The sequence below is a fragment of the Neofelis nebulosa genome, chromosome 7 (assembly GCF_028018385.1).
Source record: "Neofelis nebulosa isolate mNeoNeb1 chromosome 7, mNeoNeb1.pri, whole genome shotgun sequence".
NCBI classification, from domain to species: domain Eukaryota; kingdom Metazoa; phylum Chordata; class Mammalia; order Carnivora; family Felidae; genus Neofelis; species Neofelis nebulosa.
This window is the reverse complement of record NC_080788.1, coordinates 78,018,735-78,162,913: the sequence shown is the minus strand read 5'-3', so window position 1 is coordinate 78,162,913 and position 144,179 is coordinate 78,018,735. Positions and strand designations below refer to the sequence as shown.

Below are 144,179 nucleotides of genomic sequence, written 5' to 3'. Positions count from 1 at the left end.
TCAAAATTTTCACTGAGAGAGGTTTAAAGTAATTTCAATATCATGATTTCTTATCACACTTTTTCTATTTTGTATTCCACCAACAATGTCTTCATCTTCTCCTTTTCTTTTCCAGTAAATACTAGTGAAGTGACAACTACACACCAAACTATATAGTAGATGAAAAAAAAAAAAGAACTGCATTAGTTATCTCTTGCTGTGTAATAAATTAACACAAATTTAATGACATACAACAACAAATATTTATTATATCAGTGTTTCTGAGAGTCAGAAATATAAGAGTAACTTACCGAGGGGTTCTGGTTTGGGGTCTCACATGAGGTTAGAGTCAAGATAGTAGCTGGAATTTGAGTCAGCTTAAGACTTGAATGGACTAAAAGATGTGCTACCAATTTGGCTCAACCATACATCTGTTGACTAGAGATGTCAGTTTCTCACTGGTTATTAGTAGGAGATCTCATTCCTTAAAATGTGAATTTCATATAGTTGCACTGAAATGACTTTATAACATACTAGGTAGTTTATCCAATGCACACTAGAACATTGTGGCTTAAAATTACGATGGCAAAACTAGCTCTAGTTTAGACTGTCCCTTTCAGTCCAAGCTGACATTGTTTCTACCAATATAATTCTTTTAAAACTGTTTGGATCTTCTGTTGATCTTAATGTGCTAAAAGTCAAATTGGCAAATCTCTTTAATATATATTCCTTTTTACTTTATACTTAAGCTAATGAGCATTATCCTTAAGCTTCTTAGCCTCCCTATCGCTTGGGTTAGAGGATCTGTGACGCATACTCTTAAAAGTTTTTAGAGCACTTTTTCCCCTGACTGAATAGCATTCTGAGGCATCACCTTAGAGCTTTATGATGTATTAACAAAGATTTTACAGTCCCAGCTTTGATTTCATCTGTAGAGCATGTTTTCTTGGTGGTGTTTGCTATCTGAAGTGGTTGAGAAATTTAAAAGCAATAAAATCCTTGCTCCTTTGTATTTAACAATGCTTAATTCAGTTCATCTCTCTATTCTCACATTTTACCATGAGCATCGAGAAGAAATCAGATGGCCTTTTCAACATTTAGTCTAGAAAGCTCCATAGCCAGATCTTCCAACTCGTTAGGTACATTCTCTACACTGCATGTTTTTGCAGGCATAGTTGTGGCTTACCTTTTTCCTACTACACCAAAGACCTCCTTTCCTCCTGGTTTTACTAAGATATGGATAAATTTATTTTCAGCTCTCATGCAGAGCTTCCTAAACTGTCACCATTCATCTAGACAGAGTTTCTTCAAGGCTTGTAACAACTTCTATGACTTTTCTTTTCAAAATCCTACCAGTTTTATCCACTGACTGGTTCCAAAGACATTTTACATCTCTGTCATGGCAGCATGATGAACCACTTCCAGTTACTTTGTATTGATTATAATCTAGGCTTAGAAGTTATTCTGTAATTTTTACTGCATTCTATTTGTCAGAAGGTCATAAACTATAGCCCACACTCAAGGAAAGGGGATCTAAACTTACTTTTTGGAGGGAAAAGTGTCAAAGTATTTGATTTGTGGCCATATTATAAAACTCCGCAGAAAGAAAAATAATAATAAGACATATTCTTACTTCAAGGCTTTCATAATTGGTAAAAGTAACAAATACATAAATAAGCATGATATAATATAATGTATGCTTGAATAGATTTATGTGAAATATTTTTTTTAGATGCAGAGGAAGGAATACTATATTTATGTCATTTGAATGAGTTTGTAAACTTTAAGGGTGAATAGCATTCACAATTCAGAGAAACTGGAAAATGGTATTCTAGGCATAGAAGACACCATGAAAAAATTGAGGTAGATGAAAAGCATGAGTGGTTTTGGGAATAGTACTAAGGTCCACAGAGATATCTCATAAGAATGTCAAAAGTATGGAGTTGCAGGATACGGTGTTTGTTGGTGTATAAATGTTAAGAGAATTATATACTATACTATAATATGGAGTTTGAACACAAAATCCAAAGAAGATTGATTTTACAAGCATGACATTTCTTGGAGGTTTCAACATTTTATTATAAAATTCATGTGGCATTTCATGCTATTCTATAATAAATCAGTATTTATATTTAAAAAGTTTACTAGCCCTTAAGTAAATTTTTCATTCATGGAAAAAGTGCAATTATTTACACTTTGACTTCACATACAGTTCACATGTTGTCAAGTAATCTTTGAGTGATCCAAAGTAAAGATGCAATCCATGGCATAGTTAGCAATGCTGAAGCATAAGGAGATATTTTTAAAGAGGGTATTATAGTAAGATCTGATTTTGAGAGAGTTAATTGGGGATAATGAAGACTCAAACCTGCATTTTGGGAAGTCAGGAAGGGCACAATATTGAAAGAGACGATTAATGTTTGAATAGTTAAAGTGTAACTTAAGAGAAGCACCAGTTACAAGAGAATTTATAGGAAAACAGACCCACTTCCTAGAATTAACTGAATCATTTGCACTTCACAAAATGTTATTTTCAAACAACTGGCTCAGCCAACTGTGCATAGACTGTATTTCTCTTGGGGAGTCATTCGTTCAGTTCTCAGTCCATCTTGTAACAATCACCATTGATGAGAGAACTGTGAACAGAATACAGTCAGAACACATTCTATTCCAGAGATTCTACTTCATTTTTCAATAATGACTACCTATTTCCACAAAAAGTCTGAAAGAAGGCTATTTAAATAACTGTATCTTTATTTACTTAGCCAGGAAAACTAAATGGTATGATTTGTTAACTTTAAAATTGTTGCTGTGTTGAAGAGGCCAAGGGCTAGTTCAGAGATTACATACTATACCTATAGACTCCAAACGTACCAAACTCTCAATCCACAAGTCAATTTTCACAAAAAAGAAATAAAAGATTTATGTTGCTAAGACTGCTTTCAAATGAAAATGTAATATTTTTCAAATAATGTCAAAATATATATTAGTTACATAAAAAACTGGCCCTTCTTATATCCCTATACCTTCAACTTTAGCAGCTCACTATTGGACCTGAAAGAACTCAAGTAGAAAATAAAATCTGTCTCCTGATTCACCCCACAAACCCAGCTTCTGATGTGGCAGAGAAAAAACAAGGCGACTGCTGTTTAAATCTTGTTTTTTAAGAGGGTGACATAAATCATGTATACTGAGAGTTGAGGATGTATAAATGCCTTACTTATCTTCCATTAACAGTCAATTAGCCTGAGGAGAAAACTTTTAGTAGAAGGTGTGGGAGGAATTGTCAGAATGCATACCGGAGGCGGATCAAAAAGTAATAATGATCTCCCTGCCAAGATGCCTCCTACTCCCCAAATCCCCATGAAATCTCAACAATCCCGGAGTTAAGCAGATGTGATTCTATATGCTTAAGACAGAGAGAAGGAAAACACACACACACACACACACACACACACACACACACACACACAAAACAAAACAAAACAAACAGAACTAGCAATTTGGAAAGAATTCACTTAGGTTGGAGGAACTAACTTTAAACATTTTAGAATGCAAAATAACTGAAGGTAAGACAGAGAAAGGTCTCTATAATAGCGGTTGCTTAAAATCAGAATCAGAATCAGAAAAATAGTGCTGCACTTTAAAAGGAGAGTAGAGTATAAGCCATAAGAGAGAAGATAGCAAATAGGTTCATTGGAGGTTTTCCCCTAGAATTCTATTTCAACACAATTTAGACTTCAGTGAGCACAGAAAATGTGAGTTGGGAAAGAAAAGAGAATGGGTGCTTTACTGAGGTTATCAATCCAACTTTTCACATAAAATAAGGCTTCCCTGATAGTGCATCAGGACATATCTGAAGTTATGGAATTCTTATACCTGATATTAACTTTTATAACTTGGCATTGTCTTCCTGCCTTCACCTCAGAATGTCACTTGTTAGAAGCCAGAAGACAGTATGGAGCAAGGGATAAGAGCTCGTGCTCTGGAGAGGCTAGAAAGTCAGTAGTATATTCTTCAGGCTAAGTAGGATTTTAACTGAACAGCTGACCTTTTTTTTTTAATGTTTATTTTGAAATAATTATTGGATCACAGAAAGTTGTGGAGGAATGTAAAGGGAGGTCCAGTTCACCAGGTATCCAGTCTTCTCTAATTTAGACATATTGTGTTAACAAAGCACAATATCAAAATCAGGCAATTGAAATTGGTACAATTCACATACCAGTTATACATGCACTCATCTGTATGTGTATATGTGTGTGAATTTCTATGCAATTTTATGATATGTATATGTCCATGTATCTACTGCCACAGTCAAAACGCAGCATGGTACCGTCCATTAAGTCTCCCTAGTGTTACTCTTTATAGCCACACTCACCCCCATCATTCCATTCATAATCTCTGCCTACCATTAATCTTTTCTCCATCTCTATTATTTCATTACTTCAAGAATATTATAAAATGAATCATATACAGGCTAGATTTTTTATAAACCTATATAATATATATAAAGATTGAATTTGAGGTTGCATTTTTTTCACTCATAATTTATTTGAGGTTCATCCAAGTTGCTACGTGTATCAATAGATTGTTCCTTTTAACCGTTGAGTAGTCTACTAAGGCATAGGTATATCATATATTGCTTAGCCACTCATCTGATGAAGGATATTTGAGTAATTCCCATTTTGGTCTATTACAAATGAAGCTGATATGAACATTTGTGTACAGGTTTCTGTGTGACTATAAGTCTTCATTTCTCTGGGATAAATGCCCAAGAATGCAACTGTTGAGTCTTATGTAGTATACATCTTTAATTTTAAAAGAAACTGTCATTTTTCCAGCTATATGTACCATTCTACATTCCCACCAGCAATGTATGAATGATACACTTTTGCCACATCTTTACTTGAATTTGATATTAGTATTTTTTTAAACTTTAGTCTTTGGATTAAAATTGTGCTTGTAATTGCATTTCCCTAGTAGCTAACAATGCTGAGTAACATTTTTTTGTGCTTATTTGATGTATCTTTTGCCCATCCTCTAATTGGATTAATTGCTTTTTAAAGGTTGACTTTTGAGGGGCACCTGGGTGGCTCAGTCGGTTAAGTGTCTGACATCGGCTCAGGTCATGATCTTGCAGTTCATGGGTTTGAATCCCACATCGGGCTCTGTGCTGACAGTTCAGAGCCTGCAGTCTGCTTCAGATTCTGTCTCCCTCTCTCTCTGACCCTACCCCGCTTGTGTTCTGTCTCTCCTTCTCTCAAAAATAAATATTAACCAAAAATTTTTTTTAATTAAAAAAATAAAAATAAATAAATGTTCACTTTTGAGAGTTCTTTATTATTCTAGATAAAAGTCCTCTCTTGGATATGTAATTTACAGATAGTATATCCCAGTCTCTGATTTTTCTTTTCATCCTGTTAATAGGATCATTAGCAAAGCAAATATTCTATATTTGATGAGAGCCAATTTATTAATATTTCTTTATTGGTATGTTTTTGGTGTCATGTTTGACAACTCTTCACTTAGTCCTAGGTCATGAAGATTCTCTCCTTTTCCCCTCATAATTTCTTATACTTTTATATTTTAAATTTAAATCTGTTATCTATTTTGAGTTAATGTCTTATTAAGGTGTGAGATTTAGGTAGAGATTCTCTTTCTTTTTATTACCTATATATAAAATTGCTCCAACACAACTTTTCCTCCATTGAATTCCTTTTGTAACTTTGTCAAAAATCAAGTGGGTATATTTATATGGACTTATTTCTTGTTACTTTATTCTCTTCCATTGATCTGTGTAACTTTCTCTGTAATGGTATTAATGTGTCTACTTCACTATGCTATATACTATAACTACTATAATGATATAGTAAGTCTTAACACCAGAAAGAATGATTTCTCCCAATTCACTTTTCTTTTTCAAAATTGCTTTGGGTATTCTACGGTCTTTCCTTTCACATACACATTTTAGAGTATGTTTATCTATGTTGACAAAAATGTTGCTGGAAATTTAATAGAAATTTCATTAAATTTTTATTTCTTCTGTAGGGGCCAAGGGCAGGCTGCCTCAGGTTGGGACACTGTACCATGAACATTACTTCAAATTAAAAGCAATCAAATCTCAGCAGATTCAGGAGAAGCTCTTTACCCTTCCCTCAACTGCCTGCTTATACTAGGAATAGAGCTATTAACAGAGATTTCCTCTTTATCTAAGAAACTTATCTGCATAATAGGGCAAAATTTGTTTTCTAAATATCTTCCACCTTTCTGTTAATGGTCTTTCTCCCCTTTGTATTGGAGACCTTACCCCTCTCTTTAGCTCAGTGTAAGTTTCATGTTGTTTCATGGTCTTTGGAATTTCCAAGTTGTGTGGATTCCCCATAAATATGTTATTAAATTTTATTTTCTTCTGTTCTTCTATCTCATGTCAATTTGATTCTTAGTCCAGCTAGAAGGGCATTTAGTGGTAGAGAAAATTCTTTCTCCCCAACATGTATATTGAGTCATCCAATCCATGAGCATGACATATTTTTCCATTTACTCAGATCTTCTTTTATTTTTTTCATCAACGTTTTATAAATTGCAGCATAGAGATCTTGTATATGTTTTGTTAGATTTATACCTAAGCATTTCATATTCTTTGGAGCATTTTTAAATGGTACTACATTTTTGATGTAGATTTAATGTTTTTCTTACTTATAGAAAGTCTACTTGTGTATGCATGTGTGTGTGTGTACGTTGATCTTGTATTTGGCAATCTTGTTGAACCCACTTAATTCTAGTTATTTTAGGAGAATCAATATTTTCTATCTAGCTAATCATGTCATCTGCCAATAGAGATAGTTGCATTACTTCCTTTCCAGTCTGTGTGATTTTATTCCCTCCCTCACTCCCCACCTTTTTTTCCTTATTGTATAGACTAGAATTTGCAATACTATGTTGAATAAGAGGATTAAGAGTGGACATACTTGAAATCTTTTTTATTTATTTATTTATTTATTTATTTATTTATTTATTTTACATTTATTTATTTTTGAAAGACAGAGTGAGACAGTGTGTGAGGGAAGGAGGGGCAGAGAGAGAAGGAGACACAGAATCTGAAGCAGCCTCCAGACTCTGAGCTGTCAGCACGGAGCCTGACACAGGGCTCAAACCCACAAACTATGAGATCATGACCCGAGCTGAAGTAGGACATTCAACCGACTGAGCCACCCAGGTGTCCCAACATACTTGCCATCTTCACAACCTTAGAGGGATAGTCAGTCTTTCACCATTAAGTATTACAGCTATAGATTTTGTCTGTAGATATATTTATCAAGTTGAGAAAGTTTCCCTCTCTTTCTAGATAGCTGATCATTTTTATCATTAATGGTATTAGTTTTTGTCAAATTCTTTTTCTGCATCAATTGATATGATCATGAGATTTTCTTCCTTATCCTACTGATATGGTACATTACACTGATTGATTTTCATATGTTGAAACAGTCTTAGATACCTAGAATAAATTTCACTTGGTTGTTACGGTTTTTTTCTCAATATTGCTGAATTGATTTGCTAATATTTGTTAATGATCCTTACATCTAGCTTTATGAGAGATATCAGTTTATAATTTTCTTTTTTGTTTTTTGTACTCTCCTACCTAGTTTTGGAATTAAGGTAATACTGGCCTCAGAAACTGAGTTGAGAAGTATTCTCTTAACTTTTAACAGACTCATTAACCCCCACCTTTCAAATAAAGTGAATGATCTTTCCTTAACTATAAAACAGGGATAATAACTTTTAAGCTAAAAAATATTTTTAAAAATATTCTTAAAAGTGTTAACCTAGAACCTGGAATAGAGAAGGTGCTCAATAAATGGAAGCCAGAGTTATTTATATTGATCTGGTACTCAAAATATAGAGGGAGAGGGATGAAACTCAGCAGTGTCCCTCCTTCTGCACTCTGCTGTGCAGATGTCACCCGCTAGACCCCAAGACCTGACCTTAACAGCCCACCTGCTTGTACTCACACACCTTTGTCCCATATTTTCCCCTTAGGTTCTTCTTTCCAGCTTATCTCTTAATTCAGGTAAATGCAAAGTGAAACCACTCCTGGAGTAATAGCAACTGCCCTGATAAGACCTCTAGCTGGCCCAGAGCACTCAGACTAGTTTGAGCTAAAACCCTGTCTCACACCTGCGCAGATGGACTATGGAGCGACCTCTAGAATGACAGACAACTACCTTTACCTCATTATAACACAAAATCTCCACCGACGGAGGAGCATAAGCCTCATTTACATAACATACAATGTTTATATACACACGTTTCCTAAAGACACATAAGAGACCTTATGCCTAGCTCTACATATGATGACAAGGCTTCCCTATCTAATCATTCAACCTAACCCTAAATAAAAGGAATCCTTTCACCCTTGCTCAGGGAGTCATGGCTTTGGAAGCCACTCCCCGTGATCTCCTTATTTGCTGCAAATAAAGTTTTCTTCATGCAACAACTCAACCTGGTGTAATTTCTGCCTCACCAAGGAGTGAACTCATGTTGGTTCCATTACAGAGCTTCCTACAAACTTCATCTACCATTGTCTTGCATCACACTCTCCACCTCTCTCCATTAATACCACAATTAGGGTTCAAAAATAAGTAAATTAGTAAATAAATAGATCAATTTTGCAAAAAGATAAATACATCTATCTAATGTAGAAATACCTAAATATACTGGCCAATTCTGAGAAGATTCAAATGAGAACAACTCAAACAATAATGCTAGGATGACATCAAGAGAAGAATAAAGAAATTAAGATTGCAGACCCTTGTCACTAAAAGTGTGATCTGAGCCCAACCAATATCACCATAACCTGAAAGTGAGTTAGAAATGAAAATCTCAGGGTGTGTGGGTGGCTCAGTCGGTTAAGCGTCCGACTTCATCTCAGGTCATGATCCCACTGCTTGTGGGTTCAAACCCTGCATCAGGCTCTGTGCTGGCAGCTTACAGCTCACAGCTTGGAGCCTGGAGCCTGCTTTGGATTCTTTCTCCCTCTCTCTGCCCCTCCTCCACTCAAGTTTGCACTCTCTCTCTCTCTCTCTCTCTTCCTCTCAAATATAAATAAACATTAAAAAAAAAAAAAGGAAAAGAAATGAAAATCTCAGGCCTACAGCCCAGATTTACTGATTCAGAATCTACATTTTAATAGAACCTTTAGGTGATTGCTATGCATATTAACAATTGAGCAAACAACAATAACAAAAATCCACTTTCATAGACAACAGAAGACAGAAACATATATATCCATCTCTATATATAGATAGATAGATAAATAGATGGATATATATATCCATGTATCTATCCATCAATTTATCTATACATATAGATATAGATATATAGATATTAGGTTCTCCCTCCAACTTCTTTCATTCTCTTCTGCTTGAGTTATGGCAATAATGGTTCCACTAGCTTAGTTTTCAAAGAAAAGGAGAGTGAGAAGCTAAGCTGATGCTGATGAACTTACTTCTGAGCTATTTAGAGCTTTCATTTTTCTTTTTATTGTAAAGTTTGTGACTGTCAAACAAGTAGTATTTATGCCTTGAAACTTAAGAACAGAGAAAAATCCTCAGTTTCAGACTTTAAAGACTTATTAAATTACTTGGCAAATACTTGCTATTGTTACTCTCCAAAGAAACGAACAAAAGGAAGGAAGTTAAGATCCTGTACTTTGCGGTAATACATGCCATTGAATGGCACTGGCAGTTAGTCTCAAAAATCTGCTCCATTTAGGGTCCCTATTCTTTTCATGAATGAGGCACAAAAGGAGAGTTAAAGACAGTTGTAAGGGAGGAAAGATAATTATAATTGTTTCTCTCCTCTTCTAGGTTTGTGGGGAAGACCACCGTGTAATAAAACGCAGATTAACAAGAGAAAAACGAATACAAGTTTAATAGGATGCAAACCTCTTGTATACCTGGGGGAGACATCTCCCAGGAAAACTGAGTAACTCTCCAAAATGACCCAAGCCATTACCTTAAATATCATCTCCCTCTAAAGATATAAGAAGATTTGGAGGGTTTGGGAGCCAATTATGGGAGGTTATCAGGCTAAGCACAGTAAAAAACGGTATGGTTATTAACACAGATTTAAGTCCATGCCATCTCCATTGATAAGAATTTCTAGAGACTTAGTTATCCACCTCTTTCTGGAACAGATAGGAAGACACACCCTTACAAATGGAGATTTCCCTTATAAATGTAAATGTCTCTTACAAAAGGTCAACTTCTCCTTGGTTATAGAGCAGCTCCCTTGTCTGCTGTTTTTTTTGCTTTTGTTTTTTTTTAATTGCCAGCTCAAAATACTCCTTATGCCAAAGAGACACTTTTGCCATGGCAAATTCTGTCCTCCTTCACAGGTTGGGGGCTGGAAAACTGCAAAGAGAACTATAGGGTAAGATTTTAACATATTAAATCAAAGCATTGGAAATATTGATCCAAGAAGCTTCCCTTTAAAAGATCTAGGATTAAATTAATTAAATTACTATTGGCATGTTTTGTAAAGGAGTTAAAATTAAAATGTATGAACTTAAAAATAATATAAACTGTTGTAGAGTAATTGATTCTCCCATTGGATTTTCTGTTTCAAATATAAACCTGTCTAATTAAAGTGGAATTATTACTCAGATATTTCAGGCTTCCGTTTTCAATATTTCTCTTTTTCACCTTAATCTTCTAGTGGTCACTCTGGGAACTAAGAATTAAGAGTAGCAAGGTTTTTCTAACCTTTTAAACCAGAATTTCTATGGAATCAATTGCTTAAACTTTTTTTTTTTTAATTTTTTTTTAACGTTTATTTATTTTTGAGACAGAGAGAGACAGAGCATGAACGGGGGAGGGTCAGAGAGAGGGAGACACAGAATCTGAAACAGGCTCCAGGCTCTGAGCTGTCAGCACAGAGCCCGATGCGGGGTTTGAACTCACTGACCGCGAGATCATGACCTGAGCTGAAGTCGGCCGCTCAACCGACTGAGCCACCCAGGCGCCCCAGCTTAAACTTTTAAAAGAGTAAACATCTGGGGCACCTGGGTGGCTCAGTCGGTTGAGCGTCCGACTTCGGCTCAGGTCATGATCTCACAGCTCGTGAGTTTGAGCCCCGCGTCGGGCTCTGTGCTGACAGCCCAGAGCCTGGAGGCTGCTTCTGCTTCTGCGTCTCCCTCTCTCTCTGCCCCTAACCCACTCACATTCTGTCTCTGTCTCTCTCAAAAATAAACATTAAAAAAAAAATTAAAAAAAAATAAAATAAAATAAAAGAGTAAACAGCTAACATACTTCATGTCTCTCCTGTGCTCTTTATGGGAGGTTACAAAGAAAACCACAGGCCTAAAAATGGAGTCCCTGGTGTTAGACCCATATCACCAAACTGAGGTTTAACACCTAACCTACTTGCAATTTCACCATTCCCCAGGAATGTAATCTGAAAAGATCCTTTTGCCCCCCAAAAGGATCTGGCCCAAAATTATCCTTTTGTTTGGTTGTTTATGACTTCCTTGTCCCACCTTTTAAAACCTTTCCCTTTTGGTAGCTCTCTTGAGCTCTTTTCCATTTGCTAAAGGGGATGCTGACTGATTCATGAACCATTCAATAAAGCCAATTAGATCTTTAAAATATATTCAATTGAATTTTTGTTATTTAACAGGGGAAAGATGTAGAGTAGGTGTCAATCATTTAACCAGCAGTAACCTTGAAATAGGACTATTCCTCTGCAAACTCAACTATTTTGTTTTTCAAATTCCTTTTTCTGTTCAGCAAGTCTAAAAGTATATAGTTCTGATTCTACACTCTTTCTGCAAATGACCCTGAAAACATTTGTGTGTCAGCATCACTTAGCATTTCCAACCACAACCTCAATAACATGCTGGGTGTTGATGGGTTTTTAATACTAATGATATCCTTTCCATCCTGCAGGGAATCAAAATCATACATCTAACTCCCTTCCTATAGCAGATTTTTCCCTTAACTAAAACAAGCAACTTATTCCTGTCCCAATAGACTCTCATTTAGAGATGCAGTGTTTTTGTAAGAAAATAAAAGAATTGAAAACCCTGCATCTTCAGCCTAGCCTAATTTATGTGTCTTTCTTTAAATGCACATGTTGCAGTAATAACAAAATGAGACAATAACACTTCCAGTGTTGTATAAAAGTATGCTAACTGTAATCTTCATGTGTAAGCAGAGTCAGGGGTCCCCAGAAAGAGAAGTCATTTTAGGCCCCCACCTATGTTAGTCTCCATCCTGAGAAGGGCACAAGCTTCATTACCATAACAGAGGATGCATGTATAGGCATGTTTTGTAAGTGTGCCTGTGCAACCCCATGCCCACCTTCACATGGATGACAAAGCTCCCTTTTGTGAATATTCATCCTAACCCTAAATAAAAGAAACACACCTACTCCCACCTGAGGAGTTCTGACTTTAAAAGTTATTGCTGTGATCTCCTTAACTGCTGCAAATAAAGTTTCCTTGGTGTGACAACTCCACCTGGTGCAGTCTCTACCTGTAACTCACCAAGGAGCGAACTCGCATTAGTTCAGCTACACATGTACTGCTTGCTTTATTTCTCACAACAGCTCTACTGTTCTTGTAACTGAAACCCAAGTTACTTAAATTTAATGTATCCACCATTACCCTATCTCCTCAATTTTCTTCCAGACATGAGCCAATATTTTTAAAGCAATAGAAGCATCAATACTATATATACTCTAGTACCTGCCTGCTAAGAATAATGTTAACTATAGAGACTTGGGAGGATAATAGACATTATCCTTTGAGAAACTCAAGCAGCATCTTCCACATCAGATGAACATTCACACCACATAATCTGGCCTTTTGTTGTTGATGTTAAGTTTATTTGTTTTGAGGGAGAGAGAGAGAGGCAGAGAGGGAGGCAAAGAGAGGGAGAGAGAAAATCCCAAGTAGGTTCCACACCATCAGTGCAGAGCCCAACGTGGGGCTCAAACCCACAAACCATGAATCATGACCTAAGCTGAAGTCCTATGCTTAATCTATTGAGCCACCCAGGCACTCCAAGGCTTGTTTGATCAAAAAGAGGTGGGACCCTAATCTCACCAGGCATCCCAGTCTATTGATGAATAGTTTCTATGAATAGAAAGTATTTCTTTGTATCTAATATATCTTGTGCTTTTGGCCGCTAGTTCTTATCTCTTAGAACTAAAGAGAAAAGTATAATGTCTTATCTGAACTACAGATTCTGAAATATTTTAAACTTTTTTCTTCCTTTTCCAGGCTTAAGATCTCTTTTTCATTATTTGACAGATCCTTAGTAGACTAAGCTCCTGGCACATAGTGGGCAGTTTATACATATTTACTGGAGGAATGACAGCTTCCTCAGATCATGTAGGGTGGAAATAAAACCTGCTTCCTATGCTCAATATGCTTGTATTTGTAAATTTGAATTTGGGTCATCTGAGAAATCTTGTAATTTTTCTCGTTCGGCTTTACCCCAGTCATTCCAAATTTATTCAAAGAAAGGATTCAGTATTTCAGATCATTAAAATGACTTCTGAGCTGCATCATTATCAAATTCAATAAGCATGCTTTTTATGTTTCATTAAAATCATGATAAAATTTTTGAAGAGGTCTACTATAGGACAATGAGACAACAGACACCTGTCTCTTACTCTCTAATATTTGGCAAAGATATCAGAATCCATGTAATCCCATCTACTCATCAATGTTTTTGTTTTAAAAACTGTGCCACTATACATATGAGAATATTAAAATATTAAAATTTTTCCTAATTTCTGAAATATACTCCAAATAAATAAGTAAAATCAGTTCAGCAAGACTTGTTATATTATGGAACTGGTGCTGGTTCTAGCAACCCTAATATTCCTTTATGATTATTCTTGTGCTTAATACTCCATTTTCTAATTTTTTTTTTTCTGGAGATACTCATTATACTTGGTTTATAATTCTCAGAATCCATTTTTTTGAAAACTGCAATCTTAGCCTATCTTCATTTTCTTTTCTGTTTTTCTATTTTTTTATTTTAAAATTTTTTTTTTTTTCAACGTTTTTTAATTTATTTTTGGGACAGAGAGAGACAGAGCATGAACGGGGGAGGGGCAGAGAGAGAGGGAGACACAGAATCGGAAACAGGCTCCAGGCTCCGAGCCATCAGCCCAGAGCCTGACGCGGGGCTCGAACCCACGGACCGCGAGATCGTGACCTGGCTGAAGTCGGACGCTCAACCGACTGCGCCACCCAGGCGCCCCTCTATTTTTTTATTTTAGAGAGAGAGAGAGACAGAGTGTGTGCAAGCAACAGAGGGGGTGGGGGAGGGGGAGAGAGAAAGAGAGAGAGAGAGAGAGAGAGAGAGAGAGAGAGAGAGAGAGAATCTTAAGCAGGATCCACGCTCAGTGTGGAGTCTGACTCAGGGTTCTATCTCATGACCCTGGGATCATGACCCAAGTTGAAATCAAGAGTCAGATGCTCAACTGAGTGAGCCACACAGGTGCCCTCATTTTTTTTTTTTTATTCTATCCCCATTCTCTATGATTTCTCTATACTTCTTACACTATTCTATTAATTTATACAGGCCTGGTATTTATGATGAAATCAAACTTCATGGGTAGCCTTTGCATATACTCTTACCTGTCTCATGTATTCTTCTCATTAAAGCATGATATACTATATTAATCAATTTCAAGACCATCCTTGATGTAGAAAAATACAACTGATTCTACTTAATTTCGTTTTCTGCAAACATTGCTTCAGTTGTGGGTCTCTCTTTTTTATGATCAAAACAAACTTAAAAATGCTCTTTGTTTCTGGTACCCTTGGCTCACTTCTAGGTCTAATCTCATTGTCAATATCCTTAGAGGCTTAAGTCAGTGTTCTTAACTTGCTGGTATGTTTCTTGCTCATTCTTTTAAAATCTGAACTGACAGAGTAGCAATCTACATAGTTATGGTAATATTTTTAGCTGCTTGTTTTTCCTTTTAGTATTTCTTTGATATTTTAATATTTTCTTTTTGGTTTTTACTTTTTTTTAAACAAACATTTGCCAATCTTGAATCTGTGTCTCTTTTTTATTATTTCAACCCATGGTGTAATGGCTACTATTTCTATAGTTTTTAACATATTTTCTGAAGTTCATATATTTGATGGCACGTCCTAATTTTTATTTGTATTTTTTAATCATGATCACTTTGTGCCAATAATAGAGTTCCATGCCCTAACTACCCTTTAAAAATTGTTCATCACCATGGCAGACAGATATTCAAACTCTTAACTTTTCAGCCAGGCAAATAAAAAAGGACCAATTCTTTTTGTTTTAACTGAATAAAAGTTCCAGTCAAAATGTGGATAAGTTTTTCTCATTTCACATCTATGTTTTCCTTCTTCGCTAACATTTTGCTAAAGTGTGCTTTCCATCACTCTATCATCACTAAATACATTAATGTATTTACCTTGATAACGTGGCTATGGAGCACTATGACATATAAAGTGCTTAAAAACAACATGGATAGCTTATTTCTGGTTCACGATAGGTGCTCAAGTAGGCTTGGTAGTGGGAAGTCTTCTGCTCCATGTACTCATTCAGGGTCCCAGGATGACCAAGATCTCAATTACCTGGAATGTCCCAATTCATTGCATGTCAACCAGAGAATCATGTTCATATCACTTCTGCCTGTAATTCATTGCTCAGAACCAAGTATACGATTTTGCCTAATGACAAGAATTGGCATATAAATCGGATATTTGGTGAGAACCATTACCCCCACCTAGTTTGTGGATTACTTTGCATCTATATACTTCTTACCTCCAGCTCCTTTGATTAGAATTATTTCCTAAAAGTAACAGCCACATTCCAATTATGAATACTATTCCACTGAATTTCTGGTATATACCTATTAGCCACTTTTACTAAAGTATCAGGTCCTTACTTTATTTGCAGTTTTGCAAACAGTTATTGAAGCTCCACATATCAATATCTTTTATCTGTATATGTATTTCCTATGCATTCTCTCTACAATGATTATTGATATGACACACCTCCTTCTTTTATAAAATCTAGTTTGTGGGTTTGTTTTTGTTTTTGTTTTTGAGAATTCCCTCCTCTGCTATTTCATTTAAAATTATCCTGGTCAAATAGGAATGTTTTGCTAACCACATTACTCTGAGTACTGTAAGATCCAATGTCTTTGGCAATAAGAATTTTAAAATCCTATTTTTAACTTCATATCCACAGCCATCTGTTCACTGCTCATAAATACGTGTTCTTTCAAATTTTAACCTTCAATTGCAAGTGGCAAATAGTCCACATATGTTCCCAAATGCTTCTATTTACTATTATATTTACTAATTTGCTCATCAATATCACTCGAAAGACAGTCAAGTTCTCTTTGTTCATTCATTCTTCATGTATTACTTAATTTAGCAAATGTGTATTGAATATCAACACTGCCAGACATCGTAATGGTGTTGCTTAGTGTAATCTTTCCAATATATTTCAAGAAAAGCTGAAGATGAGTAGAAATTAAGGAAGGGATAGTTGGCTGAATATACGTATGTCTATTTTGTTATCTAATGAAATTCTACGAAACCAACAACAAAGTGAATTTTTCAGTCATTAACCCATAAAAGTGAAAAGAAAGAGAAAAAAGACACTAGCATCACAACTGTGCAAGCTGGAAAGCATATGAATGAGTAGAAATGCCTAATACAGTGAAGAAATCTGAATCATAAATCCATAATGGGACAACTCAGAGTTAATTTTTTTTTTCCACAGGATCTGGAAAGTCACAGGGCAATCCTGGATTTGAAGGACAAGAAGGCTACACTAAGGAGGCCTAACTGAAAACCTGTCCAAGAAACACTCTAGCATCCAATTCCTTCCTCTGCTTTGTTCAACAAGATGATTTCTCCTTTGATATTTTGGAAAACAACTGGAAATTTATTTTGTGAGTAAAAAAGTTAAACAGAATAAGTAATAATGGAGTCTCATTATAGGCAAACTAGGCACCATAATTCAGACTGAAGAAAAATATGAGGATGCACAGAAAGGGTGCTGATGTACACTCAGTACCCTTTCTTCATTGCTTCCTTTAATTACCAAAACATGAGACAGATAATTGTTATCTAAGAAACATTTGAATCATTGTAGCTTGAGTTTTAGTAGCTTATGACAAGACACACAGGCAAACACATAGAGAGAGAGACAGACAGACAGACACACAGAAATGGAGAGGGAGAGGGAGGGAGAAGGAGGGAAAGGGAGAAAGGAAAAGAGAGAAAGAGGAAGGAAGGGAGAAAAAGGAAAAGAAAAGAGAGCCCATGATAGCACATTCTCAACTAAAATATCAAGTTAGATCACCCCTTAAGAAGTAAAGCACATATCTGCCCTTTCCACTGACAAGCTCAGTGCTTTCAAAAGCTTTAGTGTTGGGGTGCCTGGGTGGCTCAGTCGGTTGAGCGTCCGACTTTGGCTCAGGTCATGATCTCACAGCTCGTGAGTTCAAGCCCTGAATCAGGCTCTGTGCTGACAGCTCGGAGCCTGCAGCCTGCTTCGGATTCTGTGCCTCCCTCTCTCTCTCTGCCCCAACCCATGTGCATTCTGTCTCTCTCAAAAATAAACATCAAAAAAAAAATTTTTTTAAGTTAAAAAAAACTTCAGTGTTGCAGTTTTAAATCTGAGCAAACAATAAAGGATAATTAAAAAGATTGGAAACATACCAATATGAAAGATGTGGACCAAAACAGGCAAAAAGAAAACATTTGACAAAAATCATTGCCTAGGGAGGAAAGAAAATATAAAAATAAAATCTATTAGAAGGATAAGAGAACATACAGGAATTCTGAAACAAGAAAGGAGTGCTTTGGCAAAGAGACATTCAGTGAATTTCTAAAAATTTAATGTTTATTTTTATTTTTGAGAGATGAGACAGGCAGAGCATGAGTGGGGGAGGGGAAGAGAGAGAGGGAGACACAGAATCTGAAGCAGGCTATGAGCACAGCGCCTGATGCAGGACTAAAACTCATGAACCGTGAGATCATGACCTGAGCTGAAGCTGGAAGCTTAACCAACTGAGCCACCCAGGTGCTCCACATTCAGTAAATTTAAAAGAAACTTCTGGACATTAACATATTGGTGGCAGGGTTAAAAATTCAATAGTAAGTATTAGAAGAAAATCCTGAAGATATCTCCTAGATATGACAACACCGAGACACAAAAATGAATTGTAGGATGGGGCGGCTGGGTGGCTCAGTCAGTTAAGCATCAGACTTAGGCTCAGGTCATGATCTCACGGTTCATGAGTTAGAGCCCCACATTGGGCCCTGTGCTGACAGCTCAGAACCTGGAGCCTGCTCTGGCTTCTGTGTCTCCCTCTCTCTCTCTCTCTGCCCCTTGCCTGCTCACACACTCTCGGTCTCAAAAATAAATAAACATTAAAAAAAAAATTTTTTAAAGAAATGAATTGTAGGAGAGAAAAGAAAAAAATTAGAGAACCTTCTCAAAGGGCATAAATAACAACCATGTAGCTGGGCTTCTGGAGAAAAGAAAAAGAAAAAAAGATGTGAGGGAATACATTACTAACATTCATAATGCTAATTATTCCAGAATCTAGGATGTAAGGTCCAGATTGAAAGTGCCCACTAAGTGTTCTGTTCAAGGAAGACAGACCCACACCCGAGGCACATCATTCCAGAATGTCTGAAAACTGGGTAATAAAGAGAAACTTCTAAAAGATTCTACAGAAAGAAAACAAGTCTTAGGCAAAACATGAGAAACCAAAATGGCATTATTCGTCTACCACACTAGAAATGACTTCGGAAAGTACTATGTACCTAAAATTCTATAATGACTCAACTTATCAATTAAGTGTGTCTGGAAAATAAAAATATTTTAATATGTACAAAGTTGCAAAAATTTACCTGTAAATACCCTTTCTCAGAGAGTCAGAGAACTACATGGGAAACAAAAGAGTACACTGCAAATACTACACTTAATAAAATATTTAGGGGAAAAAAGTAAATAGTAAAATATATTACCATTTCTTTAATCAAAATTTATATCTAGCATTTGAGGTTTGTTTTTGGTTTCGAGGATGCTTGAGAGTGAACACAATACTAATGGTAACTTTGCTTTTTTGTGTTTTTCTTTTCCTGGTTATCTCACCAGTGACATTTTTTTCACTTCAGGAAATAGGTATAAATAAAACTATTTAAATACATCTTCCCTGATTGTTGTGGCTAGGAATTCCAGTACTATGTTAATTAACAATGGTGAGAGTGGATATCTGGATCTGTTTTATTCCTGACCGTAGAGGGAAAGCTCTCAGTTTTTCTCCCTTGAGGATATTAGTTGTGGGTTTTTCATATATGACCTTTATTATGTTGAGGTATGTTCCCTCTAGCCCTGCTTTGTTGAAGTTTTTTATCATGATGTGGTACTTGGTCAAATGCTTTTTCTGCATCTATTGAAGTGAACATACGGTTCATGGTCTTTCTTTTACAATGTGGTTTATCACAGTGATTGATTTCCAAATTTTGAACTACTCTTGCAACCCAGGAATAAATTCCATTTGGTTGTGGTGAATGATTTTTTTAATGTATTATTGGATTTGGTTTACTAGTATTTTATTGAGAATTTCATCCATATACATCAGGGATATTGGCCTGTAGTTCTCTCTCTCTCTCTTTCTCTCTCTCTCTCTTTTTTTGTGGGACTGTTTATATGGTTTTGGTATCAGGCAACAAAAAGAAATAAAAGGAATCCAGATCAGCAAGGAAGAAGTAAAACTTTCACTATTTGCAGATGACATGATAGTAGATATAGAAAACCCAAAAGATTCCACCAAAAAACTGGCAGAACTGATAAATGAATTCAGTAAAGTAGCAGGATGCAAAATCAATGTAAAGAAATCTGTCTCATTTCTGCACACCAATCATGAAGATTAGAAAGAGAAATTAAGGAGTCCATCCCATTTACAATTGCACCAAAAAGAATAAGATATCTAGGAATAAACCTAATCAAAGAGGTGAAAGACCTGTACTCTGAAAATTATAAAACACTGGTGAAAGTAATCAAAAGCAATTAATATTTTAGTTATAATAATATCAACATTGTCAAAGAGTTAACAATAAATTGAATAATTCATCATAAAGACAACATGGTGTAGAAACTAATATTATCCTTAATAAGCATGTGAATGAATAAACAGAAACAGAGACATTTAGCAAGTTGATCGGGGTCACAGAGCTAGTAAGTGATAGACTCAAGTATAAATTAGGCAGTTTGGATCCAGTTTAGAGAGAGACAGATCAAGAGACAGAGACAAATCAAGAAACATACTCTTTTTTTTTTTTAATTTTTTTTTAAATGTTTATTTATTTTTGAGACAGAGAGAGACAGAGAGAGACAGAGCATGAATGGGGGAGGGGCAGAGACAGAGGGAGACACAGAATCAGAAGCAGGCTCCAGGCTCTGAGCCATCAGCCCAGAGCCCGATGCGGGGCTAGAACTCACCAACCGTGAGATCGTGACCTGAGCTGAAGTCTGACATTCAACCGACTGAGCCACCCAGGCACCCCAAGAAACATACTCTTAACTATAGATGGTTACCAGAGAAGAGGTGGTAAAATAGGTGATGACGATTCAGGAGTGCACTTGCTGAGATAGGCACCGGGGGTCGTGCAGAAGTGTTGAATCACTGTATTGTACACTTGAAACTAATATTACACTGTATGTTAACTTACCGGAATTTAAATAAAGACTTAAAATATTACATGTTCCCCCTGGTCCTAAAAGTTCCTGTAATTCCCTTTGAAGTAAAAATTAGAAAAGTTCATTAATGCTTTTTGCAGACTCTTACTATGGGAGTTCCAAAGGTTCTGAAAGAGGTTTCATCTTGAGTGCCTCCCAAACACTATTTAGACAGCGGAGTAAACTATAGAGAAGACTAATAAGATGGAAAAGTACAGAAAATTCTGTTGGCTTTCTCAAATTACTTTTAGATAGGGCATGATAAGCTATGATTACAAGTAAATACTTATTTTTCCATAGAATACCATATTTATTTTTTCTTATACTTCTTATAGACATCCATGTAGAGGTGGAAAATATGATTGAAGAGAATTCTCCTTTGACTATCGCCATAATATAAAGTGAAAGAGAACAATGAATTTTATTTCTTTTTCCCCTCTTTGGCTGATAGCCAACACCTCGTTAAAAGATCATGGTTAGGGGCGCCTGGGTGGCTCAGTTGGTTAAGCGTCCGACTTCGGCTCAGGTCAAGATCTCGCGGTCCGTGAGTTCGAACCCCGCGTCGGGCTCTGGGCTGACGGCTCAGAGCCTGGAGTCTGTTTCCGATTCTGTGTCTCCCTCTCTCTCTGACCCTCCCCCGTTCATGCTCTGTCTCTCTCTGTCTCAAAAATAAATAAACGTTAAAAAAAAATTAAAAAAAAAAAAAGATCATGGTTAGATTCAATCTATCATCCTCATGCTTATCTTTCTATGTCATTTGCTAAGAGGTTAGTCTCACTATTTTCTTTTTTTTTTAATTTTTTTTAATGTTTACTTATTTTTGAGACAGACAGAGCATGAACGGGGGAGGATCAGAGAGGGATCAGAGAGAGAGAGGGAGACACAGAATCCAAAGCAGGCTCCAGACTCTGAGCTGTCAGCACAGATCCTGCTGTGGGGCTCGAACTCACAGACCGTGAGATGGTGACCTGAGCCAAAGTCGGAGGCTCAACCGACTGAGCCACACAGACACCCCAGTCTCACTATTTTCAAGTGGTTAGTTAATGTTCATTTACTTCTATCCTGAAAATCTCCTTCCGGGTCACTTTTCTCTCCAATAATAATCTAATAAGCTGGTAATATTCAAATCATGTAGCCACTTTCAATTCTTTCTAACTCTTTGACTTAACTTCTCTGTGGCATGTGACCCTAGTAACTATTCCCTTTTACTTTAAATTCTCACTTCATAATTTCTAGGACACTGATTCTTTTCCTGACACTATTGCTATTTATTCTCAGTATCCTTGCTGGGTATTTTTCTTCTTTACTTAACCCCTTTATCTTTTTTTTTTTTTTTTTTTTTTTCCTGAATGATCTCACCTACCTCCACAGTTCTAAATGCTACCTAATTTTATTCACTCTCTTGTCTGTATCTCAAGTCAGGGATTTCCCATTACCTTCAGGTGAGAATTTGGCTGTCCCACAGAATTCTCATTCTTAATTTATCAGTTTGTCCAAACTTCTCCTCCTTCAATGCTCCTTATCCTATTACAGAAATCCCTAGAGATGGAGTAATTCTGAACTACTTTTTATCTCATGTTCCTCTTTGCAGGGTGCCTACACTCTATCAAAGATTTTCTCTGTTACCTACTCCTTTCCAATCCTACAGCAGATGCTTTAAGGTTCTATCTTGGCAGGGACTTATGATTGGTATCCCAGCTCTATACCTGTTAGTGCAGTACTTAAGCAATGTATTTAACCTCTTTCAATCTCAGTTTCCTTATCTGTAAAATGAAAATAATATGACATTAAGTCATAGTATAAAGTGTTAATTGAAATAAAAGATGTAAATGCCTTTAGCATTTCCTGAAACAAATAACCATGTTTATTTTTAAGGAAGTAGAAGAATAGCACGGATCTTTCTAAAATGTAAAAGAAGAGTAAGAGAACAAAAGAGATAAGGAAAGGGAAAAAATAGTGTGCGTCAGAGCTGGTTATAATCTCAAGGTTTGTAGAACATTTAATTGTGTCCTTTCATCAGGATTTTGTGGCTGCAGGATTTTCCCTCACCTTCACTGAGGTCTTAGGTTTCATACAGTATTTATGATTTCTTTTCCTCTCTTTGAGGAAACTTTTCAAAAATCACTCTTTTTTTGCAGGTAGATTACCTTTAGTAATATTTTCAAATATTGTTGTAGTAACTTTTAAAACAGTTGCATTTCTACAGATTAGACTAGAAAGTGAATTTCTGTCAAACAAATCAGATTTTCACATTGAATTCTAATTTAATTCAGGGATATGTTCCCACCTTGCTGATGACAATGTTCAGTGGAAGATGCCAAGATTGAAGCTTCAGCTACCATCAGCACAAATCAGGAAGAGCCAGCTATGCAAGCATCAGCTCTTAACATAACATTTTCTTTCTTTCTTTCTTTCTTTTTTTTTTTTTTCTCCCCAGGATGCAACAGATGTGAACAGCAGGGAAACAACTTTTATGTCTCTAGCAGAATTCCATCAATTTAAGTCTTCAGAGACTGCATAACAACTTTGTCATTGATTATCTAATTCCTTTTTGGCAATTATTTATAATGTGTGTCACCAAATAATGGGGATAGACAGGTATATATTCCACCAAAAAGTTTCTGGTATGGAAACTTACATCTTTAAACTCCTCCATAGTAAAGAAATCAACTGAGACATAGGCAAATCATTTATATATATAAAAAAATTATATTGTCCTAAATACCAGATTTATTTTAATTTCACTTGTGGATAGAAAGACAACTTCTTTAAAACTCAATTTTACAGTGCATTTTCATGTTAATTATCCACTGGAACGAAAATAATGCCAAGAAGTACACAATCTAAACTTGTTCATGTACATTTCAATTTGGCTTAATTTTCCTCTCATTTCAGGCTTTTAATTGGAACTGGTTCATCCTTCCAAAAATATTAACAGGAAGGGCTACAATTAAACTAACAAAATGGTGCTTGAATGCTCTGCAACCTTTAGCAAACACTAGACCATTTTAAGCTACTCAAGAAAAAAAAAGGCAGAAATACTGAATGTTCTGCCCACACATAAGCATATGGGCTTTCCTTGTGTCTCAAATCATAGGAAATTTTTCATTTTACCCCCACAGCTTCAGTTAATGCATGTAATAGAAATGGATATTAGAAATCTATTCTCATTTGTTGTAATATGAACGCAAGCAGGGAAAACAGTAAAAATCTGCAGTGTCTGCACATTTACTAGCACTCTGGTTTGTGGGAGTAGGAATTATTTATGGACATCCCGGCACAGCTCTAATATTTAAAGGGCTACAAGTCTTTCTCAATCAAGAGAAATGTCCTATAGAGATTTCTATGAATTAACCTTGTTAAAAGTAAAGGGAGGAAAGTCTGCTTTTACATGGATTAAAAAGGACTTAGATGTGTGATGCTGGCATAAGTCTTTTATTATGCATTTCCTTATATTAATTTGCCATGTGACTTTATCAAAAAGAAATAGAAGTGGTTATCATCTGTAGGAAAGATTTAAGACAAAAATACAGTGGCATTCCAAAATTCCTGAAATCTTGTGTTTACGCTGGTAGTTCTATGTCAACTTGTTCTCCACATACACAGAAATATATAAAAATAGGAAAGTAATGTTTTTAATAAAGTAGCTTAAATTTTTAAAAATATGTTGTAGATAAGAGAGTTCATATTCTTCTAATTAAAGAGTATGTTCCCTGGCCTACCAACATAAAAGATAGTTAAAATGATATTCTGCTTTTTCCTTAATTATAAACTAGGCCAGTTTCTATATTCTCATTCCACTCACCAATGGTGGCTCACTTTTCTTTTTTGTTTTCATATGGCACTCTAGAACTATACAATAATACCTCAAACAAATCTGCCCAATTGCCGGTGCTCAAGGACAGAGCTATGCGTTTCTTTCAAAGAAAAACAGTCCTGAGTAAGCTGGTGAGCCTTTCCACTTTAATTCATACAGTTGAATATTTATATACCAATATAATTTTCATAGAGAGTAAACTAGAAATCTATGTAAAATAGGATATAAAAAATGGAATTGGTAAGTGAAATACTTCACAGTACTAGATAGAAACTGTATAGCTGGGAAGGAGCAGTAATCTTGCTAAAGAAAGAGACTCTTTTTAATCCAGATGATAGAAACCCATGTTGACTGCCAACACCTTTACAGGTAGGCGGAGCAGGTATCCACAGAATTAAAATCTCAGTTTTTCATGGCTCTTGACAAAGAATAACTACTTTCACTATAAACATCAATCTTCAGGGAAAGTTCCATGATATGGTATTACAATAAAAGGGGTATTTCCCAATCATATCATTGTTTTTCACCTATATCCACTTTATATTTTCTGACATAGTGTTTTTACCTGGTCTATGCAACACAGGTATGAAATACAGATTTAAACTCTTTAAAGATATAGTCCAGAAAAAAAAAAATACTTGAAAGAGTAACAAAAATACACTCCAAAGCATTTTTGGTACTGTTGCTTACCAGCTTCTCTTCTTTTGCACAACTCAATCCACAAAATAAATCCTGTGTGGAAATGTAAGATATTCATTCTCTCCAGCTCTTACTGCCTCATATAGTCAGTTACCCCAAATGGCCCTACTTCAAGCAGGCAGCATGCAGAGATGGTTACTTAAACAGATTTCTGTCTGTTTCTGTAGTTACACTATAAAGGACATTCTGTATGATATTGCAATAAAATATTACCTGAAAAGTAATATAGGCCCAGTCTGTAACCTGGAAATTAGCAATTACTGTTCTTAAGGCAAGTTACTTACGCACACTCTCTCTTTCCCCATTTGAAATCATGTCCCTATTTAACAAAGATGATGGAAACATTTGGAGTTTGCCTTTAGGATAAAACAAACAAATAAATACTACATTATTATAAAGATATGTGCATTGTAAGTTTGAAACAGAATTATATATATTTAATGGACAAATAGACATATATTTGAAGAGTGTTTGAAATTATATTTGACACCTGCAGAATTAAAGTAAACACAGGCGGTTTTGGTATGTTCACCTCCAGAATGAAAAAACACTAGATTTGGTAGCTGCCATTTCAGCCTTAATTTTCTATAGTTCTATGATTATATATTTTCAAAAATGTAAAGAAATTTATAAGCAAAGAATAATAAGCAAAGCCTTAAAATCACCATGATTTGTATTTAATTTTTTGTGATTAAAGAATTTGAGAGGAAAGAATAAAATAATGAAGAACTTGTCCTTCTTTTCATCCTTGCTCTGTTTTGGTCACTACTGTACCTACTGTGCAGTGAGTTTAATATAATCAGATATGTCAAGGATGTGACTTGTGCAAACTTCTTTGTGTCTCTCATATATATAAAACCTGAGATAAGAAAAATATTGTAAAAAATTAAAATATAGTCAAGATGATATAAAATGTTGTAAAAAACTAATTATAGTTTGGATAATTGTAAAACTAATTATGGTGGATATTCCTTTATCTGGAAGACCTTTGCAAACATGAGGACAAAATAGTGATAGGATAGCTCCTTCTATGGAGATGAAATTCTAGTAAAGTAAAAGTTCAATTAACAAATCATCAAAGAATATTCATAGTTGCATCTCTCTAAGAATTAAATAGACATCTTTAACAAAATCTATAGTAGAAAATATTAGAACCTAAGTCATGATTTTCAGGTATTGTCACCACCCATTTGATAAAAATTTAGAGGCAGGGCAGATAAAGTTATTCAGCCTATAAGAAATGACCGTTGGGGGCGCACCTGGGTGGCTCAGTGGGTTGAGTGCCTGACTTGATTTCCGCTCAGGTCATTATCTCAAGGCTCCTGAGATCCAGCCCTGCATTGGGATCCTCTCTCTTCCCTCTCTCTGCCCTTCTCCCAGCTCATACATTCTCTCTGTCTCAAAATAAATAAACATTTAAAAAAACCAGAAATGTTCCTTGAATGTCTTTGGCAATTTTCATAGCTCTTTGAAATAACTGGAAACCATATCATATGGTACAAATGGCTAAATTAGAGATAATTCAATCACAAAAGGCAAATGTTGGCAAACAGAGAATTTGGGATTCAGAAAGTATCATGACAAACTCATTCTGAAAACATATATTGAGCTAGAACATTAGATTTTGTTTCGATTTTTGCCAAATTCTCTGGTCTAAAAAATCTATGCTACTGTTCCTATAACTCAGGAGTAGACTTTGGCCTTGAGTCTGTGCCTCACCTGAATACTGGAATGAAAGTTATTAGAGTAGTTGAAGATGGAGTGGATGACTGATGAGGCAATTTGCCCTCTCTATGCCCACGAAAGCTTTCTTGAATCTAACCTTCTATCCTGGAAAGAAAGGAAGCAGAATCTCTGAAATGTGACATTGCCCAAATAGAACAATCTGAGAAACCCAATTACCATCTCACTCATTCTCTCTACCACTCTCTCCTTCACAGAAACTAACATCAGAGGTTTAGTTACAGTCTCAACACTCTCACTGTATCTTTTCTCTATGAATGTTTGATGAAGCAGATTTCTTCAAATTTCCATCCAGCCCATGCACAAACCAGTTGCATTTGATCTACACTTTTAAATTATAAAATTCTGTATTGTGCTATACTTTAGAGGCACATCAAGCAGCACAAGAGAACAGTTTGTGGTCAAAGAGTTTGCAGGATGAATATAATTTGCCCCGAGGAAAACTAGAATGAATATCCATGAGATACTCATCAGTCTTTCTTTTTAGCTCAGTCCCTGACAAATGCAGATAGTATAACGTGAACACGTTTATTTTCCATGTGACCTGGTCAGACACTTGGTAATGCTAGTAGCTGGCATTTCTTAGGGAAAAATCTAACAACTTAACTTTAATTGAGTGCAGTGAAAGATAGCCACCAACATGATTTTATTTTTCAAAGATTTCCCAGGATGGGAGGAATGTTCATAGACCTGACAAGCATAGTGATTGCTTTCCCTCTAGGTAATAAAACCAGCTACATTTCTCTCACTTTTGCCTGTAGTTCCTAAATGCAGAAGAAAAGCAATTATCACATGAAATGTATGCCTAAGGTATTCTTCCTGCATTAGTCAGTAGGTATCTATTTCCTTTTCAATTCAGTATCTTTGGAAGGAAAGGAAAAAAAATTCTAGGCTATGTAAGATATGTCCCCCAAATAAAGTATTTGGGAGATGTGGAAGGTTTCTTTTTAATCTGTTTTATTGACGTTAATCTAGACAGAAGTCAGTTTTTCTCTAATTATAGAGGGTTTCTCATAAGCCCATCATTTTAAAGAAAAAAAAATTCAGAAACAAGAAAAGTCCTCTAAGTTTGTCACCTTCTAACACTTATTCTCTTTCATTTTTGAAGCCTTAACATAAAACAAGCATTTGAGATAGGTAATTAGCTGATTTGAGGTTTACATAAAAAAATTATTATGCTCTCTTTAATATGCTCTATGTGTTTATTACTTACAGATCTTTCATAGATGTTTCTGCTTCCAGCAGGAAGTTAACTTAGTGTATCACTGTTTCTTAAATAATATTCATAAGTGATAGAAAACAAAGACAAAAGAAAATTGTGACCTAGGTTTTGAGCATTCTATACTACATCTCAGGCTGAGAAGAAAAAAACCTCAAATACTTTTGGGGAAAAGTAATGAGTTTGATTAGACTGCAAAATATTCAGTTTTGACATTGGCAGAACCTTTCAATAATTCCACTTCTCACTCATATTTGGAGTGCTACTCTAGGTGGATCTAATATACATTTTGAATCTTCAGTACCAAACCTAAGTCCAGGCAAAAGAAATCTCAGAAGTCTTAAACATGTGTTCAAGAAATACATTAAAAATTTAATTGAATTTTAAAATGTTTGCCCAATATTTACCCAAATGTCAGTACACACTCAAATACACATTTACACATACATCAGGAACTGTGCTAAATAAAGGTGGAGAACGCAATGGTGAATGAGACAGACGTTATCTTAGCTGTCACGGAAGTTAATTCTTAGGGAGAATGAAAAATTATAAATACATTTTTTCAAAGGACCAAAAAATCACAACTGATGAATTCAATGGAAGCAATAAATGGGTGTGGGGAGGTGACTGGATACTTTGGTCAAGGGATAAAGATACAAATGGCAAAATGTAGGATGTATGAATAATGGATTGAATGAATGTACTGAGTATTTGGTGAGCATTTAGGTTGTAGGAGAGATGAAATTTAAGAAAAACTGAGCCTTGGAATTTCACTAAATAATTCTTACCAACTGGATAGCTAAAGTCAACTGAATTTGTAACAGTTAACAGACATTCTTAGAAGTATATTCTAAGGTCGCCAGTGGGGATCAAGAGGTCAAAAGGTCAGAACAGATGTATGATTATTCTCCAGATAGACTCAGCACACTCTCAGAATCATACTTATAAACTCGTGAGGTCCTAAGGAAAATGAGGGAAGCTTCTAATAATCATCTGAAGAATTACAAAAGAATTTTGTACTGTGGGTATTTGATAATGATTGTGAATTGTTTAAACAGCAAAATGATTATAAGATTGTCCTCATCATAACTATAATTGGGAACAACAGTTTCATAATAATGCAGTTTGTGAATTTGAAAGCCAAATACATGCCATGCATTTTACACATAAAATTGATTTTACTCATAAAAATGCTGAAAACAGGTGTCTTATCTACATTTTTAAATAGTACAGAATTGGTAGGATTTATTATTTTTATTATTATTATTCAAAAGTATACTCCCCCACACACATATTAACATACTAAAATGCCTCCAAAAGTAAAAATTACCCATTAAAGTAAAAGAAGTAAAATTTGCCTTGGTGTCTCTCCACAAAAGGAAACATTTCTAAGTTTTTGATATGTTAGACAGTATTTCTCTCTCGGCCTCCAAATTTATGTTTCTTGTGTATTTATAATTGGAGTCAGATATATGCATATTTACATATATATACAAATATTTTTCCAAAGATTTTTAACACAATGTAAACCAACTACATTTCTCAATGTTTTTTTTTTAATTAAAAAAATTTTTTAATGTTTATTTTTGAGGGAGAGAGAGACAGTGTGAGCGGGGGAAGAACAGAGACAGAGGGAGACACAGAATCCGAAGTGGGCTCCAGGCTCTGAGCTGTCAGCACAGAGTGTGATGCGGGGCTTGAACTCATGGACCACGAGATCATGACCTGAGCTGAAGTCGGACGCTCAACTGCCCAAGCCACCCAGGTGCCCCTTGATGCTTTTTAAAGCTAAAACCTTTTCATGTATGTATTTTCAGATTATTGTGTCTACAAATAATTCATTTTGAGATAGTACATTCCATGTGTGTATCATATTTTACTCAACCATTTTCCTAATGAAGTCAATTGAGGCAGGTTCCAATTTTTGTTAAACACAAGATTGCAACAAATGCTGTGATGCATATATTTTTCTGTATTTTTATTTTTCATGCTCTTCTTTTCGTAGAACAGCTTCTTAGGATCACTGGATCATAAAATCTGAGAAATTTTTACAGATGAAAATTGCATTTTAAAATATTGTTCCAAGGGTGCCTGGGTGGTTCAGTCAGTTAAGCATCCAACTCTTGATTTCATCTCAGGTCATGATCTCACAGTTCATAAGACAGAGCCCCACATCAGGCTATGTGTTGAGCATGGGGCCTGCTTGGGATCCTCTCTCTCTCTCTCTCTCTCTCTCTCTCTCTCAAAATAAATAAGCATTTAAAAATAAATAAACTATAGGGGTGCCTGGGTGGCTCAGTCAGTTAGGTGTCCGACTTCGGCTCAGGTCATGATCTCATGGTTCATGGGTTTGAGCCCCAGGTCAGGCTCTATGCTGACAGTTCAGAGCCTGGAGCCTGCTTCAGATTCTGTGTCTCCCCTCTCTCTACCCCTTCCCACTCATGCTCTGTCTCCCTCTCTCAAAAATAAAGAAACATTTAAAAAAATTAAAAAAAAATTATTGTTCCAACATATACTCCTATCAAAACTAAACTGGAGGGGCGCCTGGGTAGCTCAGTCGGTTAAGCGTCCGACTTCGGCTCAGGTCACGATCTCACGGTATGTGAGTTCGAGCCCCGCATCGGGCTCTGTGCTGACTGCTCAGAGCCTGGAGCCCGTTTCAGATTCTGTGTCTCCCTCTCTCTCTGACCCTCCCCCGTTCATGCTCTGTCTCTCTCTGTCTCAAAAATAAATAAATGTTAAAAAAAAAAAAAAAAAACTAAACTGGAATACCTATTTCTATTTCTCCCCACTTTAAAAAAGAAGTGTCATAAAACCTTTCTTTTTATTTTTGCTAATCTGTTAGAAAAGCAAAAGTTACAACTCATTATTGTTTTTAGTTAGTTTTTAGAGAGACAACTTATATTGTCTAAAGACAACAGTCAGGTATTGAACTGCAGTACGTAGGACTGTGTCCTATGCATGTATATAGAAAATAAGGCGTTTGGATTTGCCTTGAAGAATTGATTTTTGACCAATATTTGAGCAAAACACAGTGTGATTATCAAACAGTAGTGAACAATGAAAGTAGCACCAGTTTATTTTATCTTCAATTATCTTAGAATCTTTTGGTGACCCTACTATTTACTCCTTTTGGAGAGGGTTAGGTCTAGGTTTTCAAGCACCAAGGTATGTGGATAAAATCTTATTTATCCCACTCACATCAAATACATTAACTTTTTACCCTTGAGATGTTTACAGTTTAATGATGAGTCTCATAAGTAAAACAAACACTTAAAAAATTTAAACCAATGTGGATGGCACTGTATGCCATGCATATGGGAGAAGTAAAATAGAAGAAAGCTGGGAGAGTTGCAAAGCCCTAAATTAACAGAATTTGTTTTTATTTTTAAATTACAGAAAGCACTTTCATATCTTCATGATCATCCCTGTTACCACAGATAACATTATAGGAAGTAAGAAAATTGTACAATCATCAGCAAGTAAGCTAAACTCATTGTGGCTAGTAAATTAGGAAAGATAAGAAAGCAAAGTTTAGCACACAAATAGAATCTGACAAAAGAAAGCCAGGCTTTCCCTCAATATTGGTCCTCAACAAAGAGTACAAAAGGAAAGCATTAAAGACCTATGTGGCTTTAGGGCGCAGCTATACTTACCATGCACTCTGTCTCTGTTGCTGTTTTGCTGACAGAATTTGACCTTAAGAGCCAGCATTTAGAGATAATAACAATGATTTATACACACTTAAAAATCTGAGAAAAACTTAAGAGTTTAACACAAATGGTTTATTTTCAAAAAATTAAGTTTATTTCCAAATATTATGCTATCAAGTAGAGGTCACAGGCAACATGTATATACCCTTGTAAAATAGACCTCTCTACCCGAGCTGCATATTTGACAGGGAGTAGAAGCACTCAAAGGCCTACACATGTGCAATATTCCCAGACAGGGACATAAACACACATATATACAAACCTTAGTTTTAGCTGTTGAATCTCTCAGCACGTTGATCCCAAGTATATACTCGCAAATCAGTCATGTTTATATACGGATGAATTTATTGAGCTCTCTTTCAAAACTGAAGTCTTGTGGCTCCTAATCTGACCTTGACTTTATGCTCTGGGCACACAGCTGAAAAAATCCCCTTCTGGTGTTTTAAGTTCTTGTGCCTGATTATCTGATTTCGTAACCCACCAACCAACCAAGTCTCTTTCTGGGATGGAGGATTTGTTATCTGAACAGGGCCACTTCAAGGACTGGAGTCTTCCATCTGAATCTGGGTTCTATGGCCAGAACTTCTTAATGACCCAAATCTGCTTAATTCTGTAAAGATCTGTGAATATCCTGTGCTATGGATTCGTAATGACCTCTTACTCATCACCAAATGCCAAGGTAAGGAGTAAAATCATATGGACTTTTGAGTACTTTAAATTTAGGAAATTTAATTAAAGACTACTCTATTCCTTAAATTCATACTCTTAACATTATCAATACAAACGTTCCCTTTTTTAAAATACATGGAGGAGTAGATTGCTGTATAAAACTTCAAATCTGATATAATAGATGAGTGATACATTTCAGCTTTCCAAAGCAAAGGCATTTCAACCAATCAGAGCTGCTATACAAAACAATGAAGCTCCCCCAGACAGATCTGCCATCTGGTCTCCATAGAGACCATGAAACCAGGGAGCCACAGAAGTGCCACAGATAGCCAGTCCTAGGAGGGAAGGCCAATAATGCCTCATCGTAACCTCCACCCACCCTTGGAATATTGTGCCAGGAAAACCTTCTCATATTTTACTCATGCATTACCCATCTACAGAACCCAAAAGGCACTTTTTTTCAGGACGATACAAGTTCAAATGTCAAGCTAACACTGTAACAGTATAAAGTTTGTAGTTTGGTTCTAAGGCAGGACAAACATGAAAGAGGAGGTACAGAAGCTGATGGGTACAGGAAAGGAATTCCTCAGTTGGCATTCACAGGTAATTACCCAGACAACGATGGAAGGCCCATATAGTGCGATGCAAGCTTATGTTAGCATCGCCATGAACTTCAGAGCACTCTCTTCCAACAAGAGCAGGAGTGTGCTTCAGAAAATTAAGAGACTGAATGGAAAGAACATATTCCAAACTTGCATAATACAAAGCATATAAAACACTAAGTGCCTATGTAGACTGTAAATGCTTCCTTAGAATGAGAGCAATTCCACTTTCCCCAAAGTACTTCATTTCAAATGGCTAGTGTAGGCACATTCTTTATCCTCAGTACTATTTCATTTATTGTACGCAGTCTAACAACTGTCAGATATTTTAGAAATAGTGCTAATATGGGCAAACACTAGAAAATCTTTAAAGCTTAACAAGAGGAAAACTTTATAGAGTGTGAAAAAATCCTATTGCATTCATATCTTTATTTTTCCCCTGGTGATTTTTATGTTGGAATGACTGCTGTGATTTTAATACTAACACAATCTGTTCACCCAGACCTAGGAGAGAGAGTGATTAGAGTTTTAAAATAATATACAAGATTCTTTATTAAAAAGATTTAAGATTGTCAGAAAATCTTTAAGTTGTAACCATTTCACTCCAAAGGGTTGTTTTCTAAGTATCCCTTTATTCATATGTAATTGACTGAGGATAGATGTATAAACAAACGTGTAATTTATTGCTTTTGCAATACATTCTTCCTGACTTTTGGCAATAACTAGACACAAAGGTTAAGTTTGTCTCAACCTCATAAATGTTCCCCCACAAAATTCTTATACAATGACAAGAAGTTGGTTTGGAGAAAAATGATCACACAGGTTTTGTTTTGTTTTAAATTATCTACACAACGTTTCAGAGTGAGAACATTCCCAATAAAGGATACTGCTAAAGGATGAATTTCTTGATTAAAAAGATAAATTTAGAATATAATTAATCATTAATCATTGAGTCATTTAAAATCTCATAAGTCTCTGGGGCGCCTGGGTGGCGCAGTCGGTTAAGCGTCCGACTTCAGCCAGGTCACGATCTCGCGGTCCGTGAGTTTGAGCCCCGCGTCAGGCTCTGGGCTGATGGCTCGGAGCCTGGAGCCTGTTTCTGATTCTGTGTCTCCCTCTCTCTGCACCTCCCCTGTTCATGCTCTGTCTCTCTCTGTCCCAAAAATAAATAAAAAACGTTGAAAAAAAAATTAAAAAAAAAAAAAATCTCATAAGTCTCTGTATGTATACATGCATATACCCAACGGATATTTTTGAGCACTTGTGATGCACAGTGGTGCTAGAAGAAGAGGAAAGTAGTGAACAGATGTGAAACTTGGCTCTGTCTTTCAGGAACATATATTGTAATAAATTTAGGAATAGCCCAGCCCTTAACGAATATAAACTCTAAAGTGTTAACGCAAGTGAACAAAATTACAGAACAAATGACAGTTTAGTGCAGTGCAGCGGAAAGCATATGTGCTGTAGAAATTCAAGTTTTGGGGCGCCTGGGTGCCTCAGTCAGTTAAGCATCCGACTTTGGCTCTGGTCATGATCTCACAGTTTGTGGGTTCAAGCCCTGCATCGGGCTCTGTGCTGACAGCTGGGAGCCTGGAGCCTGCTTCGGATTCTGTGTCCCCCTCTCTCTCTGCCCCTCCCCTACTTGCTCTCTCTCTCTCTCTGTCTCTCAAAAATAAATAAAAACATTAAAAAAAAGAAATTTAAGTTTTGGTCGGTTTGTGAGAGGAGGCTTCGTGGAGAAGGTGAGACTTGAGTGGACTTGAAGAATGTCTAAGATATGGAAGAGCTAATGTCAATAAAAGAACCTTTCTTCAGAGTGGGTAGTAAGGGATGAAAGTACATAACCCAAAACATGGAAACAGATAGGAGGGAATTGCATTGGCCTAACTGAAAGATGGGCTAAGGAAGCTAGTGAAAAATAAGGCTGACGTAGTAGAGCATGTATCAGTGTATTATAAAGTTCAGTTGCATGTAACAGAGACTTGACTGCAGTGGCTTAACCGTAGAACTGATTATTTCCCCTGCAAAACAAAGAACCTGGCAGTGGACAGCTCACGGATAGCATGGCAGCTTTAAGGCACTATTAGATTCCAGATCTTTTTTCTTTTTCTGTTCCGCCAGTCTTACCATCATCAGCATGCTGGTTGCAACACAGTTCCTGCATTGTGAGCTGAGTATCTGTGCTCGAGGCAGATGAAGGGCAAAATGAAACCTACCACTCTGGAAAGCTTCCAGTAAACTCACCTCTTTTTATCCAACATCATGTCACATGGTCACTTCCATGTACAAGGGATCTGGGAAATCATGTTCTATTTTATTTTCAGCTGGCCACAGTGGTATACTTACATATCAGAGAAGAAAGAATAAGGGGGGAATGTATATTTGGAAAGCAACATGCAGTATCTGCTTAAGATTGGTCCAAAAGTTTCAAAGAAAAAATAAGATGCAAATGTGATAGGTAATAATGAACTATTGTAAGTTCCTTAACAAGGCAATTTGGCAGAGAACTTCCACTTCATTAAACTCAGTTTGGCAGCAATATGGAGCAAAGAGAGGCAGTCATGGAAGGAGAAAGGGGAAGGACGTAGAACAATGCTGCAGTCTCACAGAAAATGTAATGAGAGCCTGCGTTTGGGTACTGACAGTAGAAATGGGAAAGAAAGGAGCCATCTACGTATCCGAACAGGTACCATTTTACACAGGTGTTGAAGGACAGTGCATATTAAATGTTATGCATTTTTCAGCCTTGAAAAAATTTAAGAATTACTTGTAAGACCAGTTTCCCGATTTGAAAACTAAAACACAGGAAAGGCCAGAGATGAGTTCTATGTTACAAGGCATCGGTGACACACCTTGGACCAAACTCATTTTCTAATTCTCTGTCCAGTACTATGTAATTTTAAATGTCATTCCCATGACATATTTTGTTATATTATATATACTTTAAATAATTATATAAATTTTAATAATTTATATTTTATATAGTAAGTTCTTTGGAGTTGCATGAAGATTTAGGAATCTAGAAAGTCTAGTAGATTTAGATTATTTTTATTACTATTTCTTATATCATATTAAAAATAGTTATAGTGTGCTTCTGCTACTATAAGAATATTGCTAGAAATTATATTTCTAGCCTGCAGAAATAAGAACTAAACGAGATAAGACGCATAGGCTCCCTGTAAATGATTAGAAAGTGAAGAGAATTATCCTGTACTGATACAAATTGAGAATGTTGTTATTTGCATATTTATCATAGAAAAGTTGAGTCAGGAAAGAAATTATTCTAGAGGGGTTATTTTTAAAGTCCTGGTATTGGGGTGCCTGGGTGTCTCAGTCGGTTGACTGTCGGACTTCAGCTCAGGTCATGATCTTGCGGTCTGTGAGTTTGAGCCCCGTGTCAGGCTCTGTGCTGACAGCTCAGAGCCTGGAGCCTGCTTTGGATTCTGTCTCCCTTTCTCTCTGCCCCTCCCCCCCTCAAGCTCTGTCTCTGTCTCTCTCTGTCAAAAACAAATAAACATTAAAAAAAAAGTTTAAGTGCTGGTATTAGTTCTTTGATAAAAAGCCATTCACTTTTACAGTATTTACTTTACTTGTTTTCCCTGTATTCACCTGCCCTATTGTGTCTCTCCATCTCTAAAACTCTGCAGACCTTTTATTCCAAAGAGAATAGACATTTCACAGAAGACCTATCTTATTATCCAGGTTTTCCTGCAATATACTCCAGCTAAAGTGGTAAAGGACTGCTGATTTCCCATCTTCCCCAAATCCTATGCTCACCTTCCATTCAGCAAAACTGACTTCTCCTATCTCCCGTTTTCTTAGGCCTTTGCTTTCCTCTTAAGAATAGGTCAATAAACACTTTTCCAAAGAAGATATTCAGATGGCTAAAAGATACCTGAAAAAATGTTCAACATCACTCATCATCAGGGAAATACAAATCGAAACTGCAACAAGGTAATACTTTACACTTGTCAGAATGGCTAAAATTAACAATTCAGGCAACAACAGATGTTGGCAAAGATGCGGAGAAAGGGGAATCCTTTTGCATTGCTGGTAGGAATGCAAACTGGTGCAGTAACTCTGGAAAATAGTATGGAGTTTCCGCAAAAAATTAAAAATAGAAGTACCCTATGACCCAGCAATTGCACTACTAGGTATTTATCCTAAGGATACAGGTGTGCTGTTTTGAAGGGGCACATGCACCCCAATGTTTAGAGCAGCACTACTGACAATGGCCAAAGTATGGAAAAAGCCCAAATGTCCATCCACTGATGAATGGATAAAGAAGATGTGGTGTACACACACACACACTGCAAAATTACTTGGCAATCAAAAAGAAAGAAATTTTGTCATTTGCAACTACGTGGATGGAACTAGAGGGTACTATGCTAAGCAAAATTAGTCAGAGAAAGACAAATAATATATGATTTCACTCATATGTGGAATTTAAGATACAAAACAGATGAACACAAGGGAAGGGAAGCAAAAATAATATAAAAACAGGGACAGGGAGCAACTCAGCGTTGCTGGAGGGGTTTGGGAAGGGGGGATGGGCTAAATGGGCAAGGGGCATTAATGAGGACACTTGGTGGGATGAACACCGGGTGTTACATGTATGTGATGAATCACTAAATTCTACTCCTGAAATCATTATTACATTATATGTTAGCTAAATTGGATGTAAATTAAAAAATGAATTAATTAAAAAAAGAATATGCCAATAAATTTAACAGGTTTACTTTCAATAATGGCATGATACAGGGGCGCCTGGGTGGCGCAGTCGGTTAAGCGTCCGACTTCAGCCAGGTCACGATCTCGCGGTCCGTGAGGTCAAGCCCCGTGTCGGGCTCTGGGCTGATGGCTCGGAGCCTGGAGCCTGTTTCCGATTCTGTGTCTCCCTCTCTCTCTGCCCCTCCCCCGTTCATGCTCTGTCTCTCTCTGTCCCAAAAATAAATAAAAAACGTTGAAAAAAAAATTAAAAAAAAAATAATGACATGATACATTATCTCCTCCTAGACAATTTTTGTTTTTAATCCTATATTTTAATAGAATAAAATGGGATTTCAGGCTTCAATAGGGAGGTAGCAATTGCTCTCTTCAGGTATAATCAACAAATAACACATGATGCATTTATGCAATCCACAAATATTTCTAGATTGTCTACTACAAGCCAAACACCAGAGATGCAATTTCAAGAAAAATAGATAAGGTCTCTGCTCTTATGGAGTCTAGAGTGTGGTGGAAGATTAGATGCTAGCCACACAAAGAAACAGAACATTCCAAACTGTGCTGAATTCCATACATATAAAACACAGGTTTTTATGAGCAATCTTACAGGTGAGACTTTGGGGGACAGAAGAACAGAGAGAGATTTACTCATAAACACCTCTGTTCTTGATACAAGTATATATGTATTTTTTTCTTTTACTAAAACTTCTACCTAGTGTGCATATCTGGTCTTTTCTACTTCATACTCTGGGATTTAATATTATAAAACTTATACATTGATATAAGCATCTCACATTTCCAGCAAAAGTAGTCTTCCCTCTAAGTGTGTAGCTCATTCTACAGACTGTGCATAGATTGAAGCTTATGGAATTTAGAGATGGAAGACAAGTAGAAGTAGAGAATATTTTTAAGCCCGTATTGGAAAGAATTATCTTGGAATTGATATAGCATCTGGGGTCACAATTTAGAACTTTTCCAGAGCATAAACTCTGAAAAGCATGATTTCTCTATGTGTTCATCAGTGATGACTATCATTTTTATAAAACTGTGTCTTTTTTTTAAGATTCTAATTTTAAGTGACTTTGGAGAAGTAAACAAGAGGCGATGCACAAGACATAAAAATGATTTTAGAGCTGGCAAATTGGTCTTTTGAGTAATGATGAGACTGAAGAAATAGATATAATTTAGCTTGCAAGAGAGAGAATTTGGTGGTAATTTATTAGTAGTTTTCAAATGTGTAAAGGATTAGTGAGGAGGAGATGGTAACCAGATGTTCTTGATCTCAAAAGTGGAAAGAAAAGATTAAATCAGTTTAAAGTGCAGCCAGAGAGATCAAGGATAGATATAACTTTCAGAAAATAAGGGAATATAAGCACAAGAGCAGACCACCAAAAGAAATTATGCGGTTTCTGACATCTGCCACATACTGTTCAGATATAGCTCTGTTTGAGGGTCCCTCCTGCCTTATATATCTCTGATTATTTGCATACAACATTTGAAACAAGATTTCTTGGGAGAAGATTAGCTAGAAACCCAACTAGTAGTAAGACTTAAGCAGTCAGAAAAGGAAAAAAAGCAACATATTTCAAAACAATAATAATGATTTCATATATGCCCTCAAGACACAGAATAGGAGCTGAATGCAAAATTAGCTGAGCTCATGTCTTAAAAATTTCTTTACTGTAGTTTTCAAGATTATTTGGAGGCTAACTCCTTTCCTAGCTGTTATGGAAGAAATCTGATTAATGAACTCTGGATATCTAAGCAATTCTTCAACAGATCTTGGATCCTGACAACTGGTAACATATGGCCTCGAAGTTGAGCCTTTTAGAAACAAACTTGATAACACAAAACTAGCTTATTTCTCATTCTGTTATAGGTTGGGTATTAAGAACTGAAGTAAATGGGGCAAAATGGGATCATGAACAATTCAGGCACAACAAATGGAGATTTATATGCCATTTCTGAAGCTTCATGTTAATGGTAATAGTAGCAATTATAATAATATTATGTTATATACCAGGCAATGTGATAAATATATATTTTATTTTCTTAATCTTCACAATAACCTTATGAGTTGAGTACTTCCATTACCTCTAACTTACAGATAAATAATCTTAGATAAAAAGGTAATTTGCATAAGGTCACATATTCAGTAAATAACAGTCTCTGAATTGAACACAGTTCTTTTTGTTCCTGAGTGCAAATTCTCAACTGCTATGAAATGCATTTACCAAAATCCAATGAAGTCTATACTCCTCTATCATGGGAGAAATTTTCCAGACAAATTCTTCCTGCCATTCAGGTGCTAGATGTGACTATTTCTTAAAGAAATGGAAGCAAAGTAAAATTACAATTTATAATGATGTGTTTACACTATATTTAACATGTGTTCTAAATTAAAATTTGTAAAATTCAATTATTTAATTGATAGGATTATTACTTGCCACCTGCCAACCTTTGAAAAGCCTTATGGAAATTCATTGAGATGAAGGTTTTAATTACTTTAATGCAGAACACAAGAGAGACATCGCTAGAGTTACAAGAGTGCCAAATACTTTGTAAAATATAAGTGGTAAGCAAAAGGAACCAGACTTCTTAAGAAATGAATTAAAGACTAATATATAAAACTTCACTATATTTAGAATGAAAAAATTTCTCCTTGACTCAATAGTGTCTCCATTATCTTCCCCACAGTCATTTTTCATTATTATCCCTACCCTTAATCAAGCCTTTAAAAAAATTATCTAGGGGCGCCTGGGTGGCTCAGTCGGTTAAGCCTTCAACTTTGGCTCATGTCATGATCTTGTGGTTTGTGGGTTCAAGCCCCGCATCGAGCTCTGTGCTGACCACTCAGAGCCTGCAGCGTGCTTCAGATTCTGTGTCTCACTCTCTCACTCTCTGCCCTTCCTCTGCTCGTGCTCTCTCTCTCAAAAATAAATCAACATTAAAAATTTTTTTAAATGTGTAAAATATTTTTCATGAAACGAATCTCCTTACTTCCTATATCTCTATTGCTTAGTTACACTTACATACCATTCTTAAATTAATTTTCTTGAAATAGGACTATAATCACACTGCACTGCTCAAAATTTCTTGGTCATGTCCTCTTGACACAATAAAATATTATTATAATTGCCATCATTATCTAGTTCAGATTTCTTTTTTTTTTTTACCGAGCACCTTCTATGTGCCAAGAATTATGGTAAACACTTTGTACATTCTGTCTCATTTTATCTTCACAAAAATTCGAAATCTGTATGTCGCGATCATGATCTTATAGATGAGAAACTGAGGCTTAGAGATGTTTCTGTAGCTGACCCAAATCCAGAAGACAGAACTTGGGTTCAAACAAGCTTTTGCTCTGCTCCTGCAAAAATAAACTCCAAGCTCTTTCTTCTGGCATCTACAATCTTAAATAATGTGTCCCAATGCCCTGGGTTTCATACAACTCTCCTTCAAACATTAACACATCTTGAGCTCAGCTCTTCTCAAGGGAGTCCATGTCTCTCCAACTAAAAGAAACTGGACATTTTTTCTGAACAGTAATACCACTATGTGCATATTTTTGTCATTAGTTACTTTCCACAGGTGTTTCATTACCTAGCTTATCATCTCTTTTGGAAGGCTAAACCATTTTATTTTTAAAAATATTTTATTTTTAAGCAACGTGGGGCTTGAATTCACAACCCTGAGATCAAATGTCATATGCTCTATTGACCGAGCCAACCAGGTTCACCTAGAAGACTAAAACATTTTGTAACAGCAAGACCAGTGTCTGATTAAAATATGCATGCTTTACAGAGAGTAGCACTGTGACTTGCTAAAATAATTGTTAGTTGCTTCTGAATCAACAAATGAAGTAGATCTAAATTATTTTCAGGAATTTACTTAAGCCTTAGAAAACAGTATAAGAGGTGAACAATGTAGGATAGTTAACAAGGACATAAGTGGACGTTTCTCCTCTGAGAATCTTAACAAACAGGATAGATTTTTATCTTCTCTGAGAATTTCCAAGTGGTTCCTGGAGAATGGGGATGGGATTTAAAACCAACTAAAAGTATTTTCCAATTATTTAACTTTATGAATGAACAAAGAAGTTTGGGTCCATTGGCATTAACTATGCAGAAAATTAGAGGAAATACGCTACTAAGGACACATCTGTACATTTTTGTGTTTGTTTTGTTTTCATTTTCTTTTTGAGCGATGTAAGTGCCTCAACAGATTTAGAGAAATTTGACTATAGTTTATTCACTCACTTAAATCTTCAAGGATAAGTTTGACATTCCATAAAAATTTTACATCCATATTTGAGTTTGGAAAGAAAGGATGGGAAGAAAACTGCTCATGTCATTTTATCACTTTCCCCTTTCTGCTCAAGGCAAAAACATAACCATATGAAATATAGGGCACGGGAAATAGACTATGTTAATATAGGTTGTAAAAGTCTAACATCATTTGCAATGCAGGCTGAGGCTATGAGGAAGGCAGGAGTTATTTCCCTGAAACTGTTTAACCTATAGACTCCTTCCCTCTTTCTTTGAGTAGAGATATGGCTGAGAGCATAGTGCTGAATGATGATGAAGTAATACTAAACGCGAACCTCTGCTCAGTTCCCAGTATGAAAACATGCCTCAGCCACAAGTAATAAAGTAAATACAGAAGCTGCAAAAATCTATCACCAGAGGAAAACAATAATTTAAATGAGTGATAAAAAAGGCATTTCATCTATGCATGATAAGAAACCGCTGAACAAAACAAATTACACACCACACCAGAATAGCTCAATGCCTTCCAAAATTGCAAACAGTTTATAATGAGAGAGAAGAGAAAGCCACAGAGACTCAGAAATGAAATGAGAGTGTCCCTCATATAAAGAATGCAAATATTCTGTTCCTGAAAACCCCACCTAGAGTATTCTACTCAGATGCAAGAATTGTATGCAAGGAATACATGAACATTAGTGATGAATATTCTGGATGGCATTTTGAATGAAAAAACAGTACTATCTATGAGGCATAATTTGCCACAAACCAAGATGCCTGGAAAATACCACCTATGTTACACCAGTATCTCCCAGTTACTGTTTTTTTCATGTAAAGTTAAAATATGCTCAAAATATGGCATGACCTTTGCTATCTAGAATAATACTTATTATTGATAACCGTGGCTTTATTCTGATGTTTTATTCCTGAAATATTATAAAAGCAGTTTCCACTACAGAAACTGAAAAACAGAAATACTTGGAGATTTTCTGTGCTATGCATTAAGTCCATTTCTATCCACAGACAAAACTCAGATCTCATGAACTCCTCCGACATTAACTATAATAACAGCATATTATTATTGTTTTATTTCTGTTACTTTGTTGTTCTAAGCATTTATGGATGAAGTCTCACAATCTCAGATTCTAAAATGAGAAAAGAAGCTTAGAAATTGGAAAGTTCTAGATGATCACATATTTAAAATAAATGCTCAGGGCTAATGGATAATAATCTAGAGTATGTACTGAGTTGGAGGTACACTAGATACTAAGATGTAGGCTTAGGTGGTAATCCATATGCATTGAGCAAATCACATGGGTAATTGTTGAGCACGAGAAACAATGATGACCAATTGAGAAATAAGACTGATGATTTTTATCATTTATTAACATGGAAAAAATTTGGTGAGAAAAACTTCTGAGAAAAAAATTAGGTGATTTAAGAGTCATGTCACTTTGTATGCAGTGACCATCACCTCCCCATTTCTGCCTTCCTCAAACCCTGGAAATCACCATTCAACTCTCTGCTTCTAGGAGTTTGACCATTTTAGATTCCACATAGAAGTGAGATCATACAGTGTCTGCCTCTCTGTGTCTGGCTTATTTCACTTACCATAATGTCCTCCAGGTCCATTAATGTTGTTGCAAATGGCAGGAGTTTCTTTTCTTTTTCTTCCCTTCCCTTCCTTCTTCCTTTCTTTTTTCTTTCTTTCTTTCTTTCTTTCTTTCTTTCTTTCTTTCTTTCTTTCTTTCTTTCTTTCTTTCTTTCTTTCTTTCTTTCTTTCTTTCTTCCTTCCTTCCTTCCTTCCTTCCTTCCTTCCTTCCTTCCTTCCTTCCTTCCTTCCTTCCTTCTTTCTTTTGAGAGACAGAGAGTGTAAGAGAAAGAGAGCATGCAAGCATAAGTGGGGGAGGGGCAGAGTAAGAGGGAGAGGGAAGGAGGGAGAGAGAAAGAGAGAGAGAGACAGAGAGAGAGAGAGAGACAGAGAGAGAGAGAGAGAGAGAATCTTAAGCAGGTTCCATAACTGTGAGATCATGACCTGAACTGAAATCAAGAGTCAGATGCTTAACTAATAACTGAGCCACCTAGGTGCCCCTACGATTTTCTTCTTTTTAAAGGCTGAATAATATTCCCTCATATGTATATACCACATTTTCTTTCCATTCACCCATGATGGAAACTTAGGTTTTCATATCTTGGCTATTGTGAATAATGCTACTATGGACATGGGAAGGCAGATACCTCTTCAGGGTCCCAATTTCATTTTCTTTGGATATATATCCAGGAATGAGATTGCTAATCATATGATAGTCTTACTTTTTAATTTTGAAAAAACAAAACAAAAAAAAACCCTCTATACTATTTTTCATAAGGGCAATACCAACTGACATTCTCATCAACAATATACCAGGATCCATCCCCTTTACTCCACATTCTTTCCAACACTTGTATCTTTTTCTTTTTTTTTTTTTTTTGATGCTCATCTTAACAAGTGTGAAGTGTAACTCATTTTGGTTTTGACTTGCATTTTGATTACTGATGTTGAGCATATATACACACACTTGTTGGCTATTTGTGTGTCTTCTTTGAGAAATATCTATTTAGGTCTCTAGACCAATTTTTATCAGGTTGTTTTTCTGTTTTGTTGATTTATAATAGTTTCTTTTATATTTTAGATATAAACTCCTTGGCATATAGATGGTTTTCAAATATCCTCTTCCTTTTTGGAGATGCTTATTTATTTTGTTGATTACTTCCTTTGTTGTGCAGAGGTTTTTTAGTTTGATATAGTCTCACTTTTTTTTTCTTGTTACTGTGCTTTTAGCACCATTCAAAAATCATTGCTGAAATCAATGTCAAGGAACTTTTTCCCTAAATTTTCTTCTAGAAGTTTTATGGTTTCAGATCTTACATTTAAGTGTTTAATCCAATTTGAGTTGATTTTTGTGCATAGCAAAAGATATGTCTCAAACATTATTTAAGTAGATATCCAATTTTTCCAAACTTATTTATTGAAGAAATTACCCTTTCCCCTTTTTGTATTTTTGGAGCCCTTGTTAAAAATTAATTGACTGTACATATCTTGGTATATTTCTGGACTTTCTATTCTGTTTCAATGATCTATGTGTCAACTTTTATGGCAATACCATACTGTTTTCATTACTATAGCTTTGTAATATAATTTGAAATAAGGAAATGTAATGTCTCCAGCTGTTTTTCTTGCCCAGGATTGCTTTGTCTATTCAGGATCTCTTGTGGTTCCACATGAATTTTAGATTTAACTTTTTCTCTTAATCTCTTAATCTCAGAAAAAATGCCATTGGGATTTTGATAGGGATTACTTTCAGTCTGCAAATTACTTTAGGTAGTATGGACATTTTAACAATATTAGTTCTTCCAATCCATCAACATGGGGTACCCTTCTAATTATTTGTGGTTCTTCAATTTCTTTCATCATACTTTTATAACCTTTACTGTACAGATCTTTCATTTCCTTGGTTAAATGTATTCCTATGTACTTTATTTTTGATATTATCACGAGAGTGTTTTCTCATCTTTTTTGGATCGTTCATTTTTATTATGTAAAAAATGCATCTGATTTTTGTATGTTGATGTATCCTGTAACTTTACTGAATTCGTTTAGCAGTGTGATTTTTTAGTGGAATACTTAGGATTTTCTATATGTGACCATGTCAACTACAAAAAGAGACAATTTTATGCCTCCCCTTTTGATTTGGAGAGTTTCAGTTATGCAAATAAATAAGTCTAAACATCTGCATAATATACAGCATATAGCTAATAATAATATGTTTTATCTTTAAAATATTCTAACAGAGTAGACTTTATGTTAAGTGTTTTGCAACGAAAAAATTAATACTAATAATAGGGGCAAGAAAAAGCTTTGGGAGTTGATGGATATGTCAATGGACTTGATGGTAGCGATGATTTCATGGGTGTATGGTTATCATCATAGCATATTGAGTTATATACATTAAACATGCCCATCCTTTAAAATTTCAAAAAATACATAAAAATAAAAATTACTAGAAAGCAGAGAGAAAGAGATAAAGAAAGAATTGTGTCAGAAGTAAAAGTAAAACCAACTAAAAAAGAATTGGGGAGGGAGAATTTAATAGTCACATGGGTCAAAGAAAGAAAATGAGTGCTAAAGAAGCTTTGGAAATTAGAAGACAATTTAAGAGGCCTTATAATAAAAAAAAAATTATGTTATAGAATAAAGGATTATTTAATTTTCCTTAGCAATATTGTGATGAAAACACAAAAAAGAGAACAGATTAAAAACGGTAAAATGATTCTCTGTCCCTCCCCCATTCATGCTCTCTCTCTCTCAAAAATAAACATTAAGAAAAAAAAAATTTAATGGCAAAACAATTGCAAAACTGTAACACAGTCTTAACTCTGGTGTTAAAAGTACATAGTATTTTTTTATTAAAAAATTCTGCAATAACTGTCAAATACCAGTAAACAATATGCTATCAGAAGACTACAGTTTGAAAGCCCATAAGCTGAGTAGGTTAGGCCCCTTTCTGAACATTGTACCTACTACTGGTAACAGAAACACCTGATTTTGACACTGGAACAACAGCTATAGCAATTTGCACTGATGGAACAGGCCAGTGGCAAGACTCTAGAAGAGTAATACGGTCTCATACCCAGAAGTCAAAATTTTGGTATATGGTAGCATATCTCACCAGTACCCATGGCTCATTAAAATAGGATTCGAGAAACTAGCAGAGCATCAGAAAATAACTAGTAGAAAACTCAAAAACAAAGATGAGCATACAAACTTCTAAAAAATATTATTAGAGGAGCACCAAACTCAATAATCAGAAAGCTAACAGAGATAATAGTTATTAGAATAACAAAAATATAAACTGTAAATAATACACCTAGTAGATAAAAGAGAACATTAAATTCATAATACTCTAGTTTTTTTAATATGGACTTTAGAACTAAAAATATACAATAACTTGCAAATAAATATCTTAGGTATAAAAAGATTAGTACTTAGGTACTGAAAAAGATTAGTAACTTAGAAAATTTAAATGAATGTTTCTGGAAAAACAAGATGGAAAAACCCAAAATGGTTAACATAACAAAAACAAAAAAATTAAAGATAGAGCCTCATAGAGGATAGTTTCAGAAATTCTATCTGGCACCTATGATGCAGAGTATAAAAGGAGAAAATAAAGTTATATCAGAGTTTTAAAATACATTTTCACAAATGAAGAAAGTTCACCCTTCAGTTTTAGAAATTTCAAAAGAAGCAAAATAAAAATCTAGACATTAAAAATACTGCTTTAAAATTTTTAACTAAATAGCTGAATGAAAGAGCAGATTGGAGATAACTAAAAAATAAAAACAATGAGGTAAAAAATAAGTCTGAAGAAATTTTCTAAAATCTAACATTAAGTTGTAAACTAACCAAACTAAAGTGAGATTAACAAACAAGAAAACAGAATGAGAAGTTCTAAATGGCTGAGATAAAAGAACCATTTTTAGAAAAAAATGACTAAGAATTTTTCATAATGGAATAAAAACATGAATTTGTAGATCTGAGAGATAAACACACAAGCAAGACAGATACCTAGACAAAGATTAATATAACTACAGAAACCAAAGACAGTGGCAAAGTTTGAAAATAGCTGAAGGGAAAAGACAGATTACCTATAAACAACTGAAAATCTACAGTGAAAGCAGATATTTGAGTGTTCATGAACAAGAATCTTTACAATTGAGTGGTTTTTCTATTACCAAAAAAAAAAAAAAAAAAAGAAAAAAAAGAAAAGAAAAGAAACAGAAAAAAGGAGATATCCTAAATCCATCATCAGGAAATTTAGTAAATAAATATTTGAATGTGTATGTAATCTCAAACTATATAGCTGTAAAAATGAAAAAAGTTACAGCTAAAAGTATCATAACAATAATTTTTATGCAAAATTATAGGTAGTCATAAATGTAAATAAAGTGGTTATCTATAAACAAATGAGCTTGGAATTTTAGGAATACCCATTAGTTTAGTGAGGTTTCAAGGCATGCAGTGTGTGCTATCTGGAGAAGGGGTGGGGTTATAAAAGGTTCAGCCAAAAAGCAAGGGTTACTCTGTTTTCCTCCAACATTGCCCAGGGGAGGCAGGTGCTAGCCAACAGCCCCAAGTCTCAGGTCAGCTTAAAAGACTCCACCCTACAGTGACCACAGAAGCATCTGGCTTGCGTACTTAATAGCCCCAGGCTTAAGGTCACTCAACAAACACTCCTCCCAATTACATTTAATTTGAAGGAAAAATGAAAGGAAAAAGACCAAAATAAAAGGGGAATAAATTTTGAGAATTTCATTATCATTATTATTTATTTTTGGAGAGTGCACAGGTATATGTACTTGCTTAGAAAAATAATTGCATAATGAATGGTGAAAGGCCTGAGAAGGGTAAGGTCACAGAGCTATTATAGTATAAGTATTTTGAAGGAAGGACAATGCTTCATCTAAAATTTGCAGATCAGGCAGAACAAAGGAAATTAGACAAAAATGAAGATCCCATTGATGGTAGAGCACATCATTGAGAAAGTTTATGTGAAAGTGAAGTAGGAAAATGATGAGTTACTTTGAGGAGCAGGGGTAAGGATTACGAGAAAAGCAGTAACATTCAACAGCTATATGGGAATAAGAAACAAGGAATTGATCAAAAACAAACTGAAGACCATAGTTGGCTGAGGAATGCTGAGGGCCTAATTAAAGACGGAGAGAATACACTGTAATGGCTCAATCAACCTGGTATAATTCTTCTCTAGAAAGAAGTTCTTAGTTAGCCCAAGGCTGGGTGTGAGTGCGGCAAAGGAAAAAGAAATAAAAATAAAAATCATAGAGGAAATGAAAAAGCTAGCTAGAAAGTGGTCGACATTGAATTATAGAAACTACTGGATAATAAGTGAAACTAGAATATGTGAAAATGAAAGTATCTGGGAGATGAAAATCTGATGTGACCAAAGGGATGGGAATGAAGGGAGAAAGTCGCAAGAATAAGAGAATATGATTAGAAATTAACTTCTTACATGCACTCAGTTATTCCCTATCTCACTACTCATTGTTTTCAGTACCTATTAATACATAGTATTTTCTTTTTTCTTCAGACTGGAATTTTGTTTGTGTCATTTATTGATGCATCCTCATCACCTAGAGTGGCTAGTGGCACAGCAAGAGTATTCAATAATTATTTTTGAATTTCTGAAGAATTGTTGGAATTAAGATTTCATTGGTGGTATGAATCTTGTTGTGGGCAATAAACTGGATGAAAGGGTTTACAAAAGTAAAAGGCCTTCACCTGAGAGAATTAAAAGGGAAACACTGACAGCAGAGTTTAATAGAGCATCTCATTCGTAGAAGATGTGCTACTATATATTAGTTCACAGGTAGACCCCTGGAGTAAATTTTAAATAACCTACTTGGTGCTGGCTCCACAATGCATTAGCAGTAGGATACTGAATTTAATTATTGTGAACTCCCATTTTCTCATTCACAAAAAGGACTAACACCTTTTTAACATTTTTGTGAGGATACAGTTAGATAAAAGTACACACTCACTTTGCATCTCATATGAGGATGAGTACACACTCACTTTGCATTCCTCATATAAGGAATGCTCATAATATTTTAGGTATTTTCAAATGCTCCTCAAATTACTGTGGTATAATCTACATTCCCCTTTTATGCACTTATTTTCTTTTTTTTTAATATATGAAATTTATTGTCAAATTGGTTTCCATACATCACCCAGTGCTCATCCCAACAGGGATAACCTCCTCAATATCCATCACCCACCCTCCCCTCCCTCCCACCCCCCATCAGCCCTCAGTTTGTTCTCCGTTTTTAAGAGTCTCTTATGCTTTGGCTCTCTCCTACTCTAACCTCTTTTTCTTTTTTTTCCTTCCCCTCCCCCATGGGTTCCTGTTAAGTTTCTCAGGATCCACATAAGAGTGAACACATATGGTATGTGTTTTTCTCTGTATGGTTTATTTCACTTAGCATCACACTCTCCAGTTCCACCCACGTCGCTACAAAGGGCCATATTTCATTCTTTCTCATTGCCACATAGTACTCCATTGTGTATATAAACCACAATTTCTTTATCCATTCATCAGTTGATGGACATTTAGGCTCTTTCCATAATTTGGCTATTGTTGAGAGTGCTGCTATAAACATTGGGGTACAAGTGCCCCTATGCATCAGTACTCCTGTATCCCTTGGATAAATTCCTAGCAGTGCTATTGCTGGGTCATAGGGTAGGTCTATTTTTAATTTTCTGAGGAACCTCCACACTGCTTTCCAGAGTGGCTGCACCAATTTGCATTCCCACCAACAGTGCAAGAGGGTTCCCGTTTCTCCACATCCTCTCCAGCATCTATAGTCTCTTGATTTGTTCATTTTAGCCACTCTGACTGGCGTGAGGTGATATCTGAGTGTGGTTTTGATTTGTATTTCCCTGAGGAGGAGCGACGTTGAGCATCTTTGCATGTGCCTGTTGGCCATCCGGATGTCTTCTTTAGAGAAGTGTCTATTCATGTTTTCTGCCCATTTCTTCACTGGATTATTTGTTTTTCGGGTGTGGAGTTTGGTGAGCTCTTTATAGATTTTGGATACTAGCCCTTTGTCCGATATGTCATTTGCAAATATCTTTTCCCATTCCGTTGGTTGCCTTTTAGTTTTGTTGATTGTTTCCTTTGCTGTATGCACTTACATTCTTTACCAAGACATTAAAGATCCCAAGGAAGCTTAGTAACCTACCAGGTCTAAAAGTCAAACAATTGCACCTACTGAGCATCAGTAATGTATCTCTAAGTATTTTCATCAAGGAGCAAATAAATCACCATGGCAATGATATTAATGAGCGCAACTAAATGTGTGTTGTATATAATGATGAATTTTGCACTATAGAGCCGAGGGTGTCAATGTTTAAGTCATACCAACAAGTTCACAGAACATTTCTGGAGAGAGATAACCCTGTATCTTTAAACTCTGGTGCATCTTATCACATTGGAACAAGGCACAGCGTCATTGGCTTTTCCAACATGTTTACAGCTATTTGATTCAAAGAGATGATGCTTCTGTTAAGAGGTGCTGAACTGAAGGGACAGGCGCTCATCCAGACAGCACAAAGTGTGAGCTCCAAACTTTGATGGCTGAATGCAGATTTTCATTTTAAGCTTCCTCTTGCCTTCTTATAAACTATCCTGCCTTTAAAAAGCAAAAGATTCACCTAAAACATGTTTAAATTGTATTCTGCCTTCTGTTTGGCCAATCAGAAATGATGCATCGAAATAGTTCCATGTGAAAAAGGCATGCAAGAATTATGTCCACAAATTCTTTTATAAAGAGTGTTTCAGACTGTCAAAATGGACTCTGGATAAAAAGGAATAAAAAAAATTCTCTACCACGACTAATGGAAATTCACTCTTTCCTTGCTTAAGAGTCTCAATTCATTAGACAAAAAGTTTAAGAAATTGTATACACACACACACAAATATATTCACAGATAAAAAAACCACAAATAGAAATATCCATTGATAATAAAACATGTTTTATAAGGAAAAGACAATTTCCAGAAGAATACAGTTTTTACATAAAAGTAATGTAATATACGTTTCTTACTCTTGAGAAGGAAAAGAGTTGGTCATAGTGGTAGAAAAGATAGGAGAAAGAATTATTCTTTGGATGGTGCATTCTTTTACAGCACCACTTTCATTACCAATTTTTCATCCTTTTTGTGGCTCATGGTTATCTCATGTTCAAACTCCATTTAGTACATTTAAAACAAAATAGAAAAGCTAATCAATCATAAAAGCACTCTGAAATACATGGAAATTGTTCATGTGCACAAGAGATTTAAGAGTAAAAGAGATGTTATCTCTCCATTCCTTTTATTGGCATGCATACAAAAGAAAAACATTTGGGGTTCATCCAAACATGGGACACAATTCAAATTTTTCTATAATTTTTCTAGGAACTGTTTTGTCAAGTAAATTATTGAGTATGTCTTTGCCTGAAATTAAAATGTCAAAGTATCACTTTTATAGCATATTAATTTAGTGTGCCTCTAACTGAAAAGTCATCGTACTGGAACAAAAGGAGACTTTGTCAAAAACACAGAAATATTCAAGGGCTATTATGGTAAATAGTTGTTAACTGAGCAGGCATTATGTTAGATAGGTCTGTTGTTTGCAAATTATTTTTAGCTCTATTTTTCTGAAAGAGAAAAACTGAGTCGGAGACATTAATAAAATCACTGCAATATTTTGTAAGGGAGTACAGATTTCAAAACACTGAGCTCTGAAAGACAGTTCACAGTAACGTTTTCTTAACAGAAACACACACACATAATTACTAATGTAACAGTCTGTCTATAGTGGAAAAGCAACAGTTTTATCACATGCTTATATCTGCAGACATCAGAACTATGGAAGTCAAGAATATCTTTATTTTCACTACAGTCTCAGAAAGTCATGAAAAAAGGCTCAAGGTTTCATTTAATTTAAGGACTATTGCTAGGCAAGATGCAATTACTTTTTGTAGAGTTTATTTCAAGAATAACTATGTTGTTTCCCCCACCCCACACTGTGGCATGATGTCCTTAATCGTAATGGCTGTAGGGCAAGGGCTCAGTTTGCTTCATCAGTTTACCATCAAGAAGACAAAAAGGACTAGATTAGAGATATTACACAATTCAGCCCTAAAGAAGATGTGCACAGTGTTGCTATAGGCAGGACATGGTATAATCCGCTGACCCATGTGGCGAATATGCTGGTTTTTCATGGGCCCGGAATACTTTCAGCGTCATTACGAAAGCACAAAATCTGCATGTCAAATTAATTTGTGCTCTCTTCACCTCACATTGATTAACACAAATTAAGTTTCACACTAATCACCTAGAGCAGTTAACAAGTAGCAGTATCAAATTCCATGACTTTCCCTCACTATAATTTTTAAACTACTCTTTCCCCAATTCCTATTTAATAGAATCCTGTAGTGTTCATTTCAAAGAAGTCATGTAAAATGAAGGTGCTCACAGCATGCCTCAGATTTTCTCAGCGTTGAAATATAGAGTTTGGAGACACTTGTGTATTTCATAGCTAACTTGGTTTCAAAAAATGGTCCCAATAATTAGTGAAGTAACAAGTGTGGTTTTAAACATCTTAAGTATTCTATGAATTTGCATCAAGAAAACCCAGAGGCATATCATCAAATCCTGGATTGTATTCATTTACATAAAAAACCAAATGTAGAGGTATCACATCAAAGCAAGTCCTAATATGAACAAATGTGAGGTTTTAAACTGCTCTTCTTATAATGTTGTTTTCTATTACCTCCTAAGGGAGTTAGTGAAAGAGGAAGTTTTGTTGAGAGTCCACATTTCAAGTGTTCGTATAACAACTCCCCTTAATTTTAGGTTTCATACACATAAATACATGGAGAGATACCATGAAAGACCTACAATAAAGCATATGCTAAATATCAAAGGGGGAATAGATTTTATTAATAAACAATACGGTTTTATATTTTATGATAGAGAACATGAGAATGATACACCAATAAAAAGTCAAGTTAAGTACTTAAGTCTAGTGAGAAGTTGTTCCCGCCAAGGTCAAAGAGGTTGCTGCCTGTGTTCTCCTGTAGGATTTTGATGGTTTCCTGTCTCACATTTAGGTGTGTCACCCATTTTGAATTTATTTTTGTGTATGGTGTAAAATAAGTGGCCCAGTTTTATTCTTCTGCATGTCACTGTCCAGTTTTCCCAAAACCATTTGTTGAAGACATTGTCTGTTTTCCATTGGATATTCTTTCCTGCTTTGTCGAAGATTCGTTGACCATTGTGGGTCTGATGCATAGTATCTTGTTAAATGTTTAAACAACCCCCATTCGGTCTCTGTGCTGACAGTTCAGAGCCTGGAGCCTCCTTTGGATTCTGGGTCTCCCCCTCCCTCTGCCCGTCCCTCACTCACGCTCTGTCTCTCTCTGTCTCTCAAAAATGAATAAGCTTAAACAAATTTTTAAATTATAAGATACATGACGTCTTCAAGAGTGGACTTTTATCTTATATCCCTGGTACAATTCCTTGGTACGTACTGGATTCTTAATATATTTTCTGAATTGATTAATTAACAAAAAGTACTAGGCACTTTATAGGACATGAAGTATTAAAAATGGAATACACTGAAGACTCAGCCCTCAAAGAAATTATAGTCTAATGGAAGAGCTCATAGATACTGAGAAGTAATCAAACTAATTAGTAATGAGAATAAAATATAGATCTATGCAGTTCATTTAGATAAACATGAGTCCATATTTTGAAGCACTAAAATGGTGAGCCTAAAAAAATCCTACCAGAATAGTTGGAGCTATCTTTTATAAACTTTGAATATCAGATGAAGTTCTTATGTGGTCCTATTTAATTTATGGAGTTGTAAATCACAGAGCAATGGTAGTGTTCCTGAACTACTCTAGTGACTGAATAGATTTGTTTCACTGCCTAATTTTGAGAATAAGGCTTACTCTGAATCATCTACCAAGTTCTTTCCTATCACATCATTTGAGTGATGATCTCAAATTCCTACATGTAGGGAAAGATGTATTGTTCTTTACTTTATAATTAGGTTACTAAACAGAGGCAAGTCTTTCTGAAATGGTAGACTAAGGACCTCTGATAAATAGCTCCTTTGTAAGAGCGATCAAAATACAGGAAAAATTTGTCTAAGTCAACTTTTTCAGAATTCTGGAAATGACAAAAAACTTTCAAAATCCAAGAAGTATCTGTTCAAGAAAAATGTCTGAATCTCAGTAAGAAGAGTAGATTTGTGGTGTTTTAACTTGCCCTATCACATTCTCCTCTTGCCAGATCTGTGGTAGCCTTAAAAATCAGTAACCTAAGAGTCATTGGAGGGAGAGGAACAGATCTGGAGCTTCCATAAAAGTCCCATTCTTAGAGAAGTGTTACTATTTGAGCTCTGTAGCAGCTCTCTGGACAAGGCCCTCTTGCAAGGCTTTTCATCATTTGATCTGACTCAGCTTGTCCAGTGGAAAGTCTTATCTCAAGGTGTTTGTTGAAAGCAGTCAGCATCAGTTATTTAATCTTGAAGCTGCCAGAGACAGTGATACCAGGTGTACCAAATAAGAGGATAGCCAAAAAATTTTTTAAAAGGAAAAAAAAACAGTTTATGAGGTACCCATATGGGACTTTGATAGACTCCAAAATAATCCTAGGTTTGTGTGTATGCCCCAGAATCCCTGACAGTCCCCTAACCCATCCATCACCTGTAGGTGACCTTCAGGATATGCACAAGCTAGAAATGAATAATGCATAATTGTAAACTGGAGAGTTGAAGTCATGTCCCATCACACACACAGGGCCCTTCTGCAAAGGTTGGAGACTTATCGGTTCAAGCCATTTAATAAAATATCTGTCCAATTATCAGCTGATCACTGTTAACTGTAGCAGGTACTTCAGTGGGCACACATGAATTAGTCAAGGAGAAACATTACACAAACAGTAACAACAACAAAACCTAATGATGAATAGGAATCTTTTTTTTCTAGAGTATCCACATAATATTATTTCAAATGTTCAGTTTTCTACAAAAAAAATGAGACATGCAAAGAAATAAGAAGTATGGCCCATATACAAAAAAAAAAGAGATAGGAATAAAAGAAGGAAGGAAGGAAGGAAGGAAGGAAGGAAGGAAGGAAGGAAGGAAGGAACCCAATGAAGTTATTAAAACCATCTTTTAGGAAAACCAAGTGTTGGACTTACCAGACAAATTTAAACAATCTGCTACTATAAATATTTTCAAGAAACTAAAGGAAGTCATGTCTGGAGAATTAAAGGGAAGTATGAGAACAATATCTCACTGTATAAAGAATTGCCAATCAAGACACCAACATAATTCAAAAAGTACCAAATATCATTTTTTTAGTGGAAAAGTAAAATTACCAAAATGAAACTTCACCAGAAATGTTCAAAAGTAGATGTGAACTCACAGAAGAAAAAATCAACCAACTTGAAGATAATTCAGTTGACATTTCTCAATTATTTCTGTTGGAAAAGAAAGAAAAAAGAATGCACAAAACTAATCAAAGTCTCAGAGAACCATTGGATACCTTTAAATGTACTAAAGTATGCATAAAGGTAGTCAAGAAAAACAGAAAACACAAGCAGAGAGAACATTAGAATGAATAATTACTAAAAACTACCAAAATTTGATGAGGAATATTAATTCGCATATGTGAGAAGCTCAATCAACTACAAACAGATTAAACTCAAAGCTATCCATACCCAAATATACCCACTATCAGAAATAGCGAAGGCCAAGTGATAACGGGATGATTCAAAGTGTTGAAGGAAGCTGTTGACCAAGAATTTCCACACTCAACTCCTGGACACAAAGTTTTTGTATATTATTGAAATTAAACTGACACTAATCTAAACTAGATTTTTTAAAAAATTTTTAAAAATGTTTATTCATTTTTGAGAGCAAAGCACAAGCAGGGGTGGGGCAGAGGGAGAGGGAGACACAGAATCCGAAGCAGGCTCCAGGCTCTGAGCTGTAAGGACAGAGCCCCACGTGGGGCTCGAACTCACTAATTGCGAGATCAAGACCTGAGCTGAAGTCAGATGCCTAAGTGACTTGAGCTACCCAGGCACCCCTAAACCAGATTGTTTTAAGTTGTTACTTTATAATCCCCAGGGCAGCCATTTTAAAAGAAAAAGATGTACCATGTAAAGAATAACCAAAAGGGAGCTGAAGTGGCTATATTAATCTCAGATCCAATAGACTTTAAGACAAAAATTGTTACTAGAGAAAATGAAAACATTTTCCAATGGAAAAAAGGTCAAGTCATCAGGAAGATATAACAATTATAAGCATTTATGCATGTAGTAAAAGAGCCCTCAAAATGCATAAATCAAAAACTGACATACATAAAGGGATAAAAAGATAATTCAACAATAATAATTGGAAACTTCAATATCCCACTTTGAATAACAGATAGAAAACTAGGCAGAGTGACAAGGAAATAGAAGACTCAAACAACATTATAAACCAAGCAGATCTAAGAGACATCTATAAAACACTCAACCCAACAACAGAGAAAAACATTCTTCTCAAATGCATATAGAATATTCTCTAACACAGACCATATATCAGGCCATAAAACAAAACTCAATAAATGTAAAATGGTATAACTGATACAAAGTTAAAATACTAGAAATCATGAAGAAATGTGTTCTGTTACCACAATAAAATGAAATTAGAAATGGAAGAAGCAAATTAGAGTATTTCATAAATATGTGGAAACTAAACAATGCATTCTTAAGTTTCTAATGGGCTAAGGAAGAAATTAAAATGGAAATTAGTAACTACTTTGAGATGTATGAAGATAAATACACAATATGCCAAAACTTAAGGAATGCGGTTAAAACTGTACATGGAAAAAATATATTTATGGATACCTATGAATATAAAAGAAAGATTTCTAATCACCTTATTCTTCCACATTAAGAAACTAGTAAAAAGAGCAAAGTAATCTCAAACCAAGGTCAAAAAGGAAATAATAGAAATGAGAGTGGAAATAAATTAAATAAAGAATAGGAAAAAATAGAGAAAATTGACAGAATAAAAACGTGGTTCGCTAATCTTCCATTAGACTGAACAGAAACAGGTGTTGAGAAGGATGTGGAAGAACTGCAATCCACATACTTTACTAGAAACACAAAATGGTGCAATGACTTTGCAAAACTCTTTGGCATTTCCTCAAAATTGCTGTAAATAGAGGTATTGTATAACCCAGCAATTCCACTACTAGATATATAGCCAAAATACAGGAGAATAAAAACATACACATGACTATTTATAGTGGCATTAATCATAATGGTCAAAAAATGAAAACAAATCAAAGTCCATCAACCAATGAATGGATAAACAAAATGTGATATATCCATTCAATGTAATAGCCATCCAAAGGAATAATATAATGATACATACTACAATATAGATGAACCTTGAAAACATCCTAAAATAAGCCAATCACAAATGACCACATTTGTATAATTAAATATATATGAAATTTTCACAATAGGCAAATCCATAGAGACAGAAAATAGATTAGTGGTCAGAGGCGTGGGGAGAGAGAGAAAGAGAAAGTGCATGCAAATAATGGGTTTTCTTTTGGGGTGATTAAAAGGTCCTAAAATTAGACAGTGGTGAGAATTACAAAACACTGTGAATATACTAAAAAACTAATGAGTTGTACATTTTACAAAGGTGGATTTTATGCTATGAGAATTGTACTTAAAATAATTAAGGAAGATGAGAGTGAGGCAGGTACAGTCTTCTTATATTTGAGGTTAGATCTTTATATGATTGCTTCAGTCTCCATAACAGCCTTTCATTTCCTGATCATGCATAGCCAGCAAATTCCATATTAATAACAAAGTAAAGGCACTTTTTTGACATGTCTGAAGAATGCGTTGTTGAAATAAATTAACATAAGTTAACAATGTATAAGCCAAAAGCAACTTTTGAATAAGACATACTGCTAAAGAACTTAATTACATCGAGGTGCCAGATGAAGCCGCCACCTCCCTAGTTCAAGCCAACAAGGAGAAAAGGAAGCCAAAAATAAGAAGGGAAGAATGGAAACACTTACCTGAATGATCCAGTTTTGGTTGGTGACTTAAGACAGTTCCAAAGAACTCTCGTATCTTCCTTGCATCGGGGCTTCTAAGTGAAGAAGGAGGAATTCTGGATATGAGACAAGAAGTTATGCTTTGTTAAGCATAAAGGTAACCTCCAAGGCAAGAATGAATATAGAACAAATGAGAAAAGAGATCCAAAAGTTAAATAAAGGTTTTTCTAAACTTTTTTCATTTGCAATTGTTTTTTCATACAGTCCACACAACTGTAGTGATGGCTTTCTCTGTCATGTAATTTAAAATGAATTTCAGACCACTATCATATAGGATTATATGTGTGTAAATAAAATATCTAAATTATTGCTTCTCAGTCAAGTGAATCGGAATAACCCATGAAAATATTGTAACATTGGATTCCCGTAACTGTGTCCCAAATTCATGGAATCAGAATATCCAGGGTTGATGACTAGTTGATGATACTGATGATGGCGATGGTGATGATGAAATACTTGGAGTATGACTTTTGTGATCAATCAGGTTTGCGAATCACCAGGTATCATTATGAAACAAACACACACATACAGTACGTATAATCATGCAATCTGAAATCTGGAATGTGTAAATTAAGGATATATAGAGGGGAAGTACTTTCCATAAAGATATATGGCCAGTTAGCAGCAGTGTTGCATAAGAACCTAGGTTGGTTAAAAACAGTCTTCTATAGGCTGAGCTTATTGTTTCCCTTTACTTCAATTCCCACAGATAGGCGATGAAATTTAAGACTTAATGTTATGTAGCATGGTACAGTTTCTTGCATTAACTTTAAAATCACTTTAAAACCACTGGCCAATAAAACATTTCACTCTTGTAAATGATAAATATCAGGAACGGCTGGAAAATAAATTATTCTTAAATTTCCATGTATATTTATGAATTTGGAAGACCATTTCATCAGAGGTGAAAACACGAAACAGTAAATGATGCTTGCCTCTGGGGAGTGGGAAGGTGAGGTAGATGTGTAGAGTAGGAGGGATGCTTATTTACATTGTAAATGTGTTATAATCAGATCTTCACATTTTTAAATAATAAAAGGAAATAAAATTATTTACAGAATAAAAGGAAAGAAAATTAACTTATCCAAGAAAAGTTATTAGTTTTTCTATTGCTGTGTAACAAATTAGCACATAGCAACTTAAAAAAAACATGCATTTTTTTATCTCAAAATTTCTGTGGTTCTGGGAACCAGATATATCTTAACTGAATCATTTAAAAGAATGTAATTAATGCAATGGCCAAGACTGAATTCTCATCTAAAAGACAGACTAACTAGGAAACAGTCCACTTCTAGTCTCACTCACATTGATGGAAGAATTCCTTTCCTTGTGATTGTACGCTGAGGTCCCCAACTTCTTGCTGCCTATTGTCTGGAAGCTACCTTCAGCTCCTAAAGGCCTTCCTCAGTTCCTTACCATATGAGTATTTACTTCTTCAAAGCTGACAACGGAGTCTTACATTACACAATCGTGGGAGTGACATCTTATTACCTTTACCATCTTCTATTGATCAGAAGAAAGTCACAGGATGAGCAAGGGCTTGGTTTTTGTAGATCTTGCTGATATAACAGATTATATTTTGAAAGGAAACAGGTATTTATTGAGACTCTTTTTGCGTCAGGCACTCTATTAAGGATTGTAAGATTCTGTATATATTTCTTACGGCATTCATATAAAATACTGATACTACCAGTTATACTCTGGGATGAGAACTTAGAGTCACTTTTCTTACGTGATGCAAGTAGCAAGTGTTAGAGCATGAATTTCAACAAAAGTCTTCCCTTAATCAGAGCTCTTCTATTTCTATTCTACTACATTACTGTGTTAGAAGACAGGGTTAAAAACAGGGGGTTTTTTTGCTCCCCAGTTTGCATAAGGTAGTACATGTTAAATGGGCAGAAGTGAAAAGAAGAGGACGTGGAAAAAATTAACAGAAGCATGACTAAATCAACTTACATAAGATTTCACAAGTGAATTCAGTTTATATTATTTGTAATTATTGAAGGCAAATACACAACATTGAAACTTAAAAAGACAGTACTTAGATATAAGCCTTGTGGATTATATAGTTTAATATCCAAGGGCACATAATCAAGCTTGTTTTTTGTTTGTTTTTTTTGTTTGTTTGTTTTAAGGAACAGGTAAAGAATTTAAAGCTTTCTCCAAATAGACTTTCCTTTGACAGTTAAATAGTAATAAAATCCGCTTAGAAGTTTCGATTTTCTCTTGTAATTGGCAACAGTAATTTCTACACTTTGGATTAATTACTAAAAATTTTCATATCCCATAGGTGGCAGCATAAACTTCAATAGAATATACATTACTAGCAATGTTAGTTCAGATCTTCTTTTCTCATAATGGCAAACTACTATTTTGAGGGTTTTCTGATTCCACTGAGTCCATCTTTTGAATCTATTTAAAATGTTTTAAGTAGAGAATAATTTTTTTTAAATTTTTTTTTAACGTTTATTTATTTTTGAGACAGAGAGAGACAGAGCATGAACAGGGGAGGGTCAGAGAGAGGGAGACACAGAATCTGAAACAGGCTCCAGGCTCTGAGCTGTCAGCACAGAGCCCTATGCGGGGCTCGAACTCACTGACCGCGAGATCATGACCTGAGCCGAAGTTGGCTGCTTAACCAACTGAGCCACCCAGGCGCCCCTAAGTAGAGAATAATTTATTTTGTTAGAAGTACAAGTATAATGTAAGTAAATGTACAAGTATAATTTTGCATCATTTTTTGAGACAGCCTTATCATTCCATAATGAATAAATGAAAAAAGAACTAAGATTAAAAGCCAAAATCAATAGTTTTAATTGATATAGTTGGGTAGTTAACATGCCACTTTCAGAGTTGACAACATAAGATGATTTTATAATGATCAATGAATTCTTGTCATGCACTGAACTCTCCTTTTTGCAGTATGTACAAGTATGTAGGTGTATAATCTTATATGCAATCATGTCTGACTGGATCAGCTCTCTCAAACTCTCTATTTTAAGTTTGTTTATTTCTTTGGATTCCCAAAGCAGTTAGAAAAGGGTTCACATTTGTGTTTTAAGGAATGTCAAAATATTCAATCTACTGGTATTTTTCCACACCTTTTGAACTGGTTGAAAATTTTTCACTCTCCAAAGTACAATATTTAAATTCTACTTAATGAAGTTATATACAAAACAAAATAAACAAACAAAAATAAATAAAAATTCAGTTGTAGTTAATCTTAGGTTAACGTTCACCTGGAAATGTCTTGATTTAAGTGCATTTGTTTCCTTTTTCATGTTTCGATAGATCTCCTTTCTTTGTTTTTTGTATAAATTAGCTCTTGAGAATCCACTGTATTCCAGAGAAATCTCATACTTCACAGAAAGCTGACTGGATTTTAGTACAGGATATTTTAACACATTTGTCTACCTTTAGGTGTTTGCTTTATGTTTCAAAGGTATGATAGCAGTTCAACACTCAAATATCTGCCTTTTATAACATCTCCTAAGATATGTTCCAAAACAATGAGGTATATTGTTGACAAAGAATTAAATGTAATAATCAAGCAATTAACCAAGGGTATCTGCAGCACTATATAGAAAGACAAATTAAGAAGACTACCATGGTATCCAGAAGCCATCTGTTAACCAATGTCAAATTGATGATAAAGAAAATTGAGTTCCCTTGGCAGTTGGTTTTTCTCCAGCTGTATACAGCTATAAAAGAGCCATCAAAGACAAATCTGCATTTGTTGTTAATTCAGAAATGCAGTAGATGGGCACTGAGAAACCTCCAGTGACAACTTTTTATTCTGAAAGTTGATGCTAAGATTCCTGGGAAAGTTACACATTGGGCCTTGGATAGGCATTTAAGACCATCTTGACAGGGCAAAATGATGATCAGTACAATTTTCATATGCATGTATGTGCACGCAAATACAGTAAAAATCTGCTCAGACCATGAAATAATGAGATAATCACTTCTAAAGTAATCAACAATGCAAAGGTTAGTTGAAAACTTATACATTTCCCCCAACATTTATTATTGCAATATTCCAATGTGAGTCTCACTTTAAGAAAAACCTATGACGAAGCAGTACTAGAAAATAATCATAAATTTGGACGGCCTTTAGAAGTAAGACCTGAAAAAGATAATGTCAAAGACCTAACAAAGGGTCCTCAAGAATCATTATAATACCAACACTCAAAGGAAACTTTAAAAAGTTAACATAATGCCTTGAAAAAGGTTGGGATCTGGAGTCAGGCAAAAGTGATGTTTCAAATTCATACTTCATTTCTTATTAGTTATATGACCTTGGGCATATTACTTAATCTGTAGTGGTGTGTGTATAAAAATGAGACTGATAATAACCGTGCATGGATGTTGAAAGGATAAAATGAATTAATGGGTGTCAAAATTTATTTCTGTCAAATAAAACGTTAAATGTCTTATCAATGGATTATTGAAGTAATACTAATTGCTAAGGACTTTAAGCTTATTGTAGAGAGGTCACCAGGCTGAGGATCAGGAAATCTAGCTTGTTCTACCAGCTTTCACCCTGTACAAATCATTTAAGTTCTCTGGACCTCAGTTTACTCTTTGCTAAATTGAGGTTGGGATGGGGATAGAATTAAAATGACTATATTAATTCTAAAATCCACTTATTCCAAGGATTTGCGTTAGATTACAAAAAATAAAAGCAAAATATAAAATCACATATTTGCAGAAGAACAATGTTGAAACCATCGCAATCCGTTAGATGTGCTGTGTTTATTGCTAATTTCTTAACATAAAAATTTAACAGTGGAAAAAGTCAACTTTTATAGCCCACTTAAGGTTTATGTTTTTATTAGAATGTGTTTTTTTAATATATGAAATTTATTGTCAGATTGGTTTCCATACATCACCCAGTGCTCATCCCAACAGGTGCCCTCCTCAATATCCATCACCCACCCTCCCCTCCCTCCCACCCCCCATCAGCCCTCAGTTTGTTCTCCGTTTTTAAGAGTCTCTTATGCTTTGGCTCTCTCCTACTCTAACCTCTTTTTTTTCCTTCCCCTCCTCCATGGGTTCCTGTTAAGTTTCTCAGGATCCACATAAGAGTGAACACATATGGTATGTGTCTTTCTCTGTATGGTTTATTTCACTTAGCATCACACTCTCCAGTTCCACCCACGTTGCTACCAAGGGCCATATTTCATTCTTTCTCATTGCCACATAATACTCCATTGTGTATATAAACCACAATTTCTTTATCCATTCATCAGTTGATGGACATTTAGGCTCTTTCCATAATTTGGCTATTGTTGAGAGTGCTGCTATAAACATTGTGGTACAAGTGCCCCTATGCATCAACACTCCTGTATCCCTTGGGTAAATTACTAGCAGTGCTACTGCTGGGTCATAGGGTAGGTCTATTTTTACTTTTTTGAGGAACCTCCACACTGTTTTCCAGAGCAGCTGCACCAGTTTGCATTCCCACCAACAGTGCAAGAGGGTTCCTGTTTCTCCACATCCCCTCCAGCACCTATAGTCTCCTGTTTTGTTCATTTTGGCCACTCTGACTGGCATGAGATGATATCTGAGTGTGGTTTTGATTTGTATTTCCCTGATAAGGAACGACGTTGAGCATCTTTTCATGAGCCTGTTGGCCATCTGGATGTCTTCTTTAGAGAAGTGTCTATTCATGTTTTCTGCCCATTTCTTCACTGGGTTATTTGTTTCTTGGGTGTGGGGTTTGGTGAGCTCTTTATAGATTTTGGATACTAGTCCTTTGTCCGATATGTCATTTGCAAATATCTTTTCCCATTCCGTTGGTTGCCTTTTAGTTTTGTTGGTTGTTTCCTTTGCTGTGCAGAAGCTTTTTATCTTCATGAGGTTCTAATAGTTCATTTTTGCTTTTAATTCCCTTGCCTTTGGGGATGCGTCAAGTAAGAAATTGCTATGGCTGAGGTCAGAGAGGTCTTTTCCTGTTTTCTCCTCTAGGGTTTTGATGGTTTCCTGTCTCACATTCAGGTCCTTTATCCATTTTGAGTTTATTTTTGTGAATGGTGTGAGAAAGCGGTCTAGTTTCAACCTTCTGCATGTTGCTACCCAGTTCTACCAGCACCATTTGTTAAAGAGACTGTCTTTTTTCCATTGGATATTCTTTCCTGCTTTGTCAAAGATTAGTTGGCCATATGTTTGTGGGTCTAGTTCTGGGGTTTCTATTCTATTCCATTGGTCTATGTGTCTGTTTTTGTGCCAATACCATACTGTCTTGATGATTACAACCTTGTAGTAGAGGCTAAAGTCTGGGATTGTGATGCCTCCTGCTTTGGTCTTCTTCAAAATTACTTTGGCTATTCGGGCCTTTTGGGTTCCCAATGAATTTTAGGATTGCTTGTTCTAGCTTCGAGAAGAATGCTGGTGCAATTTTGATTGGGATTGCAGTGAATGTGTAGATAGCTTTGGGTAGTATTGACATTTTGACAATATTTATTCTTCCAACCCATGAGCACGGAATGTTTTTCCATTTCTTTATATTTTCTTCAATTTTCTTCATAAGGTTTCTATAGTTTTCAGCATGCAGATCTTTTACATCTTTGGTTAGATTTATTCCTAGGTATTTTATGCTTCTTGGTGCAATTGTGAATGGGATCAATTTCTTTATTTGTCTTTCTGTTGCTTCATTATTAGTGTATAAGAATGCAACTGATTTCTGTACACTGATTTTGTATCTTGCAACTTTGTTGAATTCATGTATCAGTTCTAGCAGACTTTTGGTGGAGTCTATCGGATTTTCCATGTATAATATCATGTCATCTGCAAAAAGCAAACGCTTAACTTCATCTTTGCCAATATTGATGCCTTTGATTTCCTTTTGTTGTCTGATTGCTGATACTAGAATTTCCAACACTATGTTAAACAACAGCGGTGAGAGTGGACATCCCTGTCATGTTCCTGACCTCAGGGAAAAAGCTCTCAGGTTTTCCCCATTGAGGATGATGTTAGCTGTGGGCTTTTCATAAATGGCTTTTATGATCTTTAAGTATGTTCCTTCTATCCCGACTTTCTCGAGGGTTTTTATTAAGAAAAGATGCTGAATTTTGTCAAATGCTTTTTCTGCGTCGATTGACAGGATCATATGGTTCTTCTCTTTTCTTTTATTAATGTGATGTATCATATTGATTGATTTGCGAATGTTGAACCAGCCCTGCATCCCAAGAATGAATCCCACTTGATCATGGTGAATAATTCTTTTTATATGCTGTTAAATTCGATTTGCTAATATCTTACTGAGAATTTTTGCATCCATATTCATCAGGGATATTGGCCTCTAGTTCTCTTTTTTTACTGGGTCTCTGTCTGGTTCAGGAATCAAAGTAATACTGGCTTCATAGAATGAGTCTGGAAGTTTTCCTTCCCTTTCTATTTTTTGGAGTAGCTTCAGAAGGATAGGTATTATCTCTGCTTTAAACGTCTGATAGAACTCCCCTGGGAAGCCGTCTGGTCCTGGACTCTTATTTGTTGGGAGATTTTTGATAACTGATTCCATTTCTTCGCTGGTTATGGGTCTGTTCAAGTTTTCTATTTCCTCCTGATTGAGTTTTGGAAGTGTGTGGGTGTTTAGGAACTTGTCCATTTCTTCTAGGTTGTCCAATTTGTTGGCATATAATTTTTCATAGTATTCCCTGATAATTGCTTGTATTTCTGAGGGATTGGTTGTAATAATTCCATTTTCATTCATGATTTTATCTATTTGGGTCATCTCCCTTTTCTTTTTGAGAAGCCTGGCTAGAGGTTTATCCATTTTGTTTATTTTTTTCAAAAAACCAACTCTTGGTTTCGTTGATCTGCTCTACAGTTTTTTTAGATTCTATATTGTTTATTTCTGCTCAAATCTTTATTATTTCTCTTCTTCTGCTGGGTTTAGGGTGTCCTTGCTGCTCTGCTTCTATTTCCTTTAGGTGTGCTGTTAGATTTTGTATTTGGGATTTTTCTTGTTTCTTGAGATAGGCCTGGATTGCAATGTATTTTCCTCTCAGGACTGCCTTCGCTGCATCCCAAAGCGTTTGGATTGTTGTATTTTCATTTTCATTTGTTTCCATATATTTTTAAATTTCTTCTCTAATTGCCTGGTTGACCCATTCATTCTTTAATAGGGTGTTCTTTAACCTCCATGCTTTTAGAGGTTTTCCAGACTTTTTCCTGTGGTAGATTTCAAGCTTCATAGCATTGTGGTCTGAAAGTATGCATGGTATGATCTCAATTCTTGTATACTTATGAAGGGCTGTTTTGTGACCCAGTAGGTGATCTATCTTGGAGAATGTTGCATGTGCACTCGAGAAGAAAGTATATTCTGTTGCTTTGGGATGAAGAGTTCTAAATATATCTGTCAAGTCCATCTGATCCAATGTATCATTCAGGGCCCTTGTTTCTTTATTGACTGTGTGTCTACATGGTCTATCCATTTCTGTAAGTGGAGTGTTAAAGTCCCCTGCAATTACCACATTCTTATCACTAAGGTTGGTTATGTTTGTGAGTACTTGTTTTACATATCTGGGGGCTCCGGTATTCGGCACATAGACATTTATAATTGTTAGCTCTTCCTGATGGATAGACCCTGTAATTATTATATAATGCCCTTCTTCATCTCCTGTTACAGCCTTTAATTTAATGTCTAGTTTGTCTGATATAAGTATGGCTACTCCAGCTCTCTTTTGACTTCCAGTAGCATGATAAATAGTTCTCCATCCCCTCACTTTCAATCTGAAGGTGTCCTCAGCGCTAACATGAGTCTCTTGTCCACAGCAAATAGATGGGTCTTGTTTTTTTATCCATTCTGATACCCTGTGTCTTTTGGTTGGCACATTTAGTCCATTTACATTCAGTGTTATTATAGAAAGATATGGGTTTAGAGTCATTGTGATGTCCGTAGGTTTCATGCTCGTAGCGATATCTCTGGTATGTTTTCTCACAGGATCCCCCTTAGGATCTCTTGTAGGGCTGGTTTAGTGGTGATGAGATCCTTCAGTTTTTGTTTATTTTGGAAGACCTTAATCTCTCCTTCTATTCTAAATGACAGAATGCTGGCCAAAGGATTCTCAGCTGCATATTTTTTTCTGTTCATCACATGGAAGATTTCCTGCCATTCCTTTCTGGCCTGCTAAGTTTCAGAAGAGATATCTGTCATGAGTTTTATAGGTCTCCCTTTATATGTTAGAGCACGTTTACCCCTAGCTGCTTTCAGAATTTTCTCTTTATCCCCGTATTTTGCCAGTTTCATTATGGTATGTTGTACAGAAGATGGATTCAAGTTATGTCTGAAGGGAGTTCTCTGTGCCTCTTGGATTTCAATGCCTTTTTCCTTCCCCAGATCAGGGAAGTTCTCAGCTATGCTTTCTTCAAGTACACCTTCAGAACCTTTCCCTCTCTCTTCCTCCTGTGAAATACCAATTATGCATAGATTATTTCTCTTTAGTGCATCACTTAGTTCTCTAATTTTCCCCTCATACTCCTGGATTTTTTTTATCTCTCTTTTTCTCAGCTTCCTCTTTTTCCATAATTTTATCTTCCATTCCCCTATTCTCTCCTCTGCCTCTTCAATCCGAGCTGTGGTTGTCTCCATTTTATCTTGCAGCTCATTTATAGCATTTTTTAGCTCCTCCTGGCTGTTCCTTAGTCCCTTGATCTCTGTAGCAATAGATTCTCTGCTGTCCTGTATACTGTTTTCAAGCCCAGAGATTAATTTTATGACTATTATTCTAAATTCACTTTCTGTTATATTGTTTAAGTCCTTTTTGATCAGTTCGTTAGCTGTCGTTATTTCCTGGAGATTCTTTTGAGGGGAATTCTTCCGTTTCATCATTTTGGATAGTCCCTGGAGTGGTGCGGACCTGCAGGGCACTTCCCCTGTGCTGTGGTGTATAAGTGGAGTTGTGGGTGGGGCTGCAGTCAGACCTGATGTCTGCCCCCAGCTCACCATTGGGGCCGCAGTCAGACTGGTGTGTGCCTTCTCTTCCCCTCTCCTAGGGGCGGGATTCACTGTGGGGTTGCGTGGCCCATCTGGGCTACTTGCACACTGCCACGCTTGTGGTGCTGGGGATCTGGTGTATTAGCTAGGGTGGATCGGCAAGGTGCACAGGGCGGGAGGGGCAGGCTCAGCTCTCTTTTCCTTCGGTGATCCACTTCAGGAGGGGCCCTGCAGCACTGGGAGGGAGTCAGACCTGCCACCGGAGGGATGGATCTGCAGAAGCACAGTGTTGGGTGTTTGTGCGGTGCAAGCCAAGTTCCCTGACAGAAACTGGTTCCCTTTGGGATTTTGGCTGGGGGAGATGGCGCTGGCGAGCGCCTTCGTTCCCCTCCAAGCTGAGCTCTGTCATCCGGGGCTCAACAACTCTCCCTCCCGTTGTCCTCCAGCCCTCCTGCTCTCCAAGCAGATCTGTTAACTTATAACCTTCCAGATGTTAAGGCTCGCTTGCTGTCAGAACACACTCCGTCGGCCCCTCTGCCCTCGCAAGCCAGACTCAGGGGCTCTGCTTGGCTGGTGGGCCGCCCCTCCGCCCTGGCTCCCTCCCACAAGTCCGTGTAGCGCACACCGCCTCTCCGCCCTTCCTACTCTCCTCCGTGGGCCTCTCGTCTATGCTTGGCTCCAGAGAATCCGTTCTGCTAGTCTTCTGGTGGTTTTCTGGGTTATTTAGGCAGGTGTGGGTGGAATCTAAGTGATCAGCAGGACGCGGTGAGCCCAGCGTCCTCTTACGTCACCATCCTAGAATGCGTTTAAGTAAAAATTTATTTAATTTATTCATCCCAGCCACCTAGTTGAACAAGATTCAGCCAGAACTGTGTCTGACTTTTCTTGTACTGGCAGCTTAGAACTTTAGAGTTAGAGAAGATTAAAAAAAACAAAAACAAAAACAAAACAACAAAAACAAAAACCAAAAAAACAACTTATCCACTCCCCACTTAATGGGTGGGAAAAAAATACCATATGAGAGATATCTGTAAATGAGAGAGTGTTGGTTCTAGAACCCACATCTCTTGACCCCTAGATCAATCTTTGTTCCACATCACATTTCACTGTTTTTAACAATCTTGAAAATGCATTCCATCTCTTGTCACTGTCTCTGTTCCTGATACCTTATCTGATTTGATTAACTTTGAATGAAGTTACGTTTTAGTTTAGTACTGCTATGTTGAACAAGCATTTCACATTGGATGATCTCAAAATACAAATGTGTTTGGTCTCCCATTGCCACTTGAAAATGTCTCCCCCCTACCATCGTACAAAAACTTAGCAACCCTCATCATTTTTCAGTTCATTTCTAAATATCAGACATTCAATAGTCATTTCAGGTTACAGCATACAGTTTCAATTCAGAAATACTAAATGCTGATTCAAGATAGTAACCAATATTTGAATCTTCATTAAAAAATAAGAATCTTTTCCTTTTAGGCATGGTTGGCTTCTTCATGCACTTCTCCTTCCATTAGTTAGCTGCTGTATTGAGTTTACATGATCAGTGAATTCAGAATGAGAGTGAAAGCTGAAGAGCAAGGCTGTTTCTGTTTGCCTAGTTACTGCTAATGCAGTAGGCAAGCTTAAATTAAATTTAAATTATAAGAAAAATATGCAGGATACAGTAGGAGTTTGGATATAGAGAACAAATAAAAACAGTTAAAAGTAAAACAATGATCTTTGACACAGAGCAAAGGCAACACAATGGAGAAAATTCAGTCTTTTCAACAAATGGTGTTGGAACAAGTAGATACACATGCCAGGAAAAACAAACAAAAAAAACCAAAACACAAAATAGAATCCAGACACAGACGTTTCATCTTACAACCTGATTTTTAAAAATGGGCTAAAATCTTAACAGGCATCTCACCAAAGAAGATATACAAACTCTAAATAAGTATATGAACTATGTTAAACATCATATGCCATCAGGGAAATGCAAATTAAAACAATGAGATAGCACTGCACACCTATTGAAATGATGAAATTCCAAAACACTGACAAGCACCAAATGCTGGAGGGGATGTAGAGCAATAGGAACTCTAATTCATTGATGGTGGGAATGCAAAATGGTAACGCCATTTTGGAAGACAGTTTGGCAGTTTCTGATAAAATGAGCATCCTTTTACTATACAATACAGCAGTCACACTCCTTGGTATTTACTCAAATGAACTGAAAACTCATATCCACACAATAATCAGCACACAGATGTTTTCAGTAGCTTTTCCAGAATTGCCCAACCCGGAAGTAACCAAAAGGTCTTTCAGGAGGTGAATGGATAAATAAACTATGGTATATCAACACACTGCAATAACAGCCAGTGCTAAGAATAAATGAGCTATCAAGCCATAAAAAGACTTGGAGGACATATTACTAAGTGAAAGAAGCCCATCTGAAAAGGCTGCATACCTTATGATTCCAAAATTATGACCTGGAAAAGGCAAAACTACGGACAAAGTAAAAAGATCAGTGGTTTCCAGAGGTCAGAGGAGAAGGAGGGATCAATAGGCAGAACACATAGAATTTTTAGGGCAAAGAAGCTATTCTGTGCGATACAATATTAGATACATGTCATTATATGTTTGTCAATACCCATAGAATGTACAACCCCAAGAGTGAAACCTAATGTGAATTATGGACTTTGGATCATAATGCTATGTCACCATAGCTTATGAGCTGTAGAATGGTACTAGTTTGGTGAGGAATGGTAATAGTAGGGGTGGGGTGGGGTGGGAGTACATGGGAACTCTGTATTTTCTGCTCAATTTTGCTGTGATATAAACCTGCTCTAAAAAATAAAGTCTATTTTTTAAAAGATAAGGCAGAAGAGTTTAACTTAATACTTTTAAAAAAAGATAAACTGGGACACCTGGGTGGCTCAGTCGGTTCAACGTCCAACTTCAGCTCAGGTCATGATGTCATGGCCCGTGAGTTCAAGCCCCACATCGGACTCTGTGCTGACAGTTCAGAGCCGGAGGCCTGCTTTGGATTCTGTGTCTTTCTCTCTCTTTGCCCCTCTCCTTCTAGCACTCTGTCTTTCTGTCTCTCTCAAAAATAAATAAAAACATTAAAAAAATAAATAAATAAAATTAAAAAAAAAGAAACTGAAATTTTTGTTAGATAATTATATAAAGAGTTAGCTTTGGGCATGTTCAGTTGGAGGTAAGAGTAAGTTTTAAATAAATTTTTAAAATGTATAAATGTCCTACTACAAAATGAATTCCCTTACAAAAGAAAGGAAGAACAAAAACAGAGACAACAAATCAACTATAATTCATGTAAGACTACCTATCAAACTTGGATCTGTTTTAAACAATATCTAAGGTAAGAAAAAAACATTAACCGAAATATAGATGATCACATCAAAATCACTAAACAAATATGATTTATCATAGAATATAAACCAAAATATATCTAATTCATATTCTAGAATAAATTAGACATGTATAAGCAAAATAGAAAGAAAAGAGAGCACTCTCTGTCCCCCGTTCATGCTCTGTCTCTGTCTCAAAAATAAATAAATGTCAAAAAAAAAATTAAAAAAAAATAAATAGGGGCACCTGGGTGGCTCAGTCGGTAAAGTTTCCAACTTTGGCTCAGGTCATGATCTCATGGTCCATGAGTTTGAGCCCCACGTCGGGCTCTGTGCTGACAGCTCTGAGCCTGGAGCCTGTTTTGATTTCTGTGTCTCCCTCTCTCTTTGACCCTCCTCCATTCATGCTCTGTCTCTCTCTGTCTCAAAAATAAATAAATGTCAAAAAAAAAATTTTTAAAAAAAGAAAGAAAAGAGAGCGTGAGGTACCTACCATAAAGGTTAGAAACAAAATGTGACAGTTTCTAATGTTGAGATTCAACATTAGGATGTTTACCCCCCAGCTAGCTTTAATAAACCGTATTCATTCTTTAGAAGCAAAGTAATGGTTAGTCAGTGTAGTATGAAATAGAAAATGTATATACTTCCATGTATTTCAGTATATACCTCCATAATAGCATTTACTACAATATATTCAATCACTTTATTTAAATATACATATAACCTCCTATGGAAAGGATTTGTATGAATAACACTTGGCACAGTGGCTGCAACACAGCTGTCTCTCAAATGCATGAATAAATGAATAACCAGAAATATATTGAGCTGTAGGGGAGAGTAAGCATAATTATACTATTTATTATTTTCTAAATGTATATTCTTAGCCAGTAATTATATACTTTAAAAATATTACTCTGCTTAATTATATGATTTGTGATTATCCATTACTATATCTGAAATAAGGAAATGTCAATTAAGTTCTTTGACCACACAGTCCATAAATGGAACTGAGTATATATACCCAAGTACATATATCAAAAGCATTTGCACTTCCATTATACCATATACCTAGGAATTATATGGTTTCACTAAGTTATATTACTTGAAAAATAAATAGTAAGTGGCATGACCAAGGTAACATAGACAGAACCTTAATTCCAGTGTTCATTTGGCTCAAAGAAAGGATTATCACTCAGTCTGTATTCTTTTTGTGTTCATATGTAACAAAGAACCATGACTAATAATGTCTAGCTAAGCAAATGGCTACTAACCTCTAAGACATATGAAGTTAACAGTAGAAAACGGGGAAAAAGAGCCAGGGCAGAGTAAAAACAGCATGCCAAAAAGCCTCCAGGAAATAAATAAATAAAAGTTGAAGTAAATAAATAAGATGTTATGACAAGATTTAGAGGAAAATGTTCCCTGGGAACTCCAGGAAAAGCCACAAAGGACTGTAGTTTTGGCGTTGCCTGTGGGAAACCAGTGCGATTATTATTCCAATGACCTTCAAGATATTTACTACATCAGTCTTTCCTGCCTAAGGTAGGGACCCATGACGTGTGGTACAAATACAAGCCAGTAGGTGAACTGGTTTAAGACGCAATGTTCTGTTCACTGGTTTATCATGTAGAGAATGATGAGATATTAATATGATAGAATGAAATTATGCACAAAAGCCTGAAAAGAATAGTCTGAGGATGAAAAAAAAAAGAGAGACAGTCATAGTTTTTATATCATCTGGGGCCTTCTTTGGGCCTTCTTTTCTTGGGTCTCCTTAGCAGACATGGCTGAGAAATTTTTACATGCTTAAAATAAACATTGAAGAGTTGCAGGTCACTTCCCAACTATTGTTATTGTAATAAATAAAATTAGGGAATAAGAGCTAGCTTGAAGTCACTTCCTGGTAGAGAACACAGACAAGGAAACATGACCACACAAAAAAAGGAAAGAATGGGGCTGAGGCTCAACTATTTGGTACCCACTGTGATCCCTGTACCCGTGAAGAGAGAGAAAACTGGAGTGTTTAGCTCTGGCAACCAGTGGAGACCAAAAATTTGTCATAGGAAGGTCGAAGATAGCATGAATGACTGGTTACATCTAGAATACTTCCAGGGAATAGGGTCTGACAATTTTGCTCTCTTTTCCTAGAACTATGCTTTGGCAATTAACCTGTATGCATAAGGTCCATACACAATATTTTTCGTGGTTGTAACCATTCTTGCCAGGCTGTAAACTAGCCCATGTTGGACTGAAGTTGGGTCAAGCTGACAAACAGAAGCACATGTTACAGCAAAGACAAATAACAGTAACTCTACACAACTAGTACACGTGGAGACCCATCCTAGGGAGAATCTAAAACTTCTGATGTCAAATCATGTCGTGCAAGGCAGAAAATCAGAAGTTGGAATGAGTTTTTATGTTGACAAACAAGTCAGTAAGTATTGGAAAAGTTACGACAAAGAAAAGGCACATCTTAGCTTTTTTCAGAAGAACGAAGGAAGGGTAAGGTTACCTGCGTTTTCACCAAGTGAACTTTACACTGAAAAGAGCAAAACAAACATGAAAAATTGACAATTTCAAAATAGATAAGAACAGAGTAAAAGAGTACCTTTGTACTTAGTTTCTAGATCTATGCACCATGGTTACTTAGAAGTGGGGGCAAAAAGTGGTATCATTGCAAAATAACTGTTCACTACATTTTGAATCTAATGGAAAATGTATATGACAGACAAATATTACTCTAGTAGTGAGTTTCTTATTTATAGAAATGACCAAGAAACTACAAAGGATGTTGAAAAAAGACAGTTTTCAAGGGCTGTGAGGTTCTAATAGATAAACTCTAAGTTACCTTCCAAATGTTAGCACTACTAAGTGCTAAGAAACACTGTCATCTTGGATCACCTGGGTGGCTCAGTTGGTTAAGCATCTGATTCTTGATTTTGGCTCATGTCATGATCTCATGGTTCATGAGATCAAGCCATGTGTCGGGCTCTGCGCTGAGCGTGGGGCCTGCTTGGGACTCTTTTTCTCTCTGCCCCTCCTTTGCCCACGTGTACTCTCTAGCTCTCTCTCAAAAATAAAAAAATAAACATTAAAAAAAGGAAATCATTGTCATCTTTATTATCATAAGAAAGCATTATATTTATTATATTATATGTCCATGTTAAAACTAGTATATATAAAATTAGGCCGAAAACTCCAATAGGCTGCTTTGTTCTAGTCTCAGAATAGGCCCTTTAGCACTGGATAACTTTGAATGAATTAATTATTTGCTTCTTTCATTCTTGCCTAATTATACCTATATTAAGCAAACACATTTAGGCTTTAAAGTCCGAGCTAATTTGAATACAAATGTAGATAAAAGGATAATGCAATTATATGACCCTTAATGTTTATATAAAATCAAGATAACCTGAGATTTTGGTGTATCATGTGGTTTTAGCAAGCGGTATGCTTGCCAGCTGTTTTTTTTTTTTTTTTTAATAAAATAATACATAGGAACCTCTCACTAGAAAGAACAAATGTTGTATTTGAGTACTTCCTGTTAATCTCTCCCGCCCCTACCCAAAGTACCACCACCAGCATTAGCACCTCCATAATAATTACATCTCTTACAAATGAGTGGTAGAGTATTATGGTGGGAGGAGACTGAATTAGGAGAATATGGGAGAAATCAGGCTTGTAAAAATTGTGAACAATTTCTTTCTAAAATATGATTAAAGAGGAACCCACATTTATCCAGAAAATTTCTTAATATTCTGACAAATAATCTCCTTATTTTTGAATAAAAGGACCACAGTTGAGACATCTGATTACTGTAACATACATCCTTATATGAAGTATAAATACTACTTTGTATATTATAAAATTATTTTCTCAAATGTAGAAGATATACAAAAGACACTTAATATTTTTAAAAGAATGGATGAGATTTACCTCTTAGTTTTTCACTGAAAGAGCACACATAATAACTTGTGATCTTCCCTAGCCAACTTTCAAAACCAGTGGACAAAGACACAGATATAGAAAACAATAAATTGTTTAACATGTCTATACTAATTGTAATGTACAAAATCCTAGTTACAGCTCTGGAAGTGGTCTGTAATGTCCAGTTTTAGACATACAAACAAGAAGAACAGACATTAAAATAGGAAAATTCCCAGCCTGTCAATATGAATTATGGTCAAGAGTATCAGTAGACAAATAAGACATAAGGTTATAAATATGAAGCAGAAAGTACAGGCCTTAGCTATTACACTGGAAGTGTTTCCCAAAATAAAATTTAAGAACCAGATTCATACCTTCAAAAATTAACCACAGCTTCTATTGATAGAAATTTAATTGTAAGTTTCTATATAGTTATGTTTTGGGGGTGATTGAAAGTCCAAGTGCTCTTCGTTATATGAGAACTGCAGGCAAAAGTTATTCTCAGCTTTCAGATGCAACACTTTGATGCCTATAGAGTTAAAGATTGTTTCAACACGAGATGTCGGGTAGAAAAGCAGAAATGGCAATCAACAGACAGAAGATTCTAGGCTACCACTGAGTCAAGGACACAAGCAGCTAACGAGAAAAATGAGAAAAGAGGGATTTAAGAGTAATTGAATACCATTAAAAATTTTTTAAAAACTCACAATTTCATGACAAACAATAGCATTATCTTGTATTCACCCAGCTCATTTTACATATACCAAATGTCTTGGTAGAGACGATTGCATTAATGCACACAACAATTGGTCTCTGATATGGAATGGAAGCAGGTCACATTATTTGACAGTCATAGAGCAATTCAGTAATTTTCTGAGTAAAATCAGAATCCAAGCAATCAAAAATTTTAATTTACTAATCTATTTCCTAGCTTGTATTACCTATACAAAATGTTTTCAATTTCTTCCCCTATTCAAGTGGCTGCACACTTCACCATTTGCTGATGTCAAAGTTTGTTATCTTTGAACAATGATCAGCTACTGCAGAAGAACATTATTTCTCTATCATCTCTGAGGACTTCAGAGTAAACAACATTGCAAAAGAGATATGAGCTAGGATGCCATTATCATAGGCTAGAAACATCCAGAAAACAAAAGACATTATTTCTTCTTAACTCTTTTGAACAACAAATATGTAATATATGTCTAACCATCAGAATAACGAAATAATATGTACTGATCTGTGACAATAATTTCAAATATTCCTGTAACACTACTTTTCATGTTAGATCTTAATTGAAAGAGGACACTAGCATAAATCATCTTTTTACAATAAAAACCAGTGATTTCCTCTCAACTCAATGCAGTAAGGTGGAGTCATTTCATTTCAATGTAGCCCCCACAAACATAAACAAGGTAGCCATCTCTCAAGTCATGTCTAAAACCAAATAGAAACAACAACTTCATAATGACTGATGGCTTCAGGGGAGCTCTACCTTAAACAAACAAACACATACACAAATAAACGTATCCCTATTATGTGGAGTAAGCGATGTTTGTTAGACACAAAACTATGATGTGGGTTAAAAATTTTTTTCTGCATTAGCAGAAGGAAGACAAAAATCTTAATAGAGTAGAACAGCCTACATGTTAAGGATTCCTGAAGTCTGCAAGGGATGATGCTTCCTAGTATTTATTGGTGTAGAGAAGGTGCTCCTGCTCTTCCTAAAGCTTCTAACACACTGTTAGCCATCATGCTTTAAATGAAAAAATCCTGGAACAATCTGGAATTACCTGGTTCCCAAGCCAGCCAGCCTGTCAACATTTGAAAATCAATGTTACCAGTTTCTTGTCTAGTGGGAGGTTTACTTAACAGAGGTAACTCCACAGTCATCCTTGGCACACCTGGTCACAGAAACACATGATTTACACAGCTGCACAGTCTGGGTTTGTGTTGAGAGATTTAGCAGATGAGGCATAAAATTTGAAAATATGCAGCCAGGGAGATGGGTAGTATGAAAACCCTCTGTTCCATAAACATCGGTCTTCAGATTTTTGTTCATAAGTCTTTCCAGCTAAGTAGAAAAATGACAAAGTTCTAAAAAAGTATATGAGTATGCTGTAAAATAAATAGATTAGCCAACATGAACTGGCATTAATAAATGTTCACCATTTTAATGTATCATTATACATGACAACTGAATGAACACATTGGTCAGGATAATGTTGGAAAACAAAAATAAGAAATTAGGCCTATGGAAACATGAGGGACAAATTCAGAAAATATAAACAAAGGTATCTACACTTATCTTGTTCAGAAGGTAAAGTGGGAGTTAAAAATGTAGAGGGGGGGCGGGCACCATCCAGGAGATTCACCTGGCTATGCTTGTTGTTGGACCTGAGATGTTGTACAAATTAGCTCTATGAAAAAAACGGGGGAGAGGCAGATAGAAATCATGAATTTGTTAATGTGTCTTCTTCTGTGTGCCTTTTTAATCTAGCACTATTGTACCCAGTTAAATCCCAGTTACTAAATAATAATTTGTATTGCACTACCTCCCATGGAGAAAAGATTAATCCATAAAAAATCTTAGGGATATACCATGAATGATCTTCAGTTCATATAAAATGAACATGTTTTATTTTTTAATAATAGTATTTAGTTAATGATGCCATTTTTTCTTTATCATTAATATTCTTAGTGCAAAATATTTTGGAATGCTAATATATTGAATACTTTTGTTTTACCAACTAAATGCTAACAATATTATATAGCCATATGTACCTCACTCATCCTGAAACTTTACTACTCTCTATTATTTTAAACATATGTACACATTAATAAGGACAATAGCATTAGAACCTTATTTTAGAACATGAAAAGAAGCATAATACATGAACAAAATAAAAATAATAAACATAATTACTAAATAGTTGTCAAGCATAAAGCTGATCTTGGATGAGCAAATGATGTAGAAATTAACACTTTCAATTGCTGGTCAAAATAAAGTGGTGAAATTTGAGTCAACTCAGCCTAGATGCCAATTACTCCAAGAAGCCTTCCAACATATCCCAACTTTAAGTGACAATTTACTTGCTGAAGTCTCAGAGCAATTGATTCATATCTGTTTTATGAAAAAAAAAATACTACCCATGAACCATTCCATATAATTCATTGTATACTTTATCTCTTCTATCCCTCTGGAAAGTTTTAAGGGCAGGAGATTTATCTGATTTGTTTTCTAAATGGTTAATTTAGATTTGTTTTCTAAATGGTTACTTTTTAATGAATGAATGAATGATAGTCTTATAAGGTCTCAGGGTATCAGTCAGGGTGACAATTCTCATCTGGAGCTTCTTATTACCATCTTCCAAGATCACTGATCAGTGACATAATTTAGCCTCTTGTGGTTGTAGAACTGAGATCCCCGTTTTCTTGACATATTACTCCCTTCAAATTCAAGCAAACAAAGGACCACTGCATTTTTTTAAGCTTTGAATTTCTCTGAATTTGCTTTTAAGGGATCATGTGATTATATTGGACCCTGGCTGCTGGATAATCCAGGGTAATTTCCCTGTTTTAAATTCAACTAATCAGTTAATTTAATTACATCTACAAAGTTCCTTTTGACGTGGTAAATAATATATTCACAGTCTATGGGTCAAGGGATCAAGGAGTAGAATCATCTTGGAGGCTACAATTCACCTACCATATCTATCTTGTCTAAAATTTTATTTTCTAATATATACTTATTTGAGTATGGAAGCAGAATTTTATTAGATCACTATTCCTAAAGATGAGAATATAGTCATTTTCACATTCATACTTCAGGGTGAATTAGTCAGAATTTTAATTTTTTAAAAACTAACTTGGGGTGCCTGGGTGGCTCAGTCGGTTAAGCGGCCAACTTCAGCTCAGGTCATGATCTCACGGTCCGTGAGTTCGAGCCCCGTGTCAGGCTCTGTGCTGACAGCTCAGAGCCTGGAGCCTGTTTCAGATTCTGTGTCTCCCTCTCTCTGACCCTCCCCCGTTCGCGCTCTGTCTCTCTCTGTCTCAAAAATAAATAAACGTTAAAAAAATTAAAAATAAATAAAATAAAAAAATAAAAACTAATATGTGCACTTAAGGAGTAAGATTTATAGAAATGCAAAGGATAATATAGAAGGATGGTGTCATTTTATAGCATGGACAGGTATTTCCCAGGAGAAAACTAAAGAGTGGCCTGAGTGCACTACTAAAGTGTGGCATTCTGGAGTAGGATGCTACAAACTAGGAGTGAGCAGGACAGAGACAATGAAGAACCATAAACAGCTTCCTAAGGGCTATAAGTATTATAAAGAGGTAGGTAAGCTAACCAGATCTTAGATTTCCCTCCTCCTTTACCAACTACTTAAGCACCACACAGACACACACAGACATACAAACACACACACACACACACACACACACACACACACACGCGTGCACACACACACAAGTTCCTAGACAGAAACAGAGGTACACGAACCATTCTAACAAGTTTCTAGAGGTGAGAAACCTGTTTCTGTCTCCTGGAGCACTGCACAATCTTTTCATAAATAACAACAGATTTGGGATTGAGGTAAAGGGGAATTTAGAATAGAAGGAAAGATACAATATGCAAGTATTTCTAATGGTTTCAAAACACCCCTTAACTTCCATGAATAACCTTGTCTCTTCAATTATTGCAATGTATATTTAAAGAAAGAAATAATTTTCTTTTGGAACAAATATTGAGTTCACAATAATCCAATCATAACCTCAACAGGGAGAAAAACCAATCTCTGTTTCACTTCACTGCACCATAGTATTTAATCTTTTTCTATTGATAGTTAGTGCATGCAATTTCCATTAGAAGAGTTTTAAACATCAGGGGTAACATTTGGAGGCAGCAGCAGATTCACAGCAGCTCTTTAATATTTGGTCACTTCATAATTAGATTATAACTTTACAAGAAAGCACATACAAGGCACTGGGTCACAGCTTTAAAGCTATAAAACCAATAAAATCATCCAGGGTGTATCATTATTTTGAAATGACTTATAAGCAGTTTCATTTTACTGCCAAACATTTTTATAATTCCTTTCCCAAAGACAAATGTGTTCAGCTTGATTTGTGTTTGTCTTTGCATTTAATCATGTTTGCAGTCCTTTTTTGAATTTACAATTAATCCTCTTCACATTTATGTAACACTATTCCAAACTTTTTCTTCCTAAATTTATCTTAGTGGGTGATTGCTTATTATATTTTTATACTGTTGTAATTATTATATATACATAGTGCTTTGAGCATCCTGACAGAAGGTGTTTTATAATTGTATTATTTTATTGCTCAAACATTTGCAAATAACATATTCATAAAGTCTAAAACATGTAAACGTGACACAGATTCTAATGCAGTTCAGAAAAACCACTAGATCAGGATTCTTTTTCTGTAAATGTAAATCAACATTTTGCATACTACTGACAGAACTACATCTCATATGGGCCTAAATTAAGTCACTTCCCTCAAATGGTTAATAGATCAGTCATTTCTACATCAACACAAAATACAGCAATAGCCAGTAAGGCTAAACATGAATGGATTTTTTCTTTGTTTTGGTGGTAATGGCATTCAAAAGGGAGATTAAAAAAAACAAATTTTAAGGAAAACAATGAGAATGAGGAGATTAGGACCTAGGTATAGCTCTTCCAGTTATTGAGCTTACCAACATATTATTTGACCACTACGATTTTGTTTAGCATGTATGAAAAGGTGCGGCTGAGTCACAGAAACACCAATATATTTTATAGTTATGAAAATTCAGGAATCAATGCATTTAAGTGTGTTCTCCCCATCCTTATCTGATTGAAAGACAGGAAACTGGGCATAAAAATGAATTCTTTTAAAATATTTAAATGATGGGGCACCTGGGTGGCTCTGTCTGTTGAGCGTCCGACTTGGGCTCAGGTCATGATCTCGCGGTTCGTGAGTTCAAGCCCCACGTGAGGGTCTGTGCTAACAGCTCAGAGCCTGAGGCCTGCTTCAGATTCTGTGTGTGTGTCTCTCTCTGTCTCTCTGTGCCCCTCCCCCACTCATGCTCTCTCTCTCTCTCTCTCTCTCTCTCTCACTCTCTGTTTTTAAATATTTAAATGGTTTAAAGAAAAAAAAAATAATAATGCAAGCTCCAAGTTGACTTTATGCCTTATTTCACTGCTCCATTCCATACAAATAGGAATATTGTTGAGATAATTAAGAAGCAAATTTGTTATCTGAAATGAAAATAAGAAATGATAACTAGGAAAAATATTAAATGTTTATGCAATTAGCAATAGGAATCCTGATAGGAGGAATCAACATAATTAACATACTAGTTCTGACAGGTGGGAAACTTGATGAGAGACAAAGAAAAATTAATAAAAATAAATTAAGAAAGTTCACCCACCAGACATGGGCGAAAGGATTTTCATCTGCCAAAAGTGTCCAAAGATTTGCACTAATTCCTTATTAAAGAGTGGTTATGAGTTCATATCAGAACTTCCCTATATATTTCTGGTTCAGGATGAGGAACTCAGCACATAGGTTTTTTCCTCTTCCTTACTAAAAGCCCACTGAGGTGAAAGATACCTATTTTGAAAATAAGCACATATATTTCATACATAAGCACTGTGAATAGGAAGATCAGTAGACATGGTCTTAATAACAGATGAAACAGAGTGAAAAAAAGCCATAATCCTCAAAAAGGAGCAAGTGAACACAACAATAGGCATGAGGACAATACCCTTCAGTGGAGAGTAAGAGGTTCAAACAGGGTACAAGCCTAATAACAGTGGTTCATGTTCTAAGAGTCTGAATAGGACAGAAATCACTTTAATATCTTAAAGTCTTCCTATGCAATTGCATGACTGGACCTCCTTCACCGTCCACAGGTAAGCCCTGCCTTAGCAGAAGTGCTGGTTACCTCCAGACCCAAACTAAAAAAGCCTAAAAAAACTGAACAATCTAACAAGGAGGACTAGGGGTTCTAGCGTAGGTATTAGCATGGCAGAATTTTTCCACTTTTTATTTAATTCTACTTTATTTATTTTTGACAACTAGTTTTTTGGAAGTTGGAAGACTCATTCTATCTGATATAAAGCTACAATAATCAAAACAGTGTGTCATCAGTGAAAGGACAGACACATAAATAAATAGGACAAAACAAAATATCCACAAATATCCACACAACTATGATCAATTGCCTTTTGTCAAATATGCAAAGCATGCCTTTTAACAAAGGTGCTGGAACATTTGCATACCCACATGCAAGAAAAAATAATGAAGCTTTGACCAGGTATCTCGTATAATAATTAACTGAAACAGATCATAAACCTAAAATGTTAAACTCTAAAACTTCTAAAGGAAAACAGTGATCATTTTTGTGACCCTTAAAATAGGCAAGGGTTCTTAAATATAACATGAAGAGAATGAGTTCCAAAGAATGTATTGATAGATGTTACTTCATCAAAATTAAAACTTTTTTTTTCTGTGAATGACACTTTAAAAGAATTAAAAGGCAAAATATTGACTAGGAAAAATATCTGCAAAGGTGAGGTCTCATAAGGAACTTGAATCCAAAGAACATAAAGAACTCTTAAAACTCAAAAACAGGAAAACAACCCGGTGAAAAAAAATGAGGAAAATATTTGAAAAGACACTTCACCAAAGGAAATAGGAGTGGTAAATAAGTATATGAAAATTAGTAGTCATTAGGTATATGAGTTAAAACCACAAAGAGAAACAGATTGGCAAAGAACCTCTACTGGATTGGCAAACAATAACCTGATCAAGCCACAGGCACTGTCCAGTTTGCAGGGCAATCATAAAGTTCATACACTGATGACAGTAATGCAAAAATGGTACAGTCAAGAATTTAGTATTTTCTTATAAAATTAAACACGTATTTACCATATGACTCAACAATCCCTTACCTAGTTTTCACCCAAGAGAGATAAAACTTATATTCATAAAAATCCTGTACCTGGATGTTTATAGTAGTTTTATTCATATGCTCCAAAAACTGAAAACAACCTAAATGGCCTTCAGCTACTAAAAGGATAAAAAGACTGTGGTGAATCCATACAATGCAATATTACTCGGCAATAAAAGGGAACGCATTATTGATACAAGCAACAGTATGTCCATATTTCAAATGCATTATAACAAGGGAAAGAAGCCAGTCTCCAAAGGCTTTGTACTTCATGCTTCCATCTGTATGCCATACTGGAAAAGGCAAAACTGTAGAGAATAAGAAAAGATGGTAGATGCTAGGTTTCAGGAATTGCAAAAGGATGAATAAAAATGGGCACCACTGGGGAATACTCTGGGTGATGGGACTGCCCTATAAGTTGCTCATTGTGGTAGTTACACAACTCCATACATTTGTCCAAATTCACAGAAGAACTGTATACCAAAAAGGTAAATCTTATTATCTATAAATTTAAAATGTGTGTGTAAAAACTAACAAGGAAATTTTGAACTATGTTACTTAAAAATGTTTATTTATCTTTTGAGAGAGAGATTGACAGAGTGTGAGCAGGAGAGGGGCAGAGAAAGACAGGAAGACAAAGAATCTGAAGCAGGCTCCAGCCTCCAGGCTACGAGCTGTCAGCACAGAGCCTGACGTGGGGCTTGAACCCACGAACTGTGAGATCATGACCTGAGCCGAAGTCGGGTGCTCAACCTACTGAGCCACCCAGGTGCCCCTATATTATTTAAATTTTTAAACATTACCAATAATAGGGTTAAAGAGCAAGAAAACTGCTGTGGGAATAGGGTGAGTTTTACACTTACCTTATTGATTTTTTTAAGTGTATATGTATATCTTTTTATAAAAATGAACTATATAGCATTTACATTTTTTGAATGTTTATAGTAACTGTATTAAGATGAGAATACATAGCAAATTGATCTTATTTAATGATGTGAATCTAGTAATATTTATATAATCCTTCCGATGCCTTCACAATATGTGAAGATAAGCCATTGGTCGGGGGGTATTCAAAGTTGATTTCTGAATCTGTTAGACCCCAAATAACAATTATTTATGAATCTTGTACATAACGCAAACAGACAATTTGAGCAACATTCTTTATATACCCATATCTTAACCTTATTTTTTGTCAGAAAGTCATCCATGAGGGTACTAGGCAATTCTAAAAGTTTGTTTGTTTTTAAAATGTTTATTTATTTATTTTAAGAGAGAGAGAAAGCGCAAGCAGGGGAGGGGCAAACAGAGAATCCCAAGCAGGCTCAGTGCTGTCAGCATAGAGCCCAACTTGGGGCTCAAACTCAAGAACCGTGAGATCATGACTTGAGCTGGAGTCCAGAGTCAGACACTGAACTGAGCTACCCAGGTGCCCTAAAAGGTCTAATAAACAGTGATTAATCCACTAAAAGATGTGTGTCTCATAGACTTTATACATAACATGAAATTTTCAATACAGAAAAAAACATTATGACTTCTACTACACAGGACACAGATCTCAAAGCAGGCTAGTAAGACAAGCTGCTGTTTGAAAAATAGCATACTTCTTGGTCCAAATTTTTAGCATCATTTTTTTTTCTTTAAATTCTCAGGAAACCCTACCAAATACTATTCTGACCCTGATAAATATGATCTTGTCCTTTCTAACTGCAATACTACTTTTCTCATGGAAAAGATGGTTTCCATCACAAAGTATTATTAAATAATACAACTCTGTCATGACAGATACTTAGAAACCTGCCTATATTTTCCTTAGTCTTTATTTTGAACATCTCAACCCTATCAAAACCAACTTTCTGACAACATTCACGCTTAGAAACCAAGGAATACCTATTGATTCTGAAAAAGACAGGTCTGACTACTAAAACAGGCACAAATTATAAGACCTGCCAAGATGAAATTATTGACCTCTTTTATAAAAGCTTCAGTTCTATTTTGGGGAATTTTTTTTTCATTTTATTTGACATGGATCTTCTACATTTAATACAGTTCCTGCATATACTTTCTAAATTCAATCAGTCTCATGATAAAACCAAAAGGAGGATCCCAAGTGTGGTATTATACAACAAAACTCTTATTGAGGAATAATGCACAGCCCCCTTTATCCTATTTCTTATGGTATAAGACATGCTGACCAATGTATTAGTATTCTGAACCTGTCTTTTTATTTGAACAACATTGCAATAATAACCAGAGATGGAAAGTTTATTGAGGGAGGGGGAGGAATTACATTCCAACAAAGAAATAGATTTCATTTTAAGTACCCAGGGGGTTATTTTACAAGAAAGTATAAAGTTTTTAAAAAAATACAGCTTGGCAGTGGCCTTTATGTCTAGAATATTGCTTTCTCAATATAACCCCCATTGAGGCAAAAGTAATATTAACAAATGATAAAGTTTTGCTGTAATTCTTAGTGTTTTAATAATCATAGTTATAACATGCCAAGTAAATTAAACTCCTTAATCTTTTCCCCCTATTTTACTCTAACACTGCATTGCTGTACTTGGAAAATGATCATTCCACAAACAAAGTCACTAATCATCCAAGACTGATTACAAAGAAAAAAAGTTTTCTTGATTCCTTGTGACCCCTAAGCTGAAGTCTTTGAATGGGAGATTAAAGCTTAATTATTTTGATGTACCAGTTCAGTGTTATCAATCTGTTCACCACTTCGAAAGTGTAAACTGCTTGAGTAAAATAGGTGAATGCTCTGTCCTTTCCCTTTTTAAAGAATTCACATTTTCAATTTCTAGATGAAAAATAATACTTTGACTGAATGTTAATCATACTTTCTGCTGACAAAGACAGAATAAACCAGGAGATTATCTAGAATACTAAGGGGATAGCAGTATGCATAAATCAATACTGCCTCTACCTATATTACTAATCTTCTTTGGGACATAAAGCACAAAGTTGTTTTTTTTTTTTTTAATGTAGACCACTTTGAGATAAGGTTTAATGTGTGCTCTCACTCTCATTGCTAACCTATTTTAAGCTAAACTATTTCAAATATGAAACATAATCTGAGAAGAGTCAGTGCTCCCTACCCCATCACTATTATCTACTAAGCACTGCTCCAATCAGGTAACCACATCAATTTCATGTATGGACTTCCAAAAATATTCTATGCTACACAAATATTGCCTTATAGAAATTTTAACATGAAGCGGCATCTTGTATTTTTTTCATGGAAAACATAGTTTATATATTGATCCATACACATATGTATAGTGTTGGTATGTTATTCTGTGTCAGTCTTTCATAATTTGTTTAAATTGCCACTTAGGTGTCCAGAAATAGCCATGTCCTGATGTTGATCCCCTTCTGTTATTTCTTACAGAGAATTTCCTCTTTAAGACCTTCCCTGTAGCCATGCACAAAAGAAAGGGATCTCATGTAAGGTTGCTTGAGTTCAAATTTTGTCTCCACCATTTTTCACCATATGATATTTAGCTACATTATTGAACTTATCTAAGTCTCAGCTTATACTTCTGTAAAAATATATAATTTCTCATAAGTTTTATAAAGCATAAAATTCATGAAACATACATAGTACAGTCCCTGGCATACTGTTAAGTACTTTATGAATAAACAGTATAGGTATTGATACCCTTATGCCCAGAGGCCTTCTGGGATAGAAGGTAGAATCATCACTACATAGGAAGCTTTAAATATATCCTCCAAAAGTATCCATAGCCCTGGTCCTGACACATGCCGATTCACAGAGTGGTGGGAATTTCCTAATATCTGCATAACTACAATGAGTAGATGGGTCTTGTCACAATGGGGTATTCCTCTAAAATGATTAGACCCTTCCCATTTAGAGGCAGTAAGTTGCCAATAACTTTCACATTGCAGACTCAAACTCAAAGACCCCATATGTCTACTAATAAGCTCTATATAAAAATTAATTTACATATATCAAGTAGTACAATTGTCTGAATTACATGCAGAAAACTTACATGCATGACAGTTAACCCTCTTCTTTCTCTTTGCAGTACAGGTTCAGCTGTGCCCAATAAAATGATATGTCACTCCCTTATCCCCAGAACTAAACAGCCAACTGTGCTTGCATTTAACTGCTTTGTAAAAAATGGGGGTAAGAGGCGGAAATTGGGTCCACCGTTCCCTTATATATGCGTATAACATGAAGACATAATGAAATGGAAACCCATTATCTTATTCTCTAAGTAGTCTTAGTTCCTGCATAGCACTGTTTGAGTGTCTCATATTATCTTATTTATTTCCACAATATCCATGTGTAAGGTGGCTATTATTATGCCCATACTACAGAAAAAGGATCAGAAGCTTAAAAAGCATAGATAACTTCTTAAAGGTCACAAAACTATTAAGTGACAGAGCTAGCACTAAAATCTAGGTTTTTCCACCATATTACATTGTCTTCCATGACTAAGTACAGAGATTTTGTATGAAACAGGCTAAATTCTGCAAAGGTCTTAACTAAACCAAATTATTTTTTTTGTTGTTGTTTTCTACAAGAAAAAAAGCCTATGTTCACAGAATCTAATGCTAATCTAATACTGTATTGAGCAGCATGTTAAAATGTAAAACACAGCAACTGTTGGGGCTCCTGGGTGGCTCAGAAATCACTCCTGATTTCTGCTTAGGTCATAATCTCGGATTCGTGAGTTTGAGCCCTGTACTACTGCACTCTGTGCTCATAACACATAGTGCACTTCGTATCATCTGTCTCCCTCTCTCTGCCCTTCCCACATTCATTCGTGTTAGTTCTCTGTCTCTCAAAAATAAATAAATGCAACCATATAAATAAATGTAACCATATAAATAAACCATATATAAAACCATATACATACACACATATATATGTGTGTATATATATATATATATATATATATATATATATATATGCATGTATATTTAATGTAAAACATAATAGCTGTTGACATAATTTCAAAGGTATCATCAAGAAGGTGAGCAAGCAGAGGTAGACCAGCAAACACTTTAGAATGAACAGATATGACAACACAAGAAAATTTACATAAAATAATGTAGTTGATCAAATTAGCACATTAAAGCCAAGGAGACTAAATACTTTCAGACCTCTAATTAGAATACTGTTTGTGCTCAAAATGGTTGTACATTTGGCTGGTCAAACAATGTTTTTTTTCCCCTCCCCCCGAGAGAGAGAGCAAGGGGATGTGAGGGAGAAGCAGTGGGAGAAGGAGAGAAAGTCCCAAGCTGGCTCCATGCCCAGTGCAGAGCCTGACTCAGGCTCCCTCTCACAACTATGAGATCATGACCTGAGCTGTAATCAAGAGGCAAGACACTTAATTGACTGAACCACCCAGGTACCCCAAACAATGCATTTTTAAATGATCACCATTGCTCTGTAATCTAGAGAGAACATAGGAACACTGGCTAGTCTCCAGTAAGGAACGCCCTTCAATGCCACTGAACAAAAAACAAAAAACAAAACAAAACAAAAAATCAACTTCTCCATAAAGGAATTAAATGTACAAACTTGTCTTCATTAGAACTTTGCTTCAAATCAGTGCTTCCAAGTTATGGTATAATCTTAATGATAGTAATTTACAATGTTCAAATTGCCTTCACATTCATTTATTCATTTGGGCCTCATAAGAACCCTTTCCTGCTGACAAGGTGAATACCATTATCCCATTTTTTGAGATAATAGAATTGAATTTGAAGTTAATGCATCTGCCCAAAGATTCTTCTTTCCATTATTGAGAAAAGACACAATTTCCTTACCCTTAGCCAAATGTTCTTCTAGCAATAATGGCAGTGATGATAAAATAAGTACCTCTACAACAATACAGTACCAATATTTATATCTTGAGTCCCAAGCATGGGTGTAAAACTCCCTATGGTGTGCACTTAATGATTATATATCACCTCATCTAATCCTTATAACAGTGCTATGAAATAAATTTTATCTTAAATCAGGAAACTGAGGCAGGGAGAGGTTTCAATAACTTTCCTACATGATAGAGCTCATAAATATCAGAGTAAAATTAACTTAGATGCTTCTCAAGGTAACATTGCCTATAAAAGACACAGTTTAGAAATAGCCTGGGTACCGGTCTCCTCTAATTATACTGTTCATATTACAATAAAGTCTATATTGTACTTAAGAAATGAATTATTATTTTATAATTTTCTAATTTAAAATCTTACTATTCTTTAAATATCATATAAAAAGAATTTACCTTCATTACTATGAGGATTTTTGGGGTGGTTTGATATAGTTGCTTTGGAGCATCTCCTCCTCTGATCATATTAACAAATGAATACTTTTTTTTTTTCCTTTAGCAGAACATTTTCTTCTCCAGTGCCATACGTTTTATTCTCTCTGTATTTTTCCTTGCATTTCCCTAGGTCTTGACTTCTTTCTCTTTCCCATTATCCCTCAGTCCAGATCATTGCTATATCTAATTTCAAAGACTCATTTCCATCACAGTTAATTCAACAAACATTAAGAACTTGAAATACTGGAATACTTTATTAAGTGCTATGAATACAGCAATGGGTGAAATAAACATGGCATCTCCCCTTACAGATAAAGGCACTTATATAAAGACATTGACATTAAGCAAATGCATTAATAATTAAATAATGGTCAAAAAGCAGTAGGGAAAAAAAAAGTAGGATTCATGATGATATGGGACCTTTAATAAGAGAGGTTCATGTAACCAGTAAACTCAAGAAAGGTCTCCCTGATGAAGTAATTTTTAGCTGAAATTTGAAATGTGAGTATGAATTATGCATATGAATAGGGGAGGGAAGTTAAGGCCCTGAGGCAGGAAGGTACTGAATTAAGATAGTGGGGCTAACGTTTTGTGAAGAAGGATTAGAGTCCACTAGGCTCCTGAGGTAAATTAAGAGCCATGTATGCCTTATTTATGATATTCATTTTCTTCTATAATGGAAAGAAGCAATTGAAGATTGTAACCAGGAAAGGATTTTCTGTTTAAAAACACACACCAGTAAATGGGGAAAGAATTGATTGGAGACGCTAAGACTATATATGAGGACATGAGTTATGCAAAAGTTATAAAATCTTAGGCAAGAAATGCTGGTAGTTAAAATTAGAACTACATCAGTGGATATGGCGAAATAAACACACATGTTTAGGAATCTACACTTGGTCATTTATAGTAAGATTTGAGCTAGAGGAGTCAAGAATAAACTCAAATGTTTTGGTATGAGAAAGTGGATACAAATTTTTGATATTTTTGAAATATTAGAAATCAAGTTTAAAACATGTTCACTTTCAGATTCCAAGGAGAAATGAGGAAGTTGAGAGAAAAAAAGCTATATATATGAAACAAAAAACACGAAAAATCAAACTGTTGTATATTTACACTACTCAATAATTAAAAGGAACAAATATTTAGTACATGCAAAAACATGGGTGAGTCTTCAAAATGTTGTGCTAAGCAAAAGTAGCCAGACACAAATCACAATATTAGGATTCTGTGTATGTGACTATAAATAGGTAAAATCTATACTGAGAGATAGTAGACAAATGGTTGTTTAGTGCAGAGGGGAGTAGGGAAAAGAGGTCAAAGAGAGAGTTAAAGGCACAAGATAAAGCTTTTTGGGATAGTGGAAATTACCTAGAATGGATTATAATGATGATTAAACGATGTATACATACATATATATCAACACTGACTGAGCTTACAGTTAAAATAGGTACATTTTATTATATGCAAACTATGCCAATAAGTTGATTTTTAAAAGATATATATGTGAATCAGCTAACTTTATGCTTTTTACCTTTTTCCAAAAGATACAAAAATAATCTGTTAATTTTATGATAGGAATAAAAACAGTGTTCAAGGAATTGAGGATTCACTCCTAGCAATAATACTTTCAACACACAAAAATAAAGATATGTTAAATTGTATTGAACTGCTGAATTTGAACCTTCCTTATGTTTTAACTTAAAATTGAAGTTGATCAATAAAATTAAAATTTTCTACTCTGTAAAAGACACCATCAAGAATATGAATATACAAGATACACAATGGAAGCAAATATTCGCAAAGACACATCTGATAAAGGACTATTATCCAAAATATACACAGAATTCTTAAATCTCAACAATAAGAAAATACTTGATTAGAAAATGAGACAAAGACTTTAACAGACACTTCGCCAAAGGAGATACAGAGATGGCAAATAAGCATATGAAAAGATACTCCACACTATATGCCATTAGGGAAATGCAAATTAAAACAACAATGACATATCACTACACACTAGAACGGTCAAAATCCAGGACAATGATAATATCAAATGCCGGTGTAAATGTGAGGCAACACAAACTCTCATTCATTTCTAGTGGGAATTGCAAAAAGGCACAGACGCTCTGAAACACAGTTGGGCTATTTCTTATATAACTTGACACAGTCTGTACATGCAATCCAGGAATTATGGTCCCTGGTATTTACCCAAAGGAGTTGAAATTTTATGTCCGTAAAAAAACCTGTACAAGGATTTGTTTAGTTTATGTATTTATTTTGGAGAGAGAGAGAGCAAGCAGTGGAGAGGGAGAAAGAGAGGGGGGGATCCCAAAAGGACTCCACAGTATCAGCAAAAAGTCTGATATGGGGCTTGAAATCATGAACTGTGAGATCATGACCTGAGCCAAATTCAAAAGTCCTACTTAACCAACTGAGCCACCCAGGCACCCAAAAAACCTGCACAAGGATGTTTATAGGAGCTTTATTATTTAGCTTTTATCTAAAACCTGGATAAACCAGATGTCCTTCAGTAGGTGAATAGATAAATTGTGTTATATCCAGACAGTGGTGATGAAGGAGAATGGGTTTTTAGGCCATGAAAAGACATGGAAAAATGTTAAATAAATTTTACTGAGTGAAAGCAGCCAACCTGAAACGGCTACATAGTATATAATTCCAAGCATATGATATTCAAAACTGGAGACAGTAAAAATCAGTGGTTGCCAGGGGAGAAAAGGAGGGGTAAACAAGCAAAACACATAGGATTTTGGTCAGAGAAAGTATGCTGTATGCTATTATGGTAGCTACATGTCATTATAGATTTGTCAATATCAAGAGTGAAAAAAAGTCTGTTACAAAATACAGTCTATTAGAAAGGAAAAACTTGAGGCTGGTGATTATATTTCAGCTCACTTGATATAATTGAAGAATCTTGCTGGTAAGACTGCACTTTAGAACTTTACTAAATATTTTTTAAAGTTTTTATATATTTATTTTTTTATGTTTTTTTTTCATTTATTCATTTTTGAGAGACAGAGGCAGAGCACAAGTCGGGGAGGGGCAGAGAGAGACGGAGGCTCCAGGCTCCAGACTCCCAGCTGCGAGCTGTGAGCTGTCAGCACAGAGCCCAACGCGGGACTCGAAGTCACAAACTGCGAGATCATGACCTGAGCTGAAGTCGGACGCTTAACCGACTGAGCCACCCAGGCACCCCAAAAGTTTTTATATTTTGAGATAGAGAGAGAGACACCAATAATGCATATGCATGAGAAGGGCAAAGGACAGAGAGAGGGGGAAAGAAAGAATCCCAACCAGGCTCTGTGCTGTCAGCACAGAGCCGGACACAGGGCTCCATCTCTCAAACCACGAGATCAAGACCTCAGCCAAAATCAAGTGTTGGACGCTTAACCGACAACTTAACTGATGCATAACGCTCCCCTTTACTAAATATTTTCAGAAGTTATATTCTATACGGGGCGCCTGGGTGGCTCAGTCAGTTGGGCTTCCAACTTCAGCTCAGGTCATGATCTCACGGTCTAGTGAGTTCTAGCCCCACATCGGGCTCTGTGCTGACAGCTCAGAGCCTGGAGCCTGTTTCTGATTCTGTGTCTCCCTCTCTCTCTGCCCCTCCCCTGCTCATGCTGTCTCTCTCTCTCTCTCTCTCTCTCTCTCTCTCTCTCTCTCTCTCAAAAATAAATGAACATTAAAAAAAAATAAGAAAAAAAGTTACATTTTATAAATGATTTGTCACTCAGATCATCTGCTCAGTACCTCTGAAAATGTTCCATATCTTTATAACTATTTCAAATTCAGATCAGATTATTAATCTCCCCTGTGTATCCAAGGTATTGAGTATTTTACTGCCCCATTGGAGGCCTGAACTAATTTTCAAGTGCAGATATCACAGCCCATAATTTTATAAACTTTCAACTAAATTTAAATTTACTTTACCTGTGATTAATAAACACAAGGAGTGAATATCAATTATAATATTCAAATGGTAGTATTTAAAGCATTTTGGTGACTTCCAACTGGATAATACTGCATTTGGAATACTTCACAGTATTTTAAACAGGTTTATATAGAATCAAGTAGTTTTGACTCTATTTAACAGTTGCATTGTGCTTACACTTTAAGTGGAAATTATCACCTGGTAATAACACCGGCAATTTTTTAGTGGCTCCCATGAAGAATACGTAATTTGCTGAAAACATAAGTATGCAGTTTGGTTATCGGTCAAAGTTGAAAAGGGAGAAAGCAAATTTGTGACACACCTGACATACAGCAGGCTGCTACTAGGAGGGAGTAAACTGCCAGAGTTCAAGGCTTGATTAGAGCACAAGATGGATAGGATTTGTCTGCCTTTAATTTTTAGACTGTAGGGATATTTTGTCCACATTTACCACTCTGAGCATTCATAAAATAAAACAATGGAATCATGCCCAGAAAAGAAAATTAAAAGTCCAGCTTTAATTATTAGCACAATTTAACATGGAAAATGAAAAGCAAATGGCAGCTGGAAAATGAAAGGAACAGAAAGGGAAAATAAAAATGTCTGTTATCACTAAAAACATATTTTGTGGAAAACAAGAGAAAAATGAAAATTGCTAATGGAAATTTAAATGTACTTACCACTTAACTATGAAAACTAAATTCAGAAGAATCAATAAACTGAATTGTAACCACGATGAAAATCAACAATAATAAAGGTTTAAATAATACCAGATAATTTTGTGAATACAAAACTGTTCAGGGGCATTGGACTCTTGGTTTCAGCTTAGGTCACGACAATACCAAGCGTACTTGGGGTTCTCACTCTCTCTCTCTCTCTCTCTCTGCCCCTCCCCCATGCATGCACATGCACATGCATATTTGGTCTCTCTCTCAAAAATAAACATTAAAAAAAAGACTGCCCAGACTTCAAGATAACTTTAAGAAAAATAAAGGTACATTCTATTAGTTTCTAAGTAAGATGATGACTTGTACATAATAAAGTGATGAAAATTCACACCCACAGAAGGAAATGTTACAGTTGGGGACCAGATAATCAGTGACATCACAAATTTGACAAAATGGCAGAAAAAGAAATCCTCTACACAATTTCCCTTCTTTAGTACAAGTAATATCTCCCACTTCTATTTACCCTGATGTGCAGTTACCTAGTATAATTCAATGAGGGAATAGAGAGTGATTACACTTCTGTCTCAATGGATGAAAGTATTTCATCAGGGATGAGTTACCTGTCCATTACACTGTCTAACCCTGCAAAAGTTGGGCGAATCTAGCAGAGACATAATGCAATTAAAAAACAAATATATTATTGTTCTGCAGTGTGGACAGAAGCAAAAAGACTGTTGGGGCAACTGAGTGACTCAGTCAATTAAGTATCTGACTCTTGGTTTCAGCTCAGGTTATACTGCAGCCTTAAGTACAGTCTGAAAGACAGACACACAGGCAGCAGGATGCACACATGGAAAAGGCCATAGTTTTTCTGGTCTGGAGAAACTTGAAAAGAGAAGCCAGCAATCTTGGAACTACAAGGATAGCAGTGGAATCAAAACTAGGAAACAGCCAGAGAAGGGAGTATTCAAACTTTCTCCCCGTGACTGTGACTGACCCCTCATGAATCCACATGCGAAAGAGATTCAACAAGAGTTAAATAAGGAAAAAATATCTGAATCAAGACCAGATTTGTTCCCCAAGAACCAAAATGTAAAGGTCAGGTGTGGTCAAGAACAATACCTACTAAAAGAAAGGAAACAGTACTCACTAAAGGATAATAACAGAATCAAGAATCCACATAATGTAATATTCATAATGTCTAATATACAAACCAAAATGTCATGATATACCAAGAATCAAAAAAAAAAAATGGGACACAGGACTAGAGAAAAGAAAATCAATTAAATCCCAAACTAAGAGAAACCAGATGTTAGTACTAGCAGACAAGAATTTAGAAGTGGCTACTACATCCTCAGTGAAATAAAATACCATGTATTTAAAGATTGAATATTTCAGCCAAGAAATGGAAAATTCCAGCAGAGAAACAGAACCAAAAAGAGAATCAAGTGGAAATTCTAGAAATAACAAATAAAATGTACAGAAGGAGACATAGAAGAAATTCCTTTTATCTATGATAGGACAATATTTCTAAGAGTACATGAAGCACAAATCATAAGAAAAAAATGATAATTTGGAATTGATTTGAAAAATGTGCTTCAAAATACAACATTAAAATAATGAATATGTACGCCACACACTGGGAGAAATTATTAGCAATACAAATGCCTGATAAAGGGTATGTATCCAGAACACATAAAGAACATTTCAACTAATGTGAAAAATGTGACATTTAAACAGATAATTCACAAAATAAATATAGATAGATAGATCGATAGAAAAATGGCCTATAGTTAGATGTTAAAATGCTTGACATGCCTAGGTATCAAAGAAGTCCAAATTAAAATCATAATGAAATAGCTCTATACATTCAGTAACAGAGAACTAAAACGACTGACAATAACTAGTGCAGATGTGAAACAACTGAAATTTTCATACATTGCTAGTGGGAATATTAAATGGCGACCATTTTAAAAAACAGCTTGAAAGTTATTATTAATTAATTAATATACAAAACACAAACAACCCAGAAATTCCACTCCTAGGTATTTTCAGAAGAAAAATAAAAATACATAGCCATACAAAGACTTGTACAGCAAGTCATTTAAATAATTATTGCTCCCACATAAAAACAACACAAATGTCCATTGCCAGGCAAAATGATAAATTATGGTGTATTCATACAATAAAATGATAGTAGGAAAATAAATGAACTGCAGATAAGCAAAACATTTCATAATCCTAAAACATTATGTGAGTAAAAGAAATAAGATACAAGAGAGTATAAATTGCATGATTCTATTTACATAAATTTTTAGGACAAGTGAAATGATTCTACAGTAATAGCAATTACATTAAATACTGCACTGGCAAGGGCTGGCTATGAAGAGATAATCGCCAAGAGTTATGAAGGAAATTTGGGGGTAACAATAATATTCTAAAATATTCTAAATAAAAATATTCTAAAATATTCTAAAATTATTGGGCACAAAGAATATATTTAAAAAATTCATGGAACTGTTAACTTAAAATGAATGTATATTCTTGTATGTAAAGTATATCTCAATAAAGTTTATTAGAATGCAATTATGATTTCATACCCAAAACTTAATATAATTCATTATATGAATGAAATAAGAAAGGAAAACCACATAATTATCTCAATAGACACAGAAGAACCATTTAACAAAGTCCAACACATTCTTTCCTGATAAAACATCTCAACAAAATAAAAGTAGAAGAGAATTTCCTCAACCTGATAAAAGGCATCTACAAAAAAAAATCTAGAACTAAAATCATTCTTAATGGTGAAACACCAAGGTTTTCCTCTAAAACTGGGGAAAATAAAGCATGTGTTGGGGGCGGGGGGTTGGGTAGTAGAGGACAAAGAGGAGAAAGGAAATGAAAAATTTTAAAGAGGAATTACCTTCTGTATACTTGGGGAAGGTGGGGGAAAGAGGTGAAGGTGGTCAAAAGGTACAAACTTCTGGCTATAAGATAAGTAAGTTCTGAGGATGTCATGTACATGACAGTTACTCGAGTTAACAATACTGTATTGTATATTATAAAATTACAGAGAACAGATCTTAAAAGATTTCATCAGAAGAAAAAAATTATAACTATGTAAGGTGATGAATGTTTACTTAGTTGCGGTAATCAATTATTTTGCAATATACACATATATCATGTTGTACACTTTAAACTAATACAAGGTTATATGTCAATTGTATCTCAGTAAAACAGGAAAAATATTCCAGATTAACCAATTAGACAAAAAAAATGTCTTCACTCTAGAAAAGCAAATCAGGCAAATTTGAACTACCTAGAAAAGATGTTCCCTTTCAAAAAAGCACCGCATGATTGCTAAATGCAGCACAATTGGATTTCAGCAACAACTTAAAAACTCAGCTGGACAATTTTGTGCACTGAAAAAATGCACAGTCATATAGTGTCCTTAGTTGCATATTTTATTGTCTTCTTGGTGATTCACAATGCACAATAGCGCACAAAGAATATTTAGAAGTTTTAATAAACATAATTTCATTGTTTTTAACCAATCATTTCCCAAAACTGTAGACTATAACATATTCTCAATATATTTATTAAATAACTAATTTGAAATAAACTCTTCTTCTGTTACAAGACCAATTAACATTCTAGGCAAATGGCACTCTACACAACTATCTTTAGCTCTCCTTAACTACACTAAATAATCCTGTCCTGCTAGAAAGGCTTTTCACATATTTCAAGGTAGAAGATATTCTCTGAATGATCAAAGTGATCAGAAATTTAACTTCCAGGTAAATTGGAAGTTCCAATTTACAGGTGCCAGGTAAATTCCAGGCACCTAATTATACACTTTACAACATAAAAATAATGACATTGTATGATGATTACTATAGATATCTCTTGTCCTTTATTGTTAAAATTAGAGTGTTGCAAATACTCAATGCTCACTTAAAACAGCAGAGGAAGTAAGAATAGAGAATTTGCACTTTTATATGGGATTATCAAAATTCTCACTTTTTTCCTCCTAAAGTCAGGAGATTTTAAAATAATTTGAATCATGTCACAGGACATGGAGGTGTATTTTTAGTAAAACTTGATTTTACTTAGTTAAATATCTCATTATTTTAATAACAACAGAAAGTGTCTTTGATTACCACCCTCTAATTTTTTGTATAGTCTTAAATTGGCAACATCCTTATCAAGTTTTACTATTAGGACTCCAATAACTTCATAAAATGAGTTGGAAGTTATTTTATTCTTCTCCATTTTCTGAAAAAGCTTATATAAAATTGATATTATGTATTCCTTAAATGTTCAGTACAGTTCAGTGAAAGCATCTAGGACTGGAGTTCTTTGGAAAGTTTTTTGATAATTAATGCAATTTTTATTATACCTATAGAACTATTCTGATTTCTATTTTATCTTGTGTCAGTTTTTATGTAATGCATTTTTAAGAAATATGTGCATTACATATAGTTGTCAAATTATTGGTATTAAGACTTATTACCATTTAGAAACTATATGATATGTATGATAGTTCTCTGCAATTTTAAAACTCTCAGATCATTATATGAGATCAAATGAGAAGAACTTGACTAAATTATTTTCAGTCTCTAAGCCTTTTCATTCTAAATGAAAATAAAGAAATGGCAAAGGGGATATACATATACATATATATGCGAAAGTTTTATATTTTTAATATATTACATAGTATTCCTTTACTTGACGAGAAATTTAGGTATATGTAAATTATTATTTAATTACTGTATTAAATAAAATTAATTCACTTAAAAATGGAAGTTTCCAATTTCCTGTTGGAACAGCTGGCAATAATATATAGATATAAAGGCAATGTTAGTATGATAAGTCATTTTCTACTATTTTATATCAACTTAGCAATCAGAAATCACATAAGATCATACAAAGTGTTACAAACTCATCTCAAAACAAAAAACAAATAAAAACAAGTCCAAACATCATTGTACGTGTTTTATGAGAATTCAGTTAATATTCTGGTTTACTATTTACTACCTGAACTGAAGAAAGAGAAATAGAAGACTTCAGTATGCAAGAAAGCATAACAAATTACTTTTAAAAACAAAAACAAAAAAACATATTGTCTCCTTCATTTCCAAAGCAAGATGGCTCACTAAGCTTTAAAAATAATTAATTATTTAAAAGGTCAATTAATATGTTGTACTCTTCAGGTTTAGATTTTAATCTTCTGTGGAAGAAATGGTCAGTTTTGTTGTTGTTATTTCTCTCATAGAAGATTCTCTAAGGTTTTTTTGTGTTTTTTTTTTTAAGTTTATTCATTTTTGAGAGACAAAGAGAGTGCACGGGGGAGGGGTAGAGAGAGGGAGAGTGAGAATCTCAAGCAGGCTTCCCACTTTCAGCATGGATCCCGTGTGCGGCCTGAACTCACAAACTGTGAGATCATGACCTGAGCCAAAATCAAGAGTTGGACGCTTAACGGATGCTTTAACCAGGTGCCCCAATTCTCTTAAGTTTCTAAGAAGCATGCATTTACAACTTAATGCCTGATTCACACTTACACCCAAAACAAAAGTCCTTTGAGAAATCTGTCTCCTGATGCTTAAGTTTTCTCCTAATCATCATATAAATTACCTCTTTCCAAGTGCTTCTAGAAATATTAATATTACATCTAATATGAAGTACATGAAATACATCCAAGAAATAAGCTGCATTTACCCAGTATAAGGGATGATGCCAAATTTGACAGAGGGTTGGCACTTAACACATATCATTAGTAATTAAAGTTTGAAAACATGTTTAGCCTTTATTGCTTTAACACTTTTGAATAAACACAGAACTGAATCATACGATGCAGAAAAAAATTTCCTTATGCCTTATACATCCTCTGCCTTTTAACTGACAATTGGCCCATCCATCTGATCTTTTTGTGATAAGGCTTCTTTGAAGGAAATTCTGAGTTCTTTCTTGAGTTTTTTTTTTCCTGCTTTGCTCAGCATTTCATGTATACAGTAGACCTAATAATTTTAAGTATTTAGAGTATTCATCTAATTGCTTTAATGAAAACACTTGCTGATCATCCTACAGTAGGCAAGAGCAAAGACAGCTGCACATATAGTTTTACAAAGCTCTTACTCCATTATTTTTTTAACTGCAAAACTTTTAAATTATAGTTAACACACAATGTTACATTAGTTTCAGGTGTACAACATAGTAGTTTGACAAGTCTATATGTTAATCCATGCTCAGCACAAGAGTAGCTACCATCTGTCACCATACGATACTATTACAATGCCACTGACTGTATTCCCTATGCTGTACCTTTTATCCTCCAGATTCATTCTTGCCATAACTGGAAACCTGGATCTATCACTCTCCTATATTCTTTATAATTATGTTTTCTCTAAAATTTCTTTAGATTGGCTACCTACCAGAAATTAATATAAGGACACCCCAGATCATTTTTTAAGCTTATTTTAAGAGAGAGAGAGAGAGGGGAGAGAGAGAGAGAGAGAGAGAGAGAGAGAGAGAGAGAGAGAGAGAGAATATGTGTGCATGCAAGAGAGCAAGAGAGGGGCAGAGAGAGAGAGGGAAAGAGAGAATCCCAAGCAGGCTCTTTGCTTTCAGCCCCCCTAGCCCCACCCCACGAGCTGTTAGATCATGACCAGAGTGGAAATCAAGAGCCAGATGTTTAAATGACTGAGCCACCCAGGCACCCTCAGATAATTTTTAAAGTAGCACACTTTCATTTTTCACCACAAAGTAAAAGACAGCTAGAAATGAGGATTTTTAGTGTGTGTGTCTGTGTGTCTGTGTGTGTCTATGTGTGTGTGTGTGTGTGTGTGTGCGTGTGTGTGTGAGTGTATGTAAAACCTTTTGAAAAACTCCTGAAAAAGCTGGGAAATCAATATTCACTATTACCAGAAACATAAGCTAATGCTATGCAAATCCTTAGGTAAAATACTAATGTGTAATCTGTATTAATATCACTTTAAAAAAAAGCATTACACATATTGTGAATAACAGACGTGATTTTTCATTCACCTTTATACTAGAAAAGTATTTAATTTTATATATATTAAATAGAATAGGTCACTCCTTTCTTTTCCCTATTGGACTACTGAGTACTTTGGGGAAAAAAGAAATAAAAATTCTTCTTTCATATGTTTATTAATAATATCAAGTGACTGCTTAGGTTCAATAGTGAAAATATTTCATTTATTGGTTAATTTGAATATAGTTCTTGAGCACTTTTTGATGTTAGATTCTAGGTTACACAATAAATATAAATGTAATGCTAAAACAACTCTTCAATACTTGCTATACCAATTAGAATGATATCAAGGTACAGAAATTCTAAATAAAATAGCTTAAATAATAAGAGGATATATTATCTCAAGAAAAAAGAAATCCAGATGTCAGGAATATTACAACATTGGTTAATTTATACTCAGTGTCAGGATCAAGGGTCCCAGTTTCGTTTTGTTTATAAAAAAGAGTGTGTATACCTGTTTTCTGTATTATCACGATGGCTACTGCAATTCCATACAGAGCCAACAACTTCCAATGAATAAGGAAGGGGTGTTTCTTCTTGACAACTTTTACACCAGTGGAAACTCCCAACTTTATCAAATTTCAACTATTTTATCATTGGCCAGTATTGACCCCGTTTCCTTTCTCAAGCTAATTATTGGCAGAGAAAATTGAGTTATGAATGGCTTAACATCATAATTTATCTGCTTCTTGGGCTCCAGATAGTATGATGTTTTATTAAAATATGGACTAGTAACAGATTTTTTGCATGAAGAGAATTAAGTTTGTAAACAATGGGCCTCAGTACACTGTCTTATAAGCAGAACTTTCTCAGGCACACTCAGGCTATTTTTGGAAACATGGTTTTCTATTTCTTCAACTTCTCCCAACTCCAACACTGAACTACTGCCTTTAAGGGTCAGCTGTAGGTTAAAAATTAAAGACAAAATCTAACTATGTCTTACATTTAAAAAAACACCAAAATTGGGGCGCCTGGGTGGCGCAGTCGGTTAAGCGTCCGACTTCAGCCAGGTCACGATCTCGCGGTCCGTGAGTTCGAGCCCCGCGTCAGGCTCTGGGCTGATGGCTCGGAGCCTGGAGCCTGTTTCCGATTCTGTGTCTCCCTCTCTCTCTGCCCCTCCCCCGTTCATGCTCTCTCTCTCTGTCCCAAAAATAAATTAAAAACGTTGAAAAAAAAATTAAAAAAAAAAAAAAAACACCAAAATAAATCATGAGAAAATTATGCGCTATTTTGTTCTGAATGTACCAATAATTGTTTACTATTACAGAAAATTTCTTCACCAATGGTAATTTTACTAGTGATATTTGAGTCACCCACACAATACCCTCGAATTAGTTTAGATCTGTGGCAGGCACAGACAGAGCATCTCTACTTTGTTATGCCTCCCAGCACAGTTGTGTCTGAGTATTTATGTATTGAAATACATAATTATGTATCGAAATATCATAATTTTATTATAAATTGATTTTTCATTTCTTTTTGAAAAATGAGCTATCCATTATTAACTGCTAGCTTTCTGTTCCACCAGGACATAAAATTGGAAGTGTATAGAAACAATCCATTATTTGAAAATACAGCATAAGTGAAATTAGACTTCAATAGGTCCAGAAGACATGGCAAGTTTACACAGCTCAGACACTACTGTGTTGCCACTTTTCTTTTATCTTACACCAATGGCCTCATGGAGGGTTCCCTATGACAAGTCTATAGAGTGAAAAAAAAAAAACACCAGGCCTTATTCACAGATGGTTGTATATAATATGTTACCACCATACACTTTCTGTATGAGTAGGAAGGATAGTGGTAAAGAGATCCTACAAGCAAATATGAGATGGTATTTCTGACTGTCCACACTCAGTGTAAGGATAATTAAATAAAAGTGTATATATACTGATTTATGGTAGTGTTTAACATTTTGTTTTTAAAATTAGTCAGGAAAATGAAGAGAATGTTTGTAAGGCTGAGATTAGAAAGCCTAGAGTAGGGGTATGATGGTATCCTGCTCAAAATGAGTACAGTTTGTGAAAATATTTGTTTCTCATGTGAATATTCATCAAAGGGCATCCACTGAAGACGAAACTTTCCATAATCAGGTGGATGAGATAAAACAATCCATACAGGACAGACAACCACTTTATCAGGCACTAGCTTTCTTATTTAATGAACTCAAGTATAAAATCTCAGGGCTGCAATAATAGAGTTTATGAACAAGCTTAATACCTTAGAATTGTCCTCATTATACTCTGTTTTAAGCAGACATCAATGCTGAGCTCCACAAACTGCACCAACAGTAGGAAATCTTCCACCCACCTGATGGCAGGTTGAAATTGAGTCCTTTCTATTATGAATAGCATCATAATCTGTTCTCACTGAAAAAGAATCTTAACTAGCTAGGCATTTGTAATGGTAACCCAAAACAGCCAAAAATAACCAAAAATAACTTATCAAAGTTGCAGTTGTGGGTAGCTGTGACTTAGTTCCCCCTGGGACTTTCCAAAGAGTATATGTAATGTCTCTTAATACGATCCATCTGAGGATCAATTGTAAGAAGTACTTATCCAAAGGTTCTCATCTATTTGAGGGCTGCTCCTGGAAATGTTTTACTTTTCCAAAATGAGATAAAAATGAATATTTAGATTTTCATGTCATCAGAGAAGCCCTGGGATAGAAACTAAACAATGTGCTTACACGGTTCTGATTTCCCTCACGCATATTTCCTTCATCCTTGGCCAGAATTTTAGATAGCCAACATTTTCTGAGCGGAAAGTTCATACCTTTATTCCTAAGGGGTATGAACCCTTACTGTCATCCTGTGGTATATGAAATTGCCCATTCACTGTTATCATTAGACAAGAAAGAAAAAAAATATACCAGCAAATCCTCTGAGTTCCATATATATATATATTTCAGTTTGAGAAATTACCGGCATACATCACTACATAAGTTTAAAGCCTCGGTGGCTCAGTCGGTTAGGCATCTGACTCTTGATTTCGACTCAGGTGATGATCTCACAGGTTCACGAGTTCCAGCCCCACATCAGGCTCTGTGTTCACAGCCTGGAGCCTACTTGGGATTCTCTCTCTTTCCCTCTCTTTCTGCCCCTCCCCTACTTGCACTGTCTCTGTCTCTCTCAAAATAAATAAACTTTTAAAAAATGTTAAAAAAAAATAAAGAGGACAGCACAATGGCTTTATTTGCATATATTGTGAAATAATTACAATAGGTTTGGCTAACATCCATTTTCTCAAACAGATAAAGTTAAGAGAAAACAATAAAACACACAAAAAAATTTCTTTATGATGAGAACTCTCAGGGTTTAAGCTCTTAACAATTTTCCTATATATCACACAGCTATAGTCATCATGTTGTACATCACATCCCTAGTACTTATTTATCTCATAACTGGATGTTTGTACCTTTTGACCACTTTCTCCAATCCCACCTCTCTCACCATGTGCCTCTGGTAACCACAAGTCTTATCTCTCTTTTGAAGAGTTTTTTTTTTTAATTCCAAATATACATTAGGCCATACAGTGTTCATCTTTCTCCATCTGGCTTGTTTCACTTGGCATAACACCTTCAAGGTCTGTCCATGTTGTCACAAGTGGTATGACTTTCTCATTTTTAATGGCTGAATAATATTCCATTGTAAATATATACTACAACTTCTTTTTCCATTCATCCACTGATGGACACTTAGGTTAGCCATGTCTTGGCTATTATAAATACTGTTATAAACACGAGGGTGCAGATATATTTTCCAGTTAATGTTTATATTACCTTTGGATATATTCCACAAAGTGGAATTACTGGATTGTATGGTAGTTTTAATTTTAACTTTTTAACTTTTTAAAAAAAATGTTTATTTATTTTTGAGAGAGAGAGAGAGACAGAGTGCAAGCAGGGGAGGGGTAGAGAGAGGGAGACACAGAATCTGAAACAGGCTCCAGGCTCTGAGCTGTCAGCACAGAGCCCGCCGCAGGGCTCAAACACAGGATCAGCAAGATCATGACCTGAGCCAAAGTCAGACGCTTAACCAACTGAGTCACCCAGGTGCCCCATTCATTTTAACTTTTTGAGTTAAAAAGTTAATTTTTAACTTTTTAATTTTAACTTTTGTCCATACTGTTTTGAATAGTGGGTGTACCAACTTACAATCCCACTAACAGTGAACAAGGGTTCTCTTTTTTCCACATCCACGGCAGTCCTTGTTATCTTTTATTCTTTTTCATGATGGCCATTCTAACAGGTCTTAGGTCCTTATCTCATTGTGGTTTTAATTTGCATTTCACTAATGACTAGTGATGTTGAATATTTTTTCATGTCCCTGTAGCCTTTTGTGTATCTTCTTTGGAGAAATGTCTATTCTGGTCCTTTGTCCATTATTTGTTTTTTGTTTGTTTGTTTGTTTGTTTTGTTTCTGCTATTGAGCTGTATGAGCTCTTTATATGTTTTGGATATTAACCCATTATCAGATATATAGATTACAAATGTTTTTTCCCTTTCCCTAGTTTTTTTTAGTTTATTTACTTATTTTGAGTGAGAGAGAGAGCACATGCACACAACCACATGAGGGGCAGAGAGAGAGGGAGACAGAGAATCCCAAGCTCCATGCTAACAGTGCAGAGCCTGAGATGGGGCTCAATCTCGTGACCATGAGATCTTAACCTGAACCAAAATCAGGAGTCAGATGCCTAACTGATTGAACCACCCAGGTGCCCCTCCCATTCCATAGGTTAGCTTTTTACATTGTTGGTGGCTTATTTTGCTCTCCAGAAGCTTTTCAGTTGGATGTAATCTCATGTTTATTTTTTATTTTGTTGCTTATGCTTTAGGTGTTGTATCCAAAACCTCATTACCAAGACTCATGTCAAGGAGCTTCATTCCTATGTTTTCTTTTAGGAGTTTCATGATTTCAGGCCTTACATTTAAGTCTTTACTCCATTTTGAGATAATTTTTGGAGTGTAAGATATGTGTCCATCTTCATTCTTTTACACATAAATATCCAATTATGCCAGCACCATTTATTGAAAAGACTATCTTTTCTCCACTGAGTATCCGTGTTTATATGCTTGACCTCATATGCTTGAGTTTATTTCTGGGCTCTTGATACTGTCCCATTGCTCTATGTGGCTGTTTTTATGCCAGCCTCATACTATTTTGATGACTATAGCTTTACAGTATAGATCAAAACCCAGAAGTGTGATGCTGCCTGCTTTGTTATTTCTCAGGATTTCTTTGGCTATTTGGGGTCTTTTGTGGTTCCACATGCACTTTAGGAATGTTTTTTTCCTACTTATATAAAAATGCCATTGGAATCTTGACAGGGATTGCACTGAATCTATAGATGCCTTTTGGTAGCATTGACATTTTAATAATATTAATTTTTCCAGCTCATTAACATAGAATATCTATCTATTTTTGTCTTCTTCAATTTTTTTCATCAATGTCTTGTAGTTTTCAGAGTAGAAATCTTTCACCTCCGTAGTTAAATTTATTCCTAAGTATTTTATTGTGTTTGATTCTATTGCAGATGAGATTGATTTTATTTCTTTGTCAGAAAATTAGTTGTTAGTGCATAGAAATGCTACTGATGTTTGCATATTAATTTGGCATCCTGCAAATACTGAATTCATTGATTATATTTAACAGTTTTTTGGTTGAGTCTTTAGAATTTTCTATATATAAAATTATGTCATCTGCAAATAGAGACAATTTTATTTCTTCCTTTCCAATTCCAATATCTTTTGTTTCTTTTTCTTGCCTGATTGCTTTAGCTAGGCTTCTAAACTATGTTGAATAGGAGTGGTAAGAGTGAGTACACTCTTGTCCGGACATAATTCTGTATGTTTCAATCTTGAAACAGGACCCTAGTTGACTTCTTGTCCACCAAAATGAGGAACGCATACATGTAACCTGATCAAACTGTTTTATCCAGGATCTCTAATCGGTCAAAACTTAAAGTTAAAAGGATAGAAAACCTAAATAACATAAGTGGGTTATTGGGAGTGATGGTGAAGGGAATTAATCCCAATGTCATTTGATTTATAGACTGTTGATTCTAGAAAGTGGAGACAGAGCACTATGTATTTGCCATTAATTGAATGTATCCACTAAAAACTTTAATATAGTGTTCCAATAGATGTTCTCAGGTTGGCTCATCCACTGAGCCTTTAATATGCTATTAAATTATTATATTACACTGGCTGCTCCTGGATGATTCTTCATAGAGTAAACTTTGTTCATTTTATGACCAAGTGCCCATTATTCCATGTCTCTTGCAGTAAAATAATCCCTTTTCGCTTTGGCAATATTATATAGGAATCCTAGGTCAGCAAATCTGGCATTCTCTAAGTCCTCAGAAGGTGGTGCTGGTAGCAATTTTATGGGCTGGGAAAATAACCCATTTTCAGAATTGGTATACAGTCCATTAAGTCTGAATCATGACCCTCTCCAGGGTGGAAAGAGACTCATGCAATTAATTTTCCACTAAGTAGCCACCTGGTCATCCCTAAACAATGGTGTGCTATTGACAGGAGAAAGGGTTATGTTCTCATCTATTAGTTCTCATCTATTTCACCAAGGACAGTATGTGGATCAATTTTACTAAGGAGGGGCATAGGCCACTGGGTCCATGTATAACCTCCATCCCTGCCACCACTGACACTCTCTTCATGGGGTCATTGGGCACGCACTAAAGTGGCTAAGAAGACAGCCTATCTTATGTCCAACTGACAAGTCATTCTTTCCATCTGATATTTGAGTATTTCCTCTGGGGTGGGTATCTTTCTGATGAGAATTAGAAAAGATAAAAAAAATCTAAAACTGTTGGTCCAATCCCATTAGTTTTCCTAAACGCCTTATACTGGTTGCCGTGTGTGCTTCTCAGGTACCCTTTGGGAACTAACACTCATTGTCCAGCTGCTGAACATTTCTATAGCCAAAATCTCACAGCTGAATGACTTTCCAAAAATTTCTCTCAGTGAAAGTATGCAAACTTGCCCTAGGCCATAGTCCCTCCTGGAGTCCATATCCAGTGACTAGCTAAAGCAGAGCTATAAACTTTGCTGAAAGTTGGGAAAACTCTAGATACCCCCCTGAACTAGCTAAGACCTCTGTTGAGACAGAATCACAATTCATTTTCTCTTCCATTCAATCTTACCTCCTTTACTCCCTCACATATGCCCCCAAGGGTATTTACTCAATTAATTTACTGAATGAAAACCTTAATCTCAATCTCTGAAAGGCAACATAAAACAAATGGTACCAGAAGTAGCCTGAAAAAAACCTGGGATTTTGGTGCTGTGCGACCAGCTAGCAAGAAAGACTCCATCGCTGGGAATAGATATAACATAGAGAGCCAACAAAATATAGTATCCATGCAATTTTTAAAATTCTCATTGATGGTGACTTGATAAGGAATACCAGGGAAGGAAAGATACTGGTGGGGGCAAAAAACAGGCATTTAAGAAAATGGGTAAGTAACACAGTATTTATGGAATTGACTGGCTTTCTCTAGGTTCTAGTGCATTAAAGAAAGTGGATGAAAGGCTGAAGATGATTATTTATCAATTAAAGTCTTAGTGTGAAAACTAATAAGAACTTTCTTAGCAACATGTGGAGACTCTCAACTTTAGCAGCCAGAGGGCATGAGAAGATAAAGATTTGAACCAGGAATTATCTATAAACTTATTTATAAGAAGAGCTACAAGAGAGTGTGAATTACCAACCTCATTTAGTATGTTTTAACAAATTCCGGTCGTTGATTGGAAGAGAGAGGGACATTAAGGAATGAATTGGAAGTTATTTACATTGATGCTTTCAGAAATTCTGAATCTTCCAATTCGTCTGAACTGTGTGGTGCTCAGAAATGGTATATTTCTCCATGTTAAAGGTGAGTGTACCTTCTTGCTTGAAGATGAAATAGAGGCCTCTGATTTGCACGAAAGCATGTCTCTTCCACAGGGTTTACCCTCACTACTCTTATTGATCATCAGGCCTGTAAGTACAAGGAAGCTACAACAGAGCATGACAGGGAAGTGTTGGACCTACTGAGAGAGCAAAGGAAGTATAGCTAAAATAATATTTAAGATGTAGCCATCAAATACTGGCAGGATCCTAGGGAATGTACATGGTCTGAGCAAGCAAGGGAAGAATTTTTAGTTGCATAATGGAGAATTTATAGATATGAGACACTCTCATGATACAAGATTTATCATCTTAGCAAGACATCCTCCAGAATATAGTATTAATATTCTGTTCTGGGAAATGGGAAAGCTCTTGATTGTTGGATAAAGTGATGGCTAAGAGTAAATAGAAATGCCAAATTTTCCATAAAAGACAGTGAAAGAAGAGATTAAAATTCTCAGAGAAATGGACATACTTTAATAAATATGCTACCTGAGGCAAAAACCCTCATCAGCTGTCTAAGGTGTAAGGTGGCTCAAAAGACACTTTCCTTTCTAAATTGAAGACAACACAAAAAATGGCAAAATATCCCATTCTTCTGGATTGGAAGAACAAATATTGTTAAAATGTCGATACTACCCAAAGCAATCTACATATTCAATGCAATCCCTATCAAAATAACACCAGCATTATTCACAGAGCTAGAACAAACAATCCTAAAATTTGTATGGAACCAAAAAAGACCTCAAATAGCCAAAGCAATCCTGAAAATGAAAACCAAAGCTGGAGGCATCACAATCCTGGACGTCAAGATGTACTACAAAGCTATAATCATCAAGACAGTATGGTACTGGCACAAAAACAGACACGTAAGCCAAGGGAACGGATTAGAGAACCCAGAAATGGACCCACAAATGTATGGCCAACTCATCTTTGACAAAGCAGGAAAGAATATACAATGGAATAAAGACAGTCTCTTTAGCAAATGGTGCTGGGAAAACTGGACAGCGACATGGAGAAAAATGAACCTGGACCACTTTCTTACACCATACACAAAAATAAACTCAAAACGGATGAAAGACCTAAATGTAAGACAGGAAGCCATCAAAAGCCTACAGGAGAAAACAGGCAAAAACCTCTTTGTCCTTGGCCACAATAACTTCTTACTCAACACATCTCCAGAGGCAAGGGAAACAAAAGCAAAAATGAACTACTGGCACCTCATCAAAATAAAAAGCTTCTGCACAGTGAAGGAAACCATCAGCAAAGCTAAAAGGCAACCAACAGAATGGGAGAAGATATTTGCAAATGACATATCAGATAAAGGGTTAGTATCCAAAATCTATAAAGAACTTATCAAACTCAATACCAAAAAAAACAAATATCCAGTGAAGACATGGGCAAAAGACATGAATAGACACTTTTCCAAAGAAGACATCGAGATGGCTAACAGACACATGAGGAAATGCTCAACATCACTCATCATCAGGGAAATACAAATCAAAAACCACGGGGAGGTACCACCTTACTCCAGTCAGAATGGCTAACATTAACAACTCAGGCAACGACAGATGTTGGTGAGGATGTGAAGAAAGAGGATCTTTTTTGCACTGCTGGTGGGAATGCAAACTGGTGCAGCCACTCTGGAAAACAGTATGGAGTTTCCTCCAAAAATTAAAAATAGAACTACCCTATGACCCAGCAATTGCACTACTAGGTATTTATCCAAGGGATACAGATATGCTGTTTCAAAGGGACACATGCACCCCCTATGTTTATAGCAGGGCTATCAACAATAGCCAGAGTATGGATAGAGCCCAAATGTCCATTGATGGATGAATGGATAAAAAAGATGTGGTATACATTGGGGCGCCTGGGTGGCGCAGTCGGTTAAGCGTCCGACTTCAGCCAGGTCACGATCTCGCGGTCCGTGAGTTCGAGCCCCGTATCAGGCTCTGGGCCGATGGCTCGGAGCCTGGAGCCTGTTTCCGATTCTGTGTCTCCCTCTCTCTCTGCCCCTCCCCCATTCATGCTCTGTCTCTCTCTGTCCCAAAAATAAATAAAAAATGTTGAAAAAAAAATTAAAAAAAAAAAAGATGTGGTATACATATACAATGGAGTATTACTCAGCAATCAAAAAGAATGAAATCTTGCCATTTGCAACTACGTTGATAGAACTAGAGGGTATTATGCTAAGCAAAATTAGTCAGAGAAAGACAAATATCATATGACCTCACTCATATGAGGACTTTAAGACACAAAACAGATGAACATAAGGGAAGGGAAGCAAAAATAATATAAAAACAGGGAGAGGGACAAAACATAAGAGACTCTTAAACATAGAGAACAAACAGATGGTTGCTGGAAGAATTGTGGGAGGGGGCATGGGCTAAATGGGTAAGGAGCATTAGGGAATCTACTCCTGAATCATTGTTGCACTATATGCTAACTAACTTGGATGTAACTAAAAAATAAATTAAAAAAAAAGACACTTTCCTTTTTAACCAAAGCAATAATGAATGTTCTGGGAAAGGGGCACCACCATCACTGAAAAGCTCAGTGGTAACTCATGGGTGTAGGACATAATAAGAAATGCTGTTTCAGAACAGGGATCCCTGAGAGCTGCGTGATTGATAGGATCCCTAAGTGATAGAGGCCAGATGGCAGTGCTTAAATTAGTGTGAAAGTTGAAGTAGCAGCCAACAGAACATGACCTTTCTAGAACGAAGGAAATGGTTAATAGATCACTGTGTCCCTGAGCAGAAAAAATGAGCTGCCAATAAACTGCTCAATCTAAATATTCAAAAAAATTAAATATACACTGCCAAAATACTGAAGGCAGTTGCCCCTATAAAAAACAGACTTTTGTGAAAAAACTGGTGGTTGTCAGAAGAGAGCTGGGTGGGAAAATGGGTGAAATAGATAAAGAGGATTATAAAGTACAAAATAAATAAACTTAAAAATTTTCCAATTACAGGTATGAAAAGTACAGCATAGGAAATGCAGTCAACAAGATTGTAATAATGTTGTTTGGTGACAGATGATGACTACACTTATCATAGTGAACACTGAGTAATGTACAGAAGAATTGTTGAATCATTATGTTGTACATCTGAAACTAACATAAAACTTTATGTTAATTATATTTCAATAAAAAAAATCTCCCTCAAAATAAAAATTATACATGTCTAAAATTAGAAGAATGATTAAATAAGTTTTGAAGCTACTAAATAAACAAAAACAAGAAACAAAATAACAACAACAACAAAAATACTCTCTTGCCCAATTCTTTGACTTGAGCCAGTTTCAACCTTGAAACTCATGGACACAGGAAGATGGAGTCCTAAGAGGAAGGTCTCTGTAACACCAGAGCAGGTGAATAGAATAGTGACTTTCCCATTATTTCCTCCAAAGGGACCTACAGCCACTTACTCAGATACAGTAGAAAAATTGAATACCCAACATTGTAAAGATAACTGAACACAGGGTCACAATATAGGGTCATATTGATTCACTACACAATGAGGGCATCATGTTAATCAAACCAGATGAAGAAGAAATGCTAAGTACACTGATGGCCTTGGTCAGACACATGAACTTGTGAGGGTAGCAGAAAAGAATTACATTAATTCTGGAGTCCACTATATGAGTACAGTTTTTAGGTGTCTAGTGGTCTGGGACCTACTGATACAATGCCTGCAAAGTAAAGAATAGATTATCAACATCCGTGCATTCTACCACTTAGAAGGAAGCTTCTGCTTCTAGATGAAGCATATTATATACAACTCAAAAGCTAAATGTGAAGACTTCTGGGATTTCCTTCAAGCTTTGGCTTTTCCAATAGAGCCAGATATTCCAGTGAGAGCCATTTAGTGACTATTTCTTCAATACCTCAATTGCAACCTCCTGGGCTTACACTTCTCCATCTCTTCCCATATCCACGTGGGTTGTAATTGCTATATTAAACCCTTAATTACCATAATACTTAAAGTGTCATGATACGATACGGAATAAAAGATAATGAAATCTAAGTCAGACTCAAAATTCCAAATAAAGCTAAAGCAGAGCTAAGCTATGTGTATTAGAAACGAATACTTTATTACAGGAGAAAATCTTCATGACTTTGGAGTAGCTAAAGATTTCTTAAACAGGGCACTGAAAACAATAACTGTAAGGTAAAATTTTAATTGGACTTCATTAAAATTATCAAAAGATAACTCCACAAATTAGGAGAAGATATTTTTCGATACCTGCATCCCACAAGAGACTTACATACATTTATTGGAAAAAGTCAGACAACCCAAATAAAGGGGGGGGGAGGAAAATGACTTAGGCAATTCTCAAAAGAGGGTATTTCAAATCACATATAGACTTACAAAAATGTAAATTATAAACAAAATTCCACACTACTGCAAACCCACTAAATGGGTAATGTTTTTAAACAAAACCAAGCGTTTTTGAGATGTAGGGCAAACGGAACTCTCATGGACTGCTGGTGGGGTATGAGGTGATAAAACCATTTTGGAAAATTGTTTGGCATTATCCACTAAAAAAGTTGAACATACCTATGCCTTTAGACCATGGAACTCAACTCTGCTTTTTACCTGAGATGACACACTGGATAGAATAGTTATATGACACTCTCAATATCAGAGATCTTACCCAGTATCAAAAATTACTAATAATTCAAAGGCTAGAAGTAACTGCAAGGTGCAAGCAAAACTTAAACTCCAAAACATCTTAAACATATTCAGTCATTTATTAGTGCCTAAGTCATTTATTGGGCTGGGGTTGTGCCAAGAAAAAAAGGAAGAGCCAGACATGGATGAGTTTTAGAATTACATATGGGGATCTGACAAAAAGCAACATATCTAGGGGCACCTGGGTGGCTCAGTTGGTTAAGGGTCTGATTCTTGATTTTGGTTTGAGTCATGATCTCTCACAGTTAGAGACACCGAGCCCTGAGCCAGGCTCTGTGTTGACAACAGGGAGTCTGCTTGGGATTCTCTCTCTGTCCCTCCTCTCTCTGTCTCTCAAAATAAATAAATAAACTTAAAAAAACAGCAACATATCTAGTCCTTTGCAAAACCAGATTAAACCATGTTGGATTAATTTATTATTAATTTGTAATCAGAGAGAGGGAATGATCATAGGGAAAGGGGTCAATTTAACCAACTTAAAGTTTTTGGGTTTTTTTTTAATGTTTATTTATTTTTGAGAGAGAAGAACAGGGAAAAAGAGGGAGACAGAGAGTCAGAAGCAGGCTCCAGGCTCTGAGCTGTCAGCACAGATCCTGACATGCGACTCAAACCCACAAACCGTGAGATCATGACCTGAGCCAACGTCGGACGCTTATCCAACTGAGTCACACAGGCGCCCCAAAGTTTTATAATTTTTTAAAAAAATTCTTTCAAAAGTCTTTTTTTTTTAAAGTCGGTTAAATACATTGTATAAACTCAGGATTATGGAACAATTGCAAAAAAGAAATTTGCTTTGGTAGAGCCACTTAAAACATGTTTCTATTGCTTTTATTAGGGATTACAAATGGAGATCAGGGTGCATCATAGTCTCTTTAACTCATAGTCTCTAAGATTTGAAATCTTAAAGTTGCTGGATAACATAAAATATTTTTGATAAGTGAAGACACTAATGAAATAAATTATAAAACCTCATGATTAAATGAAAATAAGCAGAAAAAGGGAAGCCAGAACAGGGAAGGTCAGAGAAAAAAAATTACAAAAGTACACAATTCAATTTGTGTGTAACTGTCTATAACCCAGAAAAAAGAATTGTAGTAGTAGATTTTAATTGCCATTGCTGTTTGTTTTGTTTGCCATTCCTTCTCTCACCCTCAGGCCAAAGGCTGTGCTGTCACAACCAAAATATTTAAAAAGTTCTTATGTATTTAATGATAACAGCAAGAAACACCCCAAAATACAATGTCCTGAATGAACATAAAACAATATGCTTCTAAAGAACAAGGAAAGAACAAGGTTCATGTTGTAGAGAGTAGCTTTCTGCTTCCCTGTATTATCACTCAAAAGCTCAGTCTCAGCAGCATAGAGCATGAACAACCAGATTAGCCATTTGTCATCTTTCAAACTCCTGAATGGATGACCCTTGCAAAGATGGAAAAACAACCTTGGTAAAACAGAGATAAGATGGTTGTTAAGAAGGGAGAGGGAGAATAGTTGTTAGGTTTGTTTGGTTGTTTGTTATTCCCCTTCCTCTGTACTAGAAAGAAGAAAATAATAGGAAATAAATTTATAAAAAAATATGTTTTTATTTTTATTTTTTAAAATATAATTTACTGACAAATTGGCTTCCATGCAACACCCAATGCTCATCCCAACAAGTGCCCTCCTCAATGCCCATCACCCACCTTCCCCTCTCTCCCAACCCCCATCTTTGTTCTTTGCATTCAATGGTTTGCCTCCCTCCCTCTCTGTAACTTTTTCTTTCCCCTTCCCCTATGGTCCTCTTAATGTTAGGTACAATCATAATGATGGTAATCCTTCAATTCAAAAGGTGAAAGTACAGAAAAATAAGATCAAAATCTATGTAAACAGGAATATGATAAGCTATCAGTGCATTTATTTGCCTAATTGTGATACAGTGGGTAAAAGGTAAACCACTGAAATTGAGTAAAATTACCTTAGAATAAGGATCAGGAAGCCCTTACTCATAGTGGGTACTAAATTTAAAGAACTATTTGTTTCAAGAAGTGGCGGTGGCAGGAAATTCAACTGGATTCAAAATGATTTTCATCAAATTGATTAAGGATAGAACTATACAAAGTTACTAAGAAAAACCGGGGCATGATTAAACTTTCAGTTCGAGTAAGGAAAACTAATCCATACCACTTAATGACGTAACTTGTTAATTGTTCACAACAGAATAATTGCTTGGAACTGAGATGTCTACTAGAAAGTCACCAGCCACATATGGCTGTTTAAATTTAAATTTAAATCAATCAAAATAAAATAAAATATTCAGTTCTTCATTTGTAATATACACATTTCAAGTTCTTAACAGCTTCATGATGTCGGTAGATGCGATATTGGACAGAAGAGTTTATAGACCATTTCCATTACCAGAGGAAGTCCTATTTTGCAGTGCTGGTAAAATGTCCTGTTTCAATACCTCTCATGTTACAATATTGTATTTTACATCTCACTAAAAAGAAATTCTTGTGTTAAATATGATGTTCCAAACCCAATTTCATAGGAAAGTAAGTTCTGAGAAATGTGAAAAGAAGTTCCATGAAAAATAAGTGGTAAAAGTTCTACAGTAAAATATCTTGGGAAAATATTTCATGCAGTGGCCCACATTAGTTTCACAGAATATTGTACATTAGTATATTTGAAATGACACTGAAAAATTCTGGAGTAAATATACAAGCTCAACTTTTCTTACACAAATGTTCAAAAAGACAATTTTTTTTCTTAGACTTCTCCAGTGATTTTAATATCCAAGAAAATTCAGAAAAATCTTATGGTATGAATCTTAAACCTATAAATCCAGATCTCATTATGTGTAAATTTATTCATATAACTTGTAAAGTTGGTTTTGTTCTCAAGTTATGACTTAATAAGAATGAATGAGTTATATAACTATAAGCTTATGATAATAACGGTACCTTTTTCATTTTACTTTTCACAACAATTATTCAGTATACAGATGTGGAGTCTTTCTTTTTTTTTTGAGAGAGAGAGAGAGAAAGAGAGAGAGAGAGAGAGAGAGAGAGAGAGAGAGAGAAAATGAGTGGGGGAGGGGCAGAGAGAGAGAGAGAGAGGGGACAGAGGATCTGAAGCTGGCTCCACACTGACAGCAGCAAGCCGAGCTGAATGCAAGGCTCCAACTCAGGAACCATAAGATCATGACCTGAGCTGAAGTCAGATGCTCAACCGACTGAGCCCCGATGTGCCCCTACAGATGGTGAGTCTTATTTTAAAGATTCAGCATTCATTAACTTGCCCAAGAATAATGACAACACGCTATAGAAGGATTTATAGCAAAGTTGGCTTCAGTCTAAACCTTGTACCTTATACATTTAAAAAAAAATTTTTAATAGCCCTTCTTCCCCCCAATACCCCAAATTATGCCATAGACCAACAAGCAAAGCAGGTAAATGGACAATTTCTCAAACTGAATCTGCGATGGGTAACTCAGATCCCACCAATGATGGGAATAAATCCAATTCCACAGTGGTCCCCAAAGAGACTGCTATCATTGCACCAAATTCTGGCACAGGCTAAGCACTATGCTTCCTGATATAAAATATAAGATAACAAAACGTGATCTTTTACTTCAAAAGGACTTAAATCTTGAGAGAAGAAAGCTGAGATAACAAATTTACATGTAATTAATGGCATTCTTGATGTGTGGAAAGAAGTGTAAGCTTACCTTGAGGAGTCAGAGATGATGGTACTGATGAGTTTTGACTGAGATAAAAAATATCTCTTGGATTCCTCATCAGACAACTGTTGGAGAGCTTGCAGTCATGAAGAAAGGCATCTGCAAAAGCAAAGTGGCATCAGAAAGCTGGCAAGTTTTGAGCAGAGCAACTACTTTGACCAAAACGTGAGTATAGAGTACCTAGTTGAGAGAGTCCTCTATAGGATGACATGAATATCATTTGTCATTATTTGTCATACTGAGCTGAAAGGCCACATAAGCAATTGAAAACAGAAATAGTACAATTTTATTTGTCTGTCAGAAGCATAACTCAGTATAGATTTTAAACTGATCAGAGAGCAAGAAGCAGGGAAATTGGTTACGAGACAATTCCAACAATTCCAGTGAGTAATTTTGGATATGGATAATGACAAGTATCTAGACTAAGGTAGAGTCAACAGTAATAGAAAATATTTTTGAAAAATAAAAGATGCTGAGTTTTATGAAGGTGATTGTGGAACATTCTTATGAAGATATCCAGTAGAAATTTGATTCAGAAGTCTGGTGTTTGAAAGAAAAGTTAACTCTAAAGATAAACTCTGAAGTCAATAATACTAATTTTCTAATGGCTAGTCAAGGGAGGTAACTTTGACCTCTTATTTCTCTCACTGAAGACTCCACTATTCTATCATTATCAAGACCATCAGTGGGCTTTGAAGATTCCACTTGATATTATACACATATTAGTATCAACCATTTTATTAGAGTAAGGTCGGGTAAACATGAGTACAAGACTCTAAATATATGTTCTTCCCTGTCATAATATCATGGCTTTAAATCATCCTAATAAGTGATCATTACATAAAACTATCCAACCTAAAAAGCCAGATATTATTAAATTATCAAAAATTTCCAGTCTACACCTCCTAAGGACATTTTTCAAATCTTTACTGTTGTTTATACATCTAAGCAGATAATTGGTGATTAACTGGCCATTTGATCATTTTAAAAATTAGCATATTTTCAATGTTGCTGCCAAAGTCACTAAATTACATAAAGAAAAGTACTTAATTGTAACCAAATATTTCCACATCCACTTGAAAAAGAGTCACATACTATTTTGTATTATTTTTCATATTATGCTCAATTATATTTTTAAACTAAGTTAGGCATAAAAGGCAGAATGGAAACATTTTCAGAATATAAATTCATTTGAATAAGAACAAAGTTTCTGCTAAGATTATGATATATGTTTTGAACACTGAGCTTTTGCTCAGTGTTTACTCTAAGGATCAAGCCATGCTGGATATCAAATCAAAACTATAATGAGATATCACCTGTTATCCGTTAGGATGGCTATTATAAAAAAATGTAAAAGATGACAAGTGTTGGTGAAGATGTGAAGAAATTGGCACCCTTGTACACTGTTGATAGAAATGTAAAATGGCACAGCTGCTATGAAAACTAGTATGGAGATTCCTCAAAAAATTAAACATAGAACTACCATATGACCCAGCAATCCCACTTCTGCATACATATTCACAAGAATTGAAATCGGGGGGCACCTGGGTGGCTCAGTCAGTTGGGCGGCTGACTTCAGCTCAGGTCATGATCTCGCGGTCCGTGAGTTCGAGCCCCGCGTCAGGCTCTGTGCTGAGAGCTCAGAGCCTGGAGCCTGTTTTGGATTCTGTGTCTCCCTCTCTCTCTGACCCTCCCCCGTTCATGCTCTGCCTCTCTCTGTCTCAAAAATAAATAAACGTTAAAAAAAAAAAAAAGAATTGAAATCGGGACCATGAAGTGATATCTGTACTCCCATGTTCACAGCAGCTCTATTTTCAATACCCAAAATATGAATGGGTAAAGAAAATGTGATATATATATACATATACATACAATGGAAAATTATTCAACCTTAAAAAAGAAGACAATTTTTTCCATTTGTGACATCGATGAATCCAGAAGACTTTATGTTAAGTGAAATAAGCCAGATACAGAAAGACAAATAGTACATGATCTCACTTATACATGTGGAATCTAAAATAGTCAAACTCATAGGAACAGACAGCAGGATGGTGGTTCCCAACTGCAGGGGTTGCAGAGAATGGGGAGATGCTGGTCAGGAGTACAGTTTCAGTAATTCAAGTCCAGTAGTTCTGAAGATCTAATGTACATTACGGTGAATATAGTTAATAATGCTCTGCTGTGTTTTTGAAATTTGTGAAGAGCGATCCCTATGAAAATAACACCAGCATTCTTCACAGAGCTAGAACAAACAATCCTAAAATTTGTATGGAACCAAAAAGATCCCGAATAGCCAAAGCAATCCTGAAAAGGAAAACCAAAGCTGGAGGCATCACAATCCTGGACGTCAAGATGTACTACAAAGCTATAATCATCAAGACAGTATGGTACTGGCACAAAAACAGACACGTAAGCCAAGGGAACGGATTAGAGAACCCAGAAATGGACCCACAAATGTATGGCCAACTCATCTTTGACAAAGCAGGAAAGAATATACAATGGAATAAAGACAGTCTCTTTAGCAAATGGTGCTGGGAAAACTGGACAGCGACATGGAGAAAAATGAACCTGGACCACTTTCTTACACCATACACAAAAATAAACTCAAAACGGATGAAAGACCTAAATGTAAGACAGGAAGCCATCAAAAGCCTACAGGAGAAAACAGGCAAAAACCTCTTTGTCCTTGGCCACAATAACTTCTTACTCAACACATCTCCAGAGGCAAGGGAAACAAAAGCAAAAATGAACTACTGGCACCTCATCAAAATAAAAAGCTTCTGCACAGTGAAGGAAACCATCAGCAAAACTAAAAGGCAACCAATAGAATGGGAGAAGATATTTGCAAATGACATATCAGATAAAGGGTTAGTATCCAAAATCTATAAAGAACTTATCAAACTCAATACCAAAAAAACAAATATCCAGTGAAGACATGGGCAAAAGACATGAATAGACACTTTTCCAAAGAAGACATCGAGATGGCTAACAGACACATGAGGAAATGCTCAACATCACTCATCATCAGGGAAATACAAATCAAAACCACAGTGAGGTACCACCTCACACCTGTCAGAATGGCTAACATTAACAACTCAGGCAATGACAGATGTTGGTGAGGATGTGAAGAAAGAGGATCTTTTTTGCACTGCTGGTGGGAATGCAAACTGGTGCAGCCACTCTGGAAAACAGTATGGAGTTTCCTCCAAAAATTAAAAATAGAACTACCCTATGACCCAGCAATTGCACTACTAGGTATTTATCCAAGGGATACAGATATGCTGTTTCAAAGGGGCACATGCACCCCCTATGGTTATAGCAGGGCTATCAACAATAGCCAGACTATGGATAGAGCCCAAATGTCCATTGATGGATGAATGGATAAAGAAGATGTGGTATATACACAATGGAGTATTACTCAGCAATCAAAAAGAACGAAATCTTGCCATTTGCAATTACGTGGATAGAACTAGAGGGTATTATGCTAAGCAAAATTAGTCAGAGAAAGACAAATATCATATGACTTCACTCATATGAGGACTTTAAGATACAAAACAGATGAACATAAGTGAAGGGAAGCAAAAATAATATAAAAACAGGGAGGGGGACAAAACATAAGAGACTCTTAAATATAAAGAATAAACAGAGGGTTACTGGAGGGGTTGTGGGAGAGGGCATGAGCTTAAATAGGTAAGGGGCATTAAGGAATCTACTCCTGAAATCATTGTTGCACTATATGCTAACTTGGATATAAATTTAAAAATAAATAATAAAATAAAAGAGAGGTGGTGTTGAGAAAAAAAATTTGCTAAGAGGATAATCTCAAATGTTCTCACCACAAACAAGGAAAGAAAAAGAAAGGGTAAACTATGTGACGTGATAATTATATTAATTAACTTCATTGTGATGATCATTTCACTATATGTACATATATCAAATCACAATTTCTATCTGCCAATTATACCATTAAAAAGCTGAAAAATGTCAAATAATCAGTCAAGTTTGTAACATTTAAATTTTGAGGACTTTGAAAAATTACATTTGATGCAAATTAATGAAGTGTATAGCAATGTCTCATGACAGTATTCTTCATCAAAAAGTCATTTGTTCCTCTTGCACCTTTTTTGAAACAGTGTTTGAACACACCCATACATCCTAATATAGCTACATGGCTCCAAAAGGTTTTGTGATTTGCAAAATCAAAATAAAATTGCAACTAATAAAGATATTCAGAAGAGTATTTTAGGAGAAGTGAAGATAGTGCCAAAGGAGATTTTAAAATGCTTTAAACAGTGATAGTGTTATTGGAGTCAGCATAGAAACTTTCAGAATTACAATATTAAAGAATATAATACTTACTTGAACATGTTCCATCATGTTTGCTGTAGTTTTTTTTAGTATAATTTATTTAGAAATAAAATTGATAGCATACACCAAACTAGCAGCTAATAAGTTGCTGAATAGGCCTCTTCTGTCAGATTTGCTTATTAAACAGACAAGAAATAGCTGAACCTAGCAAATAATACATTTGCATGTAAATTGTATTTCTAAAATACTTAAAAATAGTTTATTTTAGGTAGATTAAGAATACCCTCCTTAAAATTTATAAAATCAATTTGCATATCCAGACCTTTAAAACTGATAATGAAACATTAAACTTGGTCCATCCTGTAAATGAGTAATTAATTCTACACTTTAGTTTACTGAGATCTAACTTAGATAATTTTTGTTATATCAAACCAAATACATATGTTTTACTGAGGAAAAATATTCCTGATGGTATTTTGTTCCATACAGCTGTACATTATAGAAAAGAAAAATTCAATTTCTATATAAATTATTCTTTGAACATTTTCCTTTGAAACAAATGAGACACTGAAATAACAGAGCAAAACAACTAAAAGAAAAACAGGTAAAATAAGCATATGATTTTCCCTTTGCTCTTCAGTTAAAGGCTATGTTTAAAATCCTTTGATTTTAGTCAACACACATTACTGCTAAACTGTTAGGGTAGTTCCATTAAATCAGAAACAAAGGAAATACATATCTGGTATGACTTCTATTTTCAAACATCGTTCTGGTTTATTTTGGTAAATTTACATTTACTAATGTAAATATAAATTGTAAAAAAAATACAAAGACATAGATATGAATATATGTTAAATATAATCTCTAAGTTAAACAGGCAATTAAAAAGTAATAAAACACAGTTTAAATGATGAATTATCAAATATATTAATAATGAGAATACTTAATTTTGGCTAGGGTACAGTGAACAAATTCTCTTAGGCACTGTAAGTTGGAATTAAATTAGTACATCTAGTCTGAAGTCACTTTGGCAGTTAATGGCAAGAGGCTTTAAATGAGGCTGTTGCTCTAAAATTAACAAAACAGGAAACAATGGATGTTGGTGAGGATGCGGAGAAAGGGGAACCCTCTTACACTGTTGGTGGGAATGCAAACTGGTGTAGCCACTCTGGAAAACAATATGGAGTTTCCTCAAAAAGTTAAAAAATAGAACTGCCCTACAATCAAGCAACTGCGCTACTAGGTAATTACCCAAAGGATACAAAAGTATTGATTCAAAGGGGTACATGCACCCAATGTTACAGCCGCATTATTAACAATAGCCATATTATGGAAAGGGCCCAAATGCCCATCAACTGATAAATGGATAAAGAAGAAGCGGTGTGTGTGTGTGTGTGTGTGTGTACATATATATAGACATATATGTCTATATATATGTATACATACATACATATACATTATGTGTATATATAATGGAATATTACTTAGCCATAAAAATAATGAAATCATGCCATTTGCAGCAATGTGGATGAAGCTAGAGTGAATTATGTTAAGCAAAATAAATAAGTCAGAGAAAGACAAATATCACATGATTTCACTCATATGTGGAATTTAGAAACAAAAAAAGATGCACATAGGGAAAAGAAAAAAGGAGAGAGACAGAGACAGAGAGAGAGAGAGACAGAGAGAAGCAAACCATTAAATAGACTCTTAACTATAGAGAATAAACTGAGGGTTGCTGGAGGGGAGATGGGCAGGGGGATGGGTTAAATCGGTGATGGGTATTAAGGAGGGCACTTGTGATGAACACTGGGTGTTGTGTGTGGGTAATGAATCACTAAATTCTCCTCCTAGTGCTGGTATTATACCATGTGTTAACTAACTAGAATTTAAACAAAAACTTGAAAGAAAACAAGCAAAAGAAGCTGTTCCTTTGTGACCAAGGAATCTCATCTCTAAGGAGCTGTAATCATAAAATAGTAAAAACTGAGCCATAGTATTGTGAAAAAAAAGATGTTTATAGAAATAATATTAGTAATAGACAAAACTAGAAACCATAAATGTTTAACTATAGGTAACAGGTAAGTACATGTCTGTATAAAAAATTACATGAAGCTACCTAAAATTCTATTTTGTAAGAATATTGTAATGATATAACAATGCTCACAACATATGTGAAGTAAATAAAAAACAATGTATAAATTGTATTATCTAATTTGGTAAAAATAAAGAAAAATATATCATATATATACATATATACTTATACAAGCTTAGAAAGTCTGAAAGAATAGATGAGATAGATGATAGATGGATACATGATAAATAGATAGATAGATAGATAGATAGATAGATAGATAGATAGATAATAGATATAGATAGACAAATAGAAAGTAGTCAGACAGACAGTGGTTATACCTTGGTAGAATTCTGGGTAAATTTTCTTTTCATCTTTTATTTTAACCTTCCTAGGATGAATATATATTAGTTTTATTATTTTTAAAAAAGAACATGTTGTAAATCCCTAGGAGATACACTTTATTGCATAATTTATCACATTTTAATTGTTTAAAAGAGTTATTAAACTCTTTAAAGTTTAATAAACATTTTGGGGAAATCTGGCGCCTTCTCCATTTTGCCTACTCATTTGTGGATGTACCTTTAGAACATGATCTATATAGAAATTAGCAGAGTATAACTATTAAATAATGACAGTGCTATTGCATGCACGGTTTCAGAAATAAAATGTAAGTTAATAAATTCTTCATGAAAATGACACTATTTCTCAGAAAGACCCTATTGGAGATTGCAGGTTGATTAAGCCTCCAGCAAGATACATTTCTTTTCTAGTTCTACACTTACTGATTCTGTAGTAATAAGTGCAATGAAGAATTACTGCTTGCATTTACCTCAGCACAAGAAGCCCTGTTGTTTTTCATCAGAACATTATGTTTCATAATTTACTTTTCAATTTCCTGGATATATCAAGAAAAATAAAATGAGTTAAAAGAAAAAAAAACCCTGAAACCTGAGACTCCAATTCAGATCACCTAAAAATACAATGAGAAATGTAAAAGAGTTTCTACATGAAAACAAAAACAATTTTAATAGATCAGAAATTGAAATTTTAAAAGTGCAATTTGCTGACATAAAACTTCAGTTTTAAATATCTTTATTTCTATATGAGAATAATAGCTAATATTTGGGTAGACTTACCTCCTTTTCATGTTACTGATTCTCTGTAATGAAGTTTATAAGGGACAAGTGCATCTAGCAGGCATAAATATGAATGGTAAACTCTATTACATTTTTTTTTTTTGGTTTGCCAAAAGTACTTTGCTATAATACATTTTGGATCACAGTGACAAAATCTGCTTCCAGGTATATGAAGATTCAGCAGCAAAAAAAAAATTATTTGCAAGTGACATGATAATAGACTTCTAACACTTCAGTATCCTAGAATACTATAGCAAGGTGACAAGTAGTGATAGCGTCTTTGACTCTTTCTACATATAGTCACAAATTAATTTGGGGACATCTTTCAGCTTTTCTTTTTTAAAATTATGACAAAGACCAACTCAATGATGTGTTTTAACTGCCATCAGTAGAGTGTTAGGAAATCTAAACAACCTATCATTTTTACAGGTGTTGTGGCCTAATTTTACCTCTCATTTCCTATTTAAAATTTGAAACATTTTGGAGATAGTTTGAGAGTTTTCAATTAATCCTCTCACTAGTTTAGACAAATTTTGATTAAAATATTTCTTAGATCCTTACAGTTCCAATTAAATTTTATTGATTTTATCCTTTGTATTAATCAGTATAGGACAGACTAAAAACACAACTGGACCCAGATACATAAAAGATCAGTGCAATGAGAAGTTATTTCTTGCTGTATGGAATTTCCAAGTTTTTAGGGTACAGGGAATGTTTCCTTCCCCAAATCACTTGAGAATCCAAACTGAGAGCAACTTGTCTCACTTCAATATGCAGTGTGCAAGGTTGCCTTGGAGACTATACTCTGTCAGAACAGGAAGTGAGCTTGGAGGAGGACTCGAAAGAGATCAGGTGTGTGTGAGGGATGGAGATTCCTATTCCACAGAAGAGAATATAATCACATGTACATATCTGTCTGAAAGAGAATCTGGAAAATAGAGTTCAGGAGAAAGAACATTTCTTGGAAGCCTGAAAATAGCTGCTACCAAGTTGGTTCCTCCACCCGCGTATACTTCTTCCCAAAGGAGACAACATAATCCACTCGTTAGGGAAGTCTGTTCGAAGTCTGTTAGGTTTGAATTTGGTTTCTCGCACTCTAATGACCTCTGGATTAAAAGAGAAGTTATGACTGCTATCCCTCCACACTCAACATTAGGGAGAGAGTAGGACTGTTGTATGAAAACTCCCATTTTGGAGAGGGAAAAATGAGAAACACATCACTGTCCTTAGTTCATGGCAGGATAAAATCCTACAAGGCAGGCACCGTGGAAAGCCCGTTCCCAGGGACCTGGAGAATGTTTTTGACTATATCCAGAGACTGTTCTCTGGATGGATATTCCCTTCCTTTTCAGTATATCCTGTGGCCCTTGGCTCTGCCCTTTGAGAAGTCCCTCCTTGCTGTCTTCAATGGCTACATCTGAAGTGGCTGGAGTGAAGTATACCTTACCTGGAAATTTCACAGTTCAGATAATTATTTTCCTGATGGGGAAATTTCTGGCATTCACTGGATTGATGATCACATTCTACCCTACCCCACCTTATTGGGACATGAGGGCTTCTTTTAAACTTTCTCATAAAACATCAGACTTACAGCAAAGTTAAAAGAATAATGCTAAAATACCCATATCCATATCACTGAAATTCCCAAATCGTTAATAACTTTATGGACTTGTGCTTTCCGAGACAATATAATTCATTAAAAATGTGTATGCTTCTGATAAGCTCCATGTCCCAGTCATTTCCATGTTCCAGTAAATGCTGCCAAAGATTTTTCCTAGCCATAATTTTTAAGTCATTTCTATTAAGTTGGCTTTATTTCTTTGCTCTTCTTCCTCAATCTCTCTCCCTCTGCCTCCCTCTCTCCCCTGTTGATATTGCTTTAAGGTCATCTGAAACAGTAGGAGTGCATGAGAAGACAGTTCTTCTCAAGCTGATTTTTGCACAAGCTGAAGCTCTTTGATTATACTATCCTAATGTGCCTTTGCTTCTCATAGCCTTTTTCGGTCCTACCTCTTATTGTTCAGAGTTCAGAGCAGTTGCATTTTCAAATCCATTTTCAAATGCTTCTAATATAGCTTTCTCTATTCCCTTCAATCTCTCTTTAAAACTAGCTAATTTTTGCCTGATCTCAGCTCTTTCTCATAATCTCTGGTTCAGTGTAGCAAGTAACAGTCACACATTTATTAACTTTCTAGCTTTTTCTCATCACTTACCCTAGAGCTACAGGTCAAGTAGGCGTTTGTTCTACCTCCCAAATAATTACAGGTGACAGTTTTCAAGAAGTTTTGCTACTGCATAGCTCCCAATTCCACTTTGTCACTCACTGTATACATTTTTCTCACCACCTACCACAGGACATCCATTTGCTTTTTTGTTGTTACAGCTAAATTTTACAACACATTTTAATGTTTTACAGCAGCACTCCATTTCAATATTACCATTTTTCTATGAGTTAGGGTAGCTGGGTTATACACAATGGAGCTACACATATAATGATGTAAAATAGTATCACTCTCATGCAAACTGTCCAGGGACATTCCAAGTCAATGACCAATCATGGTGGTAGGATATGGGCACTCTAGGAATTTCTATTTAGGGCAGAAGGAAAAAAAAAAAGTATGAAGCAGTGCTCATTGGTGATTTTTTTTTATATAAGACGGACCCAGAAATGTGCCTATCACTTTCCTCACATTCTACCAGAGGATACTTGATTACATTCACAGCAATCTGCACAGGAAATCAAGGAAACAGCCTTAGTTTTGTACCCAGTAAAAAAAAAGAGCAGGTGAGCAGGTGGTAGTCTTCACCTCACTTGTGAATTTCTCAAAAGTAGTTGCATAACTCATGAGGAATCAAGTATATATAAAAATATAAAGGCATGTAAGGGTAAAGAAAAGTAAAATATGTTGAATGGAAAAAGCAACAGTAACCACAGAATTTATAGTCATTCATAATTTGCACTTTATACTTTGAGAGGAAAGATTTCTTCTTTCATACATATACATATATATATATATATATATATATATATATATATATATATTCCTCTAGTCACTGTCTCTTTGCTTATACATGTTTTGATATCAATGATGATGAAATTATTATTAGGTTGTGAGCTTTTATATTTTGTTTCATAGATAAATGTGCATTTGGCAAAAAAAAAGGACAAAGTAAACTTTCAAGTTTCAATAAAGCTCTAATTTCTGATCACTCTGACTTAGATACAATTATGCCAATCACAAGGCAAATATTACTTTATTTTTTAAGAAAACCAGTATCTTTTAGCAGTGGAAAGGATTTTCTGTGTCTACATAATTCATTTCTGTTAGGGTTGTCATGTTTGTTTTTCTGATATAATTCAGGATTTTGTTGTGGCAAAGGAGAGCACTGGACTGCAAAATAAAAACTAAATACTATATATACATATATATATATATATACATGTGTATATACACGTGTGTATATATATATACATACACAAGTATATATATATATATATATATACACGTATATATACATACGTATATACACGTATACACATGTATATATACACATATATACATATACACATATATATATGTATATAATATCGAATCTAGAGTATATTACTTAGTTCTAACTTATGCATATTGAAAAGGGATTTTAATATATCCTGAATGTGGTCAAGGGTAAACTATAGTGTGGCAATGATATTCCATGTGTACATAAACATTAAAGATAATGATTATATTTATTAAGCAGTGATTAACAGAATTTGTTGAATCTTCATGAAACATATGGTAGAATTGTGCCTATTTTACAGATAAGAAAATCGAGGCTCAATAGTATTAGTACTTACCCAAGACCCAAAAACAAAAAATAAAAGAATGGCTGTTTGGCTCCAGGGGCTATTTAACCATTTATCTGTGCTTTGTCTCACATATTGCTCAACTCCCATGAAGAACAAAATTTACTAGAGGAACAAATTACCTACTGGCATCCAGAGTAATGTGGTTTCTTATAATACATGTCTATTAAACTGATTATATCCTATTTCCTCTTGGTTAACTGTTGGTTATTGACTAAACACATAACATTGTCCATCTAAAAAATACTTTTTGTTTATCTGTTGCTCTGCAAATTTCATATATATTCAGGCTCAAAGTCTATTACATTAGAAATAATTAAAATTCATAAATATGGCATTCCTCTCTACATGGATTTTAGTTTGTATTTCAAACCAGGCAAGACACAATGAGATTATGTTGTACACGCAGCATGACTTTAGTTACGAATGACAGCCATATCTCATATCCTCAAATCTATGATACTTTTCTATTTTTCTCACTCAACCAACATTGCAGTGTTACAAATAACTTCAAATTTAATGACAGCATGAGCACGCACCTACCTTCGTTGAAAAGTTGAAATTAGGTTGTTTTTCACAATGCAAGTAAAGTTTCACTGTTAAAAAGAAGAAACTTATGAAAAGTAACGTATTCTAATAGACCTCTTTCAGACTATCTCATCCTTCCCAGTCAATCATCATGAGTTGGATATCAAAACAAAACAGAATGAATAGAAGATCAAAATGATACCAACGAATATATGCATTGCAGCTTGTGTTTTAAAAGTTAAGCCAATTTTTCTTTACCTGGGTGATTTGCTCTTCCGCTAGTTTCTGTTTTAGAAGGTTGTTTTACCATGTCTCTACACCATATGGCGCAAGTGCCAGTCTGACTATCAAACAAAATACTGGCCATGAGGGCTGCGCAGATGGCCCTCACCCAGGACTACATGTGGAGGATTTGCTGTTTGGGACTGGTCCTCTAAAGAAGTAGTGCTGCTACAATGTCAGGCCTGAACTCTGCTGATTACCAACCCCCCACTTGTCTACCCTTAGACGTAGATATATTTCTTACCAGAATCTGAGAAGATAATACAGGTACTCCATGTTGAGGCGGTCAATACTGTTTCTGCTCAGCTGCATACTTCATTCTCTTTATGAATCGGTCTTTCCTCAGCACTGTTGCAGGTTTGGTACACAGGAGGAAGTTAAAAGCTGTGACCCGAAGACAGCACGTGTAGAGTTCCACTGAAGTGGAAACATTATTCCTGAAAGCAGAGAAAAAGAGTGCTCTCTGCAAAGAGAATTAAACTTTAGTATAACTGATGTGGGTAACTAAGCATCAATACACTCTGCAATAAACTCTATCAAATGTCTTCCTCTAATTTTAAAACTCACAACACCAGAATATAAATGTGTTCCCTAAAAGCAAGTAGTAAAGTGTGCCATTTTCTTTCTCATTTATTTATACCCCAAATCTCTAGGAAACTACCCATGAATGAACATTATCTCCTCATTCTACCGTTAGGGAAACTGAGACATTGATGGATTAATTAAACAGATGACACCTACTGGCTTAAATTTTTCCCCCAAGGCCAGAGATGTTTCATAAAACTATAAAATTGTTTCTTACTTTAGGTTAAGTGAAATGAGAAAATTAGACAAATCCATTACTCTTGTTCCCTCAAGATGTCAGTTACCAAAACAGAGATGGAATGGGTGATTGTAAATGCATTACTGAGGTCTTTCATTACTTACAACCTTTATAGATGGCTTAATAGTCACTCATTAATGGGTACTACCTAACTTAAAGTACGATGTTCCCTAATGAGTGGATTCAGCAACATGAGTACCCAGAATTCATTCATACCAAAGGTCTCATCTTCAGTGCTGAAGAGCAAAGGCCACTAAGACATAAAAATGTTTGTTTCCTAAACTTAACCTAGAGGCAGTACTTGGTTATATTCTATTCTTTTTACATTTTGTCACCTTTCCTCAGACCCAAATCTAAGTAATATTTGTCAACAAATTAGAACTTTACATGAAGATAATAAAATATTTAAATACACACTCTTTTGTTCTCAGGATATTTCCCTTAGGAAAAACCCTTTCTCTCAAAGTTTAATTTGAATAGTAGGGTGAGAAATTGTTAATGACCACTTATTTCTGAACTGCTTATCTAATCTAATGTCAAAGACTTACTTCAGAAAGTTCACCGTATTCTTTTGATTCATTTTTTACTATATCATTAATAATTACAAGTGAGTTCTGAATGAAGAATGGTGTATATGTTTCTGTTACCACATTTTCTTTATCCATATTCCCAGAGATAACATTTTCCAGTTCATTCCAAGGTTTCCATAATCACCTTTCTTGAGGTCAAAAAAAAAAAAGACACAATAATGAGAAAATAGAACAAACAGCAGCTAATGGAAGGAGCAGTTCATAAAAAGCTATAATGGCAATTCCACCCAGACAGCAAAGGAATGCAGCATTTTCACTGAGCGCTACCTGACAGATTCAATAATCAAGGGAAAGCCTTAATTGATGACACTTCATTAGCATAATGAGTCGAAGCTGGGAAAAGAGAGTCCCTTATTAATTAATCAAGCAAAGCACGAACTGTTTCAGTCTCCTACACTCTGCCATTTTCCATTAATCAAGAAAATGTGTATTAAACTCATTTGAAATCCCGGCATGTGGAATATCATTCCAAGGAAGAGCAATGGCAAAATGGTTTGCCCAGTTGCACGCATCTGCTCTGGACTCATTCATGCCTCCAATTCTGTTCTGCAACAGTGAAACCACACCCGGAGAACACAGAGTAAGTGGTTCTCCAAAACAGGTAAATCTCATCAGAAAAGTAAACAAAACCCCATCAGCCTCAGTAAGAAAAAAAAAAAAGGAAAAGAGAAATTAAATAATTTTGCCATGCCTTCATCTATTGTCCAAAACCTCTGTTGTGTGAAATATTATATATATATATATATGTATATATATATATATATACATATATATATACATATATATACATATTATATACCTTATAATTATATATATACACACATATATATATACACACACACTTACATACAAAAATTTTATAACCTGTTCAAAATCCATAACTGATTCCAGACTCACTATTTCTGGCAATTCATATTCCATGAGGTCACAAGAGAAATGATTATTGGTTGTGGGCTCTGATACAAAGAAGTCATATACCCTAGGTCCCCAACTAACTACAGGCACAGGTGTTGAGAATCAATGCTAATGAGGTTAACAAGCCAAGATCAAAACTGTGGAATCCCTATAGCAGAATGGACTTGAAAAGAGAATAAAATCAGGATTTTATTATTGTAAGGTCACTTCCCTGTGATGTCTTTTATAATCTTCAGGTGAGAGGTGGCTGTCAACACATTAATAAGCTAAAGAGAGCATAGAATTTTGAAATCAGATCACTGGAAAGGAAGTCTATAGACTTGAATTTTAGATCTAGCTTTGACAACCACTAACTAGTTATATGACTTAGTTCAGTCCCTGGATGATAGGAGTTTTAGTTTATTCCTATATAGTAAGAAGTTTGGACTAGGAGAACTCTTTTTTTTTAAGTAATTTTTTAAAATGTTGTATTTATTTTTGAGAGAGACAGAGAGAGAGCAGGGGAGGGGCAGAGACAGGGGAACACAGAATCTGAAGCAGGCTCCAGGCTCCGAGAGTCAGCACAGGGCCTGATGTGGGCTTGAACTCACAAACTGAGATCATGACCTCAGCCGAAGTCGGATACTTAACTGACTGAGCCACTCAGGCGTCCCTGGACTAGAAGTCTTAATTCTCGTATTTGTAGTCTAAGATCAAATTCCATTAAGAAAGCAATTCAGATCAGGCAAGGGCCTGATTTACTCATGTAACCAACCATGGAACCGTTATGCAATTTCATAATAATGGTTTAATCAGACTCTCCCTTGCTTTTTATCTGAGTTAATGTCTCCACCTATTGTTGTGCCCATTGTGCACTATCCAGGTACAGGGTGCATCCTCTGCAAAGACTAGAGGTGACCAGAGCTCTCTAGAGTTATGCAATACCCGCGCTGTATGGCCATACATGACAGCTGTGTAAACCCAGCCATGTAAAACCAAAGTCAATTTGTCCCTCTTATCTATATATTTCATATTTATCTATACCTGCTCCAGTTCAAAATGGATGTGAAGAATTATATAGATCTTAGTGGTTCCAGGGTAAGTGGAAAAAATAAAAACTGATCAAGCAGGAAACAATTTTATCCATTGCCTATTTATCAGCATTATTTTTAAGTGCTCGATATTCAAAAGACAAATTTGTTTGACAGAAAAGTGATTCATCTAAATATTCAAGTGGCTGCATTAAGCCCAGTAACAAAATAAACACACATCTGAAGCACTCTGGGAATTCTAGAACTTGAGTGCGGTGATATACAGATCACCAGAGTAGAGTCATTACTGCTCCGGGGGCTCGTTCATGTCAGCCAAATTGGTCCCAAGTGCTGAACGTTAACTATTTGAGCTGTGAGTGGAGATGGGCATTACCTGCTTGCAGGGCAATAACTTGTATCAATTTGGAAAGAGCTCAGCTTTGTGATGAGGAAGATTTTATAGTAATAAATTGTATTTTCTAACTCAAAAATGGCCGAAGCCATCACCTATAGCATGGGATGATAGCCAGGGACTGCATGTTCTCAGTAGCTATTTTTTCTTATAAATATTTTATTGATTTTTCAGACCCACAAAGACTCCCTGTTGTCATAAAGTTGGTTTAATACATACAGTAGGCTTTGTTCTATGCACATAAAATGAAATTTTTTCTCAGGTATACTAGAGATAGGAAAAATGCCTGTTATATGCAGGACCTAACTATTTTTGAATTCCAACTATTGACTTTCCAGGAAGACTTTCAGATCTTTTCACTATCTGCTGAATATTTTTGCAGTGTTCTGCTTTTGTGTACAAGCATTACCAGTCAATAAAGAAACATAAAACTGATTTAAAAATGAGAAAATATATGCCAAAAACAAAGTTAGCACAATTAAACACAAACAAAAAAGGAAAAACATCTACACAGTGATTGCAATTCTTTTTCTTAGATTCTGAGAAAGGGCATCAAAAAATACATGTTTATTTCAATAAATATCAGACAGTGGCATTTTGATAAAGAATGACTCTCCCCCTATTGTTGGAAAAATAATGAATTCCTATAAAAAGGTAAGAAGTGAGATAAATTAGAAGGATGGAACCCATTATCTTGATAACCTGAGAGTATAAAGTAAGGCTAAGAAATTGCTTCACATAAAACAGAGCAAAATAACAGCCATTTAAAATAAAATTCTATAGATGGTTAATTTAACAGAGATTTAAATCTCTTCAAATTTTAAAGTAAGTACATTTATTTTAAAATGTAGGTTGAATTTTTGAGAAGTAACTAAGTTTAAGAGCTTCCCTATCAACCCATCTATGAAATTATTTTACATCTGAAAAAGCCAACCATATTCATCAGGTATGAACTTAATTCTTGTTTTGGGAAGATGCATTATCCTTTTCAGCCCATTTACAATACTATTTTGTGTGCCGTAAGACAAATGCCAAAAATAAACAAACAAAGAAATAGATAAAACCACTCATAAAATACATGCAATATATAAGGCACACATCTGCAGGGAAATGAAATGAAAATTATTCAAGTTCAAAGAATACTATTATTGGAGAGAGCCAACTTTAGAATAATCTTATACTATAGGAAAAGTTACAAAATATTTAACTTCATATCTGCTATTTTCCATAAACCTTTAAGAAGGGTAGGAATGGCAGAAGAGACTGAGAAACTGCTTGAAATAGTAAGCACATCAAAGAAAGATCTAGATGTCCACTGTTTCTAAGTATACTTCCTTCTATGTCCAACTCATAAAAAAGCAGAGAATAATGCGCTGAATACTACTAGGAAAAAAAAAAAGCCCATCCACAATTTCAAAGCCTTTTTATTCAGTCACAAAGCATACTATCATCAATAAGTAATCATCTTTTAATATTTCCTGAGGATCCCCTGGATATAGTATGCAACACAAAGTATTTTGTAGACATAAGAGCTCAGGCTCATAGAGAAGCAATGCTCAAGTGACAAAATGAACAAGTGATGAAGGCAGAAACAAAATCCGTATCTTCTAATTGCCAGATCACTGCTTCACGCTAATGCCTGTTTTGTTGCACTGCTGGCCCAACAGGTATACCTGATAATCCTTGGAAAAAGAGAGTTCATGCTATTTTAACAGGATGACTGAGAGAATGAAAATGAATAGGATTTCTATTCTTGATGCTTTTTATACCTGAAATTGGGGGTCCAAGAAATTACTCTGCATAGCGATCAATACTAAGAGCCACAGTCACTAGGCCTCTAAATAGTTGCAAAGGAAATAGAAAAATTCAATTTTGACCCATTTTAATAGGTATGTGATGCAACATATTATTACAGCAGAACCTTATGTGATTATAACTAATCTGAATATTTTATTACTGAAAAAAATTGGTTATGGCATGATTTGAGATTATTGATATAATTCATTGTATAAGGAAACTTTCAAAGAATGCATGTTTTAAAGAGAACTTATTCCAGGAAGTTTCTATGTCAAACCAAGAGCCAAAATTTAAGACAGAATATAGTTTTACAATAATTGTTTTGCTACTATGAATCTTCCAAAGAAAAATTAAAATTAATTTTTAAAAACTCACTGGGACAGTTCAGGACTTTGATAGTTCATATATATAAATTTTCCTGAATATAGAGGTGAAGGATAAAAGAAAAGCTCAGATGAAGACTTAAGACACAGTACAAAACCTAGAAAACTTTGCTAGCCATGATGTGATCATCTCTAGACAGATCTAAAGGCTAATAATTTTGGTAATCTCAAGTCTTCTCACTTTTCTCTATGATTTTTACAAATAGAATTATTCACATTTTATACTCAGGTTTCACTGAGAATAGTGTACATGGATGTTATAATAAATCAATGTAAGAAACATAGTGCACTCACCAAACCTTGGGGTCTCCATTAAAGTGCTTACCTCTACTTGTTTTAGAACATAGATTCAGTACACATTTGATTATAGAAATCTTTAAAATTTGAGTTCATTTGAGATAGAGTAGAAATATATTCTAAATCTAACTTTCAACTAATAATTCGATTTAAGTGTGCTCATGGGGAAAATGACACACATTTTGAAACCAATACTGTCCCAAGAAATTGATATATGCTCATTCAACCAAAGAGATCAAATAGTGGATACTAAATTTTTAATATTTCTTTTTACACTGCTGCCTTACTGCAATATTACTGGCTTGCCTCCATTGTACCTTTCATTGGTTCTTTTTCGCTGCCCTCTTCCAAGTCTATGATGTAGAGCTGAGAGAAAAAGATGTGTGTAAACACGATTCATGATACTTCTAAAGAAGTGATCTCATGGGATTTACCTTAGAAATCTTGTCATTTTGTGACAGTTACAAAAGTGCATAATCATTGTATGTGTATGTTAGTGTTTGTGTGGAAGCAATGCTGTATGTTCAATTTATTAAATCAATAGATATTGACAGCTGGTGGAAACCAACAGATTTAAATTCTGCTTATATGCTTTGCTTCAAATTGGGATAGAGATAATGGCTATCAATTTCAGAGAAGAACCAATGTAGATTATATCAATTATAACACTTAGAATCTCTTAAACAAAAATTATGTACTAGTAAGTGAATTTTGCCAAAAATGAAAAAAAAACTTTATAAAAAAGAAAACCAAGTTTAATATTTTGATACAGTAACTCAGTGGGGAGAGGAATAAGTATTATCAAACTATATATTGCAAAAATTAATAATCACTGGAACATGTGAAATTGAGTCACACCCATCATTTTAGAGTTCTTTTTTATATTTCTCCCTCCAAGGCCCTTACAGTTATTGTAGTAATATAGTGTAAGAAAATAAAACCTCCACGGGCACCCGGGTGGCTCAGTCTCAGGTTCTTAAGCGTTCGACTCTTGATTTCCACTCAGGTTATGCTATGAGGGTCACAGGATCAAGCCCTGCATCAGGCTCCACGCTGAGTGTAGAGCCTGCTTGAGATTCTCTCTCCCTCTCCCTCCCTCTCTCTCTCTCTCTCTCCCTGCCCCTTCCCCACTGGTGTGCATGCTCTTGTTCTTTCTCTACAGACAGAAAGATAGATAGATAGATAGATAGATAGATAGATAGATAGATAGATAGATGAATGGATGAATGAATGAATAAGTGAATAAAATTTTAAGAAAATAGAAGCTCCACCATCACAAAGAGAAAACACTGAGAGATTTCATTATCGAGGTGAATATATGAATCACCCTTATGCACAGAGCACAATTTTAACTAGAATACAAAAAAGCTTCTGCCAAAGGTGAGAGGTAAAAAGTAATCAGATCCTTCTAGAAATAACATCTTTGGAGAGTTCATGGATATATTAGAAAGTTCATAAGTACATAGCCACAATAGCTCTCTCTACGAGGGAAAGATAGGAAGTAAGTGTGTGTGTGTGTGTGTGTGTGTGCACGTATGAATCAAAGATCATAAGATTAATGTTCCTTCTCTTATTTCCCCAGGTCCGATCCAAGGCATCTCTCTACTTGTTTAGAAAATGTGCTGCAATATTCACTTCACCACATCTCTTATCTATATGCTCTTTCTGATCCCACAAACAACCTTAGTTCAGGCTGCCTATACTTCCCTAGAGGAATAGGAGAGAGGTGGGTAATTACAGAAGTCACATTTGGGAAGGTGGAGTGACATGTTTAATTGGAAGAGGGATTCTTTGTCCAAAGTAACAGTGGAAAAATCAAACAGTGTAGGTAGTTACAGATGATGCAGGTGAGTTCAAAGTTCTGTGATGGAGGGTAAAAAAGGTACATGTCTGATTATTTCCGATTTCTTTTTTTTTAAAGCTTATTTATTTATTTTGAGAGAGAGAGCAGAAAGAGAAAGAGGGAGAGAGAGAGAGAATCCCAAGCAGGTTCTACGCCGAAAGTTCTGCTCAAAGTGCAGAGCCCAGCACAGGGCTCAAACCCAAGAACCAGGAGATCATGACCCATGATTATTCCTGATTTTTCAAATTAAGTACAAAGTTTGGTCATCAGTGGGGAGAAAAACAGAGAGGGAGGTTCTAATAGAACATACAGGGGAAATAATATGATATCAATGCTTGCTGTGAAGCCTATCAGATGTTTTAGACAAGGCACACAGCAATGAACCTTATAGATATAAAACCAACCTTTTCTTGTACCCATTCTAATTCAAGTCAGATAAGAAATGCTCTGAAAATCCACCCTGACCAGCAAATGTTCTGTCAGAAGATGTAGAAGGGCAGAAGGAGTAACTGCAGATGATATTGTTAAGGAATCATGGTGAAAACATACACATGGTTCTCCACTAGTCTTTGTACCAAAAAGTTACCCCAAGAAAATTGTATGTCAAACTACTTCCAATATATCTGTCTCAAATTTTCTCAGTAATTTTATTTCTGGTTCCAAAAGGAAGCATCTGCATTCTGATGCAATCTCTGCCTTGAGTGCCTTATGACTTTGCCTTGGCCAGGCTAGATGTGGATGTTCTCATTGTTCATTTGGTCCTTGACAATAAATCTATTTTTCTCACTGGAGAAAACATAAAACTCTACTCACAGTCATATCAGTGGAATATATATCCTACTTTGGATCCTAGGTAAACAAGCCAGATATATCAGCAAAAATTATCATGAATATTTAAATGGTGATTACTGCACTGAAGTACAAGAGGAGAAAAAATCTACTGTACTTCTGGAAAGAAAGTAGAACAACCCTTGGTAAGAGTAAGGGAGTGATCTGTTTATTCGAATGGTAGAGTCATTTTCAAATTAACAATATACATACTTAGTTATAAAGGATACTAAAGATGTCTACTTAAAAAAAAAAAAATTGAAGCACTGGTTGGGGTCTGATTCTCATGAAGTTAAAGCATGCTGAAGACCAGTCTATGAGGAAGCATCATTTGATGCTAAAACCAATAATGCTGATATACAATCCCTTAAGCCTTTCTGTCCTAGGAAATATGTAGCATTTGAGATACAAACTGTAATTCAGCAGTTTTCCTCCAGAAACAGATGTGTTGTTTTGTTTTGTTTTTTTGTTACCATAACTAGGGGGTGTGCACCAGGCATCTACTGGGTAGACCCTCTAAGTTCCACTAAACAACCTATCAAACACAGGAGAGACCCTCACAACAAACGATTATCTGGTCCAAAATGTCAATATCACTGAGACTGAGGAGCTCTGTTTTCAATCATAACCAAGTGGCCACACTTGTAAGAAGACTGAAGAGTGGGTACAGGATTTACCATTCCCATGTATTCAGGGTTATTCTTCTTTATGTTGCATTTTGAATGTCCTCAAATAAACCACGGAGACACAACCTTGAATTCATGTGGATTTTTAGTCATTATTTAAAATGTTCTCTCTTTCCTCTTATCTGAGGACTGATAACACTTTTTGGTCATATCATTGGTCTCTCTCTGGAACTCACTCTGCTCTCTCCCTACAAAATGTTATAGCCTGCCTCCTACTTCCAACACAGCCCACCTCCATCTCTTCTTATCTAACTTCACACTTTGTCCCACTGTTGTACCCTCAGACACAAGCAAATGACTTTGATCTGGACACCCTTGTGCTATGTTCTTACTATATCCCAAGGAATAGTGTGCCAACTGCAAACACGTACCTCACTATACAGCTGGGATATTTTACAAAATGTTGTTGGAATAATGTATCAATACTTACCAAAGAACTAATGGGAACTAATGCACGCTGAACCATATCTTTTTTTACCCCTCACACTTCAGAGTGTCAGACCATTTGTTAATTGTAGTTTTCATTTGTCAGAGAACAAAAATACCCTGCCACAGATGCCCACCAGCCCTGGAGACCTGCCAAAGGCTGCAAGTTCTATAGGCACTTTCCTGGAAACACAAAGAACAATGTGTTTATTTAATTATGTTGTGCTAGGAGCTCACAATATTTAGCTGCTTCCAACTTATCTGCATAATAATGACTGCATGGAATCAGTTATAGTGATAAAAGCACTTTCATACAGGAGGTATTGTTCTTTCCTCTTGAATCATATATCTCTTTATCCATATACATGCTTTAAATTCAGGACATGTTTGGATAATCCTCTTTGTGACAGCTTCTGCAGCATCTCCGAACAGAAATAAAAATAAAGAGAGCTTGGAACATTTTGTTCCTTTTAGTATATAAAGAATTGAAAATGCAAAGCAATGAAAATTTAAGGATTTAGAACTCCTGATAAGTATAAAATCTTTACCAACCACACTATTTCAAATTTTAGAGGGAAATAACAATGTAATAATAAATTAGTCTGTAGCATGTGGAGTAGCTTTAGAAATGAAGTGTGTTTTTTTTCCCCACAATATGCCATTGAAAATACCTCTTCCTGATGAACTGTCCTCATTTTTTTATTGTACAATGTTAGGTTACTTATTGCTCTTTCAAAACGGGCCAGCTCTCATCATATATTTTCTGCATATTTTATTATGAATGATAAAATTTATGTGAATAAAGTAAAAAATGCCCACATTTTCCAGGAAGAACTAGTTTTTGCATAGGGCAAGATTCTCTTTTCCTTAAAAAAATACTAAATTTGCTTACTTAAATTATGTATCCTCTGAGCTCTATTATCTTTTGACATAAGGCACTGCATCAGTTAGCACATGTATATGTAAGAAATACTATAGAAGAGAATATTCAATCTGTCCATGGATAAGCTCCCCAAATTCCCACAAATCAAAGTAACTAGGACAATCATTCTAATAAGATGGGGGTGCATGGGGGATGTTTCTACCTAGGAATATTTTTAAGTTATCATTTGTCTCAAAAAAAATTCATTTGTTCTCAAAATCCCCACTGGCATTTTTATATGACTTTAAGATTGCAAGATACTCCGGTTTGATTTGGCCTAAATGCTTTCTTTCTTCATTTACTTCATTTTTAAGTTAAATAACTAGTCATGGTAGAATGGTAGTGCAATAGGAAAATCTAGATCCTAATAGCTGGAATTAAAAATAAGGCAAAATACACGTACAAAGGTTGTAAGATGCTATGAGATGTCACAGCACGAGTGCTGATGATTGTAAATAAACTACATTTCCATGAAAAGTATTCAACTTGCTCCAAACTGCTTGCAAACACAGAAGTGAGTATCACATAGGGAGATCAGAAACTCTCACATAACAACTATGCAGATGTTCTATATTCTATGTCAGCATACCGAGGCAGGAAGTTCTGGAGAACAGTTTATAGTTGATTCAAAAATGGTCCTTTCTAAAGAGGAAACATAATTTCTTTTATTCCACAAAAGACCTTCCTAGACATACCCTTCCTCTGACCAAGAAAAGACAATTCTCAAATTTAGGAGAAACAGACCTCTTCACATCCAAAGAACTATGAAAGCAAACCATCGTTTACTTTAAGTGGTTGCCATCAGCATTTCTGAAACATGACTACCACACTATCTTTAAATTCCTTCTATGAAGACAAGCAAGCTGTGTTTCTATTATTTTGAGTATCAAATCTATATAGCATAGCAATGAATATACTTAAAACCTGTAAGTAATATTCAAAATGATGAAAGGAATAATAACAGCTAAAGTTAGAGCCAACAACAAAAAAAATGGCAGAAAAATCAATAGCGCCCCCCTTACGAGGAAGGATTCGGTTTACGTCTTAGGTTCAGCGTGATTTAGCCTAATCTATGAGGTACAGACCATGAAATTTACCAGATGGTGAACACACAAGGAATGCTTCACTCCATAGTGATAGCATTCCCACCCTGTACAGACGGACGAGAAAAGTTGGCAGATAAAGTTCACATCATTTGTAATAAGGCTTTAAATAAAAAGAAATATGTGCATCATCTGCGGATGGAAGAAGCAAGAGTTCCTATAATTAAAATAATCTCCCTTAAATATTCTAGCCATGATTTACTGCATGCAGCATCTTTCTCTCAAAGCACAAAATATTCCTTAAAACTACTAAAATAGTACAGTATATAGAATAAGTCTCTCATTTTATGATTTCAACATTGACAAGTTGTGGTTTGTCTCTGATAAATAACATGGAAAGGAGGAATACTGCTGGCAACTATTGGTAATAAAAAGACATATGTCTTAATCCAATTCAACTCTACAAATATTTTTAAGCACATATATGTTCTGATTATTTTTTCTTTCACAATGCACAGGCTTCTTAAGAAGTTCACTGTCTAAAGAGTGATGAGAAACAGGTCTTATAAGAAGACTGGGACAAAGAAAAGGATATCTGATGATGTCTTAGAGGATAAACAAAGCTTCCTGAGTGAGGTGAAGACAAATGGGCCAGGCAGAATGGACACATGGAAAGGTTGTGATGTGAGAGAAAAGACAGACTGGTGTGAACTCCATAGGCTGAGGTGAATTTACAGACTGCTTTTGTGGTTTATTTCTACCTCTTAAAAAACTGTCTTTAAATATAATTTCTATTATTTGAGGTATCCATACAGTTTCAGTAATTAGCTATAACTACAAAAATCTTGTTATAAAGCCAGTGGTTAGAATTGTTTTAATTCAGAAATCCAAAGTAACAGTTGCAAATCCTTATTGTAAATCACTGGCCCCAAAAGAAGAACACATAAGCTTACCATGCATTCTATCTAATAGGTAGGGGAAGTAGGTTATATTTGTATACTTAATAACACGCATCCAGTTGTAAGGTTATCAATATTCTACATCTAAGTAAACATGCTGCCCATCAGTTCTGAGATGAATATTACTATCATACTAATCTTATTACTTCTGTGGATTGATAGAAAGCAGTTATGACTTCTTTTTGTATTCCACATTTCACATGTGGATAATGCAGCACATTTTATAGGCTGACAGCGCACAGCCTACATGGGATTCTCTCTCTCCCTCTATTTCTCTGCCCCCTTCCCTGCTTATGAGTATGTGTTCTCTCTCTCCCTCTCTTTCCTCCTCACAAATAAACTTTTAAAAAAAGTTAAGAAAAATAAGATTTGCATGCAATACCTGGAAAATCCTCATCAATTGTACCAAGATGGTGACCAGTGCTTTATCTAACACACATCAACTCCCTGCCAAAGATCCTTAAACGTCTGACTCTCCATCACCTTCACAATCTGCAGAAAGGCACACATCATGATCCATGCTCACTTCCAACTTCACCTCTTGTTTGGCTTCCATCATCCTATGCTTTGACCATATTGAATTATTCCATTTTTGTGTTACAAGCCCAGGTTCTC

General features: G+C 35.4%; 1 long non-coding RNA gene across 1 annotated transcript; it reads right to left on the bottom strand.

The window, feature by feature from the left end:
• Positions 1–58,918: 58,918 nt before the first annotated feature.
• On the bottom strand, positions 58,919–131,062 carry LOC131517039 (uncharacterized). Its single transcript, XR_009264353.1, has 3 exons — positions 130,875–131,062; positions 118,441–118,551; positions 58,919–59,004 (listed from the first exon to the last, which is right to left on the bottom strand). It is a non-coding gene; the product is annotated as an uncharacterized LOC131517039 (long non-coding RNA).
• Between the last annotated feature and the right edge of the window lie 13,117 nt (positions 131,063–144,179).